Raw genomic sequence first — 135243 nt, forward strand, 5'->3', positions numbered from 1 at the left:
CTGTCATCCAGGATGCATCAGAGTAGCGACTGAATTAAGCTTTATTGAGTCATCACTCAACAACACCCACACTCTTGTTTCAGGTGAGTTGGGATTTTGCCAAAATATCACATTTGCCTGGATGTGTATCTGTGAGTGTGTGTGTGTGTGTGTGTGTGTGTGTGTTTGTATTTGTGCTCACCCTGTTGTCAAGCTCTGAGGGGAACTTGGTCTGGAAGCGGCAAACGGTTCCTTCGCTGTAGTCTCTCTGTATAAACACCTTTGTTACCAGCGATGCACTGTGCCTCAGCTCCTGAAGGTTATGGAACTAACAAGAGAAAAACACGTGTTAAGTTTGTGGTCCAAAATACATTTATATTCACGTAGGTACAAGAGAGGAGCGTGTCTGTCTTTGCTTTTAAGGACTGTATTTTAGAACTTGTGCTATTCTGTGGTTCCAGTCTAACCAGAATCCACCTGACTGTTTCTGAACTTTTTTCAGAAAAAGATGGTGTTGATTTACTATACTGTATATAAAGATGCAAAAACAGGTGGGTGTGAAAAGGCTCAAGTGTAAGCCTACCTCACTATCAAAACTTTATAGTTTGAAATCCACTTGTCTACTGCTCCCAGTAACAAGGTCTGTACAATAGTTACATAAAGTAATATAATATTTCCCACAAGTTTTAACTTGTTTCTCTACCCACAGGTGCAACATGACTACACAGTGGGAAAATGGTACTATGTTACTACATCAACAGGAGTGCAGGCATAGTTAGTCCAATTGCAGTAATAGCTAACACTCTGAGAGACTCCCCTTTACAGCACTTTGGTGCTGAGTGGTGTGCTTTACACCCAAACAGACATTCCCCAGAGAGCCATACTGCAGCGAGCAAGCGGGCCAGAGTAAACTTGTCCCCTGCCGATCTAAATTACGCCCCTCAAGAGGATGGTAATTAGAGATACAGTGGAAGCGTGGAGGGAGGGAGAGAGGGATGAACTAAAAGGGGGTGAGAAAATAGAGTGAGATAGAAGCATGAGGTTTGTATTCATCCCAGGGCTTCAAACAATTTTACAAAAACTCATATCTCATAAAATCTGTTCAACATGTGTGCAACTGTTGACTTTTAAATCCAATATTTACTAAATTCTATTCTATGGAAATCACAGCCAAAGTTTGGCTCGTTACTGCAGTGTTGTCATTACTGAAAGCAAGCAAAGTCTCTGTTTATAAGGTTACTTGCACATATGAGCCCAAGAGAGTCATTTCCATGTAAGCAGACAGAGCACAGTGCCAGCCTTTCATCTCTATATAGGGTATATCACTCGCAACCAAGAATAGCATCCAAGCTGCTATTTTCATCCGCTAACTGCCAAAGCCATCTCACAGCCACTACATCTTTCTGTCTGCCAGAGCTTTTAATATCCTCCTTTTTGCCTTCTCTGTCTCTCTAACACCACCCTCCCCCTCCCTGTGCTATCTTCGGGCTATCATGATGAACAACAAGTCATTCTATTAATAGAAGCAATTATCAGAACACGATTGAGCATCATTTATCCAAGTTAGAATCAGCTGGCTGAGGGAAAGGTTCATTAAGATTACACAGGTTCTTTGTTTGTGACTGCTGAGAATGTGTGACTATGTACATCATACAACCTTTTTTCTCTATTAGGTTCAACTTTATTTCAAACAGATATTAGGAGTAAAAAATCCTCAAGTATCCAGAGTAAGAATTTAGTTTTGCTGCCAGATGGAAATGAAGGAAAGAAAGAAAGAAATGTATGATGGAGAGAAAAAGGGATTTAAAGCATTGGAAGAAAAATGATGATAGAAGGAAGGGCAAAAGAAAAGAAGGAAAGAAGGTAGACATAAGTAAAGAATATGCAACAGGAGGAAGGACAAGAGACTAGGAAAGTTGGAAGGACAGAGGGAAGGAAGAAAGAAGAAAGAAAGGAACAAGGAAAAAAATAAGAAAATTGCACATATACTTCTCAAGTAAATATATTTACAATAGAAAAAAAAAACTAATTGAAAAACTATAGTAACATATAATTTTTATGCCTCTGACCCGCCTAAGACCTGGGATTTGTAGAAAACACCAGAGTTGATGCCAAGGTTTTGGCTGACAGCAGTTCTGGGAAGACTCCAGACCAGAGTCATCTGAGTGAACCTTGCCAGCTTTCCTTCCACTGTCATATGCACTGTATTCAGACACCCCTGTCTCCTACAAATCATATTCCTATATAATCTATGGAAACATTTTACTGAGGACATGCTGTTAATTTACATATTTGGAAAGTTGGATATATGTATGTTACTGAATGTCATGCAGACAACCTAATTGTTTTCTACCAAACTATCAAATCCTGTTGTATAATATACACTTGACTAAAGCATTATTGAACTTTTTTTTATTTTTGGTTATTTTTGGTTTTTGCTTTTTGGTCTGGTTTAATACAGTACAATAAAGATCACAGTAACTTCAGACACTGTGTTTATTTACATTTAACTAAAACCACAATCTTTCCCTAATCTTAACCAATGATCATCATGGAGTGTTTTGTCCAGTTGCTGTCCCGCTGATTTCTGACGTACATCTCTGTGCTACATGTAGCTCGCAGCTGAGCAACACAGGCAAGTCTCTCTGATGTCACCAATGAAACACAGAGTCCATTTATTTTATATCTCTCCCACCACTCCCTTGATTTTAATGAACTTGGAAACTTTTGTTCCAGACTTTAAAATTGATTGGACTAATGGGGACGTCATGGTGAAACGTCAAAACTTTATATCTGACTCTAAGCTGACATATTGTGACACTCTGCCCCAATATTTGAAAAATGTAACTGATTAACCAAATGAGAGGCTACATGTTTCACTTTTCCTCTGTGTGTTAATGTGCCTTGAGACTTTCCAACAAGGACTGTGCAAGTTTACTGCATGAGATACATTTAATGCAATCTTGGTTGCAATCTGTGTCAGACTATATAATATCAATTTGAGGCATGTCAGACTGCTATGAATGTGTTGAGAATCATAGCACCACAGTGTAAACTGAAAAATAAGAGAAGAATCTCTGCATAGTTGTTTTTAAAATGCAGTCACACAAACTTATTTTTTGTTCAGCTTCAGTTGTTTTGTGTGTTTTTTCTCCTAAACCATTTCAAAAGTGGCACTTAGAAAATGTCATACCAAGCAGTGTATTCGGCATCATTTCATGCCATATTCTGATTGGATGGTTTATAGACCAGGAAGCTTGTACCCCCACGTACATGTTACTTGCAACTGCCTGTCCTCAAAAGTCCTCCAAGACCTGCTGTGATACTAGAGGAGTTCATAAAATATTTCTTTAGTCACATGGTGTTGGTGTTACTGGCAGTGTGGCCTTGTCTATGTCTATTTAAGCCTTGGAGATAAATGTTTTCTGTTGGCTGAGTACTGATGTTTACTTTTCTGCGTGGGAGATCAGGGTTCAAATGCAGTCTATGTCTGTGTCTAAATATAGCACACAAGCAGACAGCAATGTTAAAGTGTCATACTGATCACAAAGGACTCTATTAAGAATCTGTGCATCACACTGCACCGTCTGACTTCTCTTTCCACCTGCAAATCTATCACTTTTAGTTAAATTTATGTGTATTAACACAGTGACAAACATAGAAATAAAGTCAAAATAGGCTATATAAGGATGACTTGTTACCAGTTATGAGGGTCATAAAAAATATTGCATTAAGCAAACAACAGATAGAGACAAATGGGCCAAACAGTTGGGACAATAAACACATAAATCTAACTGTAGAGCAGTGATGCACATAAATTAATATTTTGAACTGTAAAGCCACATATATATTTTTTTGCTACTAATTATTATGACATAAAAGGGATAAAGTTTTATAATTTCCTGGGGAAACTCCATTGATGCACAAAAAATTATGCATTTCATATTTTGTGACCGGAAAATGCCATTGACTGAGCAGACAAATAAAAGGCATGGAAACTAAACTACACTACAACAATTTATGTCAAAAGTAAAGGAATACACATAATGCATCAATGATCTCACATTACCAAGGATGCTGCTATAATGAGGCCATTTTTAATGCATTATATTTGTCATTTCCTTTTATCCCTACTCTGATACCCTCCTGTTTATCTCCTCCAGCTTGGATCTGTTGGTCTGTGTGATTCTCACTGCCATGACATGTTCCCTAGTTTAGTCACTCCGACTCAAGGAACACACAGCGACAGCATGGGTGAGTGCTGCCAGTGGGCACACATTGCAAAGGGCACACATGCACACAACTACAGCATGAACGGTAAATGCACTCCGAGTTCAACGTTTCATTCTTGTCCCATAGCTTTTTCAGCATTTTTCTTGCTGTCAGCTCTCTCTTTTCATCCCTTCATAATATAACTGGTTTCCTGCCACTGGGAGCAGAATTTTTCATGTTTGCTGCCAAACTGGGCTAGCTAGAGGTCTATAAATCATTGAGGTTTAGACAGCGTTGACAAAACAGTCAAATTTCCATGACATCTAGGTGGAAGATCAGTGACTGTGGGACGCAAGCTGGAAGAGAAAATCTCTTTTGGAAAAAGGTGGAATATTGTTTCAGTAGAGAGCTGAGTGTGTGCCAGCCTCCGAGATGATTACTGTGCTTCAACACATTATTCCTCAACAGTGGAAGACTCGAGCCAGGCTAGCCTACAGACAGAGAGAGGAGGATCTGACAGAATTGGACTTAATGGATCCAGAGACTGTCCATGCAGCACAAACAGTCCACACTAGGAGCTGATCACTTAATGTGGTCATTTGCTGACTTGGCATACAATAAATGTCATAGAATGAGTTCTAAAATAAAATGAGTGACTGAGGGAGAGGCAGATTGGTAAAGGCATGAGTAGGAAATAAAGTGTGCTTCTCATCTTAGACTCCAATCACTGATGGTTACAAACTGCAGCAGGCTGTACACATTAAATATGCCATGGATAATTGATGGGCCTTGGACATGAAATATGTCCTGGTTCCACACATTATGCCAGTTGTTTGTGTGCATGCATGTGTATGTGTGTGCGTGTAATTAATGGGGCTTGGACAAGGATACTGGCAGACCACCAGAGGAAATCAGGACCACTCTGCCAGTGTCTTGCAGGCTAATAAAAAAAACAAAACATCATCATGAATCCTGCTCTGCAATGTCCACTGCATCTTTACCTGCAGCACCATTATGCCTGAATTACAGCCTCACTCACTCATAGACTGGATGCTTTTAGCACCCACATACATAAAAACACACAGATATAAACTTATACACAGACACACAGGCACATATTGCATGCATGAGTGTAAACTGTCCCAAAGTTGCACCAAAGCAACAGCTGTCTCCCCTACTGAGATTATCATTATGATAACTAAGGCAGCTTTATGGTGACATCACCAAGGACATAAAGGGGCGAGAGAGGAAGCTGCTGGCCTGAGAGCTACCAGGCATTACTGAGGCTAAAAATACATCAGCAAGCGCTGTTGATGCTGTTTGGAGTAACTAGTTGTACTATGTAACACTGCCTGAACAAGACAATTTTTGTCACCGACTCTTCTGTTCAACCGCATCAAGTAGGCAATCATGTTAACTACAAAGGATATGATCATGTTAACTATAAAGGAATTGAGGGACTGTGACACCAGAGAGCTGAGTATGCAAAGCTGCTTCAATGTGTGGCTTGTTTAAAATGCAAGGACAAAGCCTTGTCAAGCTAATTTAAAAGTAAAGTATGTCAGAGGGAAAGACAGAGAGAGACTGTCCCTGTCCATGGTGCTGACTGCTCCATCATCATCACCACCACTCTCATCAGTGTCTTCAGCTTTGAGCCCACTGGATATACTGTACCTGAGGGACATCAGTTTCTGTGTCTTACATGACAATGAATGAAAAAAAAAACAACAACTATGCACTTATGGTAAGAAAAGGAAAAAACTGCAGTTCTCTATGAGAGGATATCTGTCTACAATTACACAGCTCGTGGGGCTTAATGGTGATGAAAGTAAGTGAAACTGCAGGTCCTGAATGAAAAATGTTTTCTTGCGTGAACGTTACATGACTCTCCGCTAGTCGTCAGGTCCAATTTGTCCAGTTATTTGGTTGAATTAAGGCAACATTCTCCTGAACCACAGATAAGCCACAGAAATCGGAGGCACAACAAGCAAGACATTCAGTCCACAAGACCGCATTTCTCAACCTGCACTTCTCAGAAAAATAAGAACCGGAGGCACATTTCTCGGATTTTGTTCATGAAATAGCCTACTTAAAAGAGAAGGCAGCGAGAAGAGCCGAATTTCTTACCTCTGTCGCCATATTGCAGTAAGAGGGTGTAGGATCTGTCCCGTGCTGAAAACGACAACCGTTTGCTCGTATTGTGCGGGACAACGCGACTACAGAGCTTTGGCAGGGAGACTGGTCACACGAGCGCGCGTGCATGTGTGAGTGCGTGACTGCGCCCGCGCCTGCGAGTGTTACCGCGGGATGAAGGGGGGTGGGTGGGTATGCTAATTACATGTGAATTTCTATTAATGCATAAACCAAGAATAATTCGCTCTCACATTCAGTCCTCAAGGTCAGACTTTCAAATGAGTGATTTCCACATGAGGTATCAGTGGTTTATTTAGGTTAGGATTTCGTTTTGTGTCCTCTTTTGCGGGCTATTAAAAAAATCATTATCAATAATTCAAATAAAGTGGCTTGGTTTCCGTTTCCATTTGCAACCACTCCGGACAGAGCACAACAGTAACAACAACAACAACAACAATAACAACTCCTCTTTCTTCACTAAAAAGCAAGAAATGAATACCAGGAGGTTAAAACAGCTGTTTTGAGTGTTTGTCTTTTTCAGAGCTATAAGCTAATGTCCAAAGAAGCATAGAAATAATCAAATATTCTGATCATATCCACACAAATGGAATCTTACATAGAGTGTCAGCACTGTATACATTGGTGTTGTGCTTTATTATTGCCATAATAACTTTTGTAAGAGCAGAATCAAAGCAGAAGAAGTGTTACACTGATACCCCTGAGATAAAAAAAAAACAAAAACATATCAGATTATTTTTAAGTCACCAGTGAATGACAAAGTGAGTTCCCAGTGGAATCAAACTAAGAATCTATTGTTAAGCATACATTACTTGTTACCTCCAGCATGCAGAGTTTCAAATTTAAGCCTGTTCTCATATTCAGGCAATGCTGTATAGTCATCCAGTTTACTGTAGCCAACACTGCTATTGCAAAGTGGTCATGCTGTGGTGACTCATACTGTAGCCCATATGTCTAATACACCATTAGAAAGTGCTCATATTAAACATTTATCAGCGCCTGTGTGGGTGAACTCTATTGCCATGCTTTTTTCTCTCAAGAATAGCAAATTTTTCCAATTCATGAACAGATCAAGGTTTTACTTGGTTTGAATTTTTTACAAGGTGGACTCAGAAATATACCTAAAAATGTGGCAGCCAGATAAAAGCTCAGGTTTTTGTGCTCTTGACACACCCAAGCACAGGAAAATGTTAAATGTTAGATAAAAAGCACCTGATAAAAGACAGTGAGTGAAGGCACTTTGATGAGGCTATTTTTGGGTAAAACTCTTATTTACTTTTTCTTGTTTGACATCATGAGTCATGACATGTGCTGAAATTAGACACTTTCTTTGTCACTACAATACACATTCCCTGAGGTATGCTTAGATCACATTTCTGGCAGAGGCATTCAAATGCACACACAGATGTAATCACAATGAGACAGCGCCATCCAGCTCTTCATGAATGGAAACAGAATCCAAAAATAAGATGGAAGAGCTTTAACAAAATGAGAATTATGCAGAACTAATATTATTTGCCAGGATCCCACTGCTTGCTCCAGATTGCTTGAAAAGATGCGTATCTAATCACACACTGGCACAGATTCCTTTGGGGTGTGCACATTTATATTCACAATCACATGTTTTTGTATTCATGTGAATGTGTGTATTCCCCTTTAGGCATTCTCCAGTGTATTTTCTCCTCAAGGCTTTCAGTCACACATACACATACATAGACTCACCACATCATGTTAATCTGAGCCTAAGGAATCTGTGCAGCAGATGTAACAATAACTCAATACATGTGCATAATATGTAGGAAGTGGAACTTTATACGATGATACTAAGTGTTTCTAGCAGGCAAGTGAGGCTGTGATGCTCATTACAAACCAGAAAAGAAAACGTTTGGATGGATGTTTCTCAGTTATCTTAGATTCTTAGTAGTGTGGCAAGGATAATTAAATTCTAAAATCAGTAAGACAACATCTCTGGTCACTGCCTTACAAAAACTACTAGACAAATGCTTGTTCCAAAACATTTAATATGAATATTTTCTGATTTGGTCCTACTCCATTAAGGTTTGCTAAGGTTAAGACACAAAAACTACTTGGTAAGGGTGAGGAAAAGATTGTGGCTCTGATTTAAAAAACTAGAATTGCTGCCAACTAGTCAACTTGCAATTTACATCCATGTGTGTCCAGACTCATACAATATATGTAGTAAAGCCTTTGAAGGAATTTAAAGAAAGGTACCAAACACAAAGTTGTAGCCATGACAGTAGACAATGCTTCAAATATGAATGTTGCTGCAAAGAGGCTGTAAATTCTAGGTTTCAAGATGGGCACCCATGATTAGTGTGACTAATTTAGTATCTGACCAAATGTGAAATATGGTCACAAAATCTGGTTCTGTTCCTGAGGTATGGCGATGAATAGTGGCCAAGAAGTACAGTGAAGCTGACCATATGCCTTTAAATGTCATCATATGTCATGATTTTATTCTATTACACATCTGTGAAAAATGTTCTTATAATTAGTGTATAAATTGTTGCGTTATGGCCAAAAACATGTTTTGTGAGGTCACAGTGAGTTTGACCTTTGACCTTTAACCAACAAATGGCTAGGGTCAGTTCATCCTTGATTCAAAGAGAATATACATACCAAATTTGAAGAAATTCCCTCAAGATGTTCCTGAGAAATCATGATTATGAGAATGGGATGGATAGATAACCCAAAAGCATGGCTGTCACCAGCGCGGAGACATAAAAACACTTTGGCAACAACTGTAGTCATACAAAATGAAAACTGTTATGGGTTTTTCTTAAGCACAGTTTTCTTGTACAGCACAGTTCTGTGTCTAGTTGGTGGTAGTTGGTGTGTACACGGTTGTCACAGATATTGATATCTGGTTTCAAGATTGACAGAGAAATGTACATTTGGTTATATGTTGACTAAGACAGGAAAGATATTGGGTCTTGGCTTTGGGTTGATTGTCTTTTGGTTTTCCAGCGGATGTAAACTGACTGAAGAAAATTACTGGGTTATTACATTCAAACTCCCATCATGGCTGAAACATATGCATTCCTATTCATATTGAGAATGTAATGAAAGAAGTCGCCTTCATATTACATCTCATTCTGGTCTTCCAGCTTGTCTGAATCTGCACTTCAGCAGAAAATAATAACTTTGCCGCAGCCTAAATTATCATAATGACCCATAGCACCACACACACACACACACACACACACACACACACACACACACACACCGCACACAAATATTGCCTTTTTCACATTTCTTACTTCATGAAATATTTATTTCAGCAAAATATTCTTGGTTTCCGCTTCACTCCAAAACTGCCAGTTTCTATTTGAATCCTGTGCTGTGAAATGTTGAAGATGGTGATACTGACCCTGCAATGAAAGGAAAAAAAGAACTAAAGAAAACACCAAATATTACTGCGGTTTCTTAGCTCTCCTTTGCTGTCGTTAGACTTGCAGTGTTAAGGTAGCGTTAAGCACTTTTTCAGGGTTTCTTGGTTAATGTGGTTTTGACTTGTCAGGTTAATCATATCATCACCTGCACTGTGGAAGAGTGTTCATCTGACCAGTTCTTACACCTCATAAAACATTTTGTTTGATTTTATTCTTGTTTCCAATTATCAGGTATAGACAACATAAAAATAACTTCTACTGTGTTATTTAAGTATTTGCATTGTTCTCTGATTTTGACTGAAAGACAGACACTCATAAAACATAAACAAACAACCAAAAAATGTTTTGCAATAAAATCAATTTGTTTTTATGTATTTCTTTGGTTTGTGTTTTTGTGTGCAGGAAACTTTTATATATCAAACCACATGAGATTATAAACCAATGAGGCTACTACATTCCTGTTCACCGTCAGTATCAGTTGTTCTCATTGTTTGTGACTGTGCCAAATAACATATCCCAGATATCTTTATAATATAGAGTGGAGACACTGAGACAGTTGGTGGTCACAAACAGTTTGTACCTACGGTATGTAATGGATGCATGAATGTGTCTGTGTGTCCCTCTGGGTTTGGATTAGATATTCAGAAATGACTGCATTGTGATCTCTGACATTCCCTACAATAACACAAATCTGTTTGTTTGTGTGTTAAGCCTTGTCTTCATTTGTGGCTTTGTGTTTATGTGTGTCTCTGTGTGAGTATGTGTGTGTCTGTGTGAGTGGGTGTGTGTATGTGACTGTGCCGTCCTGGAATGCTGACCTGTCCCCCTTCTTGGCAGTCAAATCAGAGCTGAAAACTGTTAGAGCAGATTGTATTTCCTGGGAGGTTTGGATTCCTAAAGCAGGCAGTCTAAATTATCCTCTGCTGGTGAGATCTGAGCACTAGAGCAGATTTGTTTATGTAGTGCAGCTTGCATGTGTCCTACAGTGACATCAGCTTCTACTTTTGCATGTACATGCTACCTGTACAAGGGAGTGATGCATGAGATTTTGGTTCATGCATAGCGTGTTTTCGATCTTCCAATCCGTCTGGGCATCGTGCCATAGCAAACACCCTTCTGCTATTGACTTAACCACAAGTTGAGAATCTCACACACACACAAATACACAAATACTGTCAGGGGAGCGCATTGAAAGAGATCTTGTTCTCTTCCAACATGACAGGAAATGAGAACTCTCAAACCAAAAAAATATATTAAATTGGAATCTTTAAAAGCAAATAAACATCTCCTCAAATGCCTTCCAACATTTTGGATACCAAAGGCGAACTAAATAAAACTCCACAAGTCATCTTTTTCAGTGAGTCTGCATTTGGAACTGTCTGCAACACATCCTCTGTCTTTCATAAGTACAGGCTGGATTATTTGGTGTCTGTGTGGCCTTTCAACAGTCGGCCTGGCCCTGCAGGAATGTTGATTTGTCCTTCTTTCTGGCAATCAAACCTAAGTTGAAGACTTTGTGTTTTAGAGCGGACATTCACTTATCTGATATCATAGCTGGCTGGTTAAGTATTGCATACCAGCTGAGATATTGGTTCACTTTGCCCAAGACACAGTAAAAGCAACTTCATAATCTCGGTTCACACGTCATCACCGGGACAAACCTCTGAGGAGAAAATGTGAGGAAGACATATGGAAGAAAGTAATCTGCTCATACTGACTGAAGAGCCACATTTACAGCTGCAAAGAAGAGTTAAAGAAAAGAACAGATGAAAAGGATAAACTAATGGCAAGAGAGAAAGAGGCTAATTACAGGATATTTGAAGGAGAAAGGGGTGTGGGACACCCGCAGAGAGGAAGGCCTGTGTTTAAGAGTTACATGAAAGTGAAACACTGAGTGCTTGTTTGTTCTTACTGAGGAATAACAGGGAATAGTTGGCTGCAGCTAAGGCAGGCTGATAAACGGGGGAGGCCGACATCACTGTGTGTTCCCTCTTATGTCTTGCGTGGGCCAAAACACAATCAGAAACGATGAAAAACTTCCTCTTTGTAATAATCCACATATGATTTCATGGCTGTTCTCCAATAACAGCTGAAAAATGAGGGGGAAAAATCACTCACAGTCATGAAAGGGACAATATTAACTGGACTATATGTTAATCCAGCTGTATAGAAATATGTATTAATTCCAAGCCAGGCTAAAAATATTATAATGCAATTGAATAGGACAGCTGGAATGGCAGAGTGACGCACCACAGGCAAAACAGATCTTCCTCTGATAAATTTCAGATCAAGGGAGAGACATCAGCAGGATTTAGTTCCTCAGAGCTATCAGAGGCAGGGGATACAGGGGGAGAGGGGGAAAGAGAGACATAAACAGAAAGACAGAAAGACAGAGAGGATGCGATTTGTGTTAATGTAATCCTTTGTGAGCGACAATATAGTTAATTTAGCGGTGGGGAGGAAATCATCCAACAAATGAAATTCCCCTGCCAGTTTGAGGTAGATTGTGGCTCCAGGATGGACTGACATTATGCAAATTTTGCAGGAATATATTGAGTAGATTAGGAGTGAAAATGATTTGAATCCTTTTGTTATGAACTGACCTCAGTTATAAGCATAGAAATATTACTGTAGTGCCTGTTGCTCACTGCACCATGATGACATGATTTATAAACCTGGCAACTTTTCTTCAATAATGACAAATGACAAGCAATGGTTATGACTCTATATTTTGATAGAGACTGACACAAACACTTCATCTTGTTCCCACTTGAAAATGCCACCCATTGTATTCTTGCAATCCCATTAAAATAATGGGTCACAGGCTTTTCACTGTCTTACTGACTAATAATATTCTCCCTGTATGCTGTGGTGACAACTGTAGTCCTTCAGAATACCCACTGCCAGAGGGAAGAAGACGAGACGAATGAGATGAGCCGACAGATTCTTGCTTAGATCGGTCATATGCACACTGCTGCACTGCCATATAAAGACATATTCAGCCCTATTTAAAGAAACACACAGAGAGAATATCTGTCCCTGCTGAAACACACAGTCACAATGTTTACATGCAAGTCTTGGCTCATCATCATTCTGTGCCTATGTTTGTCCAGCTTTAATCTAGAGCTTTGTAAAATCATGAAACTAGATTTGTAAACACAAACAGTAAAGCCCCAAAAATCCACAGGGCTTGTTTTCTCACTTAAGGCTCCAATTAAATAATGACCTTGCAATAGCTGTAGAGATGATACAATTTTTATTTTCTCCTGTGACTCTGTAGCTCTATAAAATGGTCAACGGGTCTCTCAACTCCTGCAGGTTTGAGATGGACACATGTGGAAAGCCTTTAATGGCAGAGAAAACATCCCAGTCTGCCTCTACACTGAGAAACACATAGCTTCCCACTGAGCTAGTGGAACTCACAGTTCGCTTACATACGTATATGTCTGGTTTGTTGCCATGGTTTCACTCACCTTAGTGACTGCTACTGTGTCTTGAAGAAAAAAAAAGTCCCAAAAATAAAACTTATTACTGAGGCATAGGGGATTTTTCCTTTTAAAAATAATTCCTATTGCAGTGGAAATATATTTATGAATAATCAATGAGTTCACTTTTCAGAAAAACATTCACTCCAGTGTTGCTCTTCAACTCTACACATACAGTATTTCTGTCTTGTTGTCTAATATGTCACTTTGTTTTCAGCACTGTTTGATTTGAGCCCCAAAAACTAAAATAAATGGTTTGTGTCTGTCCTGTCTTTGCTCATGTGGTGTTGTTTGATCAAATGCAACACTGACATCCTTCAGAGCTATGCATCCAAGTCACTGTGTGTGATTATTAAACTGCAGGCACAAGCTCACAAATAGCCATATGAATAGCTATAATGCTATGGTGTGATCCCATGCTTTGGTTGGGTGATTCTTAAGCTTGTAAGTTCTAACTGAGGCTTCAGCTAAACTTGCTGTTTGTTTTCTACTTGTTATGATGTCAGCTAAATCTGCTTCTTATTTACAAAGCTGTGCAATCTGAAGAAGCTGTTGTATTCACATTAGTCAGTCTGGATTGTTTTGGAATTTCTGTGCCGTTTGTTCTGGATCAGAGAACTACGATTATAAATAGTTGATTTTAAGAAACAAAAGAAATAAAAGTGTATGTGGGGAAAGATGTGTGAAGCAGAGCCCAACAAAATACAGCTTGTTATACTGTATCAATATGAATTCTAAATAAAACTGTGACTTAAGAGGTTCAAACCAGATCTAAATAATTTCCATGGAGGCAAAACTGAGTTTCCATAAAGGCCACATCTATGATTTTCCACCTGCTGGTATTAACCCAGATTATGCTCAGCAGTATTGATTATCATGAGAAGAAGTGAATAAATTATGCACGTGCGCGCGCGCACACACACACACACACACACACACACAAATATACCAGCAGTTCCACTCACAGTGAAAGTGAAAACATGACAGGAAAAAAGGGCCTTATTCCAATAATGAAGAGAGAGGGTCCTGCCAGGAGGCAGATGACGCTGCATTAGTCTTTAATGCCAGGAAGGAGAGATGGGGAGAGAGGGAGAGAGAGAGAGAAAGAGAGGAGACTCTGTTCTTCTTACATAACAGGTGATTTTAAGACTATTGAGACTCCCGTGTCCACTCCATCTTGAATGAATACTGGGGTGAGCAGAGGATACCAAAACTGAAATAAAAGAGTTCTCACTCAATGGATGACAGCCATGGCTTTTAAGCATTTTGTGTACATAGAGCTCCTGTCCTGGTATGGTGCTCTGAAAATATTGGCAGCACACACGACACACAGTGAGACACCAGACACAAAAGGTTGACTTGTTAAACATACAGAATTTATGAGCTTTCAGGACTTTGCACAGTAAAGCCCTGTCAGTGATACTGACAGCAACAAGCGTGAAAGCTGTTGGATTGAACCCCATGATAGAGTGCTCTGTAATGTAGTGGAGTGTAATAATACCACCACCAGCAGCCGTCCTACTGAGAAAAGAAAAATGAGCCTGTCAGGGGAAAGAAAAGAAAAAGACAGAAGAAAAAAAAAATCCCCCCTCAAAGTTCTGATGTGCTGTTTGGCTGAAGATCTGCTTTTCGCAGCCAAGTCTCTGTACAGATTAAAATGCACTTATTCCATCAAACATCCAGTGAAGCTGCCTGCCAGTTATCTGGCTGCTATTTGTTTACAAGGTGGAGAAATCCAGCACTTTTTGAGTGAGGACTGAGTGCAGGTCTGTGCCGATCTACTGGTGAGGAGCTGTGGCATGCATGCAACAAGAAACACCAGGTGTACAGCTGGTGGACCAGAAGACATTTTTTATTACTGTCATGATAATGATCCTTAACTTTCACAAAATGAGCCTCATAATTGCAAGTAATCAGTTTCCAGAGAAACAGAGTAATGCACGTCTCCTGCATTAAAGCAGACAGTAACACCGCTCTCACTCTTACCATATGAAAATGACTGTAATCATAAATGAAAGTGAGGGTTCAGGCCATGTGCCAAGTGTGCCTTGTTGTAGCCCACAGTGAGAGCAGAATTTCAGGCTGTTGGGAAGCTTATTTCTTGCTGTGGCTGAAGTACAGAACAGGCCGTTGGAGTTTATAGTAGAAAGAAAGATGAAGCCAGCCAGTTTCCTGCCTTCAGATGGCAGAGCAGATGGCGGAGGCCTGAGGGCCAATGCTACAGCCTGTCATCCAACTCTCCATCAGCAGCACTCGCTTCCTCAACATTAAGCAGTAGCAGGTATGACTTAGCACTACTTGCATATTGTACAAGGTGTTCTCTAATTAAAAATTCACACAAGCTGAGCACACACAATACCAGTCAGTCTGTTTGCTTCATGACTTATCAGGATACTTAAATTCTGGCAGGTTTAGGGTAAATCCCTTCCATGGTTACAGCAGTATCAAGGTAATTTTGCATTTTAAGAAATAGTGGCACTTCAGATCCAGAGTCCTACAAGCAGGTCAGCCAGAGGCCAAAGATCAACTGTGCCCACTGCCCCCTCTAGTGGACATGCACAGATAAAGGCAGAGTGATGAAAAGAATGAAACAAAAGTTAGAAAAGGGAGGACAAGAGGATACAGTAAATGCAAGTTTATCCCTTTTCCTTAGAGCAATACTAATATTTAAAGCTGTGGTTTGGGTGTTTGTTAAAATAATAGCTCAGATAAAGAGAAACTTAATCAGTGATTGATTATCTGATACACAATATCTGTAATTCTTTTTCCATGCATCAGTGTTTGGGAAATGAACAACATAAAAAGAGCAGAATTTGAGACTAATAACGGAAAGAACAGAAGGGCTCATATTATTCTATCATCTGGGCAAAAATGCAGAAGGAACTTAATATATCCAACAGGATTGTTTTTGCCTGTTTTTAATAAACCGCCATTTTTAGTTTCAGTGCCACAATGAATGTTGTAATGATTTAATCAAAACATACATTTGAACAATTAAAGGGAAACAGTGCCTCAGAGATGCGGGCCAAGGATACTGAATACTTTGTTTGACAAGTCAGCACATTTATGTTATCAAACTTATTCTGGAAGGAACCTGTATGGGATGGTAGAAGTCCAAGTGTTTTGAATTTTGTTCTGTTGTACACCTGCATGGAGAGCCACAACTCCACCCTGAGAAAGCTCTTATCAAATTCACCAGGGAAAACATTGGAGAAAACAACAGTAAAAGACTCATCCACATCTCATCTAAGGGGATGGGAAAAACAAAAGTATGAAGCAAAGATGACGAACACAATAACAGCAACTCCTGACAGCTTGCAGGCTTTTAAAATGAAATAATGAACACTAGCTGCACTCTCTGTTGGAGGGTGAATGTCAGGCCTCATTACACACACACACACAAGCTTGTGAGCACACATGAATGAATGAATAAGTGCACACAGACACACAATAATGCGGACGTGAACACCCACAAAGACTCACATGCACACAGGGTTTGTATTATCACAGATACTTGGAAGTGGCCACACAGAACAGAACCCTGCCCACTTCTTCCCAGAACTGTTGGCTACTTTATTCAAACTTAATCAGAGGAGCTGAAGTGTGCGAGTGTGTGAGAGAGACAGAGACAGAGGCAGACAGAGGGACAGAAATGCACATTAACATTTACGGTAATTTCAGCCTTTTTTAAAATCATAAAAATGTCTATAGACAAAAGAATAAATTACCAGAAAGCTTCTCCTAATCACATGAACATCAATTCTCACAGAGGACAAATGTAAAGAAACATAATGTTTGGATAGATAGAAAAAGAGACAGAAGATAATAACTTCAGCATGCAGTGCATTCAGTTTTCCTCCCTTCTTCTGTCTCTGCTTCTTTTTCTCTCTGGAGTACAATTTAGAGAGATATTCTTCTTGACTTGTTTCCCTTCATGTGCTGCCTCTCCCTCTCTATCTTCCCAGTCATCTCACTGCCGTTGCCAGTCTTCTGTTGCTTTGAAGTGCTTTGTGCTTTCCACACTCACGACAGCCTTCCTGCCCTGACCCAGGCCAAATACAGAAATGCTGCTAAATAGAGCAGAGTGTGTAGCTGCACGTGTATGAGTTCCCCAGACTCTATACATCTAATTACACTATGTAAAGTCTCCTCCCGCCCCTAACTACTCCTTCTGATTCCTGGATCATCCTGGAAATTGATTTTAATATTCTTAGTGTGCTATCTTTTTTCTGGGGTAGCTCTATTATGATGATCCAAAAATCTAGCCATCTTAGTGCCGTGGTCTACCCACCGAGCTACACAGGGTGGCCTCAGACCAGATCAGAGAATTTCTTGGCTCAGTTACCTTTAATCAACCAGTCATTTTCCAAACTGTAAGAGTGAGCCCAAATTATTTTTAGAGCCCACCTGGGTCTTAGACTCAGGAAATTACACCTTCTCCTGTTCTCTGACTCAAAGGAACATGAGCTCTAACTGTCCTCCAAATGTCCTATCACCTCCTAACAGTGATGGAGACAAACTAGCACACTTGTTAGCCGTCAGCAGAAATCTATTTAACATTTTCAGGAGTAATGGAAGGGAAAGAGAGGTGAGACCATGGTGGGAACAAGAGGGTGAGAGTGAGAGACAGATTGGTGCTGTAATGTTTTGGCAGCGCAACGTTAGTGTCCACATGCTCAAAAAGCTGGTTTGCATTTTATGGAGAAGAGCAACAGGATAATGCATAGAAACTGTTAGATGGTTTGACTGCTGGAGCCAACAATGAGACCATTTCATATGGAAGCACAAAAAAAATAGACCTTAATAAATTTGTCTGGGATCTTGCAGAATTGAGTTGAATGTGGTTCTGTTGCTGTGCAGGGAATGTGGTTCTGTTGCTGTGCAGGGGTTCACATTCTGCCAAGATTCCACTTTAGAGTTCTCCAATGAAAGAATGAGTTTTTATAGATGTGAAAGATCCCCTTCCAGCAGCGATAATCGATCTAATCGATGAAGTTTTCCAGACAGTTGTCAGAATCAAAATCGTCTTTTTGAGTTTGTGCAACTGCAAAACAAGCAAGCAAAATAATTGAACCCATATTAAAATTTATTAATGGGTATTTCTGGTTGTGAGCATTTAAAATTTTGTAAAGACAGGACAAAGTGGTTACTGTATGTTCATAGTTCTACACTACCATGGCTAAAGTATAATGCACTGTAGCCAATGGAAACAATTAGTGCTATAAAAAAGCCATACATACAGGATGACAGCAGTCAGGGTACAGGAAGGGAGGAGTTTTTTTGGCAATTATACCTGTCAAATGGCACAAAGTGTAACCAGACTGCAACAACAATCAGAGCAGCGACCCAGGAAATGAACACAGAAACAGAGACAATCACAGAGGGAGGGGGTCAGGGATCAAGGTGAGGAGAAAGATCAAGAGAGCTTCTTGGCACCTGCCAAAAGACAAGGATATATACAGAGGAAGAGTATCTGTCAGCACCCAAAATGGACCTGGATCTAGGGAGGAAAACAGCTGTCTTGTGACTCAGAGCCTGTTCTCAAATCTGCTGTCATGAGAAGGACACTTGTACTGTCACCAAAAAGAAAGAGAGGATGAGAGAAAAGACCCTAAGGATACAGAGTCTAATAGCTCTTCCTTGTAGTAGATGAAACTGAAACCATTCCCCATCTGGATGGATTTAGATTAATTACAGTAAGTACTGAGTTTAGCCTGCTAATCTAAAATGACACGGCACAGACAGACACACACACACACACACACGCACACACACACACACACACACAGAAATTCTTGTCTTTTCTTGAAACTTTTGTCTTGGAAATACCAGCAGTGACACAATAGAAGCTATATTGTAATTCCATCTGAAAACAGCTTATATTGTATGATCTTTGGCACTTTGGAGAGTCTGTCTCTACTATAGAAGGAACTACAGCTGCTCAAGTTGTTTTCTCACCTTGCTGAGGCAGGTCTGTTTACAACTAGGACCTCTGCCTCACACACACTAGAGCCTGCAGCTCTCTCTCTTCATATAAAACACTCCATGCAGAAACACTGTAGTGACTTTCATGACCTTAGGCTGACGGATAGCAAATCATACAGTGTGTCATTGGGGTCATTTTAAATTGTTGCATGTTACTGGTTATTCTTTGTGTTCCTTGCTTATTCAAGTCACCCATGATGTAGACCAAAATGAGTGGGGGAAAGGAAAATTTTAGTATGTCTGTCTGTAGGAGCATTTGTGTGTACCCACAAAAAAAGGCACAGGACACAACATGGCATAAAATCATTACCAGCATATACAGAAATAGTCCTGAACCAGACAGAAAAAATCAGTGAGGACAGTTAAACAATGCGCTGAAACGTGCTATAAAACTCTGTGAAGCTGAGGGGAGCTGCAGATTCAGCTGATAATTCTCTGTGGGTTCATAAATACAAGTGACTCTTTTAATATTGTCATATTGTTTTCACATTGTGCTCTGATACACAATTGTGGAATTCCTTTTCCGTGCATCAGCATTTGGGAAATGAAAATACATTTAATATTGAATCACCAATTGTTTAAATATCTGTTTTTTCTGTTTCTATTTTGTTTTCCTTTTAAAATACTGTTTCCCGTGGGTAACTACATGACAGAAGTATCTTTTGTGTCCCATTTCACTGAGTGGAAAAGAGGCACTGATGTACATTATTGCTTCTTCAGCCACGACACAACAGCTTTTGGGCTTGTAAAGCAGACCTTTCCACACTGCTGAATTCACCCAGCGATCATCTGAACAGTGCAATAATGTTTCAAGTTCTCCTTGTTACACATTTTTGCACCTGTGAAATTGGTTGGGTTGGTGTAGATTACCTTGAATGGGACTTCAGTGAGCGGAGCAGCAGGCACTGCCCTGGAGCCAACCCAACACATGCCTGTCTAATGGCTGTGATATGTGAGTGGGACAGAGCACGCTCTGCACACTGCACCTCATTGATGAGGACAGGAAGATTTTCCTCTGACCAGGCATGGAATAGCCAGGTGGTCTGCCCTTGACATTTTTCATCTGTGCAAATTGGTATGTGTGGGGTAATGTGCATGAGAAAGAGAGACACAGAGGCACAGTGAGTAAGTAAGAGAGAGAGGAGAGAATTATGCTTTTCTTATTCCAAAGTTTGTGTTGTCCAAAACTAGCATAGGTGTATGGTAACCAGACTGGAAGAGGACAGATGAAGTGGTTTGGAACAGCTGCCTTGCTGCCAATGTGAGACCGCTGTTCTTCCATTAACACAGTACAGTAGCATGTCTGCCCACTGGATAAGTGAAAAGCTCCATTGTACTTAACAATTAACTAGTTTGTTCTTACCTTCATTTATTTGGGCAGGGTCTGTGCAGGACACATGGTCTTATGCAACATGTCACATTCTTTCAGTTATGCACAATTCACTTGTACTTCTCAGTCGTCTACTGCTGCTGGCCACTAACAGCTCCAATCATGTGCTTTGCTCAAGGACAGCTAAAATATACAGTAGTTGCTATGGAAGAACATTTGCAATGGATTAATCTTGGTGTGTGTATAAATAATATCCACATTATTTTCACTTCGCACATTAGATTTCTGTAATGTCAAACACTTGGCACCACAGCTTATTAACTGTTTATACATGTATAAAAATCACTCACAGGTAAGGTGAAAATGTATTACATATGAGTACATAATTACAACTATATCATAGTAACTAAACTCTCATTAAATACATTGCTTCACAGGTGGAATTACAGTTGTTAACAAACACAATAATTAACCGTTTTTGCTGTTTATTTTGAAGGGTTGCACTCACAATATTTGATGACATCTAGTTATTGTTCCTTTTGAGTTTGGTTGCTTATTAGTGTAGGTTGCACTGGACAAAAGCACCTGTCAAATTAACTTAATGTAGTATATTAACGGCTCATGTAATAATTATAAATAAGAGGGGTCAAAACAATGTTCAAAATTTCAAACTTTTCAGTCAGTTTTACATTTAAAAAATTAATTTGAGCTGTTTTGCCTGCTTGAGATAAACCTGGATGGCTGAAATTAGTTGGAATCTTGGTTTATATTTTCCATCTAATTGAAGTTCATTTAATTTGGATCTTGTACTAGAATAACCCTGAGTGCTGTCAGTGTGTCCATAAAGTTGATTACTGGAGAGCATCCAGAACTTTTACGGCAATGGCACCATAAAAAAAGCCCTTACTCTTTTGTTTTTAACTTTGTGTCGGAATCGTTCGTGTTGATAAATGTGGAAGGTTGTGAAAATAACCTTGTGAGGCCTGCTCGGCAGAGGACAATTTAAATAATAAACTACTCATAAAACAGTGCAGGAGGGAAGTAGAAATATGCAGTTACACAATGTCACTGGCCTGGATAATGTATCAGACAATTTATAAGACGATCCATTAAAATAAGTACCCTGCCATCAGCTTTGTTATGTCAGATGGATTTAGATGGTGTCTCTCAATTGTTCCAGCTCATTTAAGTAGAGACCCTTGTGAACTTTCTTCCTGTGGTACAGCACACTCTAGGTGCACAGAAAAGACTATAAATCACGGGGCAGTCAGCAAATCTATTTTTTTAAAGTGTCTGGCTTTCAGTGGGCCAGAGTGAGTACTTTCTGAGAGTTTTAGAATAATGACTGTTGAAGGCAGACATAAATGCCAAGACCTTTTCTGCCATCAGCCAAAAATGTTATCATGTGATCTTTCACTGAGATATGGGAAAACCCTTCTCTGTTTGTTGAAACTTCTATCTCTCTATTTCTCAACAGAGGTGAGGTCTGATCCTTAACTGATGACCCCGGCTATTACAGAGATGAGCGGGGAGGGCATGTGGACACACACACACACACACACACACACACACACACATAGACATAAACAAAAAGATGGCAAGATAGTGTTTAGAGGAAGAATGGGTTCTCACTGTCCTCACTGACATATTTGGGATTATATGTTGAAAGACAAGCAGATGGATAGATAAACATGCACACACACACACACACACACACACAAACAGCAAACAGATCAAGTAACAGGAAAGTGTTTAACAATGAAGTCTACAGATCATAAATCACAGCAGATCTTGCAGTGATGGCCTGAACACACAACTCACTCACACTTGGGTTCACATTACAACAGTAACACTTGGAACAACACCAAAGACTTGCTCTAAGAGCTGTGCTAAAATGTTCAGCTGTACAGTAGCTCACATACAGGTTGTGAGTCACATAGACGGGGTCAAAGAGAAGTCTGGTGAGTTTCAAAACAGTCGACATCCTTTATTTAAATACATTAGCGTTTCAAAAAGCCCCACATTTATGTATTCTACATATCCAATTATGTGAATGTAGCTGGAATTGCCGGGGCTAAGCCGGACCTGTGGTTGCTTTGAGCATTTAAAAGAAATCAAATTTTTACTTTGAACTGATCCTATTCCATTTTCTTAAAAATATACAGATCAAGTGGTAAAGAACGTCACACGGGAAAGGTTACTCTTAACTTTGTCCAGCTTGTCATGAAGTTGGTGAAATCAGTCAATAAGAATTTGACTGATTTGACATTTAAAGTCAACTTAATCTGCTGCAACTGTGCTTTAGTTGTACTCTCATGGCTACTGTTCTTTTTCACAGTAGCTGATGTGCTGCTTGAAACAAAACTGAAGCTGACACTTACATACCCCAGTTTGAGGTGACACATTTTTTCCATGTAGAGATATTGAACTGGATATGCAAGCATGCTCACGCTTACACACACGTACCAATTGTGTGAATTCTAGCACCGTGGTAGCAAGTTTTACCCAAAATGCTGACAAGAGCCATCATCTTTGGCCCTGTTACAATAACAGTCTGTTAGAGCTATGCTGCTGCTTGTATTTCTAAGTGCATGTACGTGTGTGTCACAAGATTCAGAGGAAGTCTCGCATCACTCCAAGGTTTTTACTGGAAGCTGACTAGATGTTGGCCACACACACATACACACACACACACTAGAAAGAAGCTCTCCACCCCAGTTTGGGGATCCCTTTCTCCTCTCTGTCTCTTTACATTGGGTTCCATGACGGTGATCTGGTCAAAGCGCCTTTACAAAGACTGATTAGGGGAAGCTGATGCCAGTTGTAAGGGTTTAAGTTGACAGCGAAGGGAGGTGTGTGTGTGCATGTGACTGTGCCTGAGTGTGTGTGGCAGGCAAGCAGAAGTAGGGAGGTGAAATTGTCTGTCTGACCGTGTGACTGAATGTACCTTCTGACCCTGCGTGTCAGCCCTGACATCTAATGGAGAGGCATCTGATGCTGGAACTAGAACAACAGACAGGCAGGAGTCAAGATGGAAACAGACAGACAAAAAGAGCAAACATGAAGCGAAAAATACTTGGGGTGATTGGGAATTTGTGTGTGAGAGAGCCAAAGACAGGAGAGAGCAAACACTTGTCAGCATATCTGCTCAGTGTGACAGGGATCTACGGGTTTAGCACTATGTGGCTGTGGGGTGCTAAAGTCTTCCAACATAATTTCATCACATTTCAGCAACTACGTGTAATAGTCCCCTCTGACGAAGTCGTTCCCGACCTAGGGCTCTGTGAACAAGCTGAACTGAGGCAGAAATCAGTCAAACCATATAAAGCCTGATATTTCCTGGTGGCATTCAAGCTGCCAGTTTTTGTGTAAATCTGTGACATTCTCAGAGAACTAAGGCTCTCTACTGATTTATTTTGTTTATTTGTGTGTCTACACGTGTAGGATTATGGATCTTTAGCCATTGTGGTCTGTGGACTGACTGACCCTTCTAGCATTGTTTGGAAACAAGCAGAATGAGGGGGCAGATTACCCAACAAGCCTTAATCGCTCATGGATTCCATGCTAAATTTCAGATTATAGATTTTACAGATTATACAGCTCATTTTGAAAACCAGAACGATTAGTAAAACCAAACAATTTTGACTATAAGAGCGTTTGCATCTGTTCCTTTGTAATATTCAGTTTGAGGGGACCAATTAATTGTCAGTAAAAAGATTATGACATAAAAGGGAAGAATCACACAGTGGAAGATACTTTAGGTGTTTATTACCTTGTATTTATCCTAGCAAAGTAAAATCTTTATGGAGAACTGAGATGGCTGATAAAAACCGAGTCTTACTTACTGTACTTCACTGATTATAAAAGCATTGTTTTTGCAGCCTGAAAAAAGATCAGACTCATTAAAATTTCAAAATATTTCCTCTTTTTCAGTGATTATGCCTCTAATGCAGTTTAATGCAGTCACAGTGTCTGTGTGTGTGTGTGTGTGTGTGTGTGAGAAAGAGAGGGAGAGAGAAACAGAAAAAATGAAAGAAAAACTATTTGTGGGAGACATTGGTCTGTGTGTTTCACACATGTTTTGTCAGTTCTGCAAGCTAATCCCTATTGTTGCTTAGAGAGGCTGGGAGTTGTGTGTGTGTGTGTGTGTGTGTGTGTGTGTGTGTGTGTGGTGAGGAGTTGGGGGTTTGCTCTTGGAGAAAACCTGTTACTGCATGGGTAAAACCTCTGCACAGCTTCTTCTTGTTACATACTATATCTTTGCTTAGATGTGTCTGCTTTGAGTTGTAAATCTGTCTACTTTCCTCTCATGGCAATGAATCAAAGTAATTTCTGGAACGTTAAGGTATTTCTTTAAAAAGTAGCTGTACTTTTATGTATCTAAGAAACATTACAGTAAACTTTTTAGCTTTTATTTACTCCAACTTTAGTAAAATTTAAGTAATAGATTACTAAGCTGCTGAGAATGCATACTAGTACAATGAGGTGTACAGAGGTCATTTTTTATGTACTTCTGTACTTCACTCATAAAAATAAATACAACATGAGGATGTGTCTGTTGTCTTTCACATCACCCCCTCCATCTTCTTGTGTGGTTTGGAATTCAAACTCTGCTTAGAGGGCATAACTGGGCGGCTGGCCACCTCACCCACACCCTCCAGCCTTTCCTCTTTAGAATCTCCCTGACACACACACACACACACACACACACACACACACACACAACCACCCATACCCACCACCACCATCTCCAAACACACTCACTCATACAATTGCTGAGACACTCTTTTCAAACCATGCTAAACCTTTAGAACCAACAATACAGGCTGGACCTAATCTTATAGCCCTCGTCCAATCAGAGGGCTGGAAACTGAAGAGTGGAATTGATTGGCTGGTGGCCACAGGGGCCAGTTAGGGGAAAGAGAACAAGAGGAGACAACCATTGTTGATTGATTACCATGAAAGACACTTTTGTTACAGACTTGAAGGCAGTACACTGTGCCTGTATCAAGAGGAAATGCTAGCAGTCTTAAAATAGGTCACCACTGCACTAACGTGTATACAAAGATACTTCACTGTGATAGTGAGGTGTGCACACGACAATCTCATCACCCCTTCATGACAGAGGAGGGTCCACAGTTTATTAGCTGTGTGTAATATTGATTAGCTGCAGTGCAAAGGTTAGCAGAACAGTTTCTATCTGTGAATAACACAACACACACAAGAGCAGAGTGATGCAAGAGAAGAGGTGAGGAAATACAGTTAATTAGCCTTGGCTATAAATTTATCAAAACCAAAACAGCACTTTATATCCACTCAACAATGCTTTTTCTAATTATGACGACATTTCCATCTCCGTTGCCATCTCATCTTTCCACGTTGCAGGTTATAAAAACTGCTCCAAGAGAAGACTGAGCTTGTTTGCTCTGCTGGCAGCTTTTTGGTTCCCAGAAAAATCACTCCACAGTGTCTGCACACACCAATAAGTCAACAGGGATTTGAACTGTAGCTTGGGAAGATAAGGTTGAAACATGTTCAACTCCATTCTCAAGTAAAAAATTATTAGATGGTGCAGTAATCAATTCACAATCCCTTGGCTTTGGAAATAAGTGAAAGTGTGATCAAGATACTATAAAACTATATGGGTGCTTGGATAATGTGGACTTGAGGGTTTTATTGATGTGCCTGGTTGCATGATACTAAACCACATTTTTATCTATTTGATTTCACCTTATTGAATTAGATTTTATGGACGGACTGCTGTTTCTGGAATTTTATCTTCTATGCTACGGGCGAAAAACAATACAGTCCCTGATTCTCATCCAAGTACACCTCCAACTGTTTGCAAAACACACACACTCATACACACACTTTCCTAGCCTCCTTGTTTATATTGCCACATGCAGATAATGATAATAACCCAGAATCACATGTCTTTTCACTTCATCTTATTGTTAGCAGTATCCAGCCGCAGTATGATCCAGACTGTGTCCTGACAAATTCTGCTACATCACGATAAAATGTCAGCTTGCACCAGGAAACAAACACTTTAAAGACATTTGTATGAACCTGCACTTACAGCCCATTCACGTGAGGAAAAGCATTAATGCGTGACGTAGATCAAATGCAAGATGCAAGAACACCCTCCGTATGAGCCACCAATCCCACATCCTGCTCACAATGCTACAGCCCTCTGAGTCTGAATGTGACCCTTCTAGTGAAATTTGCTGCCAAAGCAAAGGCTCTCACTGTGTCAGTGGCACTGATAGAAACAGACAGAGGGGCTGCGTACATCTATTCACAGCCAACATATTCATTAGCATAACTCACATAGTGCGGGTAAACCACCTAGCCACCTGTAACTGCACAACCCACACTCAGTAACCTCGCCTCTCCCACAGTGCAGTTCTTTTTCCCGCCCACTTCATTCACTTTCCTCTCAGAATTTCTTGCATTTACATTTGTGCTTGTGCATGTGTGTGTGTGTGTGTGTGTGAGTAAGTTTTCTCACTGTCGCTGCCAACATGGGCCCGTTATGCCAGACTGTTTTGAGCTAACACAGCAAGCAGACTTGAATGGAGAGCAGACATCATTTGTTATGCATGGGGCAATGCGCAGGGAGATTGTTGAGCCTCAGATGAGGTGAAGAAAGTTCATAAATGTACAAAAACATCATGACTAAGAGGACGGTGATGTATGCTGAGTGTCTTTTGGAGCAAAAATTCTTGTGCACATTAGAGAGGTGACCATAAAAATACAGCTGGAGAATCTTGCCATAGTTTGTTCCCACTTTCTCTGTTTCTCGTGTTAACTTTGTCTAGAGGAGGAGTTCTGTGGAGGATAAGGGGCAGGAGGAGTGTCCTGAAGGCCAGTGGGATCCTCCCCCGGGGTTGTGATTGGCTGAGGCTGTTGTGAGCGAGTCCAGGGGAGGCCAGTAGGAAGGTGAGTGGTCTGGGAGCCTGCTAGGGGGCAGGCAGCAGCAGAAAGCAGCTACCACTGCCTCTTAAAACCTAGGTACTCCTCATTACAGACACAGACTGATAGACAGAGAGCAGGAGAGGGCTGGAGACAGTACTAAGAGAGGAAGAGGGAAAGAGAGAGAGAAATCGTGAACAGGGAAAGTTAGAAAATAAGCAGTCCTACTTGTGTGCTCACCCTTCCTTGACTGCTGCCTCTTCACTGCACTACCTGAGGCACACATACACATACACACAGGGAGGTGTTTCAGGGAGGCTTAGAGGGCTAACTCTCCAGGGAAGAAGGGAATTAAACACTTTTGTTTTCAATCCGCTGCGTCCATACTCAGGAGAAAAAAAGGGATTACAGCTTGTGTGCCTGTCCCACTTATTCCTCTCTTCTCTGTGCATTTTGTTGTCACTGAGTTACTTTGGAGACTTTGGATACAACCTTCTTGAATTGTTGGTCAGAGCTCAGAGAGGCATGGCACACGGACAAAAGAGCCACAGGTGGGCATTAACCCAGGGCTCCTTCAGCTTGGCACTGGGCCTGTCACTCTTCTCCCTCCTCCTCCTCACCGTCTTGGCTGCAGATGATTACGACTACTACAGCTGGCAGTCGGACAACTTCCACAATGGTCGCTTCTACACCAAGCAGCCCCAGTGTGTGGACATACCAGCTGACCTGCGCCTGTGCCATAATGTGGGCTACAAGAAGATGAGGCTGCCCAACCTCCTGGATCACGAGACCATGCCAGAAGTCAAGCAGCAGGCGGGCAGCTGGGTGCCCCTCCTGGCCAAACGGTGCCATGCTGATACCCAGGTCTTCCTGTGCTCGCTGTTTGCACCGGTGTGCCTGGACAGACCTATCTATCCCTGCCGCTCGCTGTGTGAGGCTGTGAGGGACAGTTGTGCTCCGGTGATGGAGACCTACGGCTTTCCCTGGCCAGAGATGCTGACCTGCGATAAGTTCCCCATTGATAACGACCTCTGCATCCCCATGCAGTTCACTGGGAACCATGCAACCCAGCCACCAGGTAGGGCAGCTATGTGCACATACACCCATTCTGACACACACCTTCATTCAATCATACTTGCACACTAAAGCATCTACACACACATACAATTTTATAGTCCATTTTTGGTATAGCTCCTAAAAGAGCCACTTGTCAAAATTAAGGCTTATGACTTGACATTTAGCACAACCTCTAATTTTGATGTCCTCTCAAAATTTAAATGTCATGTGACAAGTTCAGTAACCACAAAAATGTCAGTTTAAGTTGAATAAATCAATCAATACTTTTACTTTAATAAAACTTGGAAAACTTTCCAGCACAAAAAGCATGCTGTAGCTTTCTGTATTAATTGTCAATATGCTGTTCAAATCATGGTTCATATTGTGCAAAATTTAGTTTTTACCTATGAAGTATACCACTTGTATTTTAGTAAGAAATTGCATTTTAAATAATACTTCTATTAAAATTAAAAATGACTAAAAGGTTAAAAAAAAAAACCTTAAATTATTGCTACAATACGCTTGTGTTGTGCAGACACAAATACAGAAATAAAACACTATTAAAGGAAAACAAATAAGGACAAAAGGATTTGTCTCTAAGTTGCAAATTTCAGGACTTTGATTCATGTCACTAATAATATTACTAAGACAGATTAGTGATCTAGAGCCTGCAGAGTCAGGAACAGTGAGAGCCTGAAAACGGCTTGGAGGCTCATATGGTTTCCCCACACTGCAGTGATGACAGATGAAAGTTTGAGTGAGAGACTCTCCAGAGGAGGTCAGTGAGAGAGACAGGAGCAGGAAGAGGCTACAGGGGAAAGTTCAGGGTGGCTCCCTGCCATCTCCATATGCCTCAGGGAAGGACAGAGACAGACTGAGAGAGATGGGAGACTGAGAGACTCCGGCTAGCCAGATCGTTCGCTGAGTTAAGATAAATGCACTGTGATGTTAAACACATCTTAACTGAAAAAGGTGACACATGCACGCACACGCACACACACACACACACACACACCTTTATCAGCAGACATCCATCAACAGCTAATCAATCAATCTAACAACTAACAACTGAGTGAATGACTTATTTTAAGTCATGCACACAACTCACAAGCGGGTCTGCAGAGTGTCAGTAAATGCACAAATAAACCCAAGATGGATGGAATAAGAAGAAAAATGACTACACTGGGGATTCTGAGGGAGATTTGATTCATAAAAAATGAAAACTATTTTAGAATTTTTTTAAAGACACTAAGTAAGAGGACAGATGGGCCAATCATGAGCTGTGTGAGGGTGAGTGGGTACTAAATAGAGAAATAGGTGTGTGCATGTGTGTGTATGTGCACAGCGACTACTTAAGCAGCCTCTTCACAAAAGCAGTCAGTGCTGAGAGGGGGAGAGAGGGAGTTGATGAGAGACTTTAGACAGTGGAGGGGGACAGTCCCCACTGTGTCCCAGCCTGCTCAGCCTTTGTTGGGCCTGGCAGCCAGCAGGCCAATTAGCTAGAAGGCCAATTACTGAGCTCCCACTAATTAGTCGACATGACAGGACAAGAGATGCAGACAGAGAATGGGAATGGCTAAAGTCTGATTGTCCCTGAGAGAGCCGAATGCAGAGGAGTGAAAGGAGAGGGAAGCGGGAGAGAAAAGAGAGGCAGATAGTGCGGAGAAGAGGAGAAAAGCTGCTTCCTGCAGCATAAAAAAGCGTCCGCCTCTCCACTTTCAATAAGGACTCAAAGAAAACAGTTTATTATTCCACCTCTTACCTTTAACCGTTTATTGCCATTTTTCATCTACTCAGTTTGAAATGTAGCATGTTAATATATTATTTGATATATGGAGTAAATATATTTCCTTAATTTGAGCTGTTCTTTGATATATTACACTGATTTACTGAAGCGCTAAAAAAACAAAGCTAACAATGCTAAAACTTAATTTCAGTTCTGTAAATCGTAACAAGTCATTTGAAATATCTTTGCTTTTTATCACTGTCGTTCACAGTATACTGATATACTGATACTATCTACCCAGATGAAAAAAGTGAGAAAAAATCGTTGGAGCAATCTCCGGTGTATTCATGCAGAGCTGACTTATTCCATTAGGGAAAATGGCTGTGCTGTTTTTTTAGGACTGGTATCAACTATGTGACATTTTGGCTTTGCAGAGCCATAACTCATTCTTTTACATGCTCCCTGAGATGGAGGCAGCTTAAACTTCTTCTGTCACCTCCTCAAACAGGCAACGGTTTATTGATCCTATCTAATCAAATAATTATCAGAGGCGGCTTGATTGCAGAGAGTGGTGTGAGATTAGTGCAAACATATAGAGGGATCTTTGTTATTAAGCCTTATCATGCAGAGAGAAAAGAGACAAATAAGTTGAATTAAATTTTTAAAAAACAAATAAAAATCTGAATGTTGGTTAAGTTTAAAAATTTAATTTGAGTGCATGTTTGTGTACGTGTGTGTATGTGTGTGTGTTTGAAACTGAGAGTGAACCCATATCACTTCTAGCCCGAAGGCTCAGTCACTGACATTTTGTTAAGAACCAGAGACTCTCAGATGTGCCGATGAGGCCATCCTGAGGACAAGCTTTTGGCTCCAAAACACACTCACACACACACACACACACACGCATGCACATGCAGAAACATGTGCACATATACACACACACACAGCCAGCAATAATAAAAAGGATTTTTAGCAAATAACTCTTAGAAGTGAGTTTCCTTGGAAGCCTCTGTGTCAAAGGACATGGGTGATTCTCTTCACACAGGATCATATGAGGACTCGTGGTAGTCCAGGTGGATCGTGGGGAGTTGGATCAATCAAGGAATTAAGTGCTGTTCTACCTGCTGCTCTCCTTGTCCGGGAGGGACCGATGCTATCTGAGCTATTCTGCAATTACATGATATAGCACGGTTCGAGGGCTCCTGAGGAAACTAACAGTACAGAGTTAGATTCACTTTCCACCTTTCTGCCATAGCCAAAACTGAGAGGAGTAGCACCAACACCTGAGCTGACAAAAGAGGGCTCAGGCATCCAGGGAGCAAAGACGGCCAGCTGAGCTCAGTCTGCTGGGGCAGAGCACAGTTAATGCCAGCCATCAACTCCACCATATGGATTTAATGATGCTACCTTTATCTGCTGTCAGCATCACTAAATCAACAGGTATGATCGGCGTAGGTAGGATTCTGCGCTGTCTGCTTGGGGTAAACTCCATAACTCAAATTGCATGTTTATGCAGAAATTTTTCTTCAAGACAATATGCACGTTGTCCGGTGAAAGTCGTTGAAATTGCTTGGTGTGAAAGATATTGTCTGTCCTCGCTGTACTCATTGATGTGGCTAGTGTAAGTTACAACTGTGTTAAAGGAGACAGGCAGCACTGTCAGGTCCCCGGCAACACAATGGGCGCTACTCATGTGGCCCTGGCTGCTATATGAAAGGGAAAATGTGATCCAATGGTCTGTGCATGGAAGACTGCCTAGGCCTTTTGAGAATGTATTTTCTCTTCTGTATAGGATTCCTACAGATGCAAGGAGCGTGCTGTGTTTTAGGGGCCCCGGGGGCTGCCTGTGGGCCATGTTTAAGTCCTCCTCTGTCCGTCTGCATGCCGCATTTAAACAGATGTTAGGCCCTCCGACATAAATCACACGCTGCATTTCATCTCCGGCACAGTACCGTTTTATGTCATAAGTGTTGCTGCTCGTAACTTAAAGGGCCCAAATGAGGCATGAGATAGTGACCCGTGCATATTTTAAATGGAACGTACTGCCCATAAAACTCTATGTGATGCTCAGGCTGCAGGGGATGAGGTATAAGACACGTCAGGGGATCGGATGACAACATTGTTAGATCTGGTTATCTTTTGTGTGAAGATATGTGTGTGTATGAATGACAGAGACAGAGAAAGTCTGTATAACTTTGCCCATACTGTAACCAACATTTCACTCGAGTGTAAAACTGATTCCAAGTAAATTTCTGAAACGTTATCAACATAAAAAGTGAATGAGGAGGATATGTGAATGTCATGTAATGACAAATGGAGTCTGTCAGGAATTAATTGTGATCGGGAAATGTGTATTTGCTCTTAATGATGATGCTGTTGAAACTACAACATTAAATAAACACACAGCAACAAAATGCAACAAAATGATGATGATAACGTCATTGTATTGTCATGGTTTTGGAGGTCACAGCAAACAAATATTTTAGAGACATCACCACATTGAAGACACTTCTTTGTAGGTCTTCTATTCCAAAACTTTTTTTAAAGTCATATTTGACAAATGACTTTTCACATCTTTATCACTGAGGAAATTTTGTTGCATTTCAGTATTTTCAATCAGCAGCGCTACCTAAAAAAGGTTATAGGAAAGAGAAGAGAAAAAGGCAGTGAGAGGGGGGGGACAAGAGACAAAAGATACAGCAGGCAGAGGAAAGAGACTGAAATGGAGAAAGTGATATTAACCTCAAAGCTATGACTAAGTGAAGCTGTGCAGTTAAATAGCTGGAATCTTGCCGTACGTCATTTCCACTCTGGCTCGCAGTCTGAAGATTAACAGCAGGGCTTTCCAGCAGACCACCTCCCTACTCACCCTGCTCCCATCATTCTTCTCCTCTTATCCTCATGCACTAACTCCCATCCTCCTCATCCTCAGTCCATATTATAACATTCTTCACTGTGATTGGGAACATTAATGTTTCTGTAATTAAGTCTGTAATCCAGCATGCAACCGACAGAAAGCAGCGCACAAGAGGTAGTTGAGTCCAAGTCAACCGAAGCAAGAACGTAATTTTCACAATTTAATCACATGGCATGGTAAAAAAAATTCCTAAGCTGCTTTGAAATGATGGCAAAAGTACATTAATGACCTAATGTCAAAATATTTGCTGAGTAGAAATGTGTCCAGGAAAAAAAAAAAAGCACACCACACCATGCGGCAATGAATCCCATCAGAACATGACGGTGATTCCCCCAATAGAGACCAGAGCGTGATGAGGGCAGTCGTCACTTAATTGATTTCTCAGTGGAATCCAAATGGTGGTTTTCAGTCCAAGCTCAACTTAGTTTCATGCACTGGCATCCAGAGCAACTGGGCCTCCTGCCAACATACCACCCTTGTGAAACCAGAATGAATTCCCGTCGAGTCTGAATAAGACGTAACAGCTTCAAAACAGACAAATCCAGAGGAGTTTTGGCGTCTCTTGATCTGTGTGTGTGTGTGTGTGTGTGTGTGTGTGTGTGTGTGTGTTTCCATGCTCTCGTCCCAGTCTTCATGTCAGCACCAGACAATTAGAGGCCTGACCCTGTAAGGCCTCGCAGGTCTCCCGCCTGTGGAAAGCATGGGAACCCTCAGAGCAGAAAACTGGCAGTAACTCTACAAGAACATGGTTCAACTCTCTCCGATGCGCGTGTATGAACGCACACACACATACACATGCATGTTCAATGGTGGTTAGGGGGTTCACCTCCCCACGACCCAAGCAGCGAGGCATGCTAAACTTTGACCCCTCTCATTATCTATCCAGACATTGAGGTTTGGGCTGGGGTGATAACCTTTGAACCCTGACTTTTAACCCAGGGGCTGGATTGGGCTAGGACAGTCTTGTGTGTGTGTTTACACGAGTGTGTGTGTTTATGTGTGATACACAGAGAAAAAGATTTCTCTGCCCTGTAGATATATATGTAGATATATATATGTGGTGTATATACCACATCCCTCTCTCCCTGACCTTTTCTAATATTGTACCTTGTTCTCTCTATAGGCTTAAGGCTCTGTTTTTGTGGATGAGAGGGCTGATATTAGATGTGTAGAACCAGTCCCTCTGGGATTATATGGAGTTTATGTAGTAATTGTCATAATAAAGTTTTATATTGAAGAGCCTTTGGAGAAAATTGCAAGGTTGTATGAAACATGTCTGTGTGTATCTGTGTGTCTGAGAAAGAAGAAACTGAGGGCTTTGAAAGTAAGTTTTGTAAGCAGCATGGGTAATACAAGTGAGAAAGGATATTTATACTTCCCAGCATATTCTGACAGTTTTATACTGTATACACGAGTGCAGCTGTAAACAAATAAAAAAGACTCCGTGTAGAGCCTGTATTTCTTCTCTTCCATGTTCTCCACTGTGTAGGTACACAATAACAACAATCATAAACTCCTAAATCAAAGTTAGTGAGGCTAAACATGCTTTTGTGCAAAGTAGGCATGACCATAAATTTTGAGTTAAAAATAAACTGGACTTGTTGCTTTGGTTTCCCCTTGCTGTTTCACAATGTGTGGTTGCTGTGTGGCCTAAATGCTGGCTGTGTCTGTGTACTGAATCACTTTTCACCATGTTCAGCTGCTCCTGCTGCAGCGTTTACCTTTCTGCACAGCCAAGACCACGCCTGCACCACCAAAATATACAACGGCCAGAATAAAAAACATTTTCTCCGGTGTAACTGCAGGGCAAACGTCAGTCAGCCTGCTGGACTATATATTTGCTCCACAGCAAATAGCCTCTGACAAGAGGAGGGGGGCTGCAAATAAGTGCCTCAAAAGTGGTCAGGGCTTAACGATTTCATAGCGACACGGCTTTGGTTTTGCTGACTGCACTTGACTAACAATGACCTCAACTCAGCTGTTAGATATTAGCTAATCTGTCCTTAATAGCACCAAATGAAATCTGATTCTGTGTAGTAATTATTTTTCTCTCCCTTCAGTGTCGAAGGTGTGCCCTCCGTGTGACAATGAGCTGAAAGCAGACAACATCATGGAGCATTACTGTGCTAGTGACTTTGGTAAGTACCAGCAATTGAAAAGAGTGAGACCTGCATATAGGCACATACATGACACAGTACAGGGCAGATTAATCTACAGCAATCAAAACCAGTCTGTCCTTGTGGGGTTCTTAGTGGAAAAAACTACAGCTGTAACACTCACCTGTTGCCCACAGGTGGCACAGGCTTTAAAACTGCAGCAGCTACTACATTCTTTGCCTGTAGGTGGCACCACTGACTACCGAACTACTGGTGCAAGAATCAGTTCAATTAGAAGACAAGTACAACTGTGCAAAGAAAACATTTCACCACAGGCTTCATTGGGAGTAACAAGCCTCTTTTGTTGTTGGTTTCCGAATATAAATTTATTGTCTCAGTTTTGATCTTCCTTTACATTACATAAACTGGTGAGTATTTGTAGAACAATAGTCAAAATGAGCACAGACATGAACAAGCAGAACACACATTATTAAGTATTCCCTGTTCTACCATAACCCCTTTCTTCTTATAAACTGATACATTAATTAAGAGTTTTCAGTCCCTAATGCCCACTCAACACAAATTTCTAAACTTTCCACTTTGCAGCAGTCCAGTTTCACCACAGTAATGACCCTGTACACAAAGCCAGAACATAATTATTCCATTATTTCTGCTCATCGAGGCTTTTGGCCCATGACACTGTGCAGCAGATGAATTTCTGCTTGCATGGACTATTGCCCTAGTCTTGAGAGTTAATGACACACTGCTCTGTATTTTCTCTGGTCATAAGAGTATAAGCACTGGACTAGAAATTGTGACCAAAAGAGAAAAAAAAAAATACTCAAACCTTGGGGAATCATGAAGAACATGGCTTATGTTTCTGAACAAATTAGTGAGAGTAGTGTAACTGAAAATGAAGTATGGCTGAAAACCTTATTTCTATGCTGCTGTGTCCCACAGAAGAGATGTCTGCAGTTTTTAGTTTCTGGTAATTACCCACACCTCCAAAATGTCTTGGATACAAAGAATGACCCATTATAAATCATAAATTAATAAACACCCAGCACATCACATCCAATAACTACAACAAGCTTTATACACACTGCTCACACTCTCAGCTGTAGCCAAAACATAGGCTCATCCACTATAATTAATCATGACATAACCAAATCACAGATATTTGTCTGATTAATTGCAGGATTGTATATTGCAATCTTTTAACATGAGGGTGTATTCAGGGATCAGAGAGCAACACACAGATTCTTTCTGTTCATTAGAATGAAACATGATTACATGTGAAAGCAGATAGCCGGACATTTTATGGGCTATGAATGTATGTGACTGAAGGAGACGTAAGGATGAATAAAGAAGTCAAGATAACTATGATGTATGGATTTGGAGATCAAGGCAAGAATGACTCTATGGTGTTATTCTATAGGGCGATGGCAGATTACAGTTTGATCTCACACCTCATGAACGTTGTTACCTATTCATCTTGGGACACTATTCACCATGAGATCATTTTGAACTTCGTGTTTTGTTACAGTCTATTTTTGATGTCTGATCTTTCCACATTCCTTGTTGTACCATCGAGCAGCAAAATAACAAGAGTAGAACAGAAAAGCGGCTAGGACGAGAGTCTGGCAGGACACGTGGCCCACACCTGGTTGGTACAGTAGGGGAACTTAAGGAAAACCTGCTCCCCCTCAAAGTGACAGCACACTTCTCTCTCTTTCCCTTTCCATCTGCTTCTACCTCTGCTCTGACTTTAAAGAATTAATTCGTATACTGACGTGGGCACAGCTTGTCACAAGGATATTGGCCAGGCTGCACAGTGGGCCCCACTGGATCACATATGACTGAATACGGGTGGGCAGTCAAAGGGAGGGAAATAATTTTATCCCTCCTATCTTTGCTGAACACACACATATATAACATGAATGCATTCATTCACAAAAGTACACAGGCACTCAGGTATGTCGGCACGCAAATGCAGCATATAAACACACGTCCTGAGTGAAGAGGCTGGATGTGAATCAGGATGAAAGGCGAATCAACACACACATTCCTCCTTGAACATGCTATCACTTCACATGTACTGTATACGTATCAGAGTGTACCGAGGGGTGTTTACGCAACTGTAGACAAGCAGGCGAGAAGTGAAATGGCGCTCTTCCAACAGGCTTGAGTACATAGCGAAGCTTCATACCAACCCTGCGCCTTTGCCCGGTCCATGATTGATTTCACCTGTCAAAAATGTTCACCCAGAGAATTCCGCTCTCAAATGCTTGGCAGTTAAATTTTAATCTCTCAAATTTAAAAATATGAACTTATAAACATGAATGTCGACGGGAGACACAAGTCAGGACTTCATCAGGCTGATAGACCTGAGTTTGCCGTAACCAAACTCCACATATACTGAAAACTGTGCACAGAGGTTATTTGTTCTGTACGTTTTCTTAAAGATACACAACTGTGTGCACAAAGGGTAAAAAAAGAACAAAAATAAGGACTAAAAACCTGGTTTGAACTTGACGGCTGAAAGATTTGACTTTTTTTTTTAGGCTTGAAAAAGAAAAGAAAGCATTTTGACCTGGTAAAAGACCTGGTACAATCAAACAGAAATGTCAATTGCCATGTAATTTAAGGGTCAGCACTTGAAAGATTTGGGTAAAGGAAAGAACAGCTTGAAAGACTTAAATCTTGACTTGCAACATCCAGAGGAAGACTTGTGATTGGCCTGAACTTGTGCTAAAATACTTGTAACCCCAAAAAATGTCCTCCTTGTCATTTATGGGTTTTCCCCAAGTCAGACACAAACAGAAACACAGGATGCACTTTTTGTATGTGGTGGGAGAAGTTAAATGATGATTCCCAGGAGAGGTGTAAAATAGCTACTTCTCTGGCGCAGCACAGAGCTCCGAGATACTCTTGCAAGGAAAATAAATGTCACAGCTGCTCAAAGCAGAGGGGGACAGAGTGACACGTGAACTTCTTTTGGGCATAAGTATCTGTATTTTATATAGAATAAAAGAGTTAAAATATCTGTCTTCTTCCTCAGCCCTCAAGATGAAAATTAAGGAGGTGAAGAAGGAAAAGGGTGACCGAAAGCTGATTGCAGCACAAAAGAAAAAGAAAGTGCTGAAGCAGGGTGTGCTGAGGAAGAAGGACCTGAAGAAACTGACCCTGTACATCAAGAATGGTGCCAACTGCCCATGCTCCCAGTTGGACAGCCTAGGCTCCAACTTCCTCATCATGGGCCGCAAAGTGGACCAGCAACTGCTGCTCATGTCCATTCACAAGTGGGACAAGAAGAGCAAGGAGCTCAAGTTTGCCATCAAGTACATGAAGTCCCATCAGTGTCCCACCTACCACACCGTCTTCCAGTGACGTAGCTCGCTGTGCTGCTCGCAGAGTCCACAGACGTTCCCCACACTCCTGTTCCACGTAGATCTTAATTCTCGTTCCACTAATGTGTCCCTGAACCCCAGATCCCTGCAAAATCTTTTACCAGCCCACAAAATAGTCCTACAAGGGGTTGCAGGGTGGTCAAGCCTTTATTTTCACAGCTTTAGCATGAATCAGGTAGTCAAGGGGGTCGTTCTGATCTACTTAGATGAATCAGACATATTAATGTTGGCGAGGTGAAAAGCTGCCAAAAAGAAACCACAGATTTATAACAATGACAAAGAAAAACTGACATCTACCCCCTACAGTTTAATAGAATCCTCCTTAACAATTCTCCTTTCCTTTTCTGATATAGTAGAACCAATCATTTGTATGATATCTTACAGCAACTTTATCAATAAGATAGCATTATTAGTAGTATTAAGAAATGGGGACCTAAAGATTTGAGGCAACTATTGGAGGGAAAACATGTTTGATAATGTGATGATTATAGATGGACAGAATGGGATGGGAGCTGAGTGGGAAGGCAGGGTTTGCTTCTGTGCTGACAGAAATGATACGCTACAGTACATGTGGGCTGTGCAATGGGCCAGCGTGCACCCTGGCACAGAGCTCCCGGGAACAACATCAAAGCAGAGAAATGTAGATGATCCACTTAACTGTATGTTTTAATAATGTAAAAAGTAGGTAATTCAGATGAATACTAGATTATTAGAAAACTGGGCTTTTTTCTTTTATCCCTGCTGGGAAAGAAGACCGATGGAATGAGACAGACTGACGGACTGGATGATGCTTCCACTGACTTTGTACAGCACCGTTTTGCGGCCTGTAAGAGGGAAACTTGAATTTTTTTTTTTCTTTTTGAATTGGAGAGAGAAGGAGAATAAACAAGTGGTGCATAAAAGAGAAAGAAAGAGGGAGAAAGAGACTCTGGACAGAACCAACAATGTTGGGTTGATAAGTCTCTGGTACTCGCTATTTTTCACTATCACTCTTCAAATATTTCCTCTTTTTTTGTACTTACATTTTTAAATTTGCTTCAGTTAAATTTCTATGGTATGAAAGCAGAAATCATACATACAGACATAGCACCTGAATTCACTGTTGCAGTAGCAATAAGAGATGAAAAATTAACTCTGACAATATTTTTTAATCAGTTAACCTGTAAGTAGTTCTGTTGCTGAAATACATCTTTGTTTTACAAAAAAGTAAATGAATAAAATATATTTGAAATTTTTATAAAGAACTTTGGAAATGTGCCATTTCTTTATTAGTATGATTAAACCACAAAGTGTGTGCACACTCAACCATGAAAAAAAAAATCCTTTTCTGACTTTATCACCTAGACAAAATCTCAGTTTTACATTGATCTGATTTTGACAATTTTATTTACTTTAAAATGTTCTATTATTGATTTTTAAGTAGAAAATGAAGCTCAGCAAAGCATTATACAGACCTAACCTAAGTTGCTGTTTTGAGGGTACATATAAGATTGTGAAAGTGCATGTGGCCTGCCATGCACCTTCATTTCTCCTTTCAAAGGGATGAAGGAGGTGAAACCTCAATTGCACTCTGTGCAATGCCAGAATCTTCCAGATCCACATTGGGGCTCTCAGCTTTACACAAAACCTGGGCTACAAAACAGCCAGTATTTAATGTCAGAGCAGGCTGCACTGTAACTGACCAACTTTGTCAAAGCCACCCAGAGTTTAATCAAAACGCACACAGGACTAAATCACTAAAATAAAAAGATTTGACATCTGTTCTCCAAAATGCAAGATGAATCAATTGTGACAAAGTACAATGTTTATTGTCTTCCACCCATATTTCCCAGAATGTGGAGACGTTTGGAGGCTGTTCGAAGCATGAATGCCAGTAGAGTGATGACCGATTTCCAACTGATTGTGGAGATAGTGCACACTCTGTCTTTAAGCCGTGGAATGACAAGAACAGGAGGGGACGGGGATAATGGGTAGACCTACACGTTCTCTGTGAGTGACTGAAAAAGATAAACACTGAGCTAGAAATTCAAATTCCACCAAGGTGAAGAGAGATTTGTTGGAAAGTGTTGACCCACTCTTTCAGAGCTGAATCAGCCCCCATGCAGTGGACTACATTAAGCTTAGAGGGGAATGATGAGCAGCTTTCATAAAGCAACATGTGGTAAATTAGTGAACTCAAGGTGGAGACAGACAAAGAAAGGGAAGGTGAAAAAGGAGCCAGGGGAGAAACTTGGCTGGGTCCCACAGACACCTATCAGCACCTCCTCAAAGGTCACTTCATGTAGTTAATAAGGGCCTGATGAGGGACCAGTGACACACATGGAAACACACACATACACTCAGAAGACACGCATGTCGGGAAATAAATTACTACAAGCTGCTGTTGTCTTTCTTCCAATGAGACCTCAGTTCAAACAAATATCAGTTTCATCGACATACATGCACTAGCACACTGACTGGTTACAGAAAAGTAGTGCAGAAAGACCATTGCCGCCACACACACACACACACATACACACACACACACACACACTAATACAAATGTCCTTCTCAACCACACACACACACACATACACACACACAAAGTGTAGATGAATGGCCACATTGTCTATTTTTATTGCAGCGTGCTGATAAGCAGCACCTTTTTCACAGCTGAATAGCAGCCGTCTGTCTGGCAGTCACCTGCACACACACACACACTCTCTCTCACAGACATATACGCATCTCAACAATCATTCGAACACTGTAGAAACTATTAATCTTAACAAGTCACACATTATCACATTAGTGTACATTCTAGGACTTAATGTTGTAATTTGCTTTTTAATTAATCATTCTTTCCCTCACCCACCCACGTTTTTCTTCAGTTGGTGATTTTCTTGATTTTCCATCACTTCTTTCGACAAAGCCCAGAGAGATGGGTGTGAACAATTTACAACCACTTTTTTCAGTATTTGAGAAAATATTTTTTTGTGTGATAAAGTTCATTTGGGAAATGAGCTAATGAAGCCTGAATGTGTGCACTGTAAATGAGATTTACAGTATATTTTTTTTACACATACCAACACCGAAACCAGTGGCTATGAAATGCTGATCTCCTCCAGTTATATCAAATCTCTTTATCAGTGTGATTTTATTTGATTTCTTTACAAGTTACGGTCAATGAAAGAACAAATATATACTGATCCAATATTCAATATTAGATTTTGTAACTTTGCTCCACTTTTCAGGATGGATGGAAATAGCATTTTAGAAAGAAATGTAAATCAGGAAAGAGGCCCTGTACTGGGCAACTGACATTTACTGCTGATGTTTTAAACTTCATTGTCTTTGGACAAGGTATTCTGCATTGGCAACAAATTTCCTTAAAAGAAGTTTTTAAAAAAGGTTACGACTGACTGAGATGCAAAAGATCATTTTACTACTTTCTATTTGATATTACTTTATCAGTACAAGTTGGAATAATCTCAACATTTGATTAGATTTTTTAATTTTTTTACCTAAAACATTAATGCAGACATGAACATGCACTTGCACACCAGTGACCGCACGAACACAAATACATGCTCATACACGTTAATCAGATTTGACTGGTCTACCTCAACAGAAAGAGACCATTATATAACGTCCTGGAGAGCCAGAAGAATTTCTATTAGTTGCAGCAAGCCTCTCTCTACCCACCACACAAGGTACCATTAAAGCAGCATTAGAAAGTAAGCCAACATCCTTCTGGTCTGAACCTCTAGACCACCTGTCTGCAGGAAGGGAGGATAGCAAGAGTCGTACATTCATTTAGAAGAGGAGAGTGAGAGAGGGTGGAAACAGCAGCACATGGACAGAAGGACTGTACTGGCTCCGAGCCTTGGCCTGCCTTGCTCAGTAAAATGCATTAAAGATGTTGCGTTTTGTTACGTGTGTGTGCGTGTGTGTGTTGGTGTGTGTTTGTGGATGTGAATAAGTGTGCCGTGTAGACTCCCTTTAAAAGGCCTAGAGCAAGCCAGGGAATCATTTTCTCCCTATAATAAAGTCAGAGAAACTTTCTACATGTGGTACACCCACAGTGAGAAGGCTGCTTTCCACAACACTGGCTCTCATTTACATGCAAACTTGCTCGAGCCGAAAAGCCAGTTTCAGCTAGCTGAGTAATTTTCTCAGTCATGATGAATATGAATGATGAAGCAGGATTGTTTCACTAATGTCATTTCTAAACCAATATAACATGGAGCCTGAGCCATTTGACATCACATGTAAATTTAATCACTGTTCTTCAGAGTCTCTGTGACACACTCACATTCACACTAATGTATCATTTTATTTTGTTAAATGATATGGTCATGTTACACTTTTGTTCAGTGGATATTTGCTTTTTTCCATTCATTTCTACTGAAGCCAATATGACAGATGAATTCAAGTATGCATTTCCTGTTTTGGAGTGATCTCCAGTCGGATCCGGACTGTGGCGAGCCAGAGTTTAACCACTAATGAATCATCTTAGCAAGGCCCCATTTACATTTGTCACTTCAAGTGTCACATATTTAGGTATGTTTTTATATATTTTTATTTATGTTTTGCCACATACATGCACTTTTATCACTCCAGATCACTAATCTGATTGCATCTATCTTACATTTACTGTAGTACAACCATACATCAGGGTTCCAACACCTTCTTAAACATGAAATTCAAAGATTTCCAATGTTCAAGGACCCCACACAGCACAGTTTGAGATGCGGATCAAGGTTAATAACTGTTATATATAATAGAATCTAAGAATTTAAACACTAAGAACTAGAATGCTTTACAGAAGTTCACAGACAACAATGAAAAAGAGAAAGGCTTGAATGTGTGAACCCTTCTAAATTGTGGTGTGTGTGACTATGTGGTCTCTTGCCCTCTCTAACACAGCACAAGAAAACAATATTGTGAAAGCTGAGCAATAGAGACAGATACTGATTCACGAGTTGCAGCGCTGAGAAACACCAGGAGACACACATCCAGACAGCAGGATGTAGCCTATTTATTCATACTTATTCACAACTTTCAAGGATCCTCAATCCATGAATCTACACAAACACATGGAGGACTGGCATGGATGGCCTACTAGCACTACCAAAGGTTTGCTCATCTTCATGGGAACTCAGACCTCTCTCAGGCATCAGATAAGCATCACAGCAGCAGGTTACAAATTCTGTATGACCACAAACACTGGAGTCACTTTCTTCTTATTACTTCAATCGGACAGGGAGTATGGCTAACTCAGTGTCACTTAATCTGCCTTTATAGCAGGGGAGAAACCTTGCAAATGGCTGCTTGAACAGACCGCTTAATGATGTAGTAAGACTCTGGATATGTAAAGCATACTCCGCTTGGAAATCTGGTATGTTTATATCTGGCTAGAATGTATCTGAAATCACCTGCAGAGGAAGAAATTAATTTCGGTTTGACTGCTCAAACCAACTTTGAACAACTGAATTGCAATCCCTCTCTAATACCTCCTGTATGTATTTACACTTTTTTTAAAAATTAGATACCTATCCTATCCATCTTAAGACACATGAAGTGGCTTAGTGTGAACGAGTAATAGTTGACCAAACTGTAGCCTTTCCTCCTCTTGGTACTGCTGTGACCAATACTGACTCACAATGACACTGTGACAATGACATTCAAAGCCTGTCAGCCAGTCTGTTGCACAGTGGTGATAAGACTAGATCCACAGAACACACACAGACACAGACACACACACAGGGCACCAACCTGGGGAAAAGAGGGCAAGGGGACAGAAGAGGCTAGCAGAAAGAATGAGGGAGGATAAGAAAACACCCAAGCTGCTCTCAAGGGACTTTGGCTCTCGGAAACAATCACATTGGCCTCAGTGTCTCCTCTGCAGTGGAAAATGGATAAATTAATAGGTGGAGTAGAAGGCCTCCCCTGGGCAGGGTCCTGAAGCCATCTGTGGAGGTCATCAGTGTGTCCCAAACCTGCTGTTTCCCTACTGAACCAACATGTCAGTGTAGAGATTTACAGCTGCATGGAAAGTGCATACACACAAACACACGCCCATGTACCAACACCCTTGCACACACAAACATCAAAGGGTATAGACTCATAAGTGCAGCCAAACACGCATCCACATGTATTCATACAGAAGAGTGCCAGGATGCGAAGGCACAGACAAAACAAATATTGGCACAATCACATAAGCGGAAACAAAAGTTCATACTCTTCACACACCCACATCCATACACAAACACTTGACTGGCACGTAGATTTACACCCGTTTGGAAAGACAAGCATCAGCCAATAAATAAATACATTTCCCTGGAGACCTGCTGACCTCTTCCTCTCTCTTTTTGTTACACACACAACGGCAGAGGTCAAGGTCAGGCAGGGATGAGTGGAAGGTCAGAGGGAGGTTAAAGTGTGTTGGTGTATGTAGGCATGCAGGCTGTGAACAGAGGCCAACTCCTTCTGTGTGGATGGGGAGTAGCAGCCTCCGTGTTTTGGCAGTCAGGTCGTGAACTCTGACCCCATCAGACCCTGAGAGACAAGGCGGTCTGGTCAGGTGGGTCTGTGGCCACTAATTGACATAATCTCCCATCTTCTACTTGTCAATCTCTTTTCAAACATACCAGGATAATCAGTTTGGCTCAGGGAGGGTGTGTTTGGGTGGCATTGTTAGGTGGAAATAGTCTCTGTGCCCTTGCCAGTTCAAGTGTCCTCCTTCCTTCTTTAGAAAACTGAACACAATAGGTTCTTAAAAGATACACAGCCCCACTGTTTAAGGTCTTAAATGATATTTACTCTAATTTTTAATGAGGCAAATCTATTAGTTAGGGCATATCTGATGCAATCAGGACCAATATGCAGATTATGTAGTGAGAACTGGTTGAAAACAACAGATTTTGGTCCTCTTAACAAATCTAGAACAATTGGTAAATTTTTGTTTCCAAAGTATGGATCTGGTCAGGCCAACTGTGGGGGGGCTTATGTAGTGTGCTGTAATCTAAGACTTACCAAAACTGAAATGCATGCTGGCAAAAACTAATTAAGGGTTTAGCTGAAAGAGGAAGGAACAGGATGAAGCGGAAGAGAAGTCACTACAAATAAATTTAAAAAAAGGCAAGGAAATAAATTGTTTGTATCTGATTTTTAGGAAGATAAAAGACTGACTTAACTCATGTAAGTTTGTTTTGTCTGTCAGTAATCTTGAGATGAAAGGCTCTCTTCTTCCTGTCTTGAGTAATTGTGAATTAAGAGAATGAAGGATCTAGGTGCATTCACTTTATTGCAGAAGAAAATCTTTCTGACATGATCAAATTGTGTGTAAGATGCCTTCTACATATATGATGCCTAATATTCATTTTCCCTTGTACACCTTTAGGGCCGTAACTACTGAGTCTTTCCATTATTTAATCATTATTGAAAAAATCTGATAATGTTTTTCTCTGACTTGTTTGTTTAGCTCTTGCTGTAAATACACATACAAATTACATAAAAATGGCCATCCCACTTTCCTTGTGTTTCATCAGAATTGTCTGGCATTATTTAACCATTCCTGTTTTTGCCTTCTGCTTACCCTTTTAATCCTCTGCACCTTTTTAGCCTTAACAGACTTCTCACTGTTCTCAACTTTTTTTACTCCTCCTTGACCTGATGTCAAGTTATAGTTCATGCTTTGCTCACTCTCACTCTAAGACAATAACTTCTCTTATCATCACTGACCTCTTTTCTGCATCCCACCACATCTCCTCTGCCAGGCTTTGCTTATAATAAATCACAATCCCAGGCTATCATCACACAGTCCACTAAGATCACAAAACACACATTTTTCTGTAACTTCATTGATGAAGATACTCCTCACAGTTAGTTACATCTACAGCATTCAATTAGCAACCTTATAATATCATTTGAAAAATAATATGCTTGCATAATATGCTTGTTTAGCCCAGAAGCTGAAATGATGTGATTACTTCCGTCTTTCAGGCTGACAAAACAAGGGAAATGAGATTTTAATAATTTGGCATTAGCACAGCTCCATATCTCTGGTGATGATGCAGGATGACTCCAAAAATGTGTTTAGAATTTGTAATACGCAAATTACGCACTAAATTTCATAATGTATCAGAAAGGCCAAAAAAATTCAGCAAGATTTTTTTACAATAAAGCCTACTTCAATAAATATTCACACAAATCTGCTATAACCAAAGTCCTTAAATGTTCCCCGCTGGTATTTGTCCTTGGTGTGAATACAGACTGCACAGGCTTAATCATCTGATTCCTTTCCATGAGCAGATTGCTCGCCCAAAAACGGTCTGTTCTTTCTCTGCTGCCTAAAACAATAACCCCACCAAATGCAGCACCAATGAGCCAGTGTTTGAAGTGTTTATGGACATTAATGATCCTACATTTCAAAAGAGCAGCACATGTTTGGCATAGCAGAGCACTTAGGCAAGAGGAGAAAGCATGTTTCAATGGAAAATGTTTCATCAAAAGAGTTGTGTTGTTTTAAACTGTGTGATGTGAGGGTTGTGTGGTCTGGGTTGAGGGAGTGCCCCTGGGATGTCACAACATCAACTGTCCGACCACAGGGACATCTAAGACATGCGATAAAAAACTGCCGTTTAAGTAGAAGTACAGTAAAAGCATCTTGGCAGTGGTACTGGTGTCAGATGTACAAATGTCAAGCTATGCTTTTGTCAGACCTGCTTGACATACATGCTCCTTTAAGTGACTAACACTTACTGTGTCATTATTGATCAATTTGACAATTATTTTCCTGGTTGATCAAATTTCATTAAGCCTATGAAATGCATGAAAATGTTGACATTTTAAAATGGTCTCTGAGGATCTGTGATGGGTGTTGTATCATCATCTTCTGGCAATTTAATCAGATTATCAAAAATATAACAGGTTAATGAATAATGAAAATGATTATTTGTAGCCCTAAACCTCTGTAGACATTGACAGAGAGGCAGAGAGTAAAAAGATGGCTAAACAGATACAAACAGCAGAGGGTACAGAGAAAAGACAGCCCCCACGAGGTTCTTGTGACTGTCTAACAGGACTGAGCCAGATGTAAATGATTTACACTGCTTTTTTGTTCTCCACTCAGCTTACATGATTTTGGAAACTTGTGATCCTCTTGAATACATACTGAATGAAGGGATTGAACCATACGCACATCTATGGCATATGCCATAGATGTGGCATATGCCATAGATGGGGCGTTTTTCACATGTTCTGCATACTGATCTCTGGCTAAGACAAGCACAAGGTTAGTCAGTTCAGCAGACTGATTCTCGGTCCATCAGACTTCATTTTATTCTACCAGATTTTTATGAATTTTTCCCTCTCTGTCACTCTCTTTTTGTCTCATTTAAACTCTTAACTGCAATCTGTTTATCTATGCATCACTGTGTCTGCATCTGCATCTCTGTTTCAGAGATCAGACTAAGAGATGAAAGACACAGAGCAGAGCTTCCTGGAGAGCTTTAAGAGAGACAGAAATGACAGGAACACTTTTTCACCACTCACCAGTCAGCCTCCATGAGTCCATAGTGAAACTATGTGAGAGCTGGAGTTTGTATTTTAAACACTGAGAAGTCACAGAACTGTCAGTTTGTGAGGGATGCAGCACTGCTGCCGGGGTACAAGATATTATATGGTTTGAAAATCAGATTTTTTTTTGGTGTGAACAACTAACAAACCCACTCACATGGTAGAAACACACCAGATGAAACGAAAATGGTGGAACAGACCCTCAACATATCCATGCATTTCATGTGTAAATAGTCCAGCTGAAAGCACTTAAATCAATCATACACTGCCTTTGGGTCCCTTTTTATACACAGTCATGCCGTTCAGTTTAAGGAACACTCCCTCAGTGTTCCAGTGTTTAATGAACAGAGTTGTGTCATGCTTGGAAGAGTGTTCTGTTCATCATGATGATTTGATCATTTAAAGTAACACTTGGCATTCTCACCTCCAGCGAATTTGTACCGTGTGTTGGCGTTGCAACAAGATTGGTTTTGATGCTCCAGGTACTGACAATGGGCAGGATTCAAATCAGAAACTGCATCACTGGTGCCATATGATCTTGAACAAACTCAAGCAAAATTAGCTAATGGTGTTAGAGGACCAAATGGAGGTCTGAGGTTGTGTGTTTGATCCTCATAAGCCTCTGTGAATTTTGAAGTGAAGACTGAAAAGTGATCCAAAAAGAAGTTCCCAGTGCAGAGGGGACTTAGAGGGCAGGATGGGTTTGTTTGTATGTTATCGTAAGGTGTAGGCCTTCATCGGCCCCCCTGCACTGTCTCTGCACTGCTGCTGCCTATGGTGACTGTTGTACACATGCGCACAGGAAATATTTGAATTTGTTTTGCCGTCAGGTTCCTTTCCACATACACAACGATGCCATTCGGTTTAAGGAACGCTCCACAATGATCCAGCATTAAATGAACAGAGTCATGCCTGGAAGGTTGTTCTGTCTATCTGGACGATTTGGTAATTTACAATGACACTTGGCTTTCTCACCTCCAGTGAATTTGTGCACTGTTTGAGCATTTGGCTGAGGCAAGACTCACCATCAAGTTAGCAAAATGTGAGTCTACTATGGCTGCAGTCTCATATTTTGGCTGAGTGGTGGGTCAAGGCAGTGTGACTCCTGTCCAGGCCAAGGTTATGGCAATTGCTGACCCACACCAAAAAGAAGGTTTGGAGCTTTGAGCTCTGCTAGGTTCTGCAAAACCTTTTCCACAGCTGTATTTCCATTGACTGGGTTGCTGAGGGCCATGGCAAATTTTGTCTTGTCATCCATCTGTCAGCAAGTGTTTGATAATGTTAAGTCTTTCTCATCACGTGGTTCAATCAGGTGCTCCAGGTAGCTGCAGCAGGTGGGGAGAAGGTGCCATCTAGCTTCCGGGGGATGAAAAGGGGTGGCGAGGCCAGTCAGCTTTATTTTAAGAAAGGTTTATCAGTCTCCAGATTTATACAAAAAAGCATTACTCTAAATTGCACACACACAGTGCAAGGCTAATGCAGGCAAGGCCCCAGGCCAGTAGTGGTAGTGTCTGCATATCAGGATGAAGAAAAGCTTCTGAAAACATCAGAGGGAGCTCAGCATCTTGCAGTTCTCCATTATAAGTCATGGTACACTTAAACCACCATGCAACACTTTAACTAACACCATGTTCCTAGGTTTTGTGGTATTACATCATGGTGTTGTGTCTTCAGGTGGTTTGGGATGAAGCTAAATGGGCAACAAGGATTTTACAGCTCATATACTATTAAAAGGTGAGGCCCTGGAGACCAGGTTCTGTACATTGATGTGTCTTTTCTTGATGACCGTGTCTCCTTTTCCTCTCATTTAATACATCTTTCATAATGCTGCATGGTACAGATTTCTCTCTCTCTCACTCACTGTGTCTTCATCCCACCCCTCCTCCTCCTCAGAGGGATGAAGTATTTGTTTAGGCAGACTCAGTGAGTCAGTCACAGAGAGGGAGCGGTTACAGCTATCCAAACCACATAGAGGTACATTACACTGCTTTTAATTACACCGCGCCACACAATGTACATTACACTGGATCCAAACATGCCCCATTACCTGCACTACATGTGCAGTGACAGCAGGGGTTTTACAGAACAGGAGCAGGTTTATTCATCATGTAGAGAGACAGTGAATATCACAGAGAGAGCTAAAATACTCTCAAAGGGCAGCAGACAACTTCCTACAAAAGGAATGGAAAACTTTCCACTAAGCAAAATTCAAGTGGTGTGTTAGTGAGAGTGCCAGAAGGTGCACATGTATCAGTGTGTGGTACAAACTGTACATCTAAACTCTTGTGCCATATGTTATCACTGTGAAGTTGGTATATGTTGATTTTTCAGTAAGTAAGAGAGACAGCTTTTCTTTCAGATAGACAACCATGCATCTTTGTGGCTCTCTTAAGAGCTTAAAACCACAGGATTAACATGATCAAGGGACCTTATTTAAAAGCCAAACAACAGGCCACATAATCCTTTCACTTGCATGATGTAAATGTATGTAGCTTCTGCTCCCTCTTTACAGTGCTGGATAAAATACAAGAATCCAGATTAAGTGCCATGAGTTTTACTTATACTTTCACATATATTGCCAACCTTGCAGTTCCTCACAGTAAAAGCCTTGAAGCCAATCTGAAGAGTCTGAAGAAGGAAAAGCAAGGAGGAAGGTTGTACTTTGAAAAAAACTCCATATCTAAATTTGTGCTGTTTTTCTGCTTCATCTGTTCAGCAAAATGTGGTCCCCCTGCTGTAATTATGGATAGGGATGTTGGTAATTTGGTGTTGTGTATGCCTATTTCATAGTGTTTATCACATAGCTACACTGTCAGGAAGAGAGTCATCTTCTGGTCAATGCAGTCAATGTGACTGAGTGATGATGAAACCCTTGGTAGTTTTGACCTTCAGCTATCTGAAAGAGTCCCCCTGGCTCCTTCATCACACTCTACACAGCCTCTGTCCCTGCCTGTCAACACCAGCTTATAAAGAAAGAGCCATCGCTGGTGGACAGCACACACACAAACATACACTCATTTGCAGACACACAAAGCAGTGCCATACAGTGCAAGACAACAGCAGTTAGTTCAGCATTTACAGAATAGACAGCTGTAGGCACAGATGAATGGCACCATTTTTCAAGTACCACACTTGCTTTGATACACAATGTCTGGCAGAAACAAAAGGGACATTCCTGGGCTATGAATGTGTGCTGCAAGTGAAAAGAGGGCTGTGCTGATCTGTTCTCAGTGCAAAACCCACACTACTGCTCGGCCCCTAACCATTCTTGTCCCTTAGATCCTCTTCCTGGAAGTGCATCCCCCCTCCTACAATACGCATTTATCAACTAGCCCCATGCATCTACCTTTCATTCATCACTCTGACCACCGTGCACTGACCAGTAAGTCTCTATTTACTCACCACCCTAAGCCTTGGATGAGCTGTCCTTTCTGGATGTGTCATTGGCACTGCCCAAGGGACCAACCCTTTGCCTGGAAGGCATGGCGTCAGGTTTTGATCCGTGCTAACACTCACCGCCCAAATATTCAGATGCTGTGGCCTGATTCTTCACTGCCAGTTTCACTGCTATGAGAGCCTTTTTCATGTGTTTTGTGCTATGTCTGCCGCAAGTTTCTTTTGAATGACACAGAGATTCAATGTGACGAATCTCTAACTCAACAGACATTTCTATGTAAAATATTTTATCTGAATACAGTATATATGATGACATGTTGTGTTAAAATCATCTTTTACCACTGGACTAATTATGTTAGAACATAATCTTGGTCCCCGCTCTTTATTTGATCAGAAAATGTTGAAAAGATGGAAAAGGGATCAGTATAATTAAAATTGGGAAATAAGATAGGACAATGTTTTGGTGAGCATTTCTTGCTATCTGAATGGCCCATCACAGATAAAAGATACATTGTGCATGCTGTTGTCCTTACTGGACCTATGTATCCTGAGGTTACATTTTGCAGAAGAATATGATCAGTTTGGAGCCAGGACAGCTCTGTGGTCCAGTCCAGCCTCAACACCCCTCCTCTCTTTCTGCCATTTCACTGACTGTAGACCTACTGCTGGCAGCTCTGTTGATGCAGAGGGACAAGTCAACAAATCAACGGCTTCCTATGCCAAACTCATCATACAACGCTCAAACTGTGCTGCACTGGCTCATCCACACATGGACAGATATAGACAGGAGTTTGCACATATACATGTACATACCTGCAACACAAACACATACATGCATTTGTACACACCTGTAATTAAACTCATGGTTACACTTGAAACACATAGGTTTGTCACTAATGTGTGTGTGTTTATCTATGTTTACCAGGCGCTAACATGACACAGTCCCTCAGTTCACAGCCAGCAACTTGGCAGCTGCCTGATTTAATTTTTCAAAGGTTAAGAATAGACTTTTACAGGTTTCCCCCACGCCAAAGCAAACACCAACACATTTTCACAACAACAACAGGGGCTCTGAGAGTCAGTCAGATCAGCTAAAGACAGGGCCCCAAAAGAGGCCAGAGCTTACTGAATCAGTTTCTAGCAGTAAGAGAAATTCTTACTGGATATCCAAATATAAGTATAATTTCTCTCTGTCATCTGTCTCCGTTACTGATTTTGTCTGTTGCTGTCTGAAATGTAAAATGTAGTAGAACATGAAAAAATCTAAAGCCAGAGGAACAGCAGCAGCCTACTCCCACAAAGCAACTCCTCTATAATGTGGCATGTAAACGTCTGATGTATTTAATCTGTGGGCAGCACATGTAACCGCAAATGTTTTATTAGGCAAGCCAAATGTTTAAAGAGAGCTCCCAAGTAATTTTTTTCCAAGGATTAAAAATACTTACATAAGAGTATCTGAAAAGGAATAGTATGCTTGCAGTGTCTGTCAATAGGGTGGAGGGAATATGCATGTACCATGAAAAAGTCAGTAATGATAAAGGCCTGTTGCAGGCCTTAAGAGTAAAAACTGAGTCATGTCTTTGTCAAAGACAGATGTGTGTATTCAGTGAGACAGAAACAGAGTAGTTGCAATAATTCATCGTATCACTCCAGAAAATGATGGTTTTATTGGCTACTTGTCAACAAGCAATGCCTTTGGAGAAGATACCGTATCAGAAAGGGGCATTTGTGCATGTATATGTGTCTGTGTGCTTGTGTGTTACGAATGGTTGTGGTCAGTGACAAATAGCAATTAATTCGGGTGTGTGCTGCGGTTTCTGGGTAAAGGTTCTTTCTCTCAGCCAAGGTAAAAAATATAAGGCAAACATGAGGCAGGTGCCACAAAGATAATAAAGAACTTCTCAGAATATAAAGGGGGAGATGAAGCGCCTCTCACTCTCTGAAATTTCTGGCTGGAATATTATCAAAGACTCTCATGTGGTGAAGTATTGGGGCCTAACCTTGAAGAATAGCCTGTGCTGAATCACCTGTGTGCATGTGTGTGTGAGTAAGAGCAGGGGCCTCTTGGAGCACTAATGACAGCTGATGATAGGCTGAGAAGAACAGCTCTATGACTGATGAAAGCTACTGCAACGCTGAGGCAGAGAGAGGGGTCAGACTGGCTGGGTGGATCACAGCACATAATAGATAACACTAATGACATGGCTATTTCACCATTTAACACTTGCTTGGCCAACACAATTACAATGAAGGTGACTACTAAAATAAAAGTTGCACCTGACCAAATTTGATTTTAAAGACTCTTATTCAGGGGATCCTGTCTGATTGGACCCAAATTTGTTGAGCTTTTGATTCTTAATAAATGATAAACAAATAAAAAGAACATAGAGGTTTATTAGTCATGAATATTTAATGTTATTACAAAATACGTAAGTCTTAAGGGACTTTAAGGGCAGTTTTGGAACCGCATTTTTAGGGTAGGGTGCATTTTTATTAAATGTTTTAGATACACTAAACTGCAACAGGTCATGGGAAATATTAGTATGTCCAATGAGTTGACGGGAGTGGTTGCCTGCAGGATGACATTGGCCATATCCATCGGGCCCTGGTGGTCACTAAAACGTTTTGATGAGCATGGAAATGATGTGAACCATATGCCATGGCCATGTCAGTCACATCTTAACACTTATTAAACAGGACATTTTGGCCTAGCGCCTGTGGCAGCGCTCTTCATCGACTACCAACAGAAATTAAAAGCCCAATAATGTAACTTCTCATGGAAGAACGTTGTCATATCAGTCCAGCAAAGTTGCAGACACTTAATGAATAAGATGCCAGAGTTTAAAGTGTTCTGATGGTTCAGGAGAAGTCCAGCACAGTAATAAATCCTAACATTTGTTCTACTTTGTATTTTGGCTACCTGTGCAGTACTTGGTTTTAATAGTGTAGCTTATAAAAATACTCATTCAGAGCCCAAATTAGTTGGATCTACAGCTACAAGGCAGAAAATACTTAAACTCTTGAAGTATAATGTATGAAAGCTGAAACAAGGCTGTGACTGATGACGGCTGACTTCAACAACAAAGAACTTCAAAGGCTAGTCTCTACTGTATAGCCTTAGGCAGACTACTCATCAACCTGGAGACAGCACTGAGGTGGTGCTATACATCCAGTAGATAGCATCATACATCAAACAAACTCTGGAAATACTACCCTGTTCTTTGGCTGTGGCAGAAAGCTATCTGGTTTTAGCCCACACACGGCCTCAAATGGAAAACATACATGCGGAATGCTTAAATACACTACCAATTTCAGATATAGTTATTTTAAACTGCAGTCTTTTGGTGTCAAAATCAGTGTCCCAATCTCACTTCACAATCATCACTCCTGCATACCCACACTCAAACTCAACCTACATATTGGTTTTAATATGTAGGTTGTGTTTGCTGTTACAATAGCATGCTGTAAAATAAGATTTGACAGTTGATTTGTCTTTACATTCAAGGGTCAAAATGTGCACCTGGTGCTGCTGGTCTGTGAATAATATGTGAAACATTCAATACTCCCCTATCTTGATATATATTTATCCACTCATTCCACTGCTGAATAGTTGGAGAGTGTGTTAGAAGGGAGTAGGCACTACACCCAAAAGTGTGTGGTGATCACCCTCTTACTAAATTACACCTGATAAGAGCTGGTTGGAGCTGACCTATCAGGTCTTATCAAATGTTATGAGAAAAAAAAAACATTAACTTCTGCGAAGTCTGGTTTTCTGTGTGTGTGTGGGAGTGGGAGGGCAGGGAAACGTACACATGATCACTTATAGATAGAGGAGACTGATTGGAGAGAGAGAGCTGTGGAGTCTAACCACACTAATCTCTCTTCAAACTCATTACTAAGTGAAATACAGCCCTGCTATTACTGTCTATGCAGAGAGCACTGTGTACAGTAGGCGACAGCATACAGATCCTCTGTTGATACAGTATACACAGACAGCAGACACATCCTGTATGTATTATAGAGGACATGGCACCAGGGAGCCCACACACCACACACAGAGTCTTCAGCCTTCAGGCTCAGAGGAGAAGAAGCCTCCGCGGTGAAATGCTGTAATTGCAGCTTAACTGTCCAGCACAAACACAAACAATTTGGTCATATCCTGCACAGATGCAAACAAACAAAGGAAGGCGAAGAGAAATACAAGAGCAACATTAAGTATCTAATGCTGTCATTACAACGTCGACTTTCTGGTGGCAGTATTACACTCCACTGGTGCTTTTACAGACATTACAGTAGAATAAATAAGATGAGAGGTGGAAGAAAGGCAGTTATTAATATATTTCACTGCTGACTATTAGCAGAATTATGAAAGGAACAGTAGACTGAAGTAACAAGCAAAGGAATGAAAGTGGACAAACAGTGCAGAGAAGTGAGGAAGAAAGAGACGGGGGTGAGAGACCAAACAGCGGAGAAGCGGGAGGGAGAAGGGTAACGTCTGAGTGTAGGAGACCCAGGAATGTTAATCCTCTTTGTATGTCTCCCAGCAATGATTAAACTTTTCTAATATCAGGCATGACGAGAAAAAACGGGTCATAAATGGGTCAGCTGAGGGAGAAGAGGAAAAAACAAGACCAAAGCCAGTGGTTATGCTCACAGCACCACAGCTTTAAAAATCACACAATGCAAAGCCACAAACAAGCCGGGGTCACTGCCCGCAGGCATTCATGTACAGCAACAGAGCCCAAGCCTGTTGTTAGTTAGTATGTCCCAGCTACACTGAGCTGGATGTACATCAGTGGTAAAGTGGACATGGATATTTGCACCCTAAATGAAACCAAGCTACACTGAAGTGTAACATGCTGGCCTTGTTATCCATTCACCACAATAGCCAGACCCACGTGACACATGAAATACATCATGCCTGCTGCTACTGTGTGAAAATGGCCCGAGAAGCTGGCAGGTTGAGTGGAGGAGTCAAAGAGAACCACTTAGCGGCTACGCTAGGCTAATCAGAGGTGAGAGGTCAGCGCCAAACTATGTGTGTTTAGCCCCTACACTTCCTGGAAACTGTGCTCTCTGGAGGAGGATGAAGAGACGACGAGCGCACATTTTCCACAGCACTGGAATCACGGAGGCTCTGGGGACTGGACATAACCCTCTTTTTCTCTTCATTTTTTTCCTTCCAGTCTGTCTTTCTCCTGCTCTCACCACTTTCAATGAGCTGCATCATTACCAGCAGATTTAAAGACAGGGCAGACGAAGCGCAACACAGGGAAAGTGAGGGGGCACTGGGTGTGTTAAGGGGGGTGTGGGTGGGGGGGCATGTATGTGTCTGTTATGCACTGCTGTCAGCAGGGAGACAGATTGGAGAAGTATTTCCTTGCCTGTCAGAGGAAAGGCCCTCTCACAGGAGGGCTCAGACATCATAAATCCTCTGATTCTTTCCATGCCCCTCTCTCTCTCTACCTCTCTCTCTGAGCCCAAATTCTCGATGTAGTGTCGAAAACAATCTGATTCATAATTTCCCCTGAGTGGCTCTATGAATTAGACCCTCATACAGCTTAGCAGGCCTCACTTTCACACGGTCTATTCATCAGCATCTGTGGTCACACACTCTAAACCTGCAGTAACCTCCAGGCTTGTCAAGGACCCAGGGCAGCCACACTGGACTGTCTCCACTGATACTTCATTAAGCTCTAACAGCGCCATTTATCTCTGTGATCCTGTCATCTATTACTATGTTAAGTATTATGTTCAAGTACTGTTTTATGGGGCCTTTATTGCGAAATACCATAGACACCCATACACCCAGTTATGCTCTTTCACACGCTCTCACTTGGCTCTATATATATTCTTCCATCAAAAGCAGCGCAGCCCTAATCATTAACATTCTTACACTGAAGGGCAGTTTTATCACTCCAACCACACGAAGCAGACGCTCCCTTTGAAGCTGAGCTACAGTCAGCATCAGCTTTGTGTTACCGCTAAGCGCACGTGTATCTGCAGGATGTCTAACTACTGCTAATCTAATGAGAACTCCACAGCTGTGTGAAGTAGCCACACATGCCAGCAGCAACAAGCACCGCAAGGGACTCTATCCAGCAAGGATGAGCACTGGAAAGCCACTGTGAATCTGCTAAGTGACTGACACAAGGATTTACACTCTTACCTCTGGACCAGTTCACTCATCAGGCCCTACACGTTCCTCAGATTCTTTGCTGGATGGGGAAAACCCAGGCCCATGTGCAACAGACAATGTACTAATATTGTTCATGCATAAGTTAAGTACATAAGACAAAATAAGACACTAAATGTAAAAACTTTATATGAGGACATATACAGGTGCCAGCCAATATCTATTTATACTGCACAGGACTGCCCTCTTCTGGTCCTCTTTTTCAGTGAATTCTAAAGTGAATGGTTAAATTAGCATGGAATATTGCATGTTGTTATTACTGTTGATGCAGTTTAAGCCCATTAAAGTATTTATGTTATTTTTGCATTTTCACAGTGTAGAGGCAATTTAGAGGGAAAAAAGATAGGTGTTTACAAATTTTGTCTCTCCACTAGTTTGTTTTGGTGACGTATCATAAGGATTTGGGGCTTATGGGAGGAAAGACATAAACTGAGTCCATCTTGGCCAGGCCTAAAACTGCAGTCCAGTGGCTCCAAAAGGCCCTCAGGTCTTTAAGCTCTAACAGGGAATAGCTAATACTCTGACTTCAGGGGCCAAGTCAGGCATTCACCAGGACATCAGCTCATACAGATGTGGGTATCCTAGAAATCCCATTCTTTGCTGTATCCATTGCATGCAACAGTGCACTGGTGCTTTGCAGATCTGTGTCTTTGCTCCAGTCCCAACAGGAAATGTTTTGAATTTCAAAAATTTGGACTGCTCTCTGCTGTCAGAGGGCACAGAGCTGATTTGGTGATTATCCGCAAAAACACAAGACTTTTATTACAATAACACAACTCAGCTGTAGGCTACAATGCTTTGGAATGCAAAGCAGGAAAAAGCCAGTGCAGCCGCTGCATTACACAGCACACAGATCCATTTGCAGATGATAACTGGCTGGTAACCTGTACATGTCATACATAACTGACATTTCAGATGAACCTAAAAGGTCAGGCGCTATGAGAGAGTGCTCTTATTCTGCTTGTGGACTTGCTGTCCTTTGGTTTCTCCCTCAGCCCCCCTCATTTGACTTTCAACCCTCTTAGGTGCCTGGAGAAGCAGCGGGGGTCCCATGTGTTCGCTCATCTGTCCCTTGACACACATTCCCTAAACAAGCACTCTCCAAAACACTGCTGGTTGCCATGGCAGTGCTACTGGCCTGAGTAAATAGGAGAGGGGGAATAATGTCCTTAGAGGAAGGGAATGCTGAAGGGGCAGTAATGTGTGTGTGTCTCTTTGCCACTGCACTGCCCCCATGGGAGAGCTGCCTGGCAGAATCATTACGGTCTGTGCAAACACACGCTGACATCTCGACTTAAGTCAGCCCCGCCACACACGAACATGCACACACGCATTTGCAGATGTACATAAACACAAGCATGTGTGCACACACATATTTGCTTGTGTTCACCACAAATGTGCAGTTAGGTGGTGTCAGTGTTCTGCAGATGCTCACTACAGGCCGCTGTAGCTGAGCCACATGTGCTCATTATTTCTAATTGCATATTTCCTCATGTTTGTTTACAGAATGGCTACTTGTAGATCTGGAATAAACCACATCTACTGTCTCTGACTTCTGATCTTATTTAGTCTGACACACACATGCAAATACACAGGTAAAGCATGTTTAGTCTGGTTCCACTAAATGCTACATCACTTAACATAAAAGGCGCTTGGAGCATCCAGTTGCCCAAAACAGGTTATGAGTCAGTGACAGGTAATGACTAATTACAGTGCATCTAAACCAAGATACACATAAAGGGACACATAACCATGAATATTAACACACTGCTAGTCTGAGGCACTGATACTGGCATTTCAGACTACTCTGATCACATGAGGGTGAAGTGGTGGTTGTGGGATCCCTCATTCTCCCCCTCACTCTCAAGGTCTAAAACTCAAACTGGTCCTCACAAAGATAATTAGATATCACACACACACACTCTCTCTCCCTCTCTGTCTCTCTCTCACAGACACACACACACAGCACCACTGAAGCAGCTAAATGTCAATTAGACACTGATGAGAGACATGAATTGAGGAATGTAGGGCTAAGCAAAAGTTTAGTCCTTACTTGTCGAAAGTCCACCATGACTTCCATTTTTCAGTCTCAGGCTTGGAGGACATACTGTAACCTACAGACACTCCTGCTACACCTTAACACCACTAATTACATATCACACAGCCCTACAATAAATCTTACTGAGGTTTCTTGGTGTATCCCTGTTTTAGTCAGCACTACCCTGAGTGTAAAGAGCCGCTCATATATTTAAGTGTGCATGGGTGGGTACAGTATGGCAGACTGCTATGAACAGACTGTATGTGCACTCACTGGCTTTGTTCCTGCATATATAAACCAGTGATTAATGAAACTCTGGACTGTAGATGAAAATAAAAATGTCTCTGGTCTTTTAGGGATTTAGTTCATTTGTGATGTTGCAGTATGAAAGCATTCGGCCAAATACTAAGGTTTCAGCTAAAATAATCTTAGATTCAGTTTGGCCTACTTTTCATTTTAGGTCTCTTAATCTCCTCAATTTTCTAAAGTCCCAGTTCTTATGCCAGCCGTCTTTAAACTTACATGATTATCATATAATTTAAAAATGTCAACTTCATCAAAGTACAGGAATGATGATAAAGAACACCTTAAAGAGATTTACGGCTTTTGCAGCACATGTGAGCTGCTTGTAGTTTTCTTTCCATGTAAGACGTACAAATCACGACAGAAAGAAAAAGCTAGAAATGAAGTTAACTAGTTCCTTGGTTACCACTAGGTAGCTTAAAGGCAATCCATAAAACACACCTCAGTGCACTTTACAGACACATAAAGCATGGTTTGGAACACCCAGTAGACCAATTCACTTGCATGGCAGAACTACCCATTGCATCATCAAAAAGCAATGACAGCCTGGTCTATCTAAATCATGCATATATGTATGATGTATGACCCTGCCCAGCCCTCACTTCTGGCCCAGTGGGGGCCCACAGGCAGGCACTAGCCAAGTCTAGTTGGCCCTCCATTACGTACCTAATCATCCAGGGTCTAAAGACCACATCTGGAGCTAACCAAGACCTCCAGGCCTGAGGCGAGCCAGACTACAGTCCGTCATGGTCAACACATGCTGCGGCAGAGCAGCTAAAGCACCTGGGCTCTGGATACCGGAGCCTGAAGTCTGCAGGCACAGGACATGGTACAGAATGATGTTTCAATCTGTACCCTAACTGTTCTAGTCACACTGGTAACATGTAATTGTCCATCTGCAGCTAATAAATTAATCAAATATAAAATAAATATATTTCAACTCTCCCTCCCTGTCCCTGTCTGTTCATTTAGAATGTGTTACTGTTGTGCAGACAGAAGAATGGCAAAGCTGTCTTCTCCCAGTGTTTGACAAATATGTGATTCTGTGTGTGTGGTCATAAGTGAAAGCTGTAATTATATATTTGTATACACATGCATGTAGTGCGTACTGTATGTTTTGGCCTGTGTATTGTACGTGTGCATGCTGGGAGGTTCTTGGCTGTTAAGTGTTTATGATTATTCTTTATCACCAAGCCTAAATGAACATTAGCAACATGAGTAAGGCTTGTGTCAGTCTCAGCACCCCATAAATCTCCTCCCCACCCTGTCCCTGGCTGATGACACATGTCTCTGTCTTGCTAAACATCTTGTTCCAAAATGTTACTTGGTCCAAATGCCACGTCAGTAAGGACCACATTTTCATTAGCAGACCAGAACACACACATAGCACTTTGCTTATATACAGTATAGCCACAGAGGCACACACAGAACACATGCATGCATGAGAACACGAACACACACACACACACACACACACAAAAGGGGAACAAGGGAAACAAAGCATAATAGGCACAATCCGAAAATCCCTTCTTTATATAATCAACTTTTAACTGAAGTTGTTACACAGTAGTCCCTCAGTTAGAGAGAACTTGGGGTGGACAGACAAATAAGTCTTTCTGTGATGTTACATAAAACATATTGAGAAAAAACTCACAGGGGCAGATGCGAAGCAACGGGACACATAGCAGCAGGCAAACAGAGAGTGCTCATGTGATGGTGTGGTCAGCAGTCTGCTGCATGATGGATCTCCAGGTGTGATTAAGCAAACAGCTCGTTATCAACAACTGTGATAGATGTACAGTGTATTAGCAGGAAGGCAGGCCTTTCCTCCCAGACACCTTAGATCCACACTCTTGAGAGGCATCATTTAAGCCTAACTTTCATACAAATATGACACTGCTGATCTCTATATCAACTGACAGTTCTCCCAGGATGCCTAACTGTGTGTGCACCTGAGAGACATAAATCACTGACACTGGGCCTGTTGAGTGAGGGCCAAACACACATCAGAGAGACCCACCTTGGCATGGCTGTCATGTCTTGGCAAAAACACACCAAAAGTGGAGGGGATTGAATTAGCAGAATAAGCAGTCTTGGACACGTACACATACATCACATGAAAAACACATACAGTGAGGTTAGCATAGGCCTCACCAGTAATTCTGTTTGATGGCTTTAACAACACACACACTTGCAGTGTAACATTAAATTTTGTGTTTGTTCAGGCCAAATTGGCCATTTGGCTAACTTAAAGGAACAAGGTAAGAAGTATGCACTACAGGTCCCAATGTGCACAGCAGGATGGAGCAGTCTTCAGAATTGATACTGTCACATTTCTGAATTTTTGAGGAGTGATGTTTGAATGTTTGAGTGTTTGAGTGTTTGCAATTAAAACAAATTCAAAATTTCCCCGCATGGAACACATTTTGGTTTTACCATAGCAGTACTTTTAGCACCTGGAATAAGGGGTTCATTTCAATTGGCCTGTGGCCATTTTCCCTGAGCTCCTTTGGGTCGAGTCAACTTCAAAAGTCACTTAACTAGTTGTTATCAAAACCAATATTTGCCTCTTGCCCTAAAAAGTTGATCCAGCCATCAACATTGCTGTTACAGCGGGATTCTTAACTTATGTTTAGATGTACAGCCAAATAATTTGTTTGTGACATGCAAAGGAATTGGCAACAAAGTTGCAAAACCAGAAAAATTTGAAATGTCTTTGTGCTGCTTTGCCTGGTAATGATCAATACTGGAGCACTGGGACCAATTTGAAGCCAAGAGTGCAAACAGACTGTTTTGACACTACTGCATTTTCATCAGTCAAAAAAGATAAAGCCATGAGGAGAATAAATCTGTAAGAAGCATAAAGAACCCTTTTTCACCAAAAACAATGTTGTTCACTATCCCACAAAACACAAAACCATGTGCACATTTAATTCCTTAATTATCATCATCTGAAAGTTCAATTCACAGTTTTGACTCTTACTCTTGAACCTTTTCAGAAAAGAACAAATTTCCCTTGAACTCCTTGAGTGAAAATGTGTCCAACATTTTGAGATTAGTAAAAAACACTTTTTTTGTCCTAAATAATTGATTCAATCCACACCAGATGTGAATGGAATCATCAGGCGGATGCAGCTTATTGACACAGTTTTGATAGTTTAAACAGTTTGGCTGTGATGTTCAATTGTATTTGGTAACAGAGAGAAAAAGGAAGTGAGTAATTATTCTGCAAAGGTGACTGTAAAAAGGGCATTTCTGTACTTGTCTGCACTGTCTTCTCCTTGATGCACTTTGCCTAAATATTGCCATTTGCAGACTGTATTTGTCAGTCTGCTGCTGTTGTTGGTTGTGAGTGTGGTGAGTTCAAGTACAGTTAGTGGGTGGGTGGATGTGGGGTAACATGAATTTATTGATTTTTTCCACTGTTTTGTTCTTATTTAAATTACACAAGTTTCCCCCCTAACACACACACACACACACACACACACTTGCACAATGTGCACATACACCCTCGGCCCCTGGGAGCCCTGCTGTAGTCCCCAGGTAAACCCCTCAAACCACTACTATAATCTCATCATCTATTGGACATAGGGACTGCCGGAGAGGAAATTTTAAGCACAGGTCAAAAAACCTCAACAAACCCTCAGAAACTGCCACGCACACATACAAACACACACTCACATGGACGCCCATGGTCACACACACTTGCTTGCATACATGGTTGTGACTACACAAGAGACCCTGCAGCATACGGTCCCTGTAAATGTTTTTGTTTGGTTCCAACCACAAGACCATGAGTTCAGTCTCGTTAGCTGGAAAGCCGAGTCCCTTTTGTTTAGAAGAAAGAGAATAATGGCTTGTTGGAAAGGGTTACCCAGCTTTACTTTCATGCCGGTGGTTGTTACGGATTTCTGGGGATTTAGAATAAAGCCATTTGAGGATCATGTCATTGTTCAGAGCAGCATGGATACACAGGGATGGAAATTCACAGAGCTTAGGTAGAGCTTGCAGTTCAACGTGTTTGGAAATGATGATGGAGAGATTAATGTGTAGAGTCAAAGTCAACTGTAGGCATGCCTATGTACATATTATACCATGGGCGCAAATTTCAGTGTGTGTACATGTGTATGCATCTTTATAATCTGATGCTTGTGGGAAAAAGCATAGCCGCAGTATAGTGTTCCTGCTTGAACATACCAAAGAGATCTAGATAAGATGCTCCAAAGTGAAGGGAAACTTTGGGAGTGATTCGTTCAATGGAAGGCTCGGATGTGATGAGGTAGAAAGTGGGATTTAAGGGATTAGGATGACCCCTCCTCCCAGTAGGAGCCAGAGAGGAGCTCACACATGAGTCACACAGACTGTTGGCCAAGCAGCAAAGTACTATATAAGGCTGAGAACATTAGTGACCCACTGCAAAAACCAGCATGGAGGAGAACACATACCACATGGCACACAGAATGTAAATGCATGTATGTACCTTAATTAAATTCCTCTGGTTGCACGCATACACACACACACACACAAACACAGGCAGATGATGAACAGCGAGTCAACACAAGTGTTTAAATTCCAGGGAGACATCTGTAATGAGGACTGAGTCATTTGGATCTAATTATGGGCAACCAAGTGGAAAAGATGGAGTAAATCAACTCAAAGTGATTTCAGTAAAGAAAACTTTAATTCCAGTGTGCAAACTCAATTCGCCATAAATTTAATTAATGTTGGTTTAAATGGAAGCACTCAACTGACTGTGCGCCATAAAACATTGCTGAGGTTTCGACTGCACTCTCTCTGTCTCTCTTTCTCATGCTCTCTACTTCGTCTTTCCACTTATCTCAGTCCATAAGTCCGAAGTGAAATAGCAGCGCTCTAGCACCATCTTGTGTTTCATTATGCATCCTACAATAGACAAGACAGCCCTCTTGATTGCTGCAACTACAACTCAGTGGCTCCCAACTGTAAGCCCCGCAAGCTGTTGTCATGAGATAAATTGAAGGGGGTGCAAGATGATTAACAAGATTGTAAAAACAACAAAGACTAAACTAGACAGATATATGTTTCTTTGTAAAGACACTCCTAACCTTTTTTTAATATAAACTACTGGATAATTTCACCTCAATCTCAATCTGAGAGGAAAGAGTCACATATATATCAAAGGCTGTAAAAATCAAGGTCTTGCAAGTACCATAGCTCTAACGGGGTTACAAGCTAAAGACGTCTGGGCACGACTGGTATCAGACATACTGATGGAAACTGCACTGTGTTAATTTTTCCTCTAGATGGCCATAGCTGCAAAGTGAAAACCAGGGGGTTAGAAAGGGAGGACAGTATTTGCAGCGCAGGAGGACACATTAAAATGCTTTGAGGTCAACAAAAGTCACTGCATTGAGTATATACTAACAAGGGAGGAACACCATTTCAGTGGTCATACTTGCAGGCTTAGGCTTCCTATTTTGTGAAGGAAAAGATAAAACTTAACACTTTATACTTCATGTTACTGTGGCTAAATGTTGCCATGAAATGCACAGAGTTTGAATTTTAATAAAGTTTTGGTATCAAATAAATGACACAGATTTTCATTCACACATTAACACATAAAGTTTCTCACCCAGCAACCACATGACAGAGACTCATGCATATTCCAAGTCTGCAGGTGTTGTTAGTGTAAAAATACAGCTCCAGACATCTGATGACAAGTATCATGTTTGTACAGTGGGGGTGACATAGATCTGTCTGCCACCTCACTATAAATCATTTTCACAGTACAGCAGTTTGAGGTCACACTAAGTCATTTTCGTCACTGGTCTCTTGACCTGTCATAATGAGAAAATGGAAAGATTAAAAGCTAATGATTTGAGAAATGAATGAACTTAATACTGGCAGGGTTTGCATAAATTAACCGACAAGGCTTTTTGAATTAAATGAAGCTTAATGAAAGCTGTTCATGTATAAACATATTCCATAATTTTGCTTATGTAAGGCATAAAGCACATACATTTATTGCCTTATTGCAATAAAAATAAGAACATAGCTTTATGTTGGAATAAGGGAGGAGGACATTAATCACAAGGGTGAATTTGTGTTTGAATTTAAGCTGTAGGTATCAATTACTCTTCTGTCCTCGCTCTTTCTTCATTGCCTGGTGTTCATGGTGATGACAGGATCACATTAATTTTGATTTAGCTCCTTCTGTGTGCTCTCAGTGTCAGCTGTCCTCTATATATGGCTGTTTGTAAGTGATCTGAGCTGTAAGTGTAAGAGTTGCTGATGCTCCTGAAATCAAATCTTTATGGATTACCCCTCACCTGTTACCAATAAACACTTTATTGGAGAGAACTTGGACCCATATTTGTCCATATCGTTGATTCTATGTTAACATCACATTCAGGCACATAACTTTGTGTGTTCCAGTAGTAGTTGTCTGGCTATTTGTGTGTCTCTGACCTGTGGTGGACAAATAAAAGGCATATCAGTTTTGTAAATACTTCTGGGACCACAATTCTTGGAGCTGGCCTTGCTTTTTTTTCTCCCCAACTATTATGAGCAACCCACCCCGCTCAGGCTTGCCACCAACTGTCAGTGCCAGCAGGCTGCCCCCAGACCTTGGAGCAGTATCAAGGAGACTGGGCCAGTATCCCAGCAGCCAAAACCCAACAGATGCACCACACTGAAGCCGACATCACAAAATCAGGGGACTAACATTTGAAATGTTCCCCCTCACACATAAACATGCACATATTCACATCTAAATATAAACACGCCCTCAGCTAGGGAGTTAGCAGATGAGTGGAAATAAAATCTGGTTTATCAATTTAATCTCCGCTGATTTCTTTGCTCTTGTAGCATCTGTTTCTATGAGGCCTTACTTTTCCACCAAACATTTCATTTGTAATGGAGTGAATGAGGGTTCTGTCAATACTGTACATGTTAATGTAATATTATCATTAACTTTACTAATATTATATTTTAAGGCTGTATGTGCCAAAAAATATTTTAAGCTGTTAGAAACATGACAGTATGCTTTGTGTTTTGTTAATAATTCAGTGTGTCCTCAAGATTGTTTCCTTGAGGACACACCGTGATACAGATCCACCACACCAATTCTACAGCACAGAGTAAATAAATTTAGCAAAATCAGTTACTAATTTAACAAAACATTGATGGTTAAATGAGTGAATGAAATGTCCAGAGAGGATAAAATGTCAGTATGTGAGTGTTTCGCCATACTGTAGTCCAAATAGAGCCTTCATCGTGTCACCATCAAATATTTCAATATCGGATAATATCAGCTCACGCAACACATCTGTCACTGTCAAAGTTCAAATTTCTAATTTTTCTCTTTGTCTCTATCTCTCCTTCTCTCCTTAGAAAGATGAACAGTTTCAAGACTATAAGACATTGCAGAGCTGATCAGTGCCATGCAGTGAGAGTGTCCTTACACAATAGTATGTTGTGTAAATCCTGACAGTTATTCAGAAACATAATAAACAGATGTTAGACACATTTTTGGGCCACTCTCTCATTTGAACCTCTTCCCCAGTACTGTTCTGTGTCTTTTCTGCAGCCATCTCATGCAGCTCTCTGATAGTGGATTAATCTGGGCTTGTAAATGCTGTAAAGCTCTGAGAATGAACATCGATCTCTCAGTTTAATGAGAAATTGTGTGGGACAGACCCCAGACCATCTCTCCTTCCCTCTCTTTCACTGTTCATCTCTTTCTAACTAACTAATACACGTACGTCTTTACACCAAAGTACCTGACAATTACGAGATCTAAATATTATCTGGTCACGTAGCCACATCAGCCTTGCTTTGAAAGATGATGCATTTTTACTTGGGAAAATTAGCCAGAGGCAAATGTGCATGTTATGTTAAGAGGAACGACTTAACTGCCTAGGCACGGAAAAAAAGAAAAGTCACACAACGTTACACACACACTTACACAGGCACATCCTGCCCTCTTTCTCCAGACCAATGCTGGCACTATACATCCTCAGGCCTGCCTCGGCTGGTGGTTTGATAAATTGGCCCTTTCATCTCGTCGATGTGCATTGTGTCAGTGGGTTCATGTGTATGTGGATCTGCAAGTGCATACTTTGTGTATGTGTATGTGTATGTGTGTGTGTGTGTGTGTGTGTGTGTGTGTGCCTGGGTACATTGTCTGAGCTGTGAAGTGTTTGGCTTCCTCACTGAGGACTGCTGTCACAGCCTCTGAAAGCGTGTAATAGGCGCCCATTCTCCCGGAATGAATACACATCCATATACTAGCGAGAAAATGTGGCATTTCAAAAAGACTTGGGATAATCGAACAGAAAATTTATAAAAAGGGGCATAGCAATGTCATTCTTTTTAGCTAAGCTCTAAATTTGGTGCATTTGATTGCTTTGGGAAGTGTTTGTGGTCCACAGTGAATTAATGCCATTTTTGATGGCTCAAGGGTGGTTATTGTTGGCTGTGGAAAACATTCTGGCACCAAATGTAGGGTTTCTGTGAGTTGGACTGTGATTCATGACTGCGTGATGTTGTCTTGGTTTGACTGGGATTCAAAGGCAACCGTTTGTTTATTCAAATTCCTTAGAAATACGTCTGCCTGAAATATGGGTTCATTTGCTGCAATTTGGTTTTGCTGAGATAATGATTTGTAGAATCCGCCAGTTTTAATACGAGTGCGTTCTGTTCCAGAGTCTGTGCTGAGAGTTAGACCTACAGTGATATACTGCAATCATCCTCCTATTGTAGCTTGTCAGATAACGAGTCAGTATCTTGCTTTCAGGTCCCTGGTGGAACATCAGTATGCATAACATCAAAGGAACCCACAGGAAAAGTGAACTACAGTGGAGATATTTGCTTTGGTTGGGTACAATGAAGAAGGGCTGCAACTTCTAGTTATTTTTATCATTTTTACATTTTAATTGGCTTATTGTTGAGTCTATAAAGAGCTGGAAAATACTGAAAAATGTCTATCATGTGTTTCCTGAGCCCAGTGTGACATCTTCAAATTCAAAAGCTCAAAGGCATTCAATGTAAAGTCATATAATACTGGAGAAAAGCAACCAGTTCTCATATTTGACAACATGGAACAGGTAAATGTGGGGCATTTTTGCTTAATAGATAGACTTAAATGTTTAATCAATAATCAAAATGACTGAGATTTTTTTTGTTAATGGACAACTTGTGTCAGCACTCAAAACAAAACCTTAAAAATGAATTGTACTGTTGATCCAGAAGGAGAATATGAAATCTAAATCCCTGTAAGAATATCATATGAATGAATGTAGCTTCCTTGTCTCGAGTAGAATGCATGCTGGGAAGAAGGTCCAGTAACTGACAATACCCACACCACCCCATTCTCAAGAAGCATGGCTGATGATTGAGACTATTTTAAAGGCTTGTAGCACTTAATAATGTAGGATAACCTGCCACCCCTCCTCACAGGTTGCATTATGTCTGTGGGCTGTAAGCAATGTGACCATTTGAATATTTTTAGAGGCTTGAAGAGGTGAAACTATTCAAGAAAAAATAAAGGTTAGACCTCAGTTTCAGGATGTCTCAAATGTATCTTGCAACACCTTGGGAACTTGGAAACCATAGATTATGATTTGGTTCATACTGAGCACCACAGACACATTACTTTATGTCCCCACACTATTAGAAATAATAAAACCATGGGAGGGTGTAAAATGTCATTGTGTGACAAGGTAATTGTCGCACACCTGAGCAGCACAAACACTTAATTAAGCTAATATTAGCCAGTGGAAACACTGCATCAACATTACAATGACGACTTGACAGGGGATTTGGGCGCTCTTTCTGTCTCTGTTCATTTTTATGTAAGACGATATTCATGTGGGTGCTCTGTGCGGAAACCTACTCACTCGACCAGTGCTCCCACTCACTCTCTCTGCAAAACGAGCATTCAGTGTACACTATCACACGCACTGTGTGAGCCGAGAGCGCTTTCTGTCTGTCTTTCATTCATCCTGGTGAAGCCTGCTCACACTTTCTTCCTCTCTTCTCTCCCCCCCTCACCCTCTACCCTACCTCCCTCCACGCTGGGATAGCTTACTTTGTTTATTGTTTTCCCTCAGTGGTGCCTTTCGGTCGGAGTAATAGTGGATGTGATATCAACAGAGCTCCGTTTGTTCTTACCTCCGCGATACTACGGACCGGAGAGGAGTCGCCAGAGGACACGCGCATCACGACAGGAGAACAGCGCGAAGGAGTTTTGTGGAGGGGACGGCGTGATTTTAAAACAAGAAATTAAGAAATCATCTGTACTGAACAGCAGCGTTAACACGGACGCTCCGCCTGACGAGACTCCCGTTAAGTTTTGACGGATTTTATAGCACAGGTGCGTTAAAGGATTGAAGACAGGCACTTAGCGGATGGTTGTCGGTCTGTGTGGAGAGGTGTCACTGCCTCTGCGCAAGGTGAGTGATGGACTTCGAGATGAATGGGAAATACTGACAGTACACTTTGTTCAACAGCTGAATTATTGACCGGTATTGACCTTATTATTTGACTTCTGGTTCACTGTCTGTTTCATGTCTGTTTTAAGCAGAAGACCGAAAGTTTTGGCACCTTAAATCACTAAATATTTCTATGGAATTCCTGATGTAATAATGAGTCTCAATAGAGTTTGAAGTAACCTCTGCAAACTTTGTGATATTCTTTTATGCAGATAAGTCTGAGACATGGAGTTGATCTACATTTCCTAATGTCTAGGTGAGGTCCCCAAATGTGCTTTTTGTGCCCAACCAATATTCATATTAAAATGATACAGGAGAAAAGCAGCTCATCTTTAAACTGGAAAAGGTGAAACCACCAGAGAGTGGTTGGGGTTTCTGCATGATCATTTTCTGGCAGTCAGCTATTTATCTCAGTTCATGTCTAATTCTTTGGGAATTTAGAAAAAGTAGTCTGAGAATTAGGTGCAGGGACTTTCCTCATGATCTAGAAACATTTCACAGCACTGCAAATCCAAGCTCTGTCCCGCCTTCATTAATGACTTTCTGTGAATTATGAAAATGGTACACGTCAGATACACTATGGGTTAGTTGTGATACTTGCTGCATCACGTTTCACTGGCTCCAATCCATCTCATTGAGAGCCGTCTCACTGCAAGTATTTGTCACTTTGGGAAGAATGTCCAGTCAGCCTAGTGCTGGACGTCTGTGGCAGGATGATACCAGCTTATGGATTTTTCACAACACTCGCCTGCCTGTCACCAGGACTGACCCCCAGGACTGCCTTTTTGTTTCCACTGAGTTGCACTAGGTCTATTTTTCCACACGCAGCCCAACCGTCTGCACTGAGCTGAGGCTTCATGCTCTGTTTACATGCAGTTATTGATCAGGGGTCAGTGCGAGAGATCTTCAGTCTTGGGCTGTGATTGATTCTGCCTGCACTGACTTCTACTGTATTTCAAGTCACTGCAGCAGACAGAGCAGCAAGGTGTCTTAGAGCTAGAAATCAAATAAAACAGAGTAGAAACCACTACCTTATCTAACATATTAGAGCAACAAATAACAATTATTTTCATTATTGTGAAATACTTACAAATAATCCATAAATCATTTGCTCTACAAAAAAGGTCCCCAGAGCCCAAGATGACTTCTTCTCAATGAGTGTTTTGTATAAATCGTCACTCTACTCTCTAAATTGTGAGGATTTGCTTCTTTTCTTTGTCTCATGATTGTACATTTGATATCTTTTGGAGTTTGGATTTTTTGGTTTTGGAGTGCAGTCGTACGCAACAAGACAGACATTATTATAGACATTTTTCACTATTTTCTGACATCATGTAAACCAAACACTTGTTTAATCAAGGAAACAATCAGCAGATTGTCATCAATGAAAATAATCGTTGACTGCAGCCTTATTCTAAACCCAAAACTGTTCAGTTTAGTGTCATGCAAGACAATGAAAAGCAGAAAATCACTTCAACTAAAAAAATGACTTTAATAATAAATCAACTATCTAAAATGTTGCAAAATACATTTCTGTAGATCGACCGATTGCTAAAACAAACTGTTTCATATTCCATTTAGTCAAAATTGAAGATTATGTTTTTGTATGTTTCATAGTCCTGTCCCCTTTAAGTTTAGAATATGTCATAACAAGGTAAAGGTAATGTTAGGGATATAAATGTAAAAGTAACAGCTTGTATTTATTCCAGTTGCCTGCACTATACAGTATTTAATATCAGAGCTAATACTCTAAGTGAAGCTTTTGAAAGTACAAAAGATAAAAAATCTGTGAAAAAATAAAGCAAGTTAATTAGCATGTTCATAATCTGGAACATATGCAATGTAGCGCTCGTCAGCTTTAAGCCATCTAGAAGAACAGCAGCCTATTTCATTCTCCCTCTTTCTCTCTCTCTGTCTCTCATGAGGTGCTGAGCTGCATCTGGGGGAGAATCTGATTAACCGACTGGCATAATTTACTCAGTCCTAAAGGAATAGACCGAGAAGTGATGTTGTTCTTAAAAAGTGCCTTCTTTCCTTCTATACATAAAAACAAAGCATAGACATACAGGCACAGACAAACACGCAGCACGAGAGCAATAACTGTGGCTGTGACGCTCTTGAAAAGTGGCTGCTGCTTCCTCGCTTTCTTTAATAGGACAGGGATTGATTGAGGGAGTGTGTATGCATGCACTCGCAAGTTTGTGTTCACAAGCGTGCGATTGCTCTAGTTTCTTTAAGATTGATAGAGCATCGTGTGTAGGTGTGTGTCTTCGTGTGTGTATGTTTTCCTCTAGGAGTGCTCCATAGCAACAGGCAGCATGTCTTCTTCAAATATCTTTTTCTCACACACCGTATGCTGTGACCTTTCTGCTGACTGTGTGTATCTGAGTCTTTGCATGGGTGCATCAGCATCTGTGTTAATGTGTGTGTGTGTGTCCATGTTTATCAGGGTGTGGGCCATCTGACCTTTCTTAGTGTACATTCATTAATAGCTGCATAATAACTAATGTGGAGCTGCCCGCTGTGCCTGTCTACACGATCAAGATATTGACTCTGTCTGTCTCACAGCAGCACCAGCGCAATGCCAACCTTCTCCAAAGAGCTTTTTGTGCTTCTTTTTCTCTTGAACAAAGCAGATATCATCACAATTGTGCAGTGCTAATAATGATTTGGTATGCTGTTAACAAGTGGTAGTTTAACATTTTTAGCCTATTTCATGTATCTCTCAGAGGGAATAAGAGAGACATCTTTAATATATATCTTGACACGGTTGTCATGTTATGTTAATATCACTGTTAGACTAATAACTGGTTGCATATTTCATATCCGGGCATAGCAGACAGAGCTCTTTAGAAATCAATTTTCTTTTGCTCCATCACCATGTTCGGAAACTGGCCTGCTGCCAGACAGGGAGGGAATGAGGGAAGGAGAGAGGGGTATGGTGGGTGCTGTGCGTGCATTAGTGTATGAGGAAAAATGAAGAAAAATGTGCTTATCAGATGTAGAATTCATTCTTCTCCCTCTCTGAATTTGTCTAAATAGGTTATTTGCTTCCTGAAAACTTCATAAACCTTTTGAGAAACACACCAAGGGAAAGATTCAAGTTGAAGAAGCACAGGCACCTGATTGTAGCTCATAGCTTCCTATTTAGAGTATATAGGCTAGGTGCTGCAAGGTCATGCCCTATTTAGTTAATACCAACGCGTGTGTGTGTGTGTGCACTTCAGTGTTTATGTCAGCTTATACATATCAATAGCATCAGTGCGTGTGTTTGGCCATAATTTACACAGCACAGTATGATGTTTATATGCTTGCATGCCATCTTTGTAGATAGGGGGCTGGTGTATGCATGTGGAGACTATATAACTCAAAACAAATAACTTGCCGCTCTATCGTAGAATCTATGCTGTATGTGTAAAGGCTGTTGGCCTTGCTTTTCTTGGAAATAAATCTAGAGGAGAAAATAAACAAACACCATCTCAGCTTCAAATCCCCTACCAAACTCACACTCACATTTAGAAAACACACAAGTTCATGTGACTGACAGGCAGTAGTTTGTAGAGTGGTGTGTGGGTGAATACTCTTATTTAAACTTAAATGACACTCTTTTGATTCTGAGGCTTTTGAGACAAGTTGTTTCATTTTCATATGTTTTTTTTTTTCCTTCATTTGATCTTATTTGATTTACCTGAAGCTTTATCTAAAATAGCTCAACATGGAATTTATTTCCTTTCTTTGATCATTTGACTGTTGATTGCCGTGATCAGTGTCACTGATTGCTTTCCTTTTCTTGTAGTGCCAGTTTACTCAAAGTCTTGTTCTCTAACACACACAAGAGCCACACAGTTGAACCCAAAAGCCAAAATCAGTTCTTTCAATGTGTTAACACTCACTCTGTCTTAGAGAACAGAGCCTACAGCAAACAGAATAAACAAAAATCAGTACAGTGTAAAAGTTAAGCACAATAAATTGTTATAACAGCAATCCCAAGAAAATATAGCCAGCCGAGCCTGAAAATAAGTGTGATTTTCCTTTTTCACTACTACAGTTGCTTAACATTAACACTGACCTTTGCCTATGTAATTACTCATAGCATGGCTACCTAGTAGGTTATGCAGCTGATCATGCATACAGCTGTAGAGGGTGTATTTGTGAGCTTTTACAAAAAACAGGTGCATTAATAAGCTGTTTTTCCTCTGGCTTATCGTGGGGATTCCTGCAGGCACAGCAGCTTTACATTTACACATAGTGACAGACACTTATACACAGACACATAGGAGCCCTGTGATTGACAGTTGATCCCCCAAGGATATTTGTGTACATGTCCCCTAAGGACCAAAATACATCATCAATTCCTCTGCCATATAGTCAAACCAACACACTTACAGTAAGTGGGAGGCATTCAAATGTATTACACCGCGTGTAATTTGTTTTGGTTGAGCCTTTTGTGCCACAGAACAAGGAGCTTATTTTACTAATTAGTCAGAGGGAAATTGTCATATTGCTAATTAGATGTTGCACTCATATGAGTTCAATAATAGAGACAAAGGGAAAGAGAGTCAGAGAGGATTGAGAGATAGGGTAAGTAGAAAGTCATTACAAATCATTATTTCGTTTGTGTCACTTCAGTTGTTCCTCTCATTGCAATTTTATGCCTGATTTCTTTTACGCTCCTTATTTTCGTCTCCAATATATTTTGAAGTTATTTGTTTGTATGTCTCATTCCAGCTCAGCCTCTTAGGTAATGCATGTCTTGTGTGTTGAGGTACACGTTGTCTAATGGGAAATCTGTTTGCTACACTCTCAGTTTTGTTCTAATCTGGTTACTAGTGTAATACATATTGTGTTTGGAAATACAGCATAATATAATTAATGAAAATATTGAATTATAATATTATTCTTAGATGCTCTGATCCCAGTTCTGCTCACTGCCTACCAAAGGGGGTCAATGTGTGTATTGCTGTGTGTATACTGAGATGACCATGTGCTGCCAACAGCCACAATCCTTGAAGCGTGTGCTTTTGTGCTTAGTGCAATACCATATTTAAAGTCTCTCTTTTTATTGATCACACTATTTTCTTGCTTTTATTGGTTCCTCAGACTATGCTTTGACATCACTGCAGTCTCAGGACTAGTACACTTGAAGATGAAAACTGCCATGGAGGTTACTCTAAACAGGAAACATAAGACAAAATGTGCCAGAGATCAGAAACTGTGCAATTAGTTGCTAATGGAACAGATCCCAGCAGACCCCAACAGTTTTGTTGCATCTCCCATATGCTACAGTAACATAACAACCCCCACACAAACTTCAGGCCACCTCATGTCTCCCTCCATTAACTCAGTTTGCCTTAAGAGTCTGTTACAGAACACAAGCACAAACTCAGACAGACACAGGGAGGCGGAGACGTGCTCGGTTAAACTGGGAAAACCTAACTTTGCCCTGGATAATGGTCTTCATTCACCCTCTAATGAATCCATATTGTGGCCTAAAGCAATAGTTCTGCTATTAATGCCATTAACAACTAATGGCCCAGAGAGACAGATTTACAAAATCAGAAGTACCACACTACTCTCATGAATAAAAAGGTCTTATAAAGGCAGAGAGGTTATAAAGTCTGAATAAATTAGATGAATAGAGGTGACTAATAGATAGTTTGCCTTACAATCTGCCTTGCCATAAGAGTGCACTGGTGGGGACCTCCTGTTCAATCACATTTATACCCTGGTGGATACTTAATGTTCTTTTGCTCTGTAGAAACTCAACAAATAACCAGAAGACTTATTGTTCAACTTTGCTGTGCTATTTGACTTCAATGTCCTCTACAAATATGCCTGGGATGGAACAAAATAGGTGGCGTTCAAGGTTTACCCAAGAAAAATGTTTAGCTGAGGTGGTAAGCTACTCACACACTAATATATCTTATCTCAATAAACCATGGAAACAGCTCTGTGAAGCTGTACTTAGGTTTGCTGCTTTGAAACTAGTGCTAACATGGTCAGCAGTGCTAACATTCTGATCTTTAGCAGGTATGTTTACTATTTTCACCATCTTAGTGTAGCATTCTAAAATTCACTACTTAGCACTGAACACAAAGTACAACTGAGGATGATTGGAATGTTAGTTTCATAGCTATTTGGTCATAAATCAAAATACTGGTAAAAGTGAAATTTTGACCTGATTATGAAGCTAGTTGAAAGGTCAGATGATCAGCCAAGTCAAATGATAAGCAAAGCAATCTATCTAGTCGTTTTTGAGACATTTCCGTCTAAACCATACATTTGCAACTCGTGGCGCTAGAACATGGGTATCACTAAAGCCAGTAGGATACACCATGTGAGAACTATGAATGTCTCTACCAAGCCACTAAGTGGATGTTTTTTACTGGATAAATGAAAACTTTGACATGCAGGATCATAAGAATCATTAGGATTCATAGCAGGTATTTGTTTACCAATTTAACTCTCTTAGATTAGCATGTTAACTAAACTAAGTAAGTTTCATATTGAAGACTTCATAGTAGTGCATCATCTAATTGCTGGAATATTTCAAGCTTGAGTAACGGGGTGTACTGACCATCCGGCATTGTCATCAACAGATGTACACTGCTACTATGGCTAAAAGGGCTACGAGTCTGACCATGCATCCAGTTACAACATTTTGTTATTTTTGATACTTTGTGCCATAGAAACATTTCAGTCAGTACCACATAGGTACTGATGTTTATTATCCAGCCTTAGTGGTACTATAATAAAAGAAATAATCTAAAAAGACTTTTTCTTTTTGTTAAGCTTTATTTATTCAGAAAGTCTCATTAAGATCATGATCTCTTTTGAAAAGGAGAGCCAAGAATGAATATATACACCCACCTCAGACATAAAAAAAATATCAGCAAATATCTATTAGAGGAATGAATGTGTCTAACTTAAAGTTGCATTGCAATTTATTCCAGTAGCAAGGTGCATAATATAGCAGCTTATCTGCTCCTCTTTTCCAAGAGTGGATAAGTCTAGCCTACACCATCACTCATGAATAATCCCTGCCCTCAAGGCTATATTTCCACCACTGTGAGAGAAAGGAGGTAGGAGAGATGGGGAAATGGACACAAAGAGATGAGAAGCATAGTGTGAATGTGTGTAAATGTGTTAATATCAACATGCTCCATACACAACTCAAAAAGGAGAAATTATGTCCAAAATAGAGATTTGGGGGGAAACAAGCAGTGAGCAAAGGGAGAGAAAGAGTCATATAAATGCGCACACGCACACACACACACACACACACACAGACAGACTCAAAGGGAGGAGTGTATGACCTGACCTTAGTGTTGAGTGTGTATTTTTCTATACCTTGACAGGAGGAGGAGGAGACACAGACACAGCACAGTCACACCAAGAAGACTTGACTATGTCAAAATTAACACTGGGGAACAGACAGGAACTCTAATCACATATTTTGTGTTGCTTATTTTGGATGTTTAGATTTTAGCTTTTGATTTTATATTCCACAACGAGACTTCGAGAGTCTGTGTTTGTGCCCAGGCTGTATTTGAGTTTGGGTATGTTTGTGGTTTGCAGTATTTAGCAAGAAGAGTACAAAGCAAGCTCCTGCAGTGCTAACAGAATGAAGCTGGATTTGGATTCAGACTCTGGCTCCAGGTCCTTTGAAGACTTTATTCTCCCCGTCTGAAACCTTTGATTGCTACTGTACAAAGGGGAGGGTTGTTAATCTTGGAGTGTCGGGCAGTGCCTTTGCAATACAGGATTCCATATTATTAACTCTTGCAACTATTTATCTTGTTATTCCCACTAGTGACTCATTACACAGGTCATTGGCTCACAGTCTGATGTCAATATTTCATCATCTGTATGCATAATTTGACAGCTAAATCAGAGCAGCATTTTATTTCAAATGAGACAGCAACTATAAAAATATGAGTGCGGAGAGAAGAAGGGAGCAGACAGACCAGTTCACAGCGCCAACACTTTCTGATGGGAGAGAAATGGGAAGATTGAGGAGGGAGGGAAGGAACACAGGAACTTAAAAGAAGCCCTGCTGCCCCAACCACCTGCTGTTCTCTCTTTATCCCTCAGTCTCTCTGTGTGTCTCTCTCTCAATGTCCTCTATAAAGGGTAGAGTACATTTCTGTCTTTCACTGGTTCATCTTCAGTATACATTTTACCATTAAAGGTGTGGTTTCAGGCCATAAGAGGACTGAGAATATATTTGTAATAATAGTAATCTGAAGCTTCCCATTGGGCTTAAACATTACACTATATCTCTGTCAGTACAAGAGGGCTCTCATTTAGTGCAACACTATCTAGTTGCAAGTAATATTACATACTAATTAATATTCTAAACCCAGGCGACAGAAAACAGTAAGTGGTTGCATTTATTAGAAAAGAACAAAAAGGCACGTCCACTTCAATGCCAGCATTAATGAATGGTGGGCCAGAGGCTGAGATTTCTGGGAGGGCTCAGGGTTCACGTCCATGTTAAATACTTGATGTGGTCTTAAAAGAGAATCCCCCCAAGGATCATCCTGTCTTCAAATGCCTCAGGCTTTCGTGCTCTCGCTAAGACTCATCTGGTTTTGCAATCCTGTGTCTAATTGAGTTTAAGGCTTTTTTATTTTTATCTTGACCTACTGTTTGAGTATAATACTCATCTCTATCTTCACTTCAACTGTTAGACATTTGTCGACTTTTTCAGTGATTTCACCTCACTAATTCGGCAGCACCACACATGTACTCTTAAATTCTGTGAGAAATTTATCTAGAGAGTCTTAAGAATAGAGTCTTAAGAATCTCTCCATTAAATAACCAGATAAGCAATAATCAAATTTAAACTTATTAAGCATTTAACACAGGCATTTAAAAATTATACTAATCTGTTTCATCAGCACAGTGTGGGTGTAGTTTAATTTGATAGACAATAATGTGGCAACGTAAGCACACAACCGACCTACTGTTAACAGTGAAGTGAATATTGCAAAATCCTGATTGGTGCTTGGAAGTATAAAATCACCTTCCTCCAACTGAGCCCTGCCCACATCAGACCTGAGAAAAGCACAGACATACCAGCAAAGACAAACAGCTCTCATGTGAACTAACCAATAATGAAGCACACTGTTCAGCTTTAGTTGAGGAAGAGCACTAATGTCATGCCTGTATTGACCGATCGGCATCAGCTGTTTCATACATGCTTCACAGTTAGCTTACTCTCAACTGTATGTGTAAGGTCCAGCCACATTCATGATGGCGCACAACACGGCCACTGTAACTAATCCACCAGCCCAACCTCCTCCTTATAGGCTATACTGTTGTTGCAACTCAGATTATTTCATCCACAGTTTTGTTGTACTTAACTGTACAGTGACAATAAAAGCCCATTCTATTATATTGGTCACAGTTATTGTGACCATAATGTGACATGGATGTCATGATTTGTGAAATGGTTCCATAATTACAAAGTACTGTAGAGTAAATACATTTTGGAGGGAATGGGTTAAATAATATCATGTTACATTATAATCAGCATTAAAATCACAATTAGAAATAATTGTTAAACTTTAAATTTGACATGGAAAAAAGATATAATTGTTTTCTTCTCCACTGTTTACCCCCTAGTTGTACTTAACGGTTACTGTCCATAATTTCCACACCACTGAAAAGGAAGATTTCCAGTCTCTGTTGGTCTGACAATGCGTAGGAGCTCCCTCAAAGAACAGAGCCTTTTCTGCCAAATCTAACCGTATAATTGTTGCTGAAAATGGTCAGTTCCTTGAACTAAGTGTATCTGACTGAACTGTTCCAACTTTGGCAGTAAATTTTGTGCTCACAGAGGACCCATCACTCATAGTAAGACGCTGATAGGTTTTCAAGGCCTTTAAATCTCAGACTGCTGACTTGACATCATCCTCCACCTGCACATATCATCTATATATAAACTCTCCTCACTTGTTACACACTTCCGCCATCATTGATTACACAGTTTTCAATGACCTCTGTGTGCATCTGAGTGGGAAATAAGATGCAAATAATACTGTAACTCTAGAATACCCAGCTATAGAGAAGGAATGATGAACGGAAGTTTAACTGCCTGCTGATAGTAAATAAAACACATGGCTATTTGTGGTTTATGTTTAGTTTTGAAATTGATCTTAAAGTTACAATAAATTAGACATAATTTACAGTAACATTCTGGTCTGACATGGTGGAAATGAAACCATATTTCCCTTAAGATCTCTAAACCAATGTAACATGAAGATATCACGTTCAGAGCACCAATTATAAACCTTCCTCTTCCTCCACACCCTCTCTTTTTTTCCCTTCTCCCTCCTTCTTTCATTATTTTTGCCACTATCTGCTGCTCCATCTTTTCGCTTCATTGGGCCTGCCATTCCATTAATCTCACCAACAGATTGCCTCTATTAATTAGTCTACATCTCCCATCTTGCATGTAATCATCAGAGGTAATAGAGATATTAGGAAGATAGGGGTATTTCTGCAGTCACAATTGTTTTTAATTAGCCGGAAGATTAAAATATAGATGCAATTCTGCCTGGCTGACGACCAGACTGACAGCAGCAAAGGTCTTTTTTAGCACAAAATTTCTGGAAGCAAACGTAATGTGTCAGATTGCAAAATATATTTGTTCCATCATGTCTCACAGGGCACCTCACATAGTGGAGGTAATAATGCACCCATGCCCCTAGACAAAACAAGTTTTCAGCTTGTCATCAATGACATTTCTGAATATTACACCTCACAGACATGTATAACTTACTGAGCACATGAAGAGGAGACAATAAAGTCTGGAGCTGTAAATCAGATGCATCTGCACTGCCACTTAATTTTAATGTATGGGGGTCCTACTGTAGGTTCAATTAGATAATGGAGGAAGTGTCCATACAGCATGTCTGTAGTTAATTGGAAGGTCCAGGGTGCGCTAAACAGACAAGATGAACAGACAGGTGTAATTACCAGTATTGTGTTAAGGTGTGTGTGCACTCTTTGTGTGTGGGTGGGTGCATCGACGTGTTGAGCAAGTGTATTGGCTAAAGGTAATTACACACTAGAGTTGAGATAAAGAATACCAACTTCTGTCACTGCTTTTCCATGCTGACACATGGACTATGTTCTGTCTGATCTCATCACTAATGTTGCGATACCATGCCAGATAAAAGGCCCTATTCTTTTAAAGTTATTTGAGCTGACCTCTCCGGGATCCATTCATCTTGGGCTATGAAACACTCTGACCCTGCAAGCACCCTGTCCTGTAGCTTCCTTGGGGCAACAAACTCATCCAGTTTAACGGTTGATGTTCCTGGACCATTCCCTACAGACCCGTTACTCACCCTAACCCTGTCAGAGCAGTGCCTACGGGGCACACATAATGAAGAGAATAGAAAATTGAACACGAGACCCCAGAGCACATCATTAAACCATTTTCTATTACAGTGCTCAGTACAAAAGCGAAAGAAAACACTGCTGCCAGGTTGTTGAGAACGCTAGAGCAAAGGCTCCCAGTGGGATGCTCAAGTCTCTATGGTTTTACTGGTTGGGCAATCCCAGCACTGACAGGGTTTTAATACACGTTTCTCACAGGGGAATCTCGCTGTAGACCTTTTAACAGTTTACTTCAGAGACTGTACTCCTCAGCAAAGTTGCTCTTGGCTATACAGTTCACTTTACAGCATTTTTATTTCCTACCAGTGTTCAAAAACTCTTGGAAGTTTATGTAAAGGGTTAGAATGATTGGTCTCAGGTCAAGTATTTCTTAGCTTGCGAAATTTAATGTCAAAAGTAAAATCCTCAAATTTAGGTGGGCAAGACATGCTTTGTGATTGTTACTCACCAGGGCGCAGTGCACAAAAACAGTTGGAAAGTTATGAGTGGAGCCCCAGAGAGCTTAAACTGAAGCCAGTCTACAAACTCAGTTTAGAGTAGGAGAGGTGAAAATGTTCACAAAAACAGGCCAAATAAGAATGCCAGTGTGACTTACTAGTTTAGAGTAATTTTTGTTGTATTCACTTATGTGCCAGCACTGTGATTTCAGTACCATTACACCATGTAATGAGAAAGCACTCCTAATGGTGCAACTGCAACTCCTAGTTTTCAATTTCCAGAGCAAAGCAGTAGCTGATAAAGATGACTTACAACATTTGGTCTCATAAATTTACCAGAAAGTTTCTTAAACAGTGTTCCCAGTCACTTTGTTTACTTTGTATTACTAAAGCTAGAGGTGGGAAGCTGCCATCGTTTGTTTTCCTAGTGATATTGCAGATTATGAGTTTATATGGCAAATATACACTGATAAAACATGGTCTATTCTTCTAAATTAAAATCCCAACCGTGCATTAAGTAGTTAAGATTAAGATCAGGTTTGACCAACTACACCATTAACATGCTTATATAAATAATGTACTACCTTGAAAGGTCCCCTTCTTTACAGTGAGTGCATATACTTTTAATATATTTACTTTGAATCTAATTTTACTTTGTATTGGAATACATTTACAACATAATTTTGAAACAGTTTGAGCTCTCTTATTTCTAGCTCCATGTTCAGTGTTTCTAAATGAAAAATATACAAAACTTAAGATATATATATATTTAAAAGTTTATTGCTAGGTAAAATGCAGAAACTCAAGCCAGAGCCTCAGGCAGTTGTTTTCAAGTCTGGAGCCAGAATCATCCGTGAGAGGATGTTCTGACAGAGAGGATCAACATATTTAGGGCTGAACTGTCATGATGAGTCTGTCATTCGGAAGGAAAAGTATTTCTAAATTGAGATGAGATACATGCATGCTCATGCACTTCTACCTCACGCTAAGGTTTACTGACATTTTATTCCACCCTGAATTTTAATCATATTCATATTTCCGTATGTCTGTGTGTGTGTGTGTGTGTGTGTGTGTGTGTGTGTTTGTGTAGTCTCAAATGAAGATGAAGTCTGCGGGCGTCGTGGATGGAGGCTTGTTCACAGAGAGCTATTGTAACATCTGCAATGCCCAGCTCATCTCAGAGTCCCAGCGCACCGCTCACTATGAGGTGAGTCCGTCTTTGCTCAGGTTTGGAGGATTTTTCTCAGCTTCTTCTTTTTGGCATCACTAAACATATACAAGGCGAATCGAGGAACACACAAAGGAATGATCGCACTAAACAAAACAAAAAAAATGCTGCTACGATTACTGCTTTGACAGCCAGACTTTTGCACTGTACACTTTGCATCAGCCTTATTTGTACAATTTGTGCTTGTGCCGTTCAAAACAGTGCTCATCCATTATACATTTACTTAATGCAGCATGGTAATGCTAGTCACTTGCACACCCACAAACACACACATCTGCACTTTTTGTTTTAATGTAGTCTACCTCTCAGCAGACTCCCTGAGAGTAATTTAATGAATGTCCATTAAATAATCAGCCCCATGCATTTTTAAGTAGGATATGTGTGTGTTCATGTGTGCACGGGCACATGTGCATGTACTGCATTGAGGTCGTCCTTGATTACAAGACACAATTGGGATTAACAAACAGACTAATGAGGACAAGGCCCTCATCTGAAGAGAGTTAAGCAGGGACAACCACAGTGTTTATGTGTCTGCACACATGCACCAACTACATTCACTTGACTGTAATCTATTTCTGTCTCTGAACCTACGTCTGACAAAAACACACAGCCTTGAGTTGCGCAGACAAATGGGGCAAGCTGAGTCATTGCATGTCCTCAGAGTCACCTTTTACAAAGGATCTCTGTAGAGGTCAGTAGATCAAACAGACAAGACAAGAAATAATTTGAAAGCAGGGAGTTTTTGCATGTTAGATTCGAAAAGGATAAGGGGCAAGGAAAGGCAACACAGGCAGGCTAATTTAAAGTGTTTTGCATAAGACATGGAGACAACAACAACAGGCCAAAACAGAGTATTATTATGAGTGATGAATAGCTGAGGAGTCCAGAGTTAGCTAGAGCTCTAACTCTAGTTAGTTAGAGCTCTTTTTTTGGAAGCCTTTGGAGGCCCCAGAGGCTTTTTAATACACTTTCATTTACACTTCTCACTTCCAGAAGCATGTGTCTCCATCAGCCAGATCTCTATTGTACACTTCAGCAGTCTAGTTACAACAAATAGCTGTTAGGAACAACAGACAGCTAACTAACAACTATCCCTAAACTAACACATACTGTACACATGGATGACTCATAGATGGACGTTGAGTGAGACAATAGTTTTAGCGTCTTCAAGGGCTCTCGCTCACGCTGCTCCCTCACCCGCACACATCAATGCTCTCATCCACACACACTGTCACACTATTCAGGAATCAGATAACAAACCTTTTTATTTGCAACCATGTCCCCATACACTACACTAATACTATGACAAAGTAGCAAGGTTGAATTTCTAAGTGAGATACATTCTGCATGTATACAAAAACACACAAGGATGATGTAGCAGTCATTTTAATATACTTGTCCCCTATCCTGTCTGTCTCTTTCGATTTGATTTGACACTAGGAAAAAACAGAGAGAAGAGACAGAGAGACATGCACTGTCCATTAGAGAAGGGTGAGCACTGAGGGTCAGCGCAGGGTAACCATGGTGACACAAAGTCCTGCTTTTAGCCCATGTCCCAGAGCCATCAACTACATGACCATTTATACACCTATGAACAGAAGCATACACGCAGACACACAAACACACACACACAAGCACTGACAAAATGCATTAAAGTAGTCTGACAACTGAGGAGGCAAGTGAGGTAGTGTGTGTGTGTATGTGGGGGGGGGCTATCTAGTCCCGGGGGCAGAGGATCCAATCTAAGCACTGGAGCAGCAAGTACAGTGTCTCATCAGAGTCTCCCCGTTCACTATCTTCATGTGCTGTTCAGCCTTGATATATATGCTTGCAAGTGCATTTTCATCTATACAACATAATTCCACAAATCATACGGATTCAACTGTAAAGTGATTCCCTCAAAGGGAATCCTGGTTCTGGATGAAGCCATCCTAACACATTTGACAAACAATCTCCTTCTAATTTAATCATGTCCATCTCTCATCAATCGAGAGTTACATATTTTTCTCCCTTGATGCTTTTCATTATCGTAATCTTGACTTGTATCCCTGCACTCTGTCGTACATGGCAGTGAAGACACAATCTCTGTGACAGTGTCAACACTTGCTTCTGGAAAATTGCACCAACAGTGGAATTTATAGATAATAACAGATGTTACATAGTGGGAAGGAGTGAAGGTCAGAGCGTGCCAATAAAATGAAATGTATGGAGCGAGATAGCTGTGTCAACCTTGTGCACAAACACACTGAGCTGTCTAAACACATACACATGCGCTAATCTTTACCCTGCAGTACGTCCAGTGATTTTCATTGTTCTGCATTAAAGTGACAGTTAGCAGCTTCAAGGGCAGCTCACTGTCCTTTCGGATAAACACAACTGTATATTTCTGCTTGTTAAAGCTTATAGGCTTTATAGTGTAAAGGCCTGTGACAGAAGCAGACAAAAACACACAGGTGTGGTGAAAATAACAATAACAACTGCACAAAAACCTGCACAAAAACTCATCACAGTACAGTTACATACTTTCTTTACTATCTTAACTATCTTTCACCAAAAGCATTTGATATTATGCAGACTAATGTCTATCTATTATCAGCTTTTTTGCTAATGAATAAATATTTGTTCTAAAGTATCTGAATCATTGGTTCCATGAACCGTTTCTTTGTTTTTATTTTTAAGAAGCCAGGATATTATCATTTCGGTTTTACTGTAATTTGAGCCACCCAAACTGCACGCTGACTTCCTTTAGCAGTTTACCGTGCCAGTGCACAAAGGGGAACTTAAAAGTCCTCAACCCCCCCACTACTTCCCCTATCCAACATCTTACTCAGGGCTCCCAGAAAGCTGACGATGGCCCAGGCCATTAGCCACCTAGACGGGAGCAAAATGTCTGCTACAATCATCAGCTGAAACAGAGATAAAAGCATGGAGGGAGCTGTCAAGGTGGACTGACAGTCATTGATTTTTTCCACTTGGCTCACTTGATAAAATAAAATTCAGTTCACTGGCTGACACTCCTACTCTCTTTCTCTCTCTCTGTCTGTCTCTCTCTCAGAGTAAGAAACATGCCAATAAGGTACGTCTGTTCTACATGCTTCACCCTGAAGATGGAGGACCGCCTTCCAAGAGACTGAGGCCAGATAACCCAGTATGCTCTCAGTGTGTTTGTGTTTGTGTGTCTGTGTTGCATAATGAGCAAAGTTACTTCTTTTTAAAATGCATTAGTGATCTTCAGTGTAATCACAAACTGTAGTAACTGTGAAACAGTTGGGAAGGACAGTTATGTGCATGCTGAAATTTTGTGTGAATTTGCAGCATGCTTTTATGTATGTAGACAACAAAAACCTGAGTTGACTTACGTCAGTCTAATCTTTTACTAGGCCCGTCCACTCTTAGGCTTGCTCATTACAGCCAAGTGCTCATGGGAATATTTGTTTGATCTGTTGTGTGCACTTGTGTGCTATAATTCTCCCGAGAGAGGTTATGATTTAGCTTGTGTTTCTGGTAAGATTTAGTGGTGGCAGACACCGCCAAGCAGCTTTATATCTGACTACTGCAGCCCATGTGGCTAGGGAGGTCAGTGCAGTACCAATGTTTGTGTGTGTGTGTGTGTGGTGGGGTGGGGGGGGGGGGTAGGTGGGCCATTGTGTCTCTGTATTTGTAGGGCCCTGTTCTGCAATTGTAGCAATTGCTGAGGCTGCAGTTGCATCCACAGTGAATTGTTAGGCTTCAAACACGAGGCACAACTGCTATTTTGCTGCTGATTACATTTTGACTTTTTTGTTTGTGGATCTGTGTGTGTTTATGTCTGTTTTGGTGTGTCTCTTTCTGTGTGTGTGCATGTGAGTGCATATGTGTGAAAGGAAATGTGAACCTAACAGACTATTGTGAAGAGGGAGCTTTATTATAGTACACTGTGTGCTCCATTTATCTGGCAAGCCTTAAAGTCCCACATGGCATACTACACAGACACACGCACGCACACACACACACACACACACACAGAATACATACAGTACAGACTCTGAGGACACAGCTGGTAGAAAAATAAAGTTTGTCAAACTAACTGACAAATCTAGCTTTACCAGAGAGAGAGAGAGAGAGAGGGGGAGAGAAGGAGGGAAAGAGGTGGAGTGCCTCCAAAAACAAAGCAGCACCACAGCCTTGAGCTGTAATGTAGGGCCAATTACCTCAGTGTGGCAATGCCCCTCTGTCCTCAACTGAGCAGAAATTCATAATAAAAACTAAGGAACTAAAATGTTTGCAAACACCCCCAATGTAAGTGATTTTTGGTTGCAGTTGATGAATGAGCAATGCAAAGTTTAAAACCTTGACAAATTATGTTTGGGGCTGCAAGCAAATATCTTCAAAGGAAAGAGGTTAAGGTTATTTCAGTTTCCCTCAATTAAATCCAGCAAGGCTACGGCATAAAGGCAGACCTGGATTAACAGTTTCAAATATAAGGAGCCAGAACAACCAAGTGGGGTAGGCAATATCTGTTTTGGTCATATTTGCAGACTAATAACAAGCACAGAGCTGTACCAGGTTACTGCTGTAGACCACAAATGTTGATAGACATTTGGTATAGACTTTGTTGACTTTGTTGTTTTGTGATACCTTGACTTTATCTTTTTATGTTTTACTAACTCCTAGTGAACATGGATGGGATTGTCCCCTCGCAGTTCACAGTCACAAATAGTGTCTCAAGGCTCCATCCCCACATTATTTTTATATGAGCCTAAATTTTGATCATTAGCCCTTTTCTTTGTTAACAGCTGTTCCCAATAGCCTCACTCGAGTGAAAAGCCACGGGGAAAATGGGGCACATTTTTAGACAGTCTCTCCTGGAAGGCATTTTTAGTGTTGCACTCGTTTATTCACAACAAAAGTTACAAAAATAGTTGTGTAAATAATTTTAAAAGAGTGCTTGAAAATCATGGTGTGAAGCAGGTGGGAACATCAGACTTTCAATTTCAGAGAGTTGTCGGTCACAAGCAACCCCCAAAGTTGTGGGGGCAACATTTTTATAGCACCACACTGAACGAAAATTAGCAACTGCCACCAAAAAAAATATACCAAATTAATAAAACTTAGATAAAACTAACAAACTGGATATCATTTCATGACCTAAGACTCTTGGGCACCTGTTATTATGGTTCTCACTCAACCCGTTGAATTGTGTTTCTTAACACAAGCTCTACAATAAGGTGTAAAAAGGCGAAACACGTGCACCACACTCCAGACACTCATGAAATACGTCAAAGGCACATGGGTTTACGAACACACTCACACATACTGTAGAAATATACACACCTGCGTCTCCATCTGTCTCCCTAAGTGAATAAGACATGACTCAGCCCCTCCTGGCTTTCACCTCATATGGGGCAGTGAACACACACAAACAGACCATGTACGCACGCACGCACACACACACACACCTCATCTGCCATACTGTAACGTGCTGTGAGCGCCACAGCCAGCACTTTGTTCATAACCTTTCACACAGAGATGTGACATTGATTATCTGACAATGCTGGAAAATTGATGTAAGATGAACAATCCTCCAGAGATAAAATTCTCACCACTCAGTTTGAGATAAACTTTTCTACTTTCATCTTTTTTTTTTCTCCCAGGGGAAGTTTTGTACATCTTTTTTCTTGACTACATCTTAGTGTTTTTGCCCCCTGTGTTCCCGTTCTGATTGACATGGTGCAGTCCAATGGGAGCAGCAGAAATGAAATGCCAGCGTCTACTCAGTGTAAAATGCCATGCCTTGAGGTTTGTGTGTTCGTGTGTAGGTGAAAGTCTTTGTCACAGAACAAACAGAGAGAAAGTAGGTCGTAAAGGTGCTCCCAGATGAAAGGGGAGGGGGCTTGATCCGTTTTTTTTAGCCGATTTTCCACCCTGCTCTTTCTCTCCGTCTCTCTATCTGTGCAGTTTTCTACCTGCGCAAAGGGCAAGAGATAACAAAATACAATTTTTCCTTGCCTTTTATTCTCCTGTAATGCTATATTTGCAGTGTCGCTCCTTTCAATTTACACTTTCAGCGCTTCTTCAAACTCCAAATGAGAGCGTCTGTTTCCTTGTGCTGCTCCATGTGTATATTTAGCAATGTTTCCCACAGCGCCTCGACACAGAGCAGTGGGAGAAGTAAGGAGGAGCAGAGAGAAAGCAAAACAGAAGGAGAAGGAGATAAACACAGCTAATTAGGAGTCTATTGTTAGGTGCATGAGCAGGATGAAGCCACCCAAACACAAAATATTCTGCGATACAGACATCACTGTCAGGCAGCGAATAAATAGGCATAGATGCAGCATGTGCACACGCAAACACGGAACAGAAACACACACAACAATTAGGTCGCATGGAAATCAGTCCCAGCAGATGCGTGAGGTGTGACAGGTAGAGACAGTGAGGAACAGAATACAGAGAGGAAGACTGAAATGAGCGAAGGCAGAAATCTAGAAATCAAAAATGAAGAAACAGAAAGGTTGATGACTTTGAGCGGAGACAGATGCTGGAGGAAAACAGTGAGTCAGAGATGTTGTTTATTGTTTAAAGTGGTTCAGTAGAGTGGCATCTGTAATGAGCTGACAATTATTCATATGTCAGTCACCCACACACACTTGTGAGATTGTTTAAAACTTTCACTGTCACTAAATCCCTGGTGTAACATCTGTCATTGAGCGACAGGATTTGAGTTGCCTTCTACTTTCAAGTAGATACTTCTTTGTGTTTTAGTCCCATCTCTGTCGACTGCTTCTTTTACTTTTCATTGGGTTTTGACAGGTGAGACCACTGCAGGTTGCCAAGGAGAATCATCTCAGTCACTTTGTCCTCAGTCAAGGAAAACACTCTGTTGTGGGACACTGGCTCACTGTGGATGATTTTCCTCTTCCTGGTACAACAAGATTTGGGCAGAACAAGATCTCAGTAGCGTTGCCCATGGGAGGGAAGAAGCAGAGAAAAGGAGGTGAGGAGGGAAGTGGAGGGAGAGAACAATAGGATGAGTAGTGAAGGAGATGAGGGGAGGAGCAGAGAGTACACATTAGGGAGGAGATGGAACAGAACGAGAAGAGATGGTAATGAGGGAGCGGGGTCAAGAGGGAGGGATAGAATGAAGCAGTGAAAAAACTTTTCGAGAGGAGAGGAAAGGGAAGGAAAGGAAACTTGTCTTCATGGGCACTGTGTCTCCTGTGATGCAATCATGAATAAAGATCATGGAGTAAATATAGATTAGCTGTTTTTACTTTATATACAAACATATTCACATATTCACACATGAATAAATATGCACATACTTTCTTTGTCTGTCTTTGGCAACATGCTTCATGCGTTAATAAAGCACAGTGAAATTAGTTTGTACCAACTGAGAAGGAGAAGGAAATGGAGAGGGGGGTTTTGGACAGTTCAGAGCCAGCCTTTAACATGATCACAGCAGGGACAGACATAGGGGAGGAGAGGAGGCGAGGCGGGAGAGGGAGAGGAGCAGAGGGGGTGGCAAGGGCCTGCCAATACAGATAAATATTTTATCCCACAACACACACAGTCACTGAGACTGGTGCCCAGAGGGTGAGGGAGGATGCAGTGATAGAGGGAGGGGGGAGAGAGAGAGAGAGAGGAAGGCTGAGGGTGAGGGGAGGGCAAGAAGCAAGAGAGGAAGCAAAGTGAGTGAGAAAGGGAGAGATGAAGAAAAGAGAAAGAGAGAGATGGGACAGCTGAGAGACAAAGCTAAGCCTGGAAGGTAAAGGTGTCCTTAACTCTCACATCCACTGTCCATGATGCTAACCGGGGCTGACATAAGACACGCACATTCACACACATGCATCCATAGATACGCAGCACACACCCACACACTCAGATATGGTGTCGCAGACACTTCTCTATTATTGTTCGCTCGCTCTCTCGCCAAGACTGAGGTTTGTCTCCTCCAACTCGATTTGACACCTGGACCAGAGAGAGTACCAGTGTGAAAAGAAGAAAAAAAAAGAAAGAAAGGCAGAGATAGGAGATAGATGTGCAAGCAAATAGAGAGAGTTCAGAACAGAGAGGGGGAGAGAGAGAATAAAAGCCTGGATGAACAAATAGTGAGAAGGTGGAGATTCAATGAGCACAGCGAGAAGAGGAAGGGGAGGGGTGTAGACTTTGAAAGGTTACACAGAAAACATAAAATACTGGTTATTGTCTTAGAAGAAACGTATTTGATCCATGTTTTTTAATTTTCCACGTTTTTTATTTTATGCCTATTTTAATTGATATACTTAAATGTGTGGGATACCAAACACTACACCCATACGTGATTGTTTATCATTCCAAAACCACAGACATCAATATGCTGCTATGATAGCCTCAACTCCTCCAGCAAGGCTGTCTGGTTGCAGAGATTTGTTCCCATGCAGCCACAAGAGCATTTGTGAAGTCAGGAACTGATGATGGGCAACAAGGCCTGGCTCACAGTCTGTCCTAGTTCATCCCAAAGGTGTTCGATGGCTCTGTGCAGGCCAATCACACCCTTCTCTCCGAACGCAGAAAAGCATGTCTTTCTAAACCTTACTTTGCAGGGAGGGCATTGTTATGTTGAAACAGGAAAGGGGTGTCACAAAGTTGAAAGCACACAATAATGTAACACTGTATTCTGCGGCATTTGGTTTTCCTTTAACTGAAACTACTAAGCTAAGTCTAAACCATGAAAATCCTAGATTAAAAATATGAAGAATGTGGACACATACTTGCAGTGTCTTTGTTTCTTTGATATTGTTCTGGATTGTTTTTGTTGAAAAAATAGTTCTTCCATCCAAGAGGCTTTTCGAGCCTGTTTAGCAATCATTCAATCATTGCTGGTAATTTTGATTTCTTAAAATTACTGGACTGGTCTTCCTGAAATCCAGAGTTTACTATATTTTTTATTTTCCTTCATACTGGGCAGAAACCAACAGAAAAACTAGAGAGACTGGGGGGGGAGTATTATTTGAAGTGTGTGTGTGGGTGTATGTGCATGTGTGTTCTTGTCTATTTGCTTGTGTGAGTGGGTGCGTTTGTCCATTTGTGTCATTCAGGCGGTTGGTCTTTTTGTTTGTGCTCCCTCTCTCCCGTGGGGAGCAACTCCTCCTCATCATTAGTAATGAACCAGCAGTGGTGAAAGGGCCAAGCCACAGTCTCAGCCCAGAGAGACAGATGAATATTTGATCAGCCCTCTCTTTGCTTTTGTGTGTGTGTGAGAGGGAGTGTGTATGAGAAAGAGACAAAGCCCAGCAGGTTCAGTGCAAAGTGTGCATCTTTCCATCTCTCTTCGCCCCCTGCCTTTCTTCTCTCCTTTTCTCACCTCACCCTGTGTCTCTTTCCACATCATTCCCTTCTTCACCTCCACCGATCTCTTTTCTACTTCACCTCCCTTACCCTCTCCTCCACTGTGATCCACTTTTCTCTCATAACATCCTCCCTCCCCAACCACTCTATTTCATCATTTCTCCTCTCCTTCCTCTAGGACTGTGCAGAGACAGAGGTGGACAGGAACAAGTGCTGTACCTTGTGTAACATGTTCTTCACCTCCGCCATTGTGGCCCAGTCCCACTACCAGGGCAAAACCCATGCCAAGAGAGTCCGTCTGGTGCTGGGGGAGCCAACAAACCTGCCTGCAGCCATGACCAGCCCTACAAACACAGGTATCTTCTACTGTCTGTCTGTCAACAAGATCAGACTCACACATCCAAACAAGCACTGTTGGAGCCATGTATTTTACAGTGGTTGAAATACCATGCTTTCATACTAATCACAGCAGCTACAGAAGTCAGAGTGCCTCAGTGCCAGCTGAGTTTTGGGAGGAAGAGAGGAGAGTGTAAAACTGATTCTTTGAGCTAGTTAGTCTTTAAGTCAGACTTAAAAGTGAAAGCTTGACAAATCTCATCTATTAATCTCCTGACTAGAAGCCGGTACTTAGGTGATCAACCCTTTCAGTCCTAGATGATCAATATCTCTACTGGATTCCAATCTTGATGTCTGCACACAGAGCCTGTCCTCACTAAAGACCAAGATGATTAACTTGGGTCGTAAAACACTCTCTCACCTCTTCTTGCACACACTCATGTAATCCAGACATCGACTTTTGCAACATGTATCACTGTACTGAACTATTTTTAGTTCAAAGCATATATTTTTATCTGAAGTGGATTTGGAAAGCTTTAGTCATGCTTCATGATTCAAATGTCTAGCCTAAAGTATTGGGGGGCTGGGGGGGGTGGAAATGCTAACATGCCAGAGGCACAAGAAGTAAAACTTTGAAGGTGAAGCGCACAGAGAGCCTTTCATTTTTTAAAGGTCTTGTGATTAAAAAAAATCTCCTTAACAAATCAAGACATCCGCAAATTGATTTTTGTTCATGCTCATGATTGTTTAAGATTAGTGGGTTTTTTTTTTTTTTTTTTTTGGTTTTTTTTTAAGTGTCAGTGCTGGTGAGTCGTCTCCAGGGAAGCTTTACATAATGTGATTCAAATTGGATTCAAAGTGAAAATTCACAGAGCTATAAACGCACAATCACTACAAAATGGAGTGTTATAATCAAGCCCCTGAGTGACTTTTCCTAAACTTTGGCCTACTTTGGAAAAGTGTCACTTCTGTATAGCTGTTGCCGTGCAGTTTCTGTGGTTTTGTGACAGTGGGACCTTGAGGAAAAGAAACAAGAGAATGAGAACAAGAAGAGAGAAGGAGTGACCTGGGAGAGAAGAAGAGGAGGTTTCAGGAGAGATTAAAGTCAAAAGTAGCCTTCATGATCACTCTGAGATGAGCGCTATGCAGAAGATGCACAGCCAAGTTGACAGGCTTGTGCGCACACGGGCGCAGGAACACACATGCACGAACAATGGTCAGGATGACTGATGCATGCACACATTCACTGGCAAGGACATGTGAGTGGAGGCATTTTTCCTTCTTTAGGTCTTTAGGTAGAATAGCTGTAGAATCAAGCTGACCCAATTCTCAGTGGCAGTTGGCATAACAACCAAGGTCGTAAAGATATCATGAACAGAGTCTCCAGCCTAGGGAGGGAGCAGTCATAACACAAGGCCCTTCAGCTCAGGGAAAGTCTCTCGCTTGAGATTCCTTATACAACATGATTTAGGTGAATGTGGGTGAATGAATGTTTAGGATTTGGAACTCAATAGAATCTTCACACATGTATGGATAGCTGATGTGGCCCATGAAGAATATCCTAATTTGGGCATAGAGTAAGGTTTACATGCATTCTGCATGGGTTTAAGTAGACCCTGCAAAGAGGATAACCTGTAGAATGAGTGGCATTATATGTACTGCTCCAACAAAGCTTCAATAAATGCCTCTTCTTAGTACATCTATGTTTCCTGAAAATCACAAATTAAACAGCTCCTAGATTTCGCAACATGGACACTAACATACATACAGATACACTCGCACATACACAAACACACAGCGAGGGGAGAAAAAGCAAGGGCCATGTGTGGTGGAGAAGCTCTTGAGAGATGAAGAGCTCTACCTGTGTTCCCTCCCCTTCCACACATCGCATCCCCACATACTCCAAACCACAGCCTCCTCCTCTTCCTCCTGCACACACGTAGTCACGCACCCTCCCTGTGCCCTACTCCATGAAAAACACTTAATTCTGCTTCAATGTGCAGAGATCACAGTCGGGAGAAGGGAAAGGGTGGGAAAACAAGGGGTGGAGAGGAAAAATATATCCGAGGATGAGTCCCTGTTGCTGCTCTGCACGTGCTGTTGCACAGAGCTGTCAGAGCTCAGGAGCTTCACTCATGCCCGGCCACACACAAAATGCTACACCAGAGATTTTAGGAAGGCTTTGTCTTTGAGATTAATAGCTGAAATAAGAAATGACAATATAAGAGTCAGTGGTTTGAGTTTTGTAAGTGAGATGATAGAGTGTCGAACGCAAACACAAGCGAAGGGAATGTGAGTGAGTGTTGCTGGTGAGATGAGCGAGACACAGCCATAGATACAGTAACTATGTGAACAGAGCCCGAAGACACATCAAGGTATGAGCAACCAATCAGCTCGCAGGGCTAGAGTCAAGTCAACACAGGCATGCACACAAAAAGATACACATCAACTAACACACCTCACAGTCAGGGTCACTTGTCAACAATCTGTGCATGCTTTTCATTTGTTATCGGTGAGCTGATGGTTGTTGTGAAAGAAGTGATATGACTCATTTAGGCATAAAAGCTTGTGTGAGTGGGCTTTTGTTCGTGATATAAAATGTTTAAACGTGCAATATTATGGCTGTGTAGTCATAGTCAGTATAACTCTAAAGTCATTGACACATTGTAGATGCGAATCGGCACATTTGGACATGCCATCTGGCATTATAAGCTTTCTCACACAGTTTGGCTGTGGACCTAACACCCCCTCCCTGTGTTCAAATAAACAGTTTGAGCAGAGATGATTTCTTTGGTACACATACTGTACCTTACACACACAAGCAGCCTATTCTGGAGCTTCATTCATGCACATGCACATGCACGCACACACTCACACACACACACACACACACACACACACACACGCAAGCCTTCACACGTTTTCTCCAGTGTGGATTATACATTCAGTCCACCACCCAAACACCCACATGCACACACAGACACACGTGCAGCCACACGCACATACGCAGTCTTCGCTGCATGAGCCACAACCACGTCCTGTGGACATGTCAGTGCCTGTTGGCTATTAATGGGCAATCACCATGGTAACCAGTGTCATGTCACGAGTAGCAGGTCACCTGGAAGTCTGCCATTTATATTTTTCGTTCCCTCGCAGAGGAGATGAGAGGAGAGGAGAGAGATGAAAGGGGAGGAAAGGGGTGGGAGAGGAGGATGTAAGTATAAAAGATAAAGCAGATATATTCAGAAGTACACTAGATATAAGCAGAGAGCCAGTTTCAAGCTCCCGCAGACTGGTCCCTCGAGTGCTGATGGCCTCTTCCCGACCATCATCTATGTTCCACAGATGTGGCCTACAGCCAATCTGTTGCTCTTTCCTCTCTGTCTCGATCAGTATGATCTAAACCTAGAGCTTTCAAGAGTACACTTGTGAGTGTGTGGAAACCCATATCTTAGATTTCACCTGTGTCTGAGTGTGTGCGAATCTGTGCAAATATGAATGCATGGTATTATCATGTTAATGTAATTTCATGAGAATATTTTCATTTCATGTCATTTTCATCTTAGAACCCAATTTGCATTTGAATTAATGTTCATATGCTCTGTCACTCTCTTCATCGATCCTCCCTTTCTCCATCTGCAATCCTTCACCACTCACTCCTTGTCTCCTATCTTCCCTCCCAGATTCCTCCCCTTTGACCCCACTGCCCACAGACCCCACTACATGCCCCCCTCCTCCCCCTGCTCTGCCATGGCCCATGGCAGTGGTCGGGGGAAACGGTGGAAGAGAAGCCGGGAAATACTGTTGCCTGTGCGGAGCCTGGTTCAACAATCCACTGATGGCCCAGCAGCACTACGAGGGAAAGAAGCACCGCAGAAATGCAGCAAGGGCACGTCTCCTGGAGCAGCTAGCGGGCAGTCTGGATGCCACAGAGAGCACAGGTCAGCATCTTGGCCCTGAGCCCAACAAAAGTGACAAGTGAGGGGCAGGAGGGGTGTTACGACTTTGTACGAGGAAAGACGATAAGGGGGAGAGCACATTCAAGATCTGTGGCAGTGAGGTTCATATGCCTTTCAGTGCGGTGTACATTTCACAGATATTTTACTGAGGTAAGCCACCTGAGTTATTCACAGATAAAATTAGCACCATCAGCCAGTTACTGTATGGATTGGTTTATCACATTTACCATACATTTGGTCAAAAATACAGGTTCAATATGACTGACTACCTCCCTCCTGTGTCCTTGATCTAAATGTGTTTCCATTAAATCAATTCAGAGCTTCTCCCTTGGATCATCATCCTCCACTGTCCCACTGTTCACATAAATACAGTAAAGAATGAATGTCCCACAGATGCTTGGACCTTTAATTTACTTAAGTTTAAATTTAGATGCAGAATTATAAAGTTTCATAGTTCTGTAGGAAGGCAGTCATAATATATGAACTTTCCTCGATTAAGGGCCTTCGCCACTTTAAATGTCAAGGTCTGTCTGTAAAGTCAGCTTATGAAAATAGTTGTATAATATCATTTGTGGCAGCCAAGTCTGAGAAAATTACTCAAGTGACATCATCCAGAAGTCTTGTCTTGGGCTCGGAAACCACAGATTTTTATAAGAAAGACTACAAACTGGTCCTGTAGTTTGAAAGACGTGGGCAGTTACCAGCAAATGTGGGTCCAACATAAAGATGCTATCAAGTTACATTATTGTAACTGTGAGAGCCAGAGATGTTGGAGCTTGACCCACACTTGGGTCACATTAGGGACTATGTCAGGGTCTCTGCTCAATTAACTCTGCTGTTTGAAAATCACTAAATCACTATAGTAATTAACTGTGCATCACAGTCCAAGTGAAATTTTAACACATCTTATTCATCACTGGTTTGCCGCCGTCTAACATTTCCATGAGAGTTGTCTGGGGTCAGTCTCCTCATATTACAGCATAGCTTTCACACTTGTTAGTGCTAGCATTGCGATGTGTAAAACTGCTAAAGTTACTGGACCTCTGCCATACTTAAGATAAACTACCCTACACAGTGCAGAAGCTCAGGCTGCTAAATGACAACACATCACACAGTGATATTTACGCTGAGTATTGAAACATTAATCCGACACAAGGGGTCAATCAGAGACTTAAAGGATTACACTGAAAGAATTTCTTATTTTACGTCAAATTACAGCTAGCATTTATTTATTCATACCACCACCTTTATTCTGTCTTTCTCTCCCCCTTTATTTCTCTCCCTCTCCCACACAAACACTTCCACATACAAATGTAGCAGTAAGAGGACACACTGATTCACATGCCCATACACACATTTCTGCCAGAAGGTTATTCTAATGAAACTATTAATAGTATTTGGCACAGATAGTGTTTTTCCTTTTCTTGTTCCTATGAGTGATATCGTCTAATGTCATCCTACACTACTGCAGCATGCAGTCCCAACGCGCACACGAGTGCCACACAACACCTCTACTGCACACACAAGTTTGACGTACTTGAACAGCACACGCAGACACTGCCGCACACACATGCAAATCCTCAGTGAACCGGAGCCATGCCGTTTGCTGAGCGCTCCAGGTGCCATGACACAAACCATCATCTCAAGAAGCCAATCATATTAAAAGCATGAGTCATGTTGCCGCCTACACTGGCTCAGAGGCTTTAAGTGGTGTCATGTTGGATATCATCCTCCATCCACACACTGTGACCCAGATCCCTCAACCTCAGCTATTTTTTGGGTGAATTTGACACCAAATCTCAGCATGTAACGACAGAACACTGAATATTGTAAATGTATGGTAGACATATATAAAAGCCAGATTTTTCTTTAGTTTAATCCAAGATATTTGTACCCAGTGAAGAGTGACACTCTTCTGCAAAATCTATCACCCTCTTCTGGTCAAGGGCAATGAAGTGGTCTAAGATTTGTAAGTGAGCTCGCTGCTGACGTGATCTATCATATGTGCCATCAATCAAAAAGTGTTTGTTCCAGTGCCTTTAGTCTGAAGTAATTTGTTCATCACAATACAGCTCCATTGTCAGTAGTCTTTTGTTCTTCAGTTAGACACATTTCCATTGGTGCAAGATTCTCACATCTGATTGGTTTTTATCACCATTTCAGGTGTGAAGTCACAGGTGTGCCGGGTGTAATCTCAGAGGTAGGGTCGAGCGCGAGGCAACAGCTGAGCAAAGAGAGAAAAGAAGGGGGAGAGATGAGGAATTCAGTCTCAGCCAAGCACAGATTCATCTCTATCCTTTTGTCCTCCTTTTTGTTGAACCGTTTTCTCTTTACATTCTTCTGTTTCCCACCCCCTTTCCTGCTGCTATACTCTGTCTTGTGTCTTTGTTTGTTGATGTTTTGTGTGTAAATGTGTGTGTGCACACCACTAGGGGCTCTGATCTCTCGTCATGTCTCATCTGTCATCCTCATTAGCTCCCCACGAGACACAGGTGAATTATTTACACACCGATATTTCCTCTCTCTCCAAACTCTGGCTACAGATTCGGTTTTGCTGTATTGTCTGGTTGTGTCCTATTGATGATACTGACCTTTATCTGTACTTGCATATTTTCTCCTTGTCTTTCTCCGTATACTCTGTCCCTCCCTTTCACACTCTCACGACCAAAACATATCACAAAATCCCCATGACATTTATATTGACACCATTTCTTACTCTTGGATTTTTCTGGTGTAATTGTGCAGACAGGGCACAGGGGATAATGTCGTTATTTTCCACGGCGAGGTGCCAGACAAACCCCTTGGAGATGGATTACAGAGGTGGACGAGGGAGTTGCAGTGGGGGTGGCTACTGAGGAGGGTTGGAGCCAGGCTGACTCGGCTGTGTCTTTACATAAATCATGACAGGGGTAGAAACCCCTCAAGACAGAGCCGGCACATTGTCTTTTCTCTCTGGAGACAGTAGAGAATTAGAAGCAGTGAGATAAGTGTCTACGATTGGGGTGTGTGTGTGTGTGTGTGTGTGTGTGCAATGACCCAAGAGAGGGTGAAGTACCAAAGCAGAGAAAATTGTGTGTAATTGATTACTGTGCCTGAGTTGGGAGACAGAGCTGACCTCCTCTCCCATGAGACAGCACTCTGTGTGTATGATTGTGTGCGTGCAGTTGCACAAGCAAGCTTATATACATGCACATATAAAGAAGACAGTGCAGATCCACATACAAACTATCCACATGTGAACTAGGTCTAGATTGCTAAACTTTAGGCATCTAATTCTTAGGCTTGTCTATTTATTGCCCAGATATTCTTTGATTCAAAATTTTCTTCCCAATAGACAGAGGTTATATTTAAAGATGTTATATGTAAGCCTTTGCAATCGCTAAATGGCCAACATTAGCATTAAAAGCTGTTTACTCACCAGTCTAGAGAAAACATTGCAAGTTCAGCATCAATTCCTTTACTCGCAAAGACCTGTCTCTAGTGGTGGAAAGCAACGCCAATGTTAACTTTATCTTGTTTTGCTTGTTTTAATCTTGTTTTGCTTCTATTTCTATCACTTCTTTTCTTTGGTTTCTTGCCGAGAGTGGGTGGTGGTGGTGATGATAATGGTTGCTTTCCAAGAGCTTCAATGTGCTCTCTGGGCACTGCTATTTTGTTAGCATGGTTAGCACTAGCTATTTAGCATGCTAACTAGGGGTTGACCAATATGTTTTTTTCAGGGCCGATGCTGATAAGATTATTGGTAATTAAGGGAGTGATAACCAATACTTGGAATCAGTATAGATTTGCACTAAAAATGAAAGTAATACCCAACCTGAATATCAACACATTATCATAAACTACGTTTAAGAATTATTATTTGGATAAATTGAGACAGAGAACAAACAACATAAGGTAATAAACTGTAGTGTTGACCTGAAAATGTAAAAGAATCTGGTCATTTCATTTAAAAGCAATAGTTCAGAGAAATACTTTGTTTCCTGTGTATGATAATTTTTTGTCTAAAACAGATGGTCTTTCCAATTACTGTCACATTCACTACAAAACTAATTAGTCTCTCTATAAGTCCTCCAAACTTTGTTGCTTGGTAAAATTCCACTTGGATTTAGTCTGACTCTTACCCAATGCTCGGGCCCTCTCTGTTATGGTATTTGTGATATATTCCTGTGAGACGTACTGTCAAGCCTTTGCTGCAGACTGTTGGTTTTGATTGCATCTCAATGGGCTTCTTTTTGGATCCAGTTCCTTTTTAATCTTGCAAAGCGCATGGTAAACTAATGGTGCACCACGGCACAAAGGCTCTGGGGGTAGTAAGAGCTTCGTAAACTATTATCCTGCCTCCACAGTGAATAAAATTACAGATGAATACCTTACAGTGAGAGTTTCAGTTGTAGTCGACCCCATAGGAAGGAAGCGGAATATAGAGGAAACTCTACCTTGAAATTATCCATATGTAACTTGATGTTCGGCTGTGGTTGTACAGTGTGCTTAAGGCTCATTTCCTCCCTCTCTGTCAAAAAACCATCCCACTATTTAACTAACAATATTCACACAACACTAAATTTCACAATTGTCAGCACTGACCACTACCTGAAAACACTCAAGAGACTCACAAATAAAAGAGGTTGCAGTTAGAGCTTGGCAGAGTGTCCTGATGGAAGGAGTCATGAACATTACGTTCCAAATGGATCATTAATGTTGCTTGAGCTAAGACTCTGAAAGTGCGGTAAGATGTAAAATTTCTTTGCAACAAGGCTCTTGAAAAGAACATAATTTTCTCAATTTTCTGTGCGCAGCATGTAGCTCATTACTTTATTGACAACCATTTAGGCATCTCCATACCAGTGGTGCCAGCAATGCCAGAAGGCTCTGTACATTAAACAACAGCCACAAACAGCTCCACACCCACTGTCTTAGCTCATCTCACCCCCTCTTTTCTCTCTCCCTGGCATATCTTCTTGTGTAATTAACAAGGCTTAGAACACCCTCACAAATACTGCTCATGCTCACAAAAAAAAAAACACATTCACAACCCTGCCCTGCATGCTGTCACTCGCGTTGCACACACACTTTTCCCTGCATGTAATTAACATGGATTAGGGCACAGCATGGTCTCATGCCAAAACGATTTTATTAACCAAAACACAGTGTATGTGTATGAAGCCATGTGTGTGTGTTCAAAAGACTGGCACACACTCACATATTCTGGCACAGACGCAAACTGCAGCATATTGTACATCAGTGCTTCTCGGCCAGGCAGTGGGGAGGTGACATCAATCAGGCTAAAAGCAGGGAAACTGCCTTTGTGTGTGCTCACACACACACATGCACATAAAACACACTTAATCGCGTATACAAGAATAGACCTCTCTGTGTAATCCTTGCGGCAGTATAGAATTACGGGGAAGAGAAAGGAACAGAGAATGAGAGACTCATCATTCCTTTCTTTTCCAAATTATCTCTTCTCCAATTAATAGCCTTTTCATTAAGAGAGAACAGAAGTAATGACATTTTGGCAGAAGAGGATGTACTATCGCCTTTTTCTCCCTTTCACATATACACTTTGTTAGTAGCTCCTAATAGATGCAAAATATCAACATTTAGGCATAGACAGTGCTTACTCCAGGCAACTAATTCAGTTGTGGCTTTCTTGTAAATGACTGCTTGTCCTTAATCACCCCTGAAATAGACAGAGTGACTCAGTCTGACAACAGGGAGTAGATATGCCACATTATGCAGCTCTGGCCCAGTCTAAATGACCTCCCACCACTCCTAACAATATTACAACTTCATCTCCCAACACACTTCACCAATTACCACCACAGAAGGTCAAAAGGTGATGGAATACACAGACAACTCATAAATCTCAAGGACAGTAATGACAGCAGAGAAAAGGGCACCCACACACAAGTGAGTGTACCTGATTTCAGTCACAACACACACCCACAATTACATGTTCTTTGTCAAAGCTTGAAAATAAAAGAGTGCAGACAAACGAGGAGCATGGAAACGCTGGGGGGAGGGGACTTCAAGCAATCAATTTTTGACTGTGTTATCATACAACCCTTTAGTGTCAAGGTTCTTTATCACAGATCTGGGTAGTTCTGCAATGACACCTCTGCAGTGTGCAGAGTGGGGAAACAAAAATAGCACTTCACTGCATCTGTGACAGAGCCTGCACAGCCAATTATGTCATGTTGCTGATTATCCTGCCCTTATTGACACAAAGAGCATTTCCTCTGCCCTTGTGAAAGACAAGTTTAACATCAGTGCTGCCGTGCTGTAGTTACCAGATGTGTAAGAGGATGTTTTTTGGGGATGGATACACGTCAAGTTTTCTTCTGTGGTCATTAAAGCCAAGCATGCATTTTACATCACTCCTACAGTGACAACTCATTATCCTTACCATATCTCCATCTCCTCTCCTTCATCTTTTTATACACATCTTTTTTTTCTCAAGAAATTTCCACTTTCACTTGTTCTATCTGCCCCCACCCCCCACTGTCAGTATCTCCATCCTCATCCATCTATTTTGGGGTGTTCATCTCGACCACCTGCAAACCCTCTAATTAGTTCACATCTGTGTCTGAGCCGCACCATCTCAAGCACGCATTCACCAACACAATATTAATGTGCATGCATGTGCAGTCATACACAGCAGTACACTATTCTTTTCTTACCCCTAGTGTCCCAATTCTACTCACCCTATTGAAAATCAGCATTCAAAAAGGCACCTTCACACACATACACATCCACCAGAACACAAGAAGGCAGTGATCTAAGGATCTAAAAATGTAACTGGCTTTCTGCTAATGATTAGTCTAATCAAATCATTTTCCAGATGCACTCTAATTAGGAAAATTACCCTGCACTGCAGAGTGTAAAAATAAGACTTATTATAGAGTTATTTGGTATCAGTTCAGATTTTATTGTTGCTTGTGCTGGCCTCAGTGCTACTGCTGCTGATGATCCAGATGATGACGATGACAGCTGTTAAGTTTTTATGAATTATACTTATTGAAACTGCCCTCACAGTAAACCACTCTACCTGTGTGGTTGTGTGTCTGCGTCTCTCCAGGGCTGCGCAGTAGTTACTCCTGCAGTGTCTGCAGTGTGGTCCTCAACTCCATTGAGCAGTATCATGCACACCTCCAGGGCTCCAAGCACCAGAACAAGTGAGTACTACAACTTCAGATGGATGGATGGAAAGAGGGTATACACGATTAAGTGTGAAAGAGGGTCAATGAAAACAAAGAGGGGCAGTGTGTAACTTTTCAAAACAATTACGCACAGTCATGCAGCGATTGGCCAGGTGTGTAGAGGTGTTATAATAGACGGGGTCCAATCCTGCACAAACAGGTTGAGTAAGAATTCAAGTATGAGTTTTATACAAACTGTCCAGAGCTAAAGAGACAAGGCATAGTGGCATGGTTTACCGATAAGATGATCCAGCTGAATCTGAGACAAGAAGATTGAAGTTTAATCATTTATACTGAGTTGTTTGGCAGAGGATGATACAAGGAGAAGATTGAGCAACACAACTTACAGCACATAGTCTGTATTCACTAGATCAAATTCCTAATGCACATATACAGTAAGCCATGTAAAGAGATGTGGAGCAGACTGAGGCAGTATAATGGAAACAAGGTTATTTATTATAGAGTGTGACAATCTCACAATGAGGTTTAGTCATTTTCATTACTGACTTTACAAACTGTAATCACAGCCAATGTGAAGGAAATGATATCCACCAGCAGGAGAAGTGTGTGCATTTACCATGGGATACCTATGAGCATGGCTATAGGCAGTGGAGTGGTGTGTGTCTGTGTACATGTATCCATCTCTTTGTATCTGAAGCTATGTAATAGAAAATAAGTGTGTTATGAACAGGGTATTTGTCAGATAAAAGGATGCTTGAGGATACACGTTTGTTGTTGCGACTGTTTCTTGTTTCCCTTCCTTTATGTCTTCTTTTAAGAGTTGGGGCTCTTCAGCTGAAATAGCAGTATTTATCCAGCCTAGAGCACAACTCGTCTGGGCTGCACACACCAAACTTCTGCAAACAAGTTAACTCTTAAGACAGAGAGAGGTGGGTGTAGTGAGAAAAACAACGGCAACAACGAGGATGAGAAATGCAAAGGAGGAGGAGATGAAAACAGAAAGTAAATAATAGGATAGATTTTCCTTTAGCCGAGGGTAAATTCTGAATGCTTACATCTATTCTAAAGAGTAGAAGCTCTGTATTATTCATAATGGGAATCATCGTGTGTGCATCCATCATAACAAGGAAATTAGTCATTTAATGAGTTTCAAGACTTATTGTTTGCAAAACAAGAAGAAAATTGGGTGACAGATTGACCTGTACCAACAAACCTTTTAGAAAATAGGGTCAGTATCTTGAGATAAGGCAGATCAATGCACAAATACTAAACACAGTAGACTAGGAGCACACTAATTAAAGAAAGAAAAACACAGTTGATTTGTATTGGAAATTTCTCAAATAATCTCCCCTCTTGTTGGTAGATTCTTATCTTGTTTTGAGAACATTTGTGAGACTCATTAATAGCCTAACTAACTTAAGATACATTTTTTGACATGCTCTGGTTTGTTTAAACAATACAGTTTTTGAACTCTTAACTCTTATAGTTAACATAAAGAGACTGAGAAAAGCTAGAGACGAGGCACAGAGGTAACATTGTGGTTAGGCTGAAAACAGCACAGCTTATGGCTATAACGTTTAACCCAAAACCCAACAGTCAAACTTATCTTTCTCTTACCCAGTGAGTGAGTGACAGTGCCATCTTTCAATTCAGGGAGCTTCAGTGTGATTTGCTGAGGTGCAGAAATAGTGGCTTAGATCAGTACAACAGAACTGAAAGGTTACTTGATGCTGATGTGATGTGAATCTTTTCCTTTTTTTTTTTTTTTTTTTTTTTTTTTAGCAGAGACAGACATTTGGCAGGTGTACTTTGATGGAAAGTTCTCAGGCAAAACCTATGACAAGGTTTGGGAATTACTATAGATAACATCATCACCACCATACAGTATTTGGAAAGAGATGTTGTTATGTACTGAGTGAGACTTAAGGTCACAAATGTGATGTTTGCAATGTTCACGGCAATGGCCATGAACTACAACATACCAAAAAGCAAGATAGTGAACACCTAATGTAGCTCTTTGCTAATACAGCAGTGGAATTCACTCAACATGGATAATAGCATCAGCTAAACTCCTAAAAAGTGTGATTGTTGAGATGTATAATATCGCTGCACAGAAGCTGTAAATCATGCCAAAAATAGTGGCTCATAACTCTCTCTTTCTGTCTGTTTTTACTGCTGCAAAGCGGAAGAGAGGGCAGACACATAGAAAGAATGATGTTTATGAGAGAGAAAGAGAGAGTAAGCAGGACTGATAGACACAAGAGACACAGAACTGTATGCACCACAGACGCAGAGAGACAGATGGGAAGAGAGATGCAGAGAGACAGGAAGACACATCGAGTTTGAGACAGAAGCCAAAGAAATAAAAAGGGCATAGAGACGGCAAAAGACTGAGATAAAACTGATATGGAAAGACAGACAGGCATGGAGAAATGTAGTAATACAGACAGAAACAGGATGCATTGGAGACAGAGATGTGCAAAGAGCGAAAGAAAGTAAAACAAAATCGCAGAAGGGTGGAATCTGAGAGATAAAGAGCAGATTTGGGGTGGGTGGGCACTGAGGTGAACCCAGCGTTGCTGACAGCTGCAGGGCTTCGCTGGTTAGGATAGAGAGTATGATTGACAGGGCATCGACAGGTAGAAGTCAGTGAGACACACACTGAGATGTACAGGGGAGACCTACAGGGGTGGTGCTGATGGGTCACTGGACAGAATGGGAGAAAGGCCCTCATCCAACTTATCAGACAGGCTTACAGGCAGTGCTAAGAAGTGGAGGAAGTTTGGTTGAGAGGTGTGTAGAGTTGGGTTTCAGTCTTATTTCAAAGAAGTGGAATTTACCCAGGATTGCTCAGAGATGTCAACAGAAGGAAAGGATATAATGCTGACATTTTGAGGTACATTGAGTGTTTGGTGACATCTTAAAGGAATAATACATTTTTCTGAGAGGTTTAGGTAAGGTAAGGGATCTCATGACACATCTTTGGATAAAAGATTATCAAATGGTTTACTGAAAAGAGGGAAAAGCAGGACTGTAAGACAAGTTGGAGAATAACTCAGTGTCCACACCCTAAGCTCTAAACACTAAGGTTCATTGTTAACACATTTTCAGCCAAAATCTTTTATATGTAAAGCAAATCGGTGTGAACTTACATACAGGTTTTATATCCCTACACATAAAAGGTTTGTTTCCAGTGCAGTAGTTCCTCTCTGACCTCCCACAGCTTATAAATACATGTATTGCATTGCAAATGGCAATTTTAAAAATTCTTAAGTCCACTTTTTATCCAGATCTTATTGATTTGTGAAATTGAATTTTCACTAATTCACTTGATCAATTCTGACTTTTTAAAAACAAAAAACAAAAATAATGACTCTTTTATACAGCACGTTAGGAAAAAAACAGGACTTTGTAATACTTGGAGCTGAAGCATCTCTGTGGCTAATTATGTGAGACTTATACTTCAAATGAAATCATATGTGTTTATATGTTGTTATTGCAGTTTAACAACAGAATCTGGAACTTACTATTCTTTATTTTAATGCTACAATGCTAAGGATTGTGTGTAATGCCCTGAAGGAGTGTCAGACTTACAGACTGTGTGCATTGAGTGTGAAAAAGTCCATGAGAGAGCCCTCAAAACACAAACGATTTTACAGTGTGACAGCCCTGAGCACTCGCAGACTTATTGCAAATGCGTGCTGACTTCTGTTAAGTGTGTGAGAGTCAACACTGGTACTGGAAATAAGTCCTGCCAGCTATGTTGCACCGCTGTATCGATCCTCTGGGAAACACAGAACAAGACCAAAGGTTCCACCTCATCGACCTCACTTCCTCTGTCTTCACTCAGTCACTCAGGTGTAACGCAATACAGGTACATGAATGTGTGTTAGAAACCACTTTAGGCTAAGTCTCTGTCACTCACATACACATACACACACCCTACCCATTCCTACATCAGTGTATGTTACATTTTATCCTTTGCAACACAGAGTAGTATGGGGGCATGATTTAATAGCAAATAATGCCTCTGTCAGACTGTATTGTGCAGCACATTGTACAAAGTGTCACTTTTCTGCTGACATGGGAGTGTAAAAACACTTACACACGCACATGCACACACACACACACACACACACTGGCTGTAGCACAAATATGAGACTAGACAACCTCTGAGGCACTGCAAGTTTAGAAATAAGAGGACAGGATGGGAGCTGTGAGTTTGTGCATGTGTGCATTAGTGTTGGAGTATTTTTGCAGTTAGTGGCACGAGTACAAACATTTTTACCAAGTCTGCCTTCTTTAAGAACAAGCTGTCTAATTATGAAAATACTGTGCTGCACAAATGTGTTTTATATCGGGTATAGTTATGTGTATATGTGCATGCTCGTAAGTATGCGCAGAAATGTGCGTGAGTACTTATGGAAAAGAGGCTGTGGAGATTGTTCTGTTCATATCTCTGAGTTGTTTACAGGGTGGACATGGCTTTGCCAGTGACATGAGATCTTCCACCCTAACTTTGAGTGTGTGTGTGTTCATATGTACTTTTGTGCATTGTGTGTGTGTGATCACACTCAGGATGAGCTTTGGCTTGTGTAAGGAGCTTTCCGGAGGAGACGAAAGCACGGCTGACAGCAGCAGGGGATTAGCTCTCACCGAAGAAACATCCATGAAAACTGTGTGTCTGTGTCTGTGTCTGTGTCTACATCTATTTGTGTGTGCTTGTTTATGTGTGTGTGATGTTTGGCATTAGGAATGTGTCATCATAAAACAACAACAGATTTCACTGTTCTTGAAACAGCTGGACGCATCTATCTGCCAGCTCCCCTTATCTATACCATGCATCTGCTCCATACACAGTCAGCTGCAGGTCATTTGAAACACTGCACACTGCACACAGTTGCTCCAGACTGGCTGCTGTAATTGGACCTGTACAGGATGATAACAGCAGAGATATAACTAGATAAACTTGGCAGAACATTTTCACAGTTTACAGTGTGTTGCAATTAAGCCAATGCACTTAGCTGGCCAGCAGACAGGAGCACGAGTGGGCAGCAGACAGAGCTGAACCAGATAGATGAACATTAAATCCCCATGTTGGTTCTTGACTCAAGTCCTCTTAAAACGAATGGCTAATTTTAGAAAAAAAAGTGTGAAAATTAAAGAATGAACATAAGGCCATCAGCAGACAGGAGCTGAATTATTTTTTCCAGTCCTACAGCTGTGTAAAAATCTGGCAAGTCCTCTGATGATGGCAAGCTGTTCCCAGTGGTGACTGTATGCTGCTCTCAATTACTAATCAAGTTTTCAAAATTATATATAAAGGTTCAACTAAAAGGCCATCTCCAAGTAACCGAACAGAAGCAGAAGCTGGCAAACTTTGATCTTTTGTGTACAATATAATGAAGATGTGCCAGTGGATGCAGTAGTACTTATAAAAGTACGTATAAAAGGTTGTGTTTATTTCATTCTGCAATATTTCCATTTTTTTTGTGCGAATGTATGTATATAATCTATACATTTGCAGGAGCTTCTGCAGCAGTGCTGGGATGAACTTTCAAAATAATATTTGATTTCCATTCTAGAAAGCTCTAGTCAAAAAATTAGATAAAATTTTGTTAAACACAAAAAAGCCTTGATTCCTTTATATTAAAAAATTGTGATGTTCTATGTTTTGATTTCAAAATGTACTTAGAAATTAAACTGTGAGTCTATGAGACTGAGTCAAAAACAACAGAAGCAGCAACTACAGAGTGTCTATAGGGTTTTTTCACACCAAGTCGATAAAAGGTTTATGTACTGCAATAGCTTTTTGTTTCTCTGCCAACACTGGTGCCAGTAATATCTGCTTATTGGCATGCTGGCATTTATCAGTAAGGCTCCATTATATATATCTTTCACTGTCTGGCTCAACATTGTTCCTATTATTAATAACCATTGGTCTGAACAGAAAAAGCATCCATAGTCACAGTGCAGAATATCCTCAAGGCTATGATGGCTTTTATGCAACAATTACCAGCAAATTTATACTGCCTGAAAAGTTTTTCTCCAAGTATAAATGCATTAAAATATGAAAAACCAGAATAAAACAAGAAAGAGCACTAATTAGCCCCTTGGCGTCCAAAGCAGGAAACAAAGCAACCAGTAAAGCGTAGTTTACTTGATGGGAACTGTCAGCATGGTTATATCTCTGACCAATGACACTGCATGGCTTTAACTACCCGTATAATATTATTCATGTTTCACATCGCTCAGTAGGATAGTATGGCCTTTGCTTTCCGGGTCCTTTGTCATTATACAACTCCGACCTCTGGTCTGCCTCTATGTGTGTTTATGAGCATGACGTGTGCTTGTGTATGTGATGTGTGTGTGATGTTGATGCTGATGTTAACACAGGCCCCAAGGGTATGATGGTGAGGTCAGGGACAATCCATTTAGCCTACTCACCCTGGTAATTATTCAGCATCAGTATCACAGAGGACACATACACACAAACTACAAAACAAACTAATGCACATTTAAGAGGGGGAGGCACAGGGAAAGGGTGGCAATGAGTGTAAGAGATTACAGTGCATAGTGTAGTGTAGCTGAATGCAAATGGTTGAGCTATCGACCTGCTAATAGGGCAGACTTGCTGCATGCATGTGTGTGTGTCATGGTTTGAATGTGTGTGTGTGAATGTCTCCCTGCTCAAGGCAAGGTGAAAGGTTAATTCAGGACTGTCGTTGGTTAACTCTCCACGCACATGACTCCTCCGTCATATTTGAACACATACACAGACACACATACACACACACATGCAGGCTCATGCCTTAGGCTCCCTTCATTTCCCCCAAAGCCATTTGTCCTTGTCTTCCCTCACACCTTCTGCTTAAAAATCACACAAACACTCAGTCTCAGACACATACACAGCCCTGAGCATCGCTGTCTGTGATGTTAATAAGGTGAGGGCAGTGTGTTTGGGGGGGGGGGGGGTCATGCCTGAATCATGACTCATAGCTCTGCTCCCTTTGCAACTGCTGCTGTCGGACTGTGTTTACCTGGCAAGCGCGCACACACACACACAGACACAGCGTGCCAAGGTGACCTTCACATCTTCACAAACACTTGCCTCAGACGCTGAGGTACGTGCACTCTCTCTGCCCTCTCTCTCTCTCTCTCTCTCTCGCACATTCTCATCCTCACACAGTATATCTCACATCCCACATGTGTGGCCCTGGGACAGATTATTGGATTAGTGTATTAAAAAACTTGACCTTTTTTTACTCCACCCCCTGCCTCACATTCTACCTTCCTGCTTTCCACTTTCCTTGACTCTGTCACCCCTCTCCTGTCCTCATCCTACTATTTGTCACCTTGTCCCCCTTTCTCAAACACTGGCTACATTCAAATCTTTAACTCTACCATACACATACTAATGATAGCATGTAGCATGTAAAGTTGTAAGAGTTGCAGAGTATGTGCAGTATTAATATATAAATTCACAATATGAAAAGTACTACATGTGAAAGGTATCAGTATGCATGCAGAACTCAGGAAAATATTGGGTAGCATGATTCTTTGCACCATGTTGTTCCCATAGACACAGCACAATCAGGGGACATTTTCTCAACAATATGACAAATAACAATGGGAGGACTTTAAATTTATGCTTTGCACAACTTTGTGACAAACATATAGAGATGAATGTAATGGCAACAAATCTCATCTTCTGGCATTAGGAAAGCTCCCCTCTGCTCTGTGTCATTAGGAAACAATTAGTCAATTAAGTGCTTAGTCAACAGACAGAAAATTACACAGCAACAATTTACCAAGTCATTTGTCACACAAAAGCTTCTCAGATGTGAAGATCTGCTGGGAACTCTGCATTCTGCACCAGAGTATATATTATGCCATACACATTTACATACTCCCCCCTCAGACTGGACATGTCTAGTTGTCTCTCTTTGACTCCTCTTTCTTCCCCACACTGTTTCTCTCTGCCCGCCTCCCCTTGTTGCTCTTTCCTCCATCCTCTCTGCTACCTGTCCCCTCCCAGAGCACAATACAAACTACCAGAGTCATGCCCTCCAACTCCTCAGAGAGTCCAAAGTGTTGGATGAGTCCTGACAGAGCAGACTGGGTGTAGAGGCCACTGTTTTAACAGCCATTACTGGGATAGGTGCTGACAGCTATGGTGCCTATGCATCCCTAACTCTTTCTCTCACTCTGTCTCAGCATTGGAAGAGAGCATGTTTGTGTGTGTGACGTGGGGGGGGGGGCAACGCTCCAATTAGGACACGGTGGAGGAGTGGCATTTTAACAAGGATAGTGATGACCACGGTGAAATTTGTTGTGCTGTTTGGGGAATGCTTTCGTTTCAAGCTCAGACCGATGACCACGTAGACAGACAAACACCTTCATGTGTGTCTGTTTTTGTTTGTCTCTCTCAAATAAAGGTAAAAGCAGACGGGGCTAGGTTCATACTGAGGCAAAAACATTCAAAACTGCATCATCAAAGTTAAAAAGCACCTCAAACTGAAAAGGAGAACAATTATGCAAAAAGCTGCAGAGATGAAAGAGGTATTGTATTACTTAGTGCATTGTTGTAGAGATTTCTGTTGTGACATTCAGGCAATTGAATAACTGAGACCAAGTCTGAATGCTAATTTGGTATTTTCATTTCAGTTATACTTTGCAAAGATCAGCTGCAGGATTACTCAAGATTTCAGTCCTTTCAACTTAATTTGTCAATATAAATCTAAATCTAAAAATGCTTACTCAGTTAGGTGGGTGTTGCATAGCATGAGCTTCAATCCAACTTATCTCTTTGTTTTAATTAAATGTGGCGTTTTTGCCTCTGGAGTTGCTTTGTTTCATGGCGATAAAGCTACAGAATGCAGCCACAGCACCTGGCATCATGAAAAACAATCAGCAGCTCAAGATAAAGGCCTGATCCATAATAATTATTGCACCTTAAACACAAGGGTTTATACTCCTATCTTTCTCCTTTGTTTTAATTTGGGGAACAGCCAGATAGAAGGCATAATAGACGGCTGCAATTACGAGAAAATTGTGAAACAGGATTATTGGTTAATGCTTCACATAGAGTGGAGCTGTCATTCACAGTAAGAGGGAATTTTTTTCAGTGCAGCAGAGGGATACAAGTGATGTAGGGTTATAATGTGCATCTCTGAACATTTTTCTTGTTACATTACCAACAAAGACTTTGTTTATTTACACTATATTAAGAATGTCATGAGACATGGATTTACAGGTAAATGAGATTACTTAGCAGGGGTAGAGCAGGGCAGAAACTGAATATCTTTCTCCCCAGTGGGCTTGATGTTCCCCGTGGTTAAAGAGACCTGTCTTGTCAAATCTGCCTGTGTCACAGACAAAACAAGACTAACAAATTCTTTCCTGTGTTTTGTTTTCAGCCTGAAGCAACACCAGCAGTAAGCCACCGAAACAAGCCACTCTGGAAAGAAGAAGAGATGAGGACAGAGATTATTGGAATAAACAACTTCAGAAAAGAGGACTTGTGTCAGAAACCGAGTATGAGAGAGTAGTGCAGAGTAACTAACAGAGTGTGTGTCTACGTATGTGTGTGTGTGTGTGTACATGGGTGTCATGGACATCCACGCCTGCATCTGCAATATGCATGTGTGGGTCATTGTGAGTGTGTTTATTTCTATCTTTGATCTAAAAATATATCTCTGAGATTTATCCAGCACCCAAGTGTTTGATATGAGTTCTCGACACCGACAGCTATCAGAGGAGCTGCAGCTGTATATTGCCATATAACTCCTGTGTGAACCACAATCCTAAAATTGAACTGATGTCGGTGTTTTACCCAGAGTGGTAATAACCATTACAATGATCGTCATAGAGCAGCAGTAATAATAACTCTGTAACTAGCGGTCTACCAAGTGCTCTGACAGTGATCCAAGTCTGAACACAGTCTGTTGTTTCTACATGCATTTCATATACAGTGACGCTGATGGTGGCACATGCACGGCTCACTTTCAGACCACTTGAGACCTACTCAGGCCCAAACTTTTAAATCCAAGGACAAGAAAACCCCCAATGACCTCAGTCATTATACACTGCATGAATTTCCACTTTAAATTTTTGGTTTAAAATCTTGTGCTGTCTATAATTGTAGTGTCACTATTTTCAGATGGTGGATGTGTCATTTTGAAATCCCATCTTTTCATATTCCAAATATTCAAAACCTGGAGATGTGGCATGGTTACAGTACAGAGGGCAGTAGAGAAAAGCAGCACAAAGCTTTTAAACTCCTTCTGAAGTGAGGGTCTGTGCAGCTTTGTGAATCACACTGTATACTGTTGGAAACATTCCCACAGCACTGAATACTGATGTCAGATGCAGTACGGAGGTGACAAAAATTCTCTTCTCTGTTGAGATAGGCGACATGTAGATAATATTTTTTTATTTTTCTGTTGTGGTGGCCAGAGGAAAAAAACACTTCACTCCCAATCAATGTAGCAGCCAATGTACAATACAACTGGGATGTAATTCAATGCATGCAAAAATGTAAAACGTTGCGTTCACTTGCCTTTTTAAAACCTATTGCTTGCGCATTTTTGGCAATAGCGCTGCTTTCTAGTGATAGCTTCGTAATGCATTACTGCATATGCTTGCACCTGAACAAAGAGGTCACCTTTTAGTACTGAACAGGCTTCTTTCCAACACCTAATTTATTTATCAAAAAACCCTTACATACCTAGGAATTAGACCACCCCTCCATCTGTAGTGTCTTCAGAGTGTCTGCAAAGTGAGCTTCAACAATGGTTTGTAGCACCATAAGATGAGCAAAGAGAGGACACGTTCCAGTTTCCTGTGCTGTCACTAAGATCGGCCCTGAGCAGCAATTTTCTAGGAGCTGGGAGAAGGACTAAGAAACACAGCACTCAGTGCTAAGCTATACTCTGCTAGTTCTTGTTGGTTCAAGCTCTGTGTTTTTGTTTTTTCTCTGTAAACACATTAAAATCTTTTTATTCTGTGCTTTGTTCATTTCAACATGAAGAGAGTGAACTATGAATGACCTGATTATAAATGTTTTTTCTTCTGCAGACATATGGATGAGTAATGGTTTTTATGCAATCACACTGTAGTATTAATAACCATAAAAATGTGGTTTTGAAGTGAAATAGTTTAACGAAGCAAAAAAAAAAGTGGTTTGTGTAAATAAGCGGTAGCTGCAGGCAAAGCTGGTCTTTTAAGAAGTACAAGAGTTTTGTATTCAATATGTTTATCTGCACTGAGCTACAGGTGATAAGGGAAATGTACTTCATATAGATATTATTATTTAAAAATATACAGATATGGTGGCAGTGAAATGAGAATAAACTGTATTTTGATGGGTTATGTTCTGAATGGAGAAGCCTGAGCTGAGGAGTCATGACGATGGACCAAAATCCAGCAGTGGAAGACAGTGAGAAATCATCCTTACTAAGAGGGATTTTGATAACAGCTATTTTCATGAGGACAAACACAATCATCGCAAAGACTGTCTCATGACTGTTTTGCCAGTGGATTCATAAAACAGCCAAAACAGCAGCACAGGTCTGCAGGCTGTTGGATTTTAACACAATGTCTAAAATTACCAACCTGTCAGTTGTCTGTAACGCCATAAGAAAAACACAAAAAACAAGAAGTCATTTGGCATTTTTGTGTGCATCATGACTGTTTTGATGACTATTTACACTGACTCTCTCCAGCACTGGTGTATTCACAATAGAAGTGGTGTCTGTGTGTCGTGCAGAGGATGACTGTGCCATGAGTCACATATTTTAGCAGATGTTACGTAATATATGACAGAGATGTATCTATGGGTAGGAATTCTGTGATACGATGCTTGTGGGTGGATGTCTGTGTATGTGAAGCTGTCAACTGCACTGGCAGTGGGAGACTCGCTGTGAGCTGTGTACTGTGAGCACATTTGTAAACACACCTGATGATGAATACAATGAAGATGACAACTATATCTATTTTCTCTTGCAAAATCCAGACCTGTGTTTTTCTTTTTCTGTTTATTTGCACCGCCATGTAGATGTGTGAAATTTGTTTTTACTGGCAGCGACCATCTGTTGCCACACATGCACTACCTCCAGCTTTGCAGTATCACCCACACTGTAATATCTAAACTATTATTCTTGTTAATCTGTGTCCTTTTTTTGGCGTTTAATATCTCAATCACTTATTTCCTTTCCAAACCTTCTTCTTTTTCTTAATTTTCTCTGACACAAACTATCATACAGCAACTGAGCAAAAGGTATTGTGTAGATTTATAAACAATATGAACAAGAAATATGAAATATCAGCTGGAGAATCCAGTGATAAATAAATATTTGCGGGTTTAGAACTGAACAAGTGAGTAATAAGATGGAACAAAAGTTCTGACTCTCTGGTGGTACAGAAAATACAGACATACTATGAAAATTAGAGACCAACACCCATTTCTTTGTTTATAATACACTATTTTTTTATTATTTAAAATTCTATTTATTATTTTTACATAGCTATTTTTGATAACATTGGTTATTTAACATTACTACTTTTAGGAATTACATGGTTTGCAACAATGTAGCACTGATATCATGAGAAATTAAAACACTTTTATGAAATATGATATTGAGCTTTGAGGAAAACAAGCAGAAGCACTACTTGAGTGAGGCAATTGTTTAAACCGTCATCTAGCATCTTGTCTCATGATCTAAATTGATCATAAGACAAGCTGCATCAAAATCTTTCTGAATCAGCTCAGCAGGTGGCAATAATTCACTGATCACATCAAACATTTGCCTTGCAGTGATTAATCATCAGAGTACATCGCAATCTTGGGAAACAAATTCTCCAAGGAAACCATTACCTGATCATATTTTATTAAGATTTTATTAAGAATGTGAGTGTTCTTTTACCTGTCAATGCTTTTTGTTGGATGAAATATGTATTGGTAATGCTGTTTCCAAATAACCTCAAACATTTTTTAACATATTAGCACAAATATATCTTCAACAAGCTGAAATCAGCTCATAATCTCGATCATGCTGATGCGCTTTTCATGCCCTAATGTACAGTACACCAAAAATATCTCATTCTTTTTTTTCCTTCTGGCTGTTGCTGCAGCCTTCGATTCATAATCACTATCACACCACAGGTTTAGATGTACTCCTATAGACTTAGCAGCATTTGTACTGTTCCTGTGGGAACACTGGAGTGTCTTATACACACACACACACATAATGCAGACTTCACCATGGTGACAACTCATCACTAATTCATACAGAAAAATAGGAAGCACATGAAAAGCGATCTGAACTGTGTGTGTGCTGCTCTGTGAACCTTGGATGTGACTTGTGTTGAATTAAAAAAAGCTGATTAAAATGTTGGAAAATAAAAAAGTAAATACACACAGTTTGCTCCAATCGAGCAATTAGCTTCAAAGCTTAGTTCTCTTGACAAAGTTTCCATAGTAACATTGGTGTTTCTGCTAGATGAGGAAAGAGAGGGGCAGAAAATTTGGGGTATGCTAGGAGCATCATCACAAAAAACATACACACGCCTTCTTTAAAATCCCGAGGATAATAACCCACTGAATTTCCTCATGAGCACAGTTAGACTTATCTGCACAAAATCTCTACAATGGAGCAAAATGTTTATCTTCTTTCTTCTAAATTCCTTGAATGGAAACCAAACTTGTTATTTATAAAAAAAAAAAAACAGAACAGTAAATGCATAAAAAACAAGTGCAAGAGAGGGAAGAGAAAGCAGTAGGAGGGAGAGGAAATCAGTGCGAACAGGAGATGCTGTGCACTCTTAATGGCCCACTGTAGTCAACAGGAGATGAGCTAAATAAAACATTAAAGCTGGTATTATGTCATTTCCACGTCTGCGTACCATAAGTCAGTGGGTGTGAGAATACTAGGCCACCGCTCCACTTAGCCCACAGTAGGGCATGTTATCTTGGCTCATCCATATTCATGACCCTATCCCTGTAACCCCACGATCTGCTGGGATGTGTTTCTGCGAAGGTAATCTCTCTACAGAAGGTGCAGTTCACAGCGCTGCTTCTTGAACTCCCTCATTTGAAACGTTAGTGTGGCTCAGCCTCACTGTAGAGTTTACACTGAATTAGCTGTGGTAATTGATTGTGTAATCTTTCCAAAACACATGAAGGAGTGTCACTGAGCCACAGTAATGGCAAGAGAACCAGTAGATTGGATGTTACAGTTTTCTGTGTGTGACCCCAGACAACCGCATCATTATAGCATTTGTTGAAAATGTCAAGATGGAGATTTTTCTTCAGTTGACATTTTAAAGGACATATGGGGTACAGGGGTTGGACAACAAAGAGAAAAAAATCTCTCTTCCAGAGGGGATAGTGGAGTGATGATTTCCTACTGTACAGCACAGTCTCTTTATGAGAATGAAGCAATTGTAAACACTGAGTCACCTCTCCTGACAACTGGTGAATGGATAAACAAGAATGGCTTTCAGGGGAGAAACAACACTGGCTGTTAAAATTTCTGAACTTCTCTTTGATTCAATGATACTTTCATTTAGTAGAGTAAAAACAATTCCTGCCTGTTGGAAAAGGTTACACTGATAGTGTAGGTGTAGAGAGTGATATCAATTCATGAAAAAAGCCTCCAAAAATGATCACAAACAACAAGCACAGCAGAATGTTTCTTTTTGCCTTGTTACATAAATACACCGTTCCACAAATCAAAAGACAACACACTTATAGTTTAGGCTTCTCTCACTTCACCTGTCACATGTTGTGTCTGCATGCTCCTAACTGGCTGCTACCATCAACAGTGGTGATGTGACCCCAGATAGCCCAGTAGCAACAGATTTGCACGGTGCCACTCTGCTGCATGCAGCAGGCTGTTCATTGTCAGAGCCTGTCAGAGCATCCCTGTCAAAAATCACTGTCGTGGTCACAATATTCTGCCCCACAGCCCTTGCTGGCATTTGAGGCAGTGTATCACAGGCTGGCAAGTGACACAAGCAGCTAGACACATATGCAACACTGAATGCATCTGCATCAACACCAAAGTACTTGTGGTGTTGTGCTAATTCTTGAAGGCAGAAATTGGGTATCTAACATCTCTGCAGAGAAATGGCTGATTTATTCCTGCAGGACTACAAGCTGACCTTAGACCTGGCAAAGACTGCCTGTCCTTTTAAAGGTCAAGGCAGCTTGACCAGGTGACAAGGACACACCATGAATGCACAGAAAGAAAGAGAGAATAAATTGCACAGTTGTCTTAGATTAGACTTTTTTTAATTGACAACATGCTGTCAAAACTCCAGATAGTTTAGCAATAAATTAATTCAATCTTGCAGGGAAAGATTTCTGTATTACTTTACTTTTATACTTTTTCACTTTTTATTTATATTTTATTTATTTTATTATATTTTATTTTTTACTATAGTTACTTTTTTACTTTTTATTACTTTATATTCTGAAAACAAAAGTGATAAAAGTGGGTTATGTCTGTCATAAGGCACTAGTAGCATTCTGCTATGACATTCAAAACATAGCTGCACTGCAAAAGATAAATCTCAAGTCAGTTAAATCAGGAAATCATTTTTTGTTCATTATTTTTCTGAAAATGTTGTTGCCAGCATCAGTGTAATAACAACAATCACACATCTAATGTCAATAAAATAAATTTCATGGCAATCCATCCAACATTTGTTGAGACATTTCACAAAAAAAAAAATCACATGCTAACCTCATGATGGTGCCAGAGGAGTCAATGGATCACCAAAGTCATTTGGATTCATCCACTGGGGACCATGAATGTCTGCAAAAAAAGCATGGCAAACTCCTCTGAAAGATATTTTGGACAGTTTGGACCACAGATGGGAATTGGCATCCCTAGAGCCATGCTGCTAGCAGGCCTAAGAGTAGATTTTAAACCAGTACCTAACAGTCATAGTATCAAAATACTGTATTTATTCACTTTTGAAGGAAAACAAAATTAAAGACTCAACAGTAGAACAATTGGTTTGAGTGACTCGTAGAGCAATTTTATATCCAGCTGAGTTCAAGGTCAAATGAAACATTAAAGATGAAAAAAATAGCTAAACTAAAGTCAAATACTGTGTTTGCATGGATGCCCCTGTTGTAAATTTGTGTCCTATCTGCTTTTGTGACCAAGGCCGATTATTATGTAACAATGAAATTATAGCATGAGTAACCCTGACAGATTACTCCACTATTTTTAAGCTTTAAAACAACGAGGCTGTAGCTCCAGTCAAGCAGAGACATTGTTTTGGCCTCTGCTATAATCCAAATCTGTCTCTTGCTGTTTCAAATGAGGAAGCTTTGCCAAGTGCCAAACACTCCTCCAGTAAAAAGCTTTTTGCTGTTCCTTTCCTTTCCCTGGCCAGAGAAGCTTTAATTAAAACTCTGATCTGACACATTCACTTTCAGCGTTTCAGCCCCTGACTGCACCAATGTATACTAAAAGGTGTGTGTCTTTGTGTTTGTGCATGCAACAGTATTCCAAGCAGATGTCTGTGCATGTGTGTGGACATGCAGGAGATTTTTTTTTTTTTTTTTTTAATTTGGCACATGGCACACATTTATGTGTAAAATTTGTATGTCTGTGTCTATGTGAGAGAGATTTATGTGAGCGTTTTGGCAAATAGCATTCACAGTGTGCATGCACCCTTAAAAAATTCATTACAAGATGCATGCTCCATCTAAAATCTATTTCACCATCTGGAGACTTTCATGACAAATCAATCTTGTTTGTTCAAAGGAAAAGTCATTCAATTTGAATAAAAAGGGATCTGTTCGCACACTGCAGGCAAGTTAACGGTAGATACAAGAAAAAAAAAAATTAATTTACCATCTACAAAAAACAATTTATCTGATAGTCAGACAGTTGCTCCATTGCTCTATTTGCCACATTCCTACATTAAAAAAGAGGGATTGAGTCTAGGAACCTCACAGGGATGTCCCACAATACCTACACTCTATCCATAAACTGGGCCAGTGAGGCAGCATTTGGCCTGATACTGTATGTATCTGGGCCTCGACTCAGGAGGGGGACAGATAGAGTAATAAGTCTGTCTGTCAGCTGACGCCTACATCTGATGGTCCCCCCCCCCGTGACTGCTGTCATCTTAACATCCTGCTCCCAGCCTGCAGAGCACACCCCAAACCATGGATCTAAATCTGTAACCAGCATGCAGACAAACACACATACATGCACAGACAGCCTGTCTGTAGCTGACATTAGGTTGTTACAGCTAACAGGCAGCTAGTCAGGTGCTTTGTATCCCTGTCAACCAACTGTCTCTTCATGTCCATTTGTAATAAATAAAGAATCAATAAATGCTGAGGCCAATGCGCATTGGCCTGATTATATCTATGAATTTAAAGGCAAAAATCGCAATAATCAATGTCAACAAAATCAACATTTTGAAATTATTCTTGTTCCATTGAAGAGATACTAAGGTTTTAAGTGTACTATGTTGGGGGGCTTGTTCCACTTAGTTTAGACACCCTTACTTGAATTTAGGTTTGTCTTCATCTTTTTGACAAGGTGGCAGCAAGACTATGTATCAAATCCAGACTATACCATTAAGCACATTCTAGATACAAATTTTTTATAGTATATTTATACAAATTATACAAGATGTGCACCAACAGATGGCAATCTTTGGAAGGGTGCTGTGAATTAGTCTTAAAGTAAAAGCAAATGTTCTTTGAAAAATACAATGTTTGAGTCTTAATCTTTTAGCTGGAACCAGCTGCTCCACTTTCAGTCTTAATTACATCATGAGAGAATAGCATCAATCAACACCACACTTAAGAGTCAATCAAAACTGAGTAGACATACTAACATTTTTAAGTACACTTAATTCTGTCAATTTTCTAGTGTTAACACATTAAATACTAAAATATCCAGCTAGAATTAGGTTGTATATTACTGTGAAACTGGGACACAGCTCCAATTTTAACCTTAAAAAAAATTCTGAACTTCATGCAAATTAAACACATGCTACATGTACCTGATGTTTCCAATGGCGGTTATATCAGTGCAAACCTGTCTGGGTATGGTGACTTTCATGTATAATGTCAGACAAATCAGACAAAACCTGATCCTTGAGCAGAAACACCAAGAAATCCACAGTTTCAATTAAGAGTTCCAGCTGAGCAGAAAATTACCTTACAATAAGGAACACAGACCAAGCCAGGTGTGCACAGTAACAGCTTTTTTTAAGGTAAAAGAATCATGGGAGTGTGAGAGAAAGAGATAGACAAGGGGGGTGATCAGGCATATTAAGAGGATGCATAGCTGTATAAGAATAATATGTAAAATGTGTGTTTCAAAAACGTCTAAGACAGTAAGTTGAAGGATAGTAACACATTTTCAGTTGTTTTCGCTTTTGTATGCCAGCATACAGTTAATAAAAAATGCTTGGCATGGAGGACGGTGAATTAAAAAGGCTACAACTCCTACTCTGTTCATCTGAAGTGAACGTAAGCACCCATCAATTGAAGCTGAAATCATTACAGTGAGTCAGTATGAAGCCCTTTACTATATGGTTCATATGTTTAAGGCTTTAAAAGTTCCATAAAATGAATAATTAAACACTGAAATGGATGAGCTCTACTCACCCTCTAACGATACACAACCCCTCTCTCTAAAACAGAATCAGTGGGTCTTGGCCTTAATCAGGCACGGTTGTATAAATGAACCAGATGAGACACAGTATAATACAGAGCCATTAGGACACTAAAATGCACTTAGCCTTCATTAGAGGAAGAGAAAGTGGGTAGTGACTGCATAGCAAGCAAACTCATCTTTTGTGCTAGTAAATGTAAAAGGCCATGGAGTTAACTGGGCTGAGCTCCCCATGAGGAGCGATATATAATCTTTTAGGTCACAAACCAGAGGGCGGCTGTCATCACAGTCACTGTGGGATGAAAAACACTGCAAGGGTTTGAATAGACTGCTAATATATCTCAGATCCCTAGGGTGGATGATGCCATTCGTCCTAAAATCAGCGGCTGTTTTGACGTCTGTGCGAAGGCAGTTGACAGTTTGCACATGTGAGTCACAAGCGTCACTTCTTGTGTGTCAACACAACAGAACAAAACAAAAATTATGATGTGAGTAATAATCAAAATGGAAATGACTTAAATAGCAAGACTGCCTTGAAAAGTTTGCTGAATATTCTTCAAAACAATGACAACTGATATGAACGAAAACGTATACATGCACTGGCATTCATGCTCCTGTCATCATCAGAAAATGCACACACACACACACACACACACACACATACACGACAGGTGCCATCTTTCTGAGTAAAAAGATCCTCAGAGACTAAATCTGACCATGTCAGCTTAAAGGCATTATGGCTACCTCACTGTACAAAGCTGCAACAAGGTCACTCTGACCTTGAACAACAGCTGCAATAACATCAGTTAAAATAAATCTCACATGTGACTGACTTTAAATTCTCTTGTAAGACAATGGAGCATTCATGTAATTTGTTTATTACCATTTGTACAATAATGATGGTAAAACAGCTCATCAACGACAGCATGATTATGTGATTACATCCTCTTTTCAGCACACAAAGGACTAATTGCAAGCATCTTTTGCCAATCAGGCCTTTCATTTAAAGATAACTGTTTGCCAACAAGCAGTAAACAGATGTATTCATCTGAAAACAAAACAAGATGCTTGTTACCCTGGGTTTTGCAAATGCAGCTCCGTCTGAAAATCTGCATTAAAACAACTCTGTCACAAAAACAGCCCCCAATCAACTTCTCAGTCACAGCCTACTTAAGATTCTGATCACAGAATTGTGGGAAATTGCATCACGGCTGCATATGTGACAGGTGACAGAGCAGCAGAGAGACACTGAGTCAGACGGATGGACGGGGATGGTAGAGGAACTGTTAGTGATTGGACCAGTTACCCTGTGGGTACAAACACCAACATAGAGCAGGCGTGAGAGTGGAAAGGAAAGTATGTTTTTGCATTTCAGTTTCGGCCACACACAGGTTTTCTATTAGATGACAGATGACACGCTTCACACCCTGCATACTGCAGATATCACTCACCAAAACCCCCACCTCCACCTCCCTCCTCTATTTCACCTCTCCATCTGGCTACTGCCTCATCCCAATTTTACCCCCTGTCCACCATCACTGCCATCCCCCCAACATACATCCATACATTGTCTATTTCTCTGTCAGCGTGTCTTCCTTTCCAGCACTGAAGCTCTAGCCAGGTATGTTAATGAAGTTAATCGGATTGTCGCCTGCAGGGAAGCAGCACAACTCTCACAAAGTTCCCAGTTAATTTTACCTTAATTCAATCAGCAGCAGCCTGTCCTCCTGCATTGTGTGTGTGTGTGTGTGTATGCAAAACTATGGAGTGTGTGAGTGTTTGTGTTTGTGTCTATGCGTTTGGACGCATTTTTTCTCCCTAAGCCACATTACCAGCAGTTTGGCAGAAATTAGCCATAATCATATTAGCCGCTCTCCATCCTCGTCTGCCTCGAGCATAAATGTGGGACAGAATTAGCAGCAAGTTTCTTTCCCAGTTATCTTGCTCCTGTGATCAACTCTCCTGACAAAGACAGCAGCTTAAGTGTTGACAAAGACCACCGAAAGGTTGTCTAAGTGCTGACAAAGACACTCTTGACACTGGAATTTAATACCACTGAATTGCCACTCAAGACATTTGAAATCTCAAATGTAATGACCTTGTCTCGGCTTGTCACCGTGTCCACTCAGTAATGACATGAATCAGGTGGTGGGACAGTGGCATTAACTCCACCATGCTGCCATGCCTAGCTAAGAGGAAACCCCCCTGAGGATCACGTGGCCCAGAGAAAAGGGTGTCACGCATTTCAATTGCTCAAAAGTCACCAACACATCCGCACTGCATACCATTGTCTCACCATGGTCCTTCACCCTGTGGCCTTGGTCCCCACTGTGTAAGTGTGTGTGGACATGACTGAGGTAGTTCACTATGTGCCAGATTTTATAAACACCAGCAGGTCTCTCCATATTTATTCTCCCCTGACAGTGACCTTGCTGCGCTGTCTCCACACTGTCTCCACCTCCTGAGTCTGAATGCCAGTGCTGTCAATCAAACACACTTCTCACCTCCCCCAGCGCTACCTTAGGGACTATTCTAATGAGGTCTATGTTGGCATTATGGGACAAAAGGCTGTCTATGAGACTGTTTCATGCAAGGGCAGTCATTATGATGTGCATGTGGAGAGAAGCTATCAGCTATCAGTTTTCAATACACAATGCTATAGATATGTTTCATTCAGTACCAAAAAAGTATTAAGTTTCAATATCCAGCTGAGCATACTGCAGGCATTTACCTCATCTGGCCATTTTTAACTCAAGTTTAATTTGTTGTCACTTTGTCTCCTTTAAGGCTCAGTTTCTGCTGCCAAAAGTTGTTTGGGGACACTTGGCATGAGTGTGTGTTCCTGGATCTGCAGCAACAAACGGTGAGACAGAAGTGCCAGCTGTTTGCAGTCCAGGCATACAGACGAACAAGCTTCCCGGGAATTAGTGGTCACATTGGTATAAAACACACACACTCAAACACACACACGCTCACTCTCCTTCCCCTGACAGCAAAGTCTGAGATAGACACTCAAAGAGGATTTACTGTTGCAGTGTCAAACCTGCTTCCCATTTCCCTTTTCTCTGATCTTTTTACAAACTCACACATGTACACACATGACTCTCATGCATGCTTGCACACACTTGCACCATAAACTGAATCTTAAAGGTGGTCGATCAAACATTTAATTTTCCTCCAGTGCTGACAAAGGCCTCTCACCAGTGAACAGAGACAAGCTGCTTTTATCGACTGGCGTCCAGAGGGCCCCGGCAGCTATTATAGCAGCAATGAGTGACTGGCCCAGTCAATAGAGTTTCTATTAGTGGACTGCTCCCTCAGCCCCACGCCAGCACACACACACTGAGAGCGAGAGAGAGAATGGAAGAGAGACCTGGGGGCTGTATGAAGGTCAGGAAGGAGCAGCAAACCCCCTGGAGGAAATGCGTTGTGTGTGAGTAAGAGTGTGTGTGAGAGGAGACCAGGAGTAGATCAATAAGAGGAATAAATAGGCACTGACACCAGGCTCAGATATCAAAGACATGGATGCTAGCAACTGCTAAATACATGAATAAGTCCTTGCTCATCACATATGCATGCAAAAACACACAAGATTATTAGATTGACACAGCAGTAAAGAATACATTTTATCTGCCAACAATAACATGTTTATAGGATCCCAACACAGTAACAAATGACCTTAGCTCTTATATACAGTACACACTATGCAAATGTGATGGCAGGGCTTCAGTGACCTTGGTCTTGCCTGCCTGAAGCAAATTTAGACTGATCTAGATGAGCTGTGAGGTGCTCATGCTGCTCCGCTCTAACAGAGGGAGTAATAGCCAAGGCAAACACCCTCATTCATCTCTAAGCATCTCACATAATACCACCTATCATTAATGATGCTACACTGCTTAAACAGACAAAGATTAATCTGTCAGCATAGGAGACAGACAGAGAGAGGGAGTCGAACAGAAAAACAGCAAGGAGCAGGAGCACTTTGGACTTTGACTTAGGCCAGTGTTAGCAAGGGTTCTTGTGATTTAAATTTCGTCATCAGGGCAGGGAGTATGCAAATCTCCACAAACCAACTGTACATTAGTTCTCCTGTTGTAATTGAGTGCCCGCACACCGCTTTCTCTCTGCTCTTTTTTTGTATGTTTTTGCGCCAAGTGCAGCAGATAGAGCAGCTCTTCCCCTTACATGGATGTCACCACTTTGACTTGATTTCATAGTGCACATGGGCAGAATATGTAATGATCTACACATGGATGGAAAATGTCGTCCAAGCTGACTCCAGTACAAAAAACAACTCTGCATCCATCGTGTCTGCTGCTGTCCATATATGCATCTGCAAGCAAGTATAACTAAAGTTTTACGCTCCATGCAGTGGTCACGGTGGCATTTCAGTCCATGTAGAGATATGTTGGCTAATGCAAAATGTTCAAAATCACAGTGAGTCTTCACACTGAAATACTGAGATTCTTTCCATAAATAAATCAACTGATAAGGCATACCATTAAAAGGAAATTGCTTCAATAAAAAAGATATAAAGGAAAACAAAACAGGAAATGTTCAAGGTCAACCACACAAAGGGAAAAAGCCAAGGTCTTAAATAAATGTGTGAGGTTGGTTTAGCACTGAAGGCAAAAAGGAAGCAGCCTTTAATCTGTTTTTCCTTTTTTTCCTTCACATCAGTAGATTAGTGCAGACTATTTACAGTACAGACCAGCTTGGTCAGATCCAAAGAAAATTAAAACTGAAGAAAAAATAAATAAAAATAACAGGGAACTTCCATACTGAAGATGGGGGAAAGGAAACAGACGAGAAAACAACTCTGCTGTGTCCCATTCCAGTTTGGCAGTAGACAACCACTGTGGAGGAAGCTTCATATCCTTTATATAGACAGTAGTTCCTCCTATTCTTGGAAATGACAATTAGACAACTACTTAACTTACTGCAGTGATTTATCCACTACCTAATAGATAACGATTATAAGTTAACTGTGGAAAAACATTACTTAATATGTTAATAAAAGTAAACAACCTCAGACTGCCCAAAATCAACATATCTTCTCAACAAATCAAATCTCATCTATACTCATGGTTTGGCAGTTCCTTGGTCCAAACTAATACAGTCTAAAGGACAGGTGAGAAACACAAAAATTAAATCAAGTAAGTAGTAGTTTAGTAACACATTACTAAAACTGGCAAAGGCTTGTGATACAAAATAGATGTGAGCATTTGGAGAAGCAGAGATAGGCTGAATCGTTGTGAAACTGCCATGTCTCTAAAGCTTCTTGATCTTGCAGTGTTCAAGACAGATGCCCAAAGTCTGACCAGCGGTTTCAGTCAGAAGACATAAAATGTCAAGGGGATTAGGATACAAAGAAACAGATTTCTTGATCTTGATCTTCTCGTCCTTCTCTGTCTCTCTAATGTAGTGTTTCTCTGTGTGTAGAGCAGTGAGCAGACTGAGACGTGTCACCAAAAACAATTTGTCAAAAAGCCCATTTCTTATTATTTTTTTATGCTTAGAAACTGCTGCTTACTACTGCGTGAAGCATGCGCAGTGTTCACTGCAGTGCTGAAAATGGGGACAATACAACATCCTTGTTCTTGATGTAATTACAATGAATATGCATTTACTTTCAGATGCCATGTATGTTCCGTTTACACATAATCGGAGGAGGCAGCAGCACAGCTGAACACAAGGACAAACTAAACACGAGTAAAATTAGGAAAGACACAGAGGAGAAAGCTTTCTCTTTCGTCTGAATTTGCTGCGACAGTCACCAAGAGCTCAGATGCTGTGTACATACAGCTGCAGACATGACTTATACTAAAAGAACAGCTCTCCCCAAAGATAAAATGCAGTCGGTGTCTGTGATGTAGTCACTATCTACTCCCTCAGAGTAAATTTAAAAAGTCCATTGAAGTTCGTTACACCCCTATTAATCACATCCCTCTGAAACTTATGACATAATGAGGAAACATGAAATTATTAGATGAATGTTGCAGAACATGTTTGTTTTACTTACATAAAATGAGATGTTTGGAGAGATTTAATGAACATTTTTAGACAAGGCTGAAATGAAACCTCAGAAGAAAACCATGGATCTAGCATCTGCACAGCAGCATCACCCACTGTAGATTTCTACAGGGACATATTGAAGCCCAGATTTGATTTGTGCTTGTCAGTGTCTCCAGGAAATCCATATTTGTGCAGTGCCTGAAGGGAGCTGAGGTGGGACAAACAGAAAAACAGCTAAACAGCTAAAAACCAAAAGAAATTACAGATACAAGCAGCTGTAATGAGTTTCCTGGACGTGATGACTTGGCTCCCTCTTAGGGATAGGGTAAAGGATGACATACAAAAGGAACTAGGAAGTACAATCCACACTTAATGATGCCAGCTGAGGTGGTTTGGGTATCTGGTAAGGACATCTATCAGATGCCTCCCTCAGGAGGAATTTTTTGCAGTGGGATCAGCCTCTGGGGTAAAACACTGGAGAGATAACACATCTAATTTAGCTTGGGAATACTTGAGGATCTTCCAGAAAGAGCTGGAGGACAGGGCTGGTGAGAGGGGTGGCTGGCCTACCCTACTTAACTTGGAGGAATGGATGTAAATCAGGAAACCGGTTTGAGGTTTTCTACCAACTACAGCACAGTCTTAGGGCATTTTCAAACCTATAGTTCATTAGCTCCGGTCCCAATCAGTGAATGTTGGTAAATAGCTGCATTTTCCCCTTGGTTTGACTTATTCTTACACAAAGAAATTAAAGTGAATCAAAATGCATCATTAAAAGCCATGTGAGGAGAACGTTCTCTCCACCCATTGGTGTCTGGGGTGGAAGAAAGAAAGTAAACACAGGATGGAAGGAAGGTCCTATCTGCCCTATCAACAAGGCAACACGTAGCTATAGTTGGTGCCTCTGAGATGGAGCTAGTTCCAATTCAGGGGCTAAATTTTGTTTGTCTAAGTTTCAAGACAACTGTGAGAACTGTGAATAGAACATAATTAAAATATTTATATTTTACATTTTTATCTCATTTTTAACTTCTCAACCTATGCCTTTATATATTGCACATGAAAGCCAGGATTTTCTCTGGTCTCAAAGGGGTAAATCTACTGAGGAGTTTGGTATGCGTGTGTAATCACAGTGGTGCCAGTTGGACCACCAAGACATTTAAAAAGGAGGAAAGCTAGATGGGAAGTGGAAAGATGAAGATGACTGACAAATACAACTTTGTCCTCAAGGTTTTGTTCATTCAAGTGTCATTACTCAAACTCTGACAGATATGATGGTTAACACATACACTGCTGCTGCAAGCACACATAAATACTCAAACACTGATGATAGGTGCACACTAGTAAAGTACAACGGAAGTGATGTGACTGTTGAGACATAAAACATTAGCATTCAGATGTAATTCACACGTCCCTTCACAAGAATAAATCACACCATTCCAAACACTTACAAACACAATGCAGCTATAGAATTTATGCAGTGCTGAAGCTAAATTGTTGTGTTGCTGTATATTTACAAGCATGCCACAGATAGAGTTCCCAAACTCACTCTCTCCCCTTTTGCCTCACATAAACACACTTTCATTCCACAGTCTCTTACATGCTCTCAGTAGCATTTCTTTGTGTGCACATTCCTCCAGGCCAAGACGTTAGCACCAACCTTCTGACAGCTTAATCATGCGTACAAAAATGTGACAGACTCAAATTAGAAGGACAAGCCAGGAACACAGACTTCACAGGACTTTTCAACTTGTCAGATCCTTATGCTTCATTAACACAAGAACCTTACCAAACACATTGTGCACACCCCTCACTCACTCTTTGTATGTGCACAGTATGTGTCATCATTTCAAGGACACTGAGCCAAGTCTTCTCACCCTTAGGTGGTTTAGATAGTTTGATAGTTTTTGTAGAGGATTATTATGCTCTTTGAGAGAGTGATTTCTGACCAGCATATGCATATAAGCATAGCCATATATGACTAATATGTTATCCAACATACCGAGGGGAAAAAACAAAACTGGAAAACTCTGAATATGCATCTGAAATAAAGGAAATTATGACAATTTGGAGCTCGTAGTATCGCAGTGAGTAAGTTCCTCATGCTCTTGCTAGCTCAACGTCATGTCATAGCACACCTCATTACTTTCTGCAAGTTTTTGCAAAGTCATCAAGTGCAAAGTCAGCACATGGAAAGAACACAGACCAGGACAGTTTGAAAATAAAATTCAATGATCTAAATTTGGTTGTGTGGTAAAAGACGCTGCCACTGCAGATGGTACTCTTTGCAGTATGAGGTTGTTTATTTGTGCATTCAATTGGAATATTAAAACCCCTGACAGGTGAAGTGAATAACACTTATCATCTCATTACAATGCAATGTCCTGCTGAGAGACCTTGGGTCCTGGCATTCATCTGGATGTTGACACATACTGCCCCTCTAAAGACTGTTGCAGACCAAGCACACCTTCCCATGGCAACAGCACTGTTATCTTATATTGTGTAGGTTCCCCTCATGCCATTAAAACAGCTCTGACCCATTGTGTCATGGAAACAGGACCTCCAGGGGTGTCCTGTGGTGTCTGGCACCAGGACTTTGGCAGCGGATCCTTTCGGCTGGGGAGTGGGGCCTCCCCCAATCTGACTTGTTCCAGCACATCCCACAGAGCGTGGATCACTCTAGGGTCTGGGGAGTGTGAAGACCAGGTCAATGCCTTAAGCTCTCCAGCCATTTCTGGGCAGTTCTTGTTGTGTGCGGGCACACCGTCCTCCTAGGGGAGGTGTCTGCCATTGGGGAGTGCTGTTGCCATAGGAGTGTGCTTGGTCAGCAACAATGTTTAGGTGGATGGTACTTGTCAAGTAACATCCAAATGAATGCAGGGACCCAAGGTTTTCCAGTAGAACACTGCATTGTAAGGAGATGATCAATGATACTTACATCATCTCTCAGTGTAGTAATGTGGTTGATCAGTGTATGTGCACAGTGCAGAACAGCTGTGTCTGACTGACTGCATGGGACAGCTGAGACCACCCACTGCTCAATCACATCCACTGTCAGCGATCAAACGCAGATTTAAAAAAAAAAAAAAAAAAAAAAAAAAAAAAAAAAACAGGGCGATCTGAAAATATAAACAACTGGCCAACCTTGAGGAGTATTATGGAAATTTATGTCGTTGATGACAGTCTTCTCAAGAATACAAACAGACAGGGAAAGCGCATTGAGTCCTGGTTGTAGGACTGAAGAGCCCATTCTAAAGCTCAGCTGTGACCGCAGCACAACTAACAGCACTGACAGTGGTTGCCTGTGCTCCTCTAAGAGGCAGAGTACACCATCACTAATCATAAATCCCACCTCAGCAGCTCAGCAGCTCAGCAGCTCTCTCATTATGGAACACTAACGGCTGTTGTGCCCTGCTCAGGAAAGTTGGGGGGTAATTGTTGTGGGTGTGGGGGTAATCCTTGTGCTTTCGAGCCAGTTTCCAAACCCCGATTGGCTTGGCAAAGAGATAGGGATGCTGTGAGCAGCAGGGATTGTGTATGAGTCTGTAAATGAAGGCGAGAAGGAGAGGGCAGGGAGGAAAAGAGACAGAAGGATGGAAGAATGATGAAGCATAGGCTCCAGAAGAAAGAGAGAGAGAGTCAAACTTAGACAGAGGGGTGGAATAATGGAAGGATGAGGCATCAGCCAGATGGAGGGGAGAAAGAAAGTTATGAATAGGAAGAGAGAGCATGTGCCACACATGCACGTGCCAGTGCATGTGAAGTGTGTGCATCTGTGCTCGCTTGCCTGCTCTAGTGTGTGTGTGCACCAGACTGAGTAAGCCTCCCTTTATTTGCTGTAAGGATTAAGAGGACAGCTTCAGCACAAGCACATTCTCGGGTTTAACGCAGTGCCACACTGAGGCACACTCACAACTAGGGGTGTGTGAAAAAACTGTGCACACAGCCACACAGCTGCAGAAATGATGAGCACATTCAACAGCTCTTGTTGAAGGCTCCAGCACAGGATCAGAAGTGAAGACAAAGACAGTTTAATACACTCAGCGGGGTACTTTGAAGGCCAAGACATACTGTTGACACTTCAAGCGGGCCGTGATGTGATTAGCATTGGTGTCCTGCAGAAATTTCATATCTCTGATTTTGAAATTGGGGGCTGCTGAACAAAGTTTCTTCCATCATCTCTGATAGTTTCTGTGTTTCCCTGAGGCAGGACTGCTGTGCTGCTGCTGCTGCTGCGTGACGAAGCTTAACCCAGTATGGTCATGCAGGTCAAACACTATCATACCAATTCCCTGGGTTTGAGTAGCTGCTAATCTCAGCTGGCTCGGGACTGGATTATCCAATTAAAAAACCCTGACCCCTGAAATGACCCACTCAGCACCAAGCACAGAGACACATACAACTGCCACTACAAGAGATAAAAGGACCAGGATTGGCTTTTTGGATAGCAGGTAGATATTGGGAAGATTTTCAGTAATTACTTTCTGCACTATGTTGCAGATAAAGTGGGTGAAATTGTACCTAAATTCATTTTATTGAAAGGATTTCTTTTAATCTCAATCATTTCTCAGCCTCAATTTTAAATGTACACTGTCTGGTTTCAGTTCACATTTAAGTTTCAAAGCATTTGAACATTTCAAAAGGAACATCCTGAATTTAGGCTTTGAAATACAGCTGATTACTTGATTAATTATTTAATTAATCATTTAATTATATAATATTATATTATTTTCCTATTAAATCATTAAATTACATTAAAACTGAATGTCCTTGTCCTTGGGTTCTGTACCACTGATCGAGCAAAACAAAGACTATGAAGATGTTATGTTCAGCTCTGATTAATTGTCATAGGCATTTTTTCAATTTTATAGCCTAGCAGTTAATCAAAATATAACATACAGATAAGTCAGCAATAAAATAATAACTTAGTTGTACATAATTTGAAATTTGTTACTATTTTTACACCATGGGAAAATCTGATTTGTTTCAGTGAGCTTTCACTGCCACCCCTTCTAATTGTGACAATTTGATTTATGATGTCAGTGTAGAGCTTCATAGCTTCATAGAGTATGAACAGAAAAATATATATATATATATATATATATATATATATATAGAAATAAGTGTGACATCTGAGTCCTAAACTTGAACTTAAAATGTAAAAGCCATACACTCCTCTGTTGATCATTTGTGAAGAGACAAGCTAGATTGAAGCTGGTTACATAAGGTCTGTCTTAAAGGCTCAGAAATCATATGCAGTGAATGACATCAAATAAAAATCCCAATACCATCTAATTATTATTTACTGCATTTAGAAACTTGTGTCATCTGTGAAAGTTAGTTCTGCTTATTTATTTGCACAATTTAAAATTCCATCTCTTCTTCTTCAACTTTTTTTTTCTTGCTTAAGTAGACAGCATCAGTCATCAGCCCTCACTGATTTGATCAGCGGAAATTGTTTTCCTTTTCATAATCAAAAACCAATTTCAGACGCTTCCAACAGATTCACGGCTATACTGCTGCTGAATGCCTTCACTGTGCACTGATGTTTGTTTACTGCCTTCACTTCACAGCGCAAAAGATTCACCCCATAAAACTCAAGTCAGTCAGACACAGAGGGAGAGAGAGAGAGAGGCACACACATCATCTTCACATAAACACAAACTCATGTCCTTGACCTATATATGAGCAATTTGGCAATGCAACAACTCCTTCACTTAATATTCCAAACAGACTAAGCCTTTATTCAATCTCCTGAAGCAACAACATCACTGTTTGTAAAATCCTTTATGATATCAACTTATTAAAAGTTAGCAAAAGATTCATTCAGAAACACACATGAGAGTGTGCCTGCTTCACTGCCACCACAATGCTAAAAACAACAAATCAGTTTTTAGAAATGTGCTTCAGCCGGCTGAACCAAAACCTACAGATCAGATATACAAAATGTTGTACAGTGGCTTAAGTGGTTGCTTTTTTAAAAAGTCATGTTACAATCTCATTCTTGCTTCCACTCCTCCCACATGCAAATATCGATGCCCACATGTTGTACATTCAGCCCATGTATTCAAATACAAGTGAGAAGGCACTAGG

General features: G+C 40.9%; 3 protein-coding genes across 5 annotated transcripts in view; 2 read left to right on the forward strand and 1 right to left on the reverse strand.

Moving 5' to 3' along the window:
• golga7bb (golgin A7 family, member Bb) overlaps window positions 1-6442 on the reverse strand; it is a 17947-nt gene extending 11505 nt beyond the window's left edge. The window contains exons 1-2 of the mRNA XM_018678029.2: window positions 6319-6442; window positions 182-307 (exon numbers count right to left, since the gene is read on the reverse strand). Of these exons, the coding sequence (XP_018533545.2) occupies window positions 182-307; window positions 6319-6330 (138 nt within the window). The 5' untranslated portion in view covers window positions 6331-6442. The remainder of the gene's footprint in view (window positions 1-181; window positions 308-6318) is intronic.
• A 21076-nt stretch (window positions 6443-27518) lies between these two features.
• Window positions 27519-39919, forward strand: sfrp5 (secreted frizzled-related protein 5). Its single transcript, XM_018678056.2, has 3 exons — window positions 27519-28548; window positions 35230-35307; window positions 38327-39919. The coding sequence occupies exons 1-3, from the start codon at window positions 27996-27998 to the stop codon at window positions 38653-38655; spliced, it is 960 nt and encodes a 319-aa protein (XP_018533572.1). The 5' UTR covers window positions 27519-27995; the 3' UTR covers window positions 38656-39919.
• A 30122-nt stretch (window positions 39920-70041) lies between these two features.
• zgc:171482 (zinc finger protein) lies at window positions 70042-116472 on the forward strand. 3 transcript variants are annotated; one of them, XM_018678078.2, is made up of 8 exons: window positions 70042-70599; window positions 70851-70894; window positions 83578-83694; window positions 86771-86863; window positions 93200-93377; window positions 97041-97298; window positions 104395-104491; window positions 113896-116472. In XM_018678078.2, the coding sequence occupies exons 3-8, from the start codon at window positions 83584-83586 to the stop codon at window positions 113915-113917; spliced, it is 759 nt and encodes a 252-aa protein (XP_018533594.1). In that variant the 5' UTR covers window positions 70042-70599; window positions 70851-70894; window positions 83578-83583; the 3' UTR covers window positions 113918-116472. The 3 variants fall into 3 exon arrangements, with proteins under 3 accessions (XP_018533594.1, XP_018533585.1, XP_018533606.1); XM_018678069.2 differs by lacking the exon at window positions 70851-70894; XM_018678090.2 differs by lacking the exons at window positions 70851-70894; window positions 104395-104491.
• The last annotated feature ends 18771 nt before the right edge of the window (window positions 116473-135243 follow it).

Source organism: Lates calcarifer, linkage group LG16_LG22 (genome assembly GCF_001640805.2).
Source record: "Lates calcarifer isolate ASB-BC8 linkage group LG16_LG22, TLL_Latcal_v3, whole genome shotgun sequence".
NCBI lineage: Eukaryota > Metazoa > Chordata > Actinopteri > Centropomidae > Lates > Lates calcarifer.

Bases quoted from the DNA above. Each gene is read 5' to 3' on its own strand.
- sfrp5 (XM_018678056.2), top strand. From the start codon at position 27,996: ATGGCACACGGACAAAAGAGCCACAGGTGGGCATTAACCCAGGGCTCC. The intron at 28,549-35,229 runs GTAGGGCAGCTA...CTCTCCCTTCAG, and splicing joins CCATGCAACCCAGCCACCAG to TGTCGAAGGTGTGCCCTCCG. The intron at 35,308-38,326 runs GTAAGTACCAGC...CTTCTTCCTCAG, and splicing joins TTACTGTGCTAGTGACTTTG to CCCTCAAGATGAAAATTAAG.
- zgc:171482 (XM_018678069.2), top strand. From the start codon at position 70,555: ATGGTTGTCGGTCTGTGTGGAGAGGTGTCACTGCCTCTGCGCAAG. The intron at 86,864-93,199 runs GTATGCTCTCAG...TCCTTCCTCTAG, and splicing joins GACTGAGGCCAGATAACCCA to GACTGTGCAGAGACAGAGGT. The intron at 97,299-104,394 runs GTCAGCATCTTG...GCGTCTCTCCAG, and splicing joins GGATGCCACAGAGAGCACAG to GGCTGCGCAGTAGTTACTCC.